Genomic DNA, 114,627 nt, shown 5'->3' with positions numbered 1-114,627 from the left:
ATGTTGAAGGGACCCATCAGGATCATTGAGTCCAGCTCCTGGCCATGCACAGGACACAAATCCCACCATGTGCCCAAGAGCCTTATCCGAACCCTTCTCGAATTCAGACAGACTGGGTTGTGCAGATCTGAGTAAAAACGTGGCTCTATTGGGGAAAGCATGGATCTGAGGCAAAAGAGGGATCTGCTAAGGAAAAATGGCAACTCCACCACTGCTCTGGGCTGCCTGTTCCAATGTCTGGGCATCCTTTCAGTGAAGAAATTTTCCTTAACATGCATTCTAAACCTCCCCGGCACAATTGTTTCCTCCTGTCCTGTCGCATGTTACCTGAAGGCAGACACCAACAATGCTGGGGGAGAGGAGATGCTTTGCCCCCCAGAGTAAGTGACACGTGGATATCCTATCCCTGGAAGCATTCAAGGCCAGCTTGGATGGGGCTGGGAGCAACCTGGTCTAGTGAAGGTGTCCCTGTCCATACCATGGACCCAGTGACCCACTGCTGCTGACCTGCTGCTCCAGCTGAAGCCCCCCCATGCCTGCCTGTCCTCTCGTGTTTGTGCTCATGAGCTCTCCTTCCACCCACACAGGGAACTATTTTTAGCAGACACTAATCAAGTGTCAGTGTTGGCTCTGAGTGCGGCTTTCAGTGGAGGGCTCCTTCTTTCACCAAGTGCAGGCAGGAACTCGGGTGTGTTTTCTTTTAAATCTGGTTGAGAATTTGCACAATGTGTTGCAGAGCTGTGATGGTTATTTCGGGCTCGTCACACCCAAGCCCACACTGAGTGATCACCAGGTGACTCCATTTTGGTGAGGGCTTGGCAGAGCATCCCCCTCCCAATCCCGCGCTGCCAGCAGCACCTGCTTGCCTTGCCTGACCCCTCAGGAGCCAGCTCCAGGCCAGGGATGCCCAGACAAGAGGTAGCTTTGCTCCTCTTGGGATGTTTGTCTCCTGCACAAAGGTGTTGGGTTGGAACTTTGAATCCTGCAGGAAAGGAAAACTCTCCATGTTCGGCCCTGGAGGTCACAGCCTCCTCTGGCTGAGCCCCCCTCATGTGGGGCCAGTTCCCCGTCCACTGAGGTCACCCTGCTCTGTGACAGGTCACATCCTGTTTGCTGTGCCCTGGGTCAGACACAGGACCTGCCCCTCACCATGGCTCGAGCAGATCTGATTGAGTAAGAGCTGCGGTTGGGGCGAGCTCTGTTTCACTTTGGCTGCTGAACTCACAACAGGCACTTGATGCTTCTTCATGATCTGAGTGAACCTCATGGAATCACCTGAGTTAGAAGAGACCCACAAGGATCACTGAGTCCAAGTCCTGCCCCTGCACAGGACACCCCAACAATCCCATCATGTGCCTTAGATTGTTGTCTAAATGCTCCTTGAGCTCTGGCAGCCTTGGGACTGTGACCACTGCCGTGGGGAGCTTGTTTAGTGCCCAACCACCCTCTGGGGGGAAGAACCTTTTCCTAATGTCCAACCTAAAACATCACAACACAGCTCCAGATGTTCCCTCAGCCCCTGTCCCTGGTCATACACAGAGATCAGTGACTGCCCCTCCACCTCCCTCAGAAGGAAGCTGCAGATCCTGACAGTTTCTCCCCTCAGTCTCCTCCATTCTGAACAAACCAAGTGACCTCAGCTGCTCCTCATATGGCTTTCCCTCCAGATCCTTCATCATCCTTGTGCAGCTCCTTTGGACACTCTATAATAGTTTTGGTTTCCCTTCAGGCAGGAGGAACTGCCTCTACTCTGGCACCAAGTCTTCATTTGGATTGAAGGTGTGGCATTCTTGACCTCCCACCACTGCTCATGGCATCTCCCCTCCCAGGACTGTAGTCTTGAAGGGTCACAAATCCTTCTAGGCACCCATGGGAAATAACAAATAATGGCTCAGTTCAAGAAAACCAGAGAAAAAATTTATTATTGTTCTTTATAAAATATCTCCAATAAGTTATATAGGCAAATATTTAAATTAAAATAAATTAACTCCGCTCTATGCTGGGACACGCAACTGCCCATAAAGTCAAACTAGGATTTACGTTTCTCTGAAAAAATATGCCCTAGATCTCCGATGTAAGATTTGAAAAAAATATCTATGCTTGGTGAGAGGAAGGAGAAATCTGCACTGGACAGAGGGGTTAAGGTGCGGTGCTGAAGCTGCCTGGTGCCAGAGGCACCTCCACATCCAGCTAAGTGCTGAGAGCATCCTCATCGTCACTCCAGTCAGGAGGAGCGTCCGTCCCGAAGTACCGATCTCCAAAATTCCCTGTGGGGAGACAGAGAGTCAGAGTGCAGCACTGTGGGAGCCTAGAGACCCATCCTGCTGCCTGTCTTCATCACAGCAGGCAAGGGGAACCAGAGCAGGTTTATGTGACAGCAAAACTGGAGCAGCCTGTAGGCTGGCTTACCACCCGGTGGAAGGTGTTTCCTGGCACAGTAGAGGTGAGGACAGAACACAGTGAGCTTATTTTGGGTGAACTCGTGGAAGGTGTCAGTTTAGGGAAGGAGGTGGGCACAAGGCTGCTCCAGCAGTCCCAGTCTGACTTCTCTGCCTGGGGCTGGAGGAGGCTCATGGCATGGGGAATGGCTCCTGCTGCTGACACAGCAATGGCTGCCCTGCAGCCCCCAGACCCAGCATGGTGATCCTGACACCCAGCTGGCAGCAGGACCCACGAGTGCAGTAGGGCTCGGGGTAATGTCAGGCCAGACCTAAACTGCTGGTGACAACCCTGTCCCCTCCCCACCAGAAGCACTAAAAATCCCCTCAGCACAAGTCCTTCCTAGCAGGACACTCACCAATGCCGGGGATTATCCGAAAGAGGTCATTCACCTTCTTGTCCACAGCCGTGGTGATGATCTTCACCCGGGGGAACGCATAGGCCACCGAGTGGACACCCATCTCTGCCATGAGCAGGGACAGCAGGAAGATCTTATCCTCTGGGACATCATGATCCTACAGGAAATGCACAGGGACAGCTCAGGGTGAGTTACCCCAGCCTGTGCTGTGTGCCCTGACACCCTCCTTCCCACAGAGGAGCCGGTTGCAGGCACATCCCCTCAGCTTGGCTGTGGCTGGTGCTTTGCAGGTTGCTCCAGAGCACAGCCCTGCCTGACCCGTCCGTACCAGCAGCACCCTCACTGCCATCATGGCTGCAGCGCCCGTGGAGACCGTGCAGTCCATCAGGATGACGTGGTCTTCGCTGATGTCCTTCGGCAGCCGCAGGTAGTGGAGCTGGGTGGAGGAGAGAGAGAGCAGCTTAGAGGCTGCAGGCAAATGGAACAACCTGAGCCCTTCTCTTTGAGGAGTGAAGGATCCCTCCTGCCTATCTGTCCCTGGCTGTCAGCTCAGAGCCAGCACAAACCAGCCCCTGTGTGCACAAGCCTGCTGGCAAAACCCACCTGAGCAGCTTTCACAGCACTCAACCTTGCCAAGACAAACTGCTGGGTCACTGAAGGGCTGTCGGGAAACACCTGAGCCACAGGCCCACCCCACACACAGGTTAACACCAGGAGACGTCCTGAGCAGCCCAGGGCTTCACCTCTGGCTCGCCGGTGTTGCAGTTGGTCTGGATGAGGATGGTGCCGATGCGGACGTCCTTGCACACCGCGCGCAGAGCCGGCTCCATGGTCTCCCCTGCCCGCAGGATGGACACCCCGGTGATCTGCAGCACATGCACGGGGTGGTTACACAGGGTAGGAGCTGCCACCACCCCACACTGGGTCTCAGCAGCGGGGGACTCTAATAGGAAATCTAAAAGCACATCCCTTCCAAGAGGGCTGCACCTCTCCCAGGCCACCCTCAGTGAGAGGGCATGGGCAGCACAGTGACACTGCTGAGGGCGCCCTTGGTCACCAGCCTGCCTTTCCTGGTGGTACAGGGTGTCATACTCATGATGGCAGCCACGGCTTCCAGTGCAGCCCCACAATGCAGGTCCAAATGGCTTCCACTTACTTGCTTCCCACTGTATGTCCTCCCTTCATAGTCGTGTCCCTGAGGGGTCTGGACTGTGCAACTCTACAAAAAACAAGTGAGAAGAGTTACCAGGGGCTCTGATGTGGCTCTCATGGGAGCCCTGGAGTCAGCAAGCCATAGGGGCTGGAGCCTTGGACACCAAGGCTGGACAAAGAATTGTCACCCAGGGCCACAACACTGCTCCATGGCCTTGGGGAGTCCTGGTGTGTTTTAATCTGAGGGTTGAAAGGACTGGTCCATGGGGAAGGTTGGAGGACTCCCCAGCAGTCGAGGGTCAGGAATCAGAGAGGAAACCCAGCTCCTACAGCCTTGAACCCACCTGGAACGGGAGCAGGGAGAGCGCGTGCTCAATCAGCAACCGCATCAACCTTTTGGAGTAGAAAATGAACTCGTCTCTGCTGGTCTCCTTGTTTCTAGAGGGGAGGGAAAGGCAACGTCAGCTCTGGACCAAAACATGTCCCAGGAGATGCAGCCAGAGGTCTGGCAGTCCCTGCCCCTTCCTGGTCCTTGTTTGCACTATCTAAGCCTGAAACTGCGCTGTTTCAAGGTAAAAAGCAGAAAAACTGTTGGCAGGATCACTGAGCAGTAACTGCACAGCTCCTCGATGCAGGGCCACCATCATCTGCCCTATTTTGTGTCTTCAAACCATACTGACAGGCAAAAGTGGGATTGGGAAGCCCAAAGACAGGCCAGCCTATCCTATCAGCAGCTGAGCCCCATCCCACCCCAGGAGCCACAGCAGGGGCTTTACCTGATGATGGTGTGCATGCCCCTCACCTGAGGGGTGCTCTTCAGCACACTGAGGGTCTGAGGAAGGGGGTGGCACTGGTGGGCAGAGGCCAGGGCAGCCCTGAAAACCAAACACATGGTCAGAAGGTCTGGGGAAGGCTGCCCAAAGGGTGGAGCACAGCACATGGCCAGAGCCATCCTCCCAGATGTCATCTCACACTGCAAACACACACAGAGGCCATCCAGCTGAGCCGAGTGAGCAGCCAGCCCTGCAAAGGGACCTGCACCCACAAACCAGGAGCACTGGAGTTAGGGTGACCTTGCAGCCCAAGGACCTGCCCTTCCTGCTGGACAGCTCACCCAGGATCATAGAGTGGTTTGGGTTGGAAAGGACTTTAAAGACCATCTTGTTCCAGCCCTGTGCCATGGGCAGGGACGCCTTCCACTAGACCAGGTTAACCCAGGCCTCATCCAACCTGGCCTTGAACACTTCCAGGGATGGGGTAGCCACAGCTTCTCTTGAAGGTGGCTGGCCCATCTTGCTTTCCATTGTTTGGGAAGAAAGTAGAAAATAAAATCAAAACCTTCTCCTATTCCAGAGTCTTATCTATTGATGGATCTTGGACTCATGGGGTGAGGAGGGGCTGCTGTGGCTGTCTCTGACCTACAAGTGCCAGATGCCACGAGGAACTGGACAGGCAGCCAGGCTGGCACATATCTGGAATGTGACTATTTTAGAGACCACTTGGGCCATTCCAAATTGGGAACAGCTTCAAGACTTTATGGCTGGCCAGGACTGGCTCTGTGTGACTCATTCCACATAACGAATAGGGCTGGGAGCTATTCTGGGATCAAGGGAACACCATTCACAGGGAAGTGCACAATGGAGCCCCATTAGTCACTTCTCCCTGTGAGAGTGGCAGTAATGAGAAGAAGGTCACATTTGGCTTCCACAAGGCTGGGCAGGATGGACAAGCAACTTTGTCTGGGAGGAGGGCTGGGGTTGGAAAGCCACACGTCAGATCACACACGTGCCAGTGGCTGCATCCAGCAAAAAACAGAGATGTCAGGGAGGCAGAGAAGAGAGCAAATGAAAGCACTGCATGATTAAGATTTCAAATCAAGCAGAAACCTGGATTAATGGCACACAAAGGCACGCAAGCAGAGAGGAAGACAGAGAAGATGGACAGGCATGGAGGAGGGCAGAGCCTGAGGCCTCCATCCACACAGCCATCTCCTGGTCTTGGCCAACCAACACCAAATGAGACATTCCCAAGGCCTGTGGGCTTAAGGGCTCCTTCTTGCTTTACCAGCTCCACTCCTCTGTAGCAGCCAAGAGCCCCATGCAGGGAACACTCCAGGACAGCTGGCAGCCATGCAGAGAGCATGGATGGGTTGTGGTACCCTCATGGGCTTGCCTGCTATGTGCAGACCCCATTGCTGGTTGGGATAAGCAGCCCTCAAGGCCCAGCCCTGCTGTCAGTGAAGCAAGCTCACTCTGTTAGTTGCTGTCTCACAGGTTAGAAGCCCTTGGAGATGCTCCCTGCTGGCAGCACCCACAGCTCTGCCCCCACAGCTCTCCCTTCCCTCTCCTGCCAGAGCCTGGGGACAGATCCTGGGGGCACAGCCCTGCCTAAACCCCTCTCAGCCCCCAGGATTCCAATACATGTGGTGGTGAGGGCCTTGGGCAGATGCTGGTGCTTGCATGGGGGCTGCCAGCTCATCTGCTTTATTGGGCAGAGACAGGCCCCCAACAGAGCCACACTCCCACACATGGCCCTGGTTGGGTCTGCCCAGGTGACAAACTGCTGCTGCCTAAACCAGAGGAGCTGGTAATTACAGGATTGAGCTTGCCACTGGCACTTTTCCCCTCCATCACTGCCAGGTCCATGTCACAGCATCCCACCATGCCAGTGGAATGGGCAGCCCCTCTCCTGTCACAGTGTGACCTGACTCCGGCTCCCTGCCACAGATACCAAGGGTTTTCCAACCTCCATGAGCAGTGGGAACTCCTCCCAGCATCCTCAGCTGTCAACAGACCCCCAAGGAATGCTGTCAGCCTCTGTCACCAAGTTTTCCCCACCTTCCTTCCACACCCCTGCAGTGTGGGGACACGGAGGTCTGGATACCACCCTGCTCGGAAGCCACTCAGTGTCGTGAGGGTCTCCCCATGGTGCTTTCTGGGGAAACAGCTCTCATTTTTGGGATAAAGCTTCTCTTTCAAGTGCCCCCACCTCTGCCTGGCCCACCCACAGCCCCAGCAAAGCAGGACCCCATGAGCTGTGTGCCCCAGGATGCCCTGGCAGGGTTAGTGAGGCAGCTCACCCTGCACAGCCCTCGCCCATCCCTGCTGTTAGTCACAACCAAACACTGCCAAAAGCATTTGTCTCCTCACATATCCCAGCGCAGCTTCCTCTGGTCAGCCGGTGGGAGGGATGTTCAGGGGAGACAAGACAGGAGACACCAGAGTTTAAGAGGAGAGGGACAAACACGACACGAAACAGAGGAGAAAGCACTGTCATTAGTCAGAGGGGGAAAAAATCCCCTAATTGATCAATGGCTCTTGGACCTGAACTGTGCAGACACAGCACTTCTCCCTTGGTGACCAAGGCATGTCACCACCGCTCTCCACGGCACTGGCTCCACTCCTGGCTCCATGAGGGAAAAGAACTGTCTGCTCTCACTGTCCTGGAGCCACAGCAGGGACACTGTCCCACCTGTGTCCCAGGTAGTTCCACTCTGCAATGGTGGCTCCTGCAGTTTGGAGTGACATACAACCATAGAATGATTTGGATGAGAAGGAACCTCCAAGATCAGCTCATTCCACCCTCCCTGCCATGGGCAGGGACACCTTCCACTAGAGCAGGTTGCTCCAAGCCCCATCCAACTTCAGTTGGATGAGGAGTGAAGGAGAGCTCATGCCAAGCCCTCACTGAGGGCTCCAATCCAGTCTCAGAGCAAGCAGAGGCACTCAAGGCCCAAAACCTTTGCCCAACCTAAAAATCCTTCATCCAACCTGCCCTGCTCCCAGGCAAAATGCTTGTGGGCTGCCGGGGGGGGGCCCCCTCCTGCATGATCATCATCTCCAAGCCTTGGAGAACACTGAAAGCCAAGAACACAAGAAATGTGGAGGGAAATCTGTCTCTGAACAGAACATCACCTGCTAAAGGTGATGTGGTAAAGGGACAACTTTACTTCCCCTGGGCTCACCATGACTGGAGAGGGCCTGCAGGCTGAGGAAGAGCTCAGCCCTTCCAGCAGCCATCCCCTGTGTCACCTCCTGCCCATCCTGGAGGGAAGGAGGGACTGTGATGTCTCCTGTCCCTCTCTGCCAACACCGGCCTGTGACGGAACATCCAGACGGGCAGCCATGAGCACGTCAAGAAAACGTCTTATTTTGGAAACTTATTTTTTCCCCCTGAGAACAAAGGCTTTAAAGAGAAAATAAAATAGAAAGAAGAAGAAAGAGAGAGAGGGAGAGGGAGAAAGGGGTGACCATCTCCCAGGAAGGCTTCAGGGAGCATCCTTGGCTCTTTGTGGAACATGCTATCGAGCAGGAAGCAGACAAGAGACATCCAGCTACAAAGGAGATGATGCAGTCAAGGCATTTCAAACACGTACACGGCTGCCTTTCAGGGCTGACATTTCAAACAAGGGCTATTAAACTGCGCCACGGGTTGATATTTAAAGACACAATTGGCAAAGGGCACGCCAAGCTGATCGGGACCTTGGGGGTGGGGAATATTGATTGGCCAGGGGAACGGGCTGCAAAGAGCGGCGGCTCCAGGAGCCGGGCTGGATGCTGAGAGCGTGGCAGGAGGGATGGAGAGCAGGCTGGGCTGGCAGCACTGAGCCTCAGCATGGGCTGGCTGCTCCAGCTCCTGCTGCCAGGCTCCTGGAGGAACACCCACCTGGGAGTGCTGGGATGGAACCACAACTCCAGAGTGAGCACAGTCAAACAGGGGGGAAGCTGGACAAGAAATAGCCTAAGAATGCTAAGGTCCAAGCTGTGCTCTGAGGGATTAACTGGGAAGGCAAGCATGCTCCTCAGGAGCCAGTAGTTTCAGAATGAAAAGAAGCCTTGCATGTCCAAGGAAGGCGCCACTTGCTTTAAACCCCACAGAATTCACCCACCTGAGTGGGGAAAGGCACTCCCTGCCTGTCCCAGCCAGTCACTCGGCCAGGAGAGGCAGCCCTGGAGCACAAGGACCACAGAGACACCTGGGACTGGGGCCAGATCTGAGCATTCAGGTTTTATCCTACCAGCACAAAGCCCTCCCTGTATCCCCACCACTGCCAAACAGCAGTGACTTCAGAACAACCGTGACATTTAGATGGAGCCATTCCAGACAAGAAGATGGGGAATTGTCTGTGATGAAAAGCCCATGTTTGCCAGGCACATCTCACTCAATGTGACTCTCCATCCACCCCACTCCTCTTGCAGAGACAGCAGGGCTGGGGGAAACCACAGCAGCAGTAAAGCACTGGGGCTCTAGCAGCAGCAACAGATTTGGGTTTTTGCAAGATTTTTTTTCCCAGATTTTCTGTCAAAGGCATAAATGGAAGCTTTAAAGAGAACATAAAACCACCTGTGGGTGTGGTGATTACGGAGGTGCTTCTGGAGGTCAGAGCTACCTTTTCAAACTTGCCATCATAAAACTTCTAATACTTTATGGATATATTAAATACCCAATTTTTAAGTGCAGAAGAATATCACTTGTACTGAGCAATCCTTTGATTAAGGAAGAGAAAGGAAATTTTATGTGTGTTTAAGTATCTATCTGTCTCTATATACACATACCTATTTGCACACATATTAGTCTCCTCTCTGATGTTATTCCTGCCATTATTAAAGCCACAAATTTCTCTTCATACTAAAGAGCACTTTCCCACCTGGACCTCCAGACACAGAGGGAAGCTTACGTGTCTGTATGGAAATATCAGGCCCCAGGGTGTTAAACAAGCAAAGGGAAATAAAATAAAACATCCACTTGTCTAGTCTAGGAAGTCACTGGCTGAGGCAGAAATAAGTAAAGCAGAGCCTCTTCCATGTTCATCTGAGTTATTTTAAAAGCTCATTGTATACCAAATGTAAATCTTAAGGTTACTTGAGTTGAGTGTCTCCATGCAATGATGGAGATCTAAATGGAAACCCATCTTCAGTAATGCATTCCCTCTGCTCCCTGAAAGAATACCTGAAAGCCTAGGTGGCTTCTTAATGGAAGCAGGAGAGCTGAAGTCCCATCTGGGGCCCCATGCTGAAGAGGTTAAGTAATTCAACATATATGTTATAGCATCCAACTGCAGATATTGAGAATTTAGAAATCCTGCTGGACTTAGGCAGCAGGATTTTCTCAGTCCTCCAGAAAAGGTTCTGCATCCTGCAGAAGCTGTGGGAAAGTTGGTACCTCTGGCCATGGGAAGGTGCCAAGCTCCTTTGGGTGCCTCCAGGCAGATCCCTGTGCGCAGTGAGGGGCCCAGGGCTCCCACCACCCTCAGTATCAGACTGGCTTGGGCTGGGAGAAACCTCAAAGACGATCTTGTTCCCAACCCCATGCCAAAGGCAGGGACACCTCCCACTATCCCAAGGTACTCCCAGCCCCATCTAACCTGGCCTTGGGCACTTCCAGGGATGGGGCAGCCACAGCTTCTGTGGGCACCCTGTGCCAGGGCCTCAGCATCCTCACATGGGAGAATTCCTTCCTATTACCCAATCTAAATTTCTCCTCCTTTAGTTTAAAACTGTTCCCCCTCATCCTATTACTATCTGCCCATTTAAAAAGTCAGTCTCTATCCTTTTCTCAAGATGCTTTGACTAATCTAATAATTGATGTTTAATGATCTTTAATCATCAGGGGTGGAGAGCGGCTCTGAAAATCATTCATTTTAGAGGATGAAGAGAAACAAAAGAGATTCTCAGGATGCAAAGCAGAGACTGGGGACCCCCAGGTACAAACCTGGCCCTGGCCCAGCCTCAGGGGTCTGCACTCAGGCTGGCAGTACCTCCCGGGGGAGGAGCCCTGTCCCTGCCATCCCACAGCCTAGGGAAGGTGGCCTTTTGTCACCATGGGGGTGACAAGGCCCTGCAAGCTGCCAGTCCTGCCGTGGGTGGGGGTGAGGCCAAGCAGTGCCTGGCATTGGAAATGCCTGGGCTGCACACACAGGACACAGTGAGGGCTCTTACCTGACACTGAGTTCACGCTGCGGCAGCAACACAAAGACACAACGCAACCGGTATTAAGCATTGTCAACACCAGGGTCGTTTCAAGATAAAAAAAAAAGGAAAAATAGGAGTATTTTCCTGAATTCACATGCAGCCTTTTTGCCCTTCTTCCCCTCCCCAGGTCAGGACAGCCCTCCCCAAGCCAACCCCTTGCCTGGCTCGCAGTGGCACCCTGGGGGTGCTGGGTTTGCTCTGGAGTTCCCTGGCTGGACCCAGGAGCTGGGGGAAACAGCCATTCCCCTCTCCTGCCTCTGCCTCAGGGCTGGGTGCCCTTCTCAGCCTGGCACCAGCACAGATGCTGGGGCTTCCAGCCTTCTTCTGTGACCGAGGGTTTAGAAACCACCTTCCCAACCAGAGTTTGGTGCTGGGAATTCAGGCAGCCACGTACTCCAGGGAGGAGGAAACTGCCAAGACACCTTTGCAAGAGCAGTCCCTCCTGAGCAGGCACGGGAAGCTGGATGCCAAGGCATGCCAGCTCCCATCCCAGGCCTGAGCAGCTCCTGCCACCTGGGAGCTCCAAAAAAGACTTGAAAGAATCAAGCCCTGTACTTTCCAGTGCATCTATACCCAGGTCACACTCTCTGCACTTCCCACTCTGAGCATTTCCATGACTGAAACATCACCAAAGCTATGGGGTGGGAGGAGACTGTGCTGCTCGGGGACAGCAACACAAAATGCCATCAGTTCATTGCAGAGTCCCAAACCACTGGTCAGGACTGGCCCAGGATCAACAGAAGACTTAAAGCCAGCAGTGGGGAAGTGATGGAGCATGTGCCTGGACTGGGGCTCCAATGTGACGAGACTTTGAGTTTTGAAACCCAGGAGCTGCACACAGCACAGAAGAGGAGAAGTGGGCTCCTGACTGGAAAGATTGTGCAGCAGTGTCTGCATGGGAGGGAAGAGGAGAAGCCCAAGAGCAGTGGAGGGTTTGGGGCAATGCTGGCCCTGGGAGGGCTGCAGGCAAGGGGACACATCCTTTGGGTCACAGGAGGGTGTCTGGTTTGTCCCCTCATGACTTGCTGTCCCAGGGAGGGAAGGAAGCTGCAGCTGGACCACAGCTGGCAGAGGAGCCAGGACTGACCAGAGCACAGGGAGAAGGCATTTTCCTTCACCGGACTGGGAGGAGTTCACAGGAACTCCCACACCTGGAGCACAGGAGCAGCCAGGCCATTCCCACCTGGGCACCCAGAGCACAGCAAGGCTGTGAACCCCCCTCACCACCCACAGACCAGGCAGCTCTCACCTCTTCCAGCTGGCTGTGGACGTGCTGAACAATCAGGTCGATGGCCACAGTGTTTCCACTCCCTGGAGTGACCCAAAAGCAAAAAAAAAATAAAATCACAGAATCGGGATTGTAAAGGTTGGAAAAGCCCTCTAAGATTGAGTCCAACCATTAAACCAGCACTGCCAAGCCCACCACTAAACCATGTCTGTTAGGGTTACACCTGGGGTTAGGGTTCAGAAAACCACAAAGCCCAGAGCTCCAGGGACTATGAAGCTACAAAAGGCATGCCAAGGGGAACACAGGACTGCCACACCATTGCTCCCCCCATACATCTGCTTGGCACCAGCCTTACCCCCATGAGGGTTCCACTGCTCTGCCCATGGTTAGGGTTAGGGGTCAGCAAACCCCAAAGCCCAGAGCTGAGGGCAGGGGGCTGTGGGGTCTCAGTGCTGTCACAGGTGCCCTGGGCAGGTACCTCGGGGCACCACGATGTCTGCCAGCCTCATGGTGGGCTGGATGTACTGGTCGAAGGCAGGCTTGACAAACTTGTTGTACTGCTTGATGACGCCCTCGATGTCGCGGCCCCGCTCACTGATGTCCCTGCGCAGGCGGCGCACCAGGCGGATGTCCGAGTCCGTGTCCACAAATATCTTCAGATCCAAGAGCTGAAAGGAGAGGGGAGGGGACAAATCCCACCTGGTCAGGTGTGGGACTCAACCCACCTTTCCCTGTTACCCCAACCAGGGCTGAGCCCAGCCCAGCAGCTGTTTAACAGGGCCTGGTCCTGCTCTGCTTTTCCCTGGTGCTGGTGCTGCTGTGAGGCCCCTGCTGCCACTTTATTCTCGTGTCCCCTGAGTCCTGTCCTGCTCCAAACTCTGTCCCTCCTGCTATCCAGCTCCAACACTTTGGCTGAATGTTATTTAAGAGTGAAGAGGAGATGAGGAGTTACTGTCCGTGACACACACCAAGCACTGGCTTCCTAATCAAAAGAATCCTTGGATGGTTTGAACTGGAAAGGACTTTAAAGATCATCTCATTGCAAGCCTCCCTCACAAGCAGGGAATTAATGCTGGAAAGGAGCCCAGCACAGCAGGGCAGCTCATGACTCTGCCCTTAGCTGCAAGAGGCAGGAGTGGGGATGCTGAGTGGAGTCTCCTGGGGGATTCACCCGGCTGTCCACTGGAGGTCATCCTTGCTCCAGGAAAGTGCAACCCAATGGCAGGCGAGGAAACTTTTCAGACAGAGCTTGGCTAAGCCTGTGTATGGCTCACTGCCCGCTGCAGCATTTGTCAGGGCTGCAAAGATGCTCTGAGGGATGGAGACAGGCTGAGAGAGCTGTACAGCTTGGAGAAGAGAAGGTTCTGGAGAGACCTCAGAGCCCCTTCCAATATTCAAAGAAGTTCCAAGAGAGCTGGAGAGGGACTTTGGACAAGGGCTTGAAGTGACAGAACAAGGGGAAGTGGCTTCAGAATGCCAGAAGGAATTGTTAGATGGGTATTGAGAGGAAATTTGTCCCTGTGAAGGTGGTGAGGCCCTGGCACAGAGTGCCCAGAGAAGCTGTGGCTGCGCCATCCCTGGAAATGTTCATGGCCAGGTTGGACAGGGCTGGGAGCAACCTGGTTTTGTGGAAGGTGTCCCTGCCCATGGCAGATGGTGGAACAAGATGAGCATTAAGGTCCCTTCCAACACAAACCATTCTGTGATCCTGTGATATATCCAAATAATCCCCAAGAGAGCCTGAAGTGCTGGATGATTCCATGCTAGGAACATCAGGCTCTGTGCAGCAGAAGTTCAGCAGACTTTGCCTCTGGCTGTGCAAGCTGCAGCATGCAGTGGAGGTGGGCTGTTTCTAGTTGTGTTTGTGCACTAGCTGAGACTGAGGTATTTGCTGAAACACTTGACCTCTGCCAGGGGCTCTTCCTCTGACAGTCAAACCCTATTTCTCCAACCTGGGGAAGTGCTGCAGCATCTGGTGTAACCTGGAAGAGAAGGTTCCACCCTCTCTCCCTGGAACTGCCACAAACCCTTTCCTCACCTTCAGGAGCTCCTTGTCTGCAAATGCCATGATGCCTTCAAAGATGATCACATTGGCGCCATACAGGGTTTTCTGTGGAGTCAAAATGGATGTGGTTAGGCACAGAACATCTGGTCAGAGGTGCCCTGTCCCAGGAGATCTCTCTGGGTTGTGACTGTGACAGCTCCCCCAAAAAACACACCCAGGCACAGAGCAGGGGGTGACAGCACCAATCAGACTGCACAGGCCAGGGGCTGGAGGGGTGCACTTGGCTCCCCCTCTGTCCTGCCCTGGCCATCCCCACCCTGTCCCACCCCCCTCAGTGTCCCATACCCATTCCTTCTTCCTGCTGTGGGTGGTGAAGTCGTAGATGGGGATCTTGACACTCTTGCCTTGCTTCAGCTTCTTCAGGGTGGCGATGATGAGGTCGAAGTCGAAGGCGTCGGGGTGGTCAAAGTTGAAGTCGTTGCTGGCTGCCTGCTCCTGCTGCTGCTTGGTCAGCACCTGCCACAGAGCACAGCTTGGGGCACATGGCAGGGCAGCTCCCTCCCCTCTGCTGTGCCCAGCCACTCTTCCCTGCCCCACAAGAGACACTGGAAGGGAAAACCACATGGCTGCGCCTAAATCTACAACGTGTTTCCTTACCAGGGGTTACCACAAAATCCCAGATTGGTATGGGTTGGAAGGAGCCTTAAAACTGATCTCATTCTGACCCCCTGCCATAGGCAGGGACACCTTCCACTAGAACAGGTTGCTCCAAGCCCTGTCCAACATGGTCTTAAACATCTCCAGGAATGGGGCAACCACAGATTCCTTGGGCAACAGCAAATTGAGGAGCCTGGCCAGGCCAACAGGGGTGCAGCCTCACCTTGTAGAAGGAGTCCATGGACAGCAGAACCACCCATGGCACATCAAGAGCTTCAATGATCATGGTGGCCACTGTGGTCTTCCCAGAGGCGCTGCCTCCTCCCAGGCCTGCCAGGGAAAAGGTGATGAAGCCACCAAGCCCAGGCACAGCCCTTCCCTTCCCACCACAGGCTGGAGCCCAGGTCCTGCCAGGGAAAAGGTGATGAAGCCACCAAGCCCAGGCACAGCCCTTCCCTTCCCACCACAGGCTGGAGCCCAGGGCCTGCATGGTTGCACTAAGCTGGAGGGACCTCCAAAGAGGGAAGTCACAGGCACTCCAAGAGATTATCCTGGAAAATGTCAAATGGAATGTACTGGAACTGCCAGCAACGTGCCCAGCAAAAGCTGGGAAACCCATTGTTAGGTGGTTATGTAACATGGGGAGTGCTGGCATGGGATCCAGTCCAAACTGACTCCCTAGGAACCTGTGACAGCCCAGGCAACAGGAGCTGAGGGAACAAGAAGCAGAGCATGATCTCCTACAACCCATGCACACTCTGAGGTTCAGCCCAGCCAGTCAATGCAGGCCTACCCACAGGCACTCCCCCTGCTCCTCTCCAATTCCCAAGGATGTGGCGGGGCAGGACTCCCACCGAGACCTCCAGGAGAACCACGGGGCAGGGGCAGGGTGCAGAGGGGACCCACCTATGACAAAGGCCTCCTTGGACTGCGTGCCGTGCTCGTTGTACCAGGGGGGCCGGCCTGCAGTGTAGATGGTTCTCTTGCTGGTGCGCAGCAGCGGCGGCTCCGACTTGCACTGGCTGGTGGTGCGCTTGCGGGGCGGCTTGGAGGAGCCCACGGCGGGGTACAGCCTGTCCAGGGACTCTGCACTGCTGCTGCTGCGTGCGGAGAGAGGGGAAAATTACCCTGAGGGGGAAGGACACACCTGCCTGGGTGTGGGAGCGGGGTCTTTGGGGATTCTGAGTTGTGCAGGTGAAGGGCACAGCCCCACTACCAGCACCCACAGCCTCAGACAACATCCAGGAATTCTCACACAGAAGCAATTTGAGCCTGGAAGAGGTGCCATGCAAAGATCCATGCCTAAAGTGCTGCTGTCTGAGGAATGTCTGTATGAAATAAATCCCCCAGTGAGCTCTCAAAGCATTGAGGGGTGTGTTCCAGGGGGCAACAACCCACCCTGGTGTGCCCAGGGACCTTTCTTGGGGATCACTGTCAAACACATGGGTTACAGCACAACCATCCTCATCCTCCCATCCCCAATCCCTTTCCTCTCCCCACTTTGAGGGCTCCACTCACACCCTAGAACTAGTTCCCCCAAGCGTCTGGAGCCCCCAGGGACAAGCCTGCAAGCTGGGCAGAGCCATCAGCTTTGCCTTGGGAGCTGAGAGAGCTCTGAGCTCACCCAAAGCCCTGAACTGCTGAACACTCTCCCTTATCTTCCCTGCTGGAGAGGGAGAGGAACAAGGCACCCTCCAGAGCCCTTTCCAGCTTGGCAGGAGGAGAGCTGTGGCCTGGAGGTGATAAGTGGCCTCTGGCCAGGAGATAAGCTGCCAGCCAAGGGACAGGGAGGATTATTTATACCAGTGCCTGCTCCTCCCTGCTCCTGCTCTGCTGCCCCAGAGGGATGTCTGCTCCCTGGGAGAAAGTGCAAAGGGCTCTCCTGGCTCCTGCTGCTCCTCTCCCCAGCCATGACTGGGCTGGAAGGGAAATCAATAGATCTGGGCACCACTGGCTCCAAGCCGTCACTGTTTGTTACAGCCCAGCCCAGCACAGCCAGCAGGGCTTTGCTGCTGCTCTGTTATGGCTTGCTCTTGAAAGGGCTTAAAGTGCAGGGCTTTACAGATTTTGGGTTAATTTTAAGCTGTTTTGGTATGAAGATTAATTCCCTTCCCTCCCCCAGCCCTTTTTAGAACAATTTTAGATAAAGCTCAAAATTTCAGAAGGGCCAGCTGTGTGTGAAGTGACACGGCATCCCTCATCCCTGCATGGCAAACAAACCCCCTGGGCACTGCAGGATCCCCCTGGCATGGCAGGATGCCCAGGGCAAACCATCCCTACCCCTGGCACATCCCTGTGGGGCAGGCAAGGAGACAGGGATTTGCCTGGCTTTGCTGAACTCCTGCTGGCAAAAGGGAGGCTGCAGCTCCTGCCCCTGTGACAGGAGCTCTCCCACCGATGCCCACCCTAAGCTGGGCACTCATGGAGCTCCCCACAAGGACACCAACACCCCATCCCTGGCACACAGAGCCAGCTCCAAGCACTGCCAGGCTCAGGCTCAACCAGAAGCCCAAAACATCCCAAGTATGACTCTTTAAAAGCAGCCTCAAGAGATGACACCCATCAGGAAACCTTCTGGGGTGTCTTCCTGTGAAAAAATGGCCCCTTCTATGAGGAGAAGCAAACCCAGGGGGGATGTTTGGGTCTCCTGTCCCACGGGTGATGCCAGCAGGGCTGGTGCTGGGGCACAAACAACGTCACTTCAGCTGGATGAAAGCAGAGGTGACACAAACACAGTTGTTTACCACAGCAGGAAGCGGCTCCTTTCATCCACATCCCAGCCCCTCCCCTGGGACTGTGCTCATTCCAGAGCCTGAGCTCGGCTGCTGCTCCTGTGGGACTGCACGTCAGCCTCCATGAGACAGGAGAGCCCCTGGGGCTGCTCTGCCCCTTGGCTGGTGTCACACAGCACCCAGCTCTGCTGTGCCAGCCTGCACATCCTGACCCTGGCCACCATCCCCAAAGTGACTCTGAGTTGGATGAAGTTCTGTTTTTTGGAGCTGGAGCTCTGCTCCCACCAGCATCAACATCACCCAGCTCTCAGCAAGCAGGAAGAGGCTTGGACTCCAACAGCTCCACCAGGGCCCAGAATTACAGCCACAGCCCCATCTTGCCTTCCCACCATCTCTCCATTCTGCTCCCAGTGCCTGCAGCACACCCAGAGAGGGATATTGCTGCAGGATGCAGGGACAAGCCCCTGGGAGAGGAGTGCAGCCATCCTCCCCCTGCACAGCTGGGGCTGCAGCACCTGAATCCCACCCCAAGAGTTGGTGCTCTGCCTTATCTCATCCATATAATTCTGGACTTTCACCAAAATTCTACACATTTCCATCAGTATCACCTAAACCTGTACCTCTACACCTCATCTACATCTGTAACCCCAACAGGCACATGATATTCTACACCTCTCAAATCCACAATTCCCATGATTTATTTGGGAGAAGTATGGCTGTGGGGCTTTAGGGCTCTCCTGGAGTTCTCCAAAGGTCATGCCTTTTCTCCTAATGTTACACTTCAAGATTTGTAGATGTTTTCCATGGCTGCCTTTGCCAGGAAGGGGCTCTTCTTGCTCCAAAGGTTTGGCTGATCTCAGCCATCCCCACTGGCCATTCCTCCCTATTCCTTTACAGAAATTCCCTGCAGCAGTGCTGGAGCCCCTGCAATGCCCTGTACCCACAAGGTGAAGCCCACAGAGAGTGGGGCTCTGATTAGAGCTGGGGCCAATGCCATTGCTCTGCCAGAGGAGGGTCCTGGTCCCACACAGACCCTCCCCAGCAGAGCAAACCCCTGGGCTGCCAAAGCCACACAAACAGGAAAGGAAACATCACCTGGGCTTGGCAACCCCTCTCCTGCCAAGCCTTCCTGCAGGGCTTGGCTGCCACCAGCTCTCTCCAGGCTGTCCCCAGCTTTTGGGGATGCTTTTGCCTTCCCTGCAGGTGCTGCATCCTTGCTAGAGCACTGTAGGAGAAGGAATTACAGGCAACCTTCATCTGGATAAGCCACAGCTGTGCTAATTACCAAAACCAGCCTTGCCCTTAATGGGTCACAGGTGTGACCAATAAGGATGAGCTGGCTGGGGGAGGTCTGATCAAACTGGAGAGAGAACTGCTGCTGTGAGGGGTCTGCTGTGAGCTCAGCCTGAGCCTGCAAGGGAAGCCCACAGTGGGAGCCTGCTGTACCTGAAGTCTGTTGGCTGAGCTGTGAGGAAGAATAAACCAGGACCTTGGCTGATGAAGCAGAGTGTGCATCTCAGCTCATTTCTATCTCTAATGTGGGGTCTGCTGTGCCAGAGTGTCCCAGAGGAAGCCTGGGGGGTCCTGCTCGTGAGAAGGGCTCTCCAGCTCTGCTGTTGTGCCAGCACAAATGAAGGAAGCATTTTGCTCCTGCTTAGTCCAAGCACAGATTTACTGACACCCCTCTCCTTCCCACTGTGCTCCCATCACCATCCCTGCACCCTGTGCTCAGCCTCTCTGCATCCCACTGCCTCCAGAGACCCCTGAGCACCCTGGGCTGGCACAGCAAAGGCAGCAGGTCCCAAAAGCACCCACTGCAGCAAGGAAAGATGGCACAGCCCCAAACCTGAGCTTGGCAGCAGCCAGGAGAGCATGTCCTGGGCTCTGCACCCTGTAAACAACCCCACAGACTGTGCTCCCAGCCCATGGACCCCCCAGCAGCCCCCACAGCCTGCTGAGGTGCCCAGCTGGCTGCAGCCACGTCCCATGGGAAGCCAATCTTCTCAGACAGGAATTGGGGCTGAGGGACTGGGACAGGAGCCACCAAGAGTTCACTCCAGCAAACAAACAGATGAAACCCAGCAAATTCCACCCAAAACCAAAGCAAAACTCACCCTCCATCTGGCCCAAGGGCCCAGCAGCCGGAGATGCGGACGCTGGAGAAGGCTGGGGGGCTGCTCATGTCCCCCTGCTGCCAGCCCAGGGCTGAGCCTGGACTGAGGGTGTCACCCCCTGTCCCTGCCCACACTTCAGCCCCTGTCCCACAGCCCCTGGCACTACCAGGGTGAGGCAGGGGCTGTGCCAGCGGGGCTCCCGGGGTGACTCTCGGGGCACAGAGCCATGGAGGGAGTGTCCCCCTGCAAGGGGCACTGAAGGGTCCCACGGGGCCGGGCTGAGGGCTGGAAGATGGCGGCAGGAGAAGGGAGCAGAGCAGGGGGAGTGTCTGTGCCCGGTCAGCAGCATAAGAGGATAGCTTAACCTCCAGATTACGTTCATTACCTGATATTAATAGCACTGGCTTGATTAAAGAAAAAGAGGGGGGCTGGGGATGAGGTGACACCTCCCCTCACCGCCCCCAGCACAGGCAATAAACACCAGCCCAGCGCCTCTGCCCCTGGCACTGGGGGTGCCCGGCTCTCCTGGACCCTGGGCTCGGCAGGGAGGGCACCTGGACAGTGGCATCCACGTCCCCCAGCACCGGTGAGTTCCCAGGGACTCCTGCACACCTCTGGGGAGGGGGCTGCAGGGGGAGATGAGCCCAGGGCAGGGGGTACCCAGCCAGCCAGCCCCCCTCACACAGCTGGTTGGGCAGCTGGGGCTGGGGGCCAGGGGCTGCTGGCCATGTAGGGCTTTTTGGTTTGGGATTCTCACCCCTCACCCCTCTCCCTTGGCTCACATTGATGGGGGGTCTGGCTGAGGGTCCCCCCATGTCACTCAGCTTCCCCAAGAGCTGCCCCTCAGCCCTGGAGTAAACAAGTGGGTGAAACTCAACACCCCAGGGCTGCTGGTGGCTAAGAATAACATCCCATGGGCTGTGCCCGCCATCCAGCACCCCCTCCCTGCCAGCTGCCCTTGCCCCCCCAGCCAGCCAGCTCCTCTTCCAGCAGCGGCCTCCCCAGGGAGGGCAGGCAGCCTGGGCAAGCTGCAGGAAGCCCAGGGAGCCAGGAGGCTGCTCAGGGGTGGGACATGTGCCAAGGGTGGGAGATGCTGGCACCATGGCAGGGGGGTCCAGGCCAGCCGTGGAGCAGACTGGGGCAGAGCAGCTCTCAGCATACAGCCTCTGGCTGCCAAGGAAGGGAGGAGGTGGCACAGGGCACACTGGAGGGCAGCCAGGCTCTGCCAGGGGCACAGAGCACCCAGACAAAGTCCCATGGCCACCGAGTGAGACGCCAGCATGGTGAGACAGGAGCTTGGCCCCTGCACACCCACTGCAGAGGGGTTCCAGGGAGGGAGCTCCCTCCTGCTTAGTACCAACACCTGGAGATGGGGCCAGACATGGAAAAAGACCCTTTCCTCCTCCTCAAGGCATCAAGGTTATTCCAGAGGCAGGGCAGACACACTGCCTCCCAGATTATCAGGACACCCCTCCTGCTCCTGCTCACCAATGGGACCTGCAGAGCATCATCTCAAAAGATGGAAACCTGATGGGAACCAGAAATGAGGGGCTGGTCCTGAGGCAGGGGACAGGGACAGGAGGGTTTTGGGGTAACCTGTCCCAAATGAGCCGTAGCTGCTGCCCCAAAGTCAGGGAAGGGAGCGATGATCAAAGGAACTTTTCCATCCCTGGTCTCTGCCTGGACTCCCCTCTCGCTGTAAAAGCTCTCTCAGAAGTTTAAAAATAAAATTCTCTTCCGGAGCCACTTCTGCTCCTTCTCATTAAAGAAGCAGAAAAGCAAAGGGACACGGGACACGGGCGAGGAGCCCTCGCCCAGGGACATTGTTCCTTATCTCCTGCTCCTGCTGCCACTTTTCCTGCCTTTGTTAAATGTCCAGGCCACAGGAGCAACTCTCCCAGCATCCCACCCACCATTCCCACTGGGCTCCCAGGTGGGACACCCTGGCTCCAAAGACCAGCTGGGACTGAGCCTTCCTGCTGGCACAAATCTCTGCTTCCCAAGCCCCTTCCCAGCTTCTGAGCTCTTGCACAAGTTGAAATTCCGGGGTTTTCCTGGTGATTTTTAAGCAAATCCCTCCTCTAATGGCAGACTTAAAATATGGCAAAAGAGGAAAGCAGGCACAAAGGCCAGGATCCCCTTTTCCTTCTGGTGCTGGCAGCTGCTGGGTGGGTTTCCCCTGGGATTTAAGGATGGAAGCTGGACTGCGTGTGGATTTTCCTCATTTGGTCACAAGTACTGTCACTGGATTGGTGTCAGTGCTGCAGGCACACCAAGCCCCCAGTGGAAGGATGCCTGCTCCCAGGAGAGGGTTCTGCTCCCTGATCCCATCCTGGGGGCAGCACCACAGGAGCGTGGAGGTGAAACTTGTTTCCTCCATTGCTGAGTTGGGCTGGATCCATGTGTGCCAGCTCTTGGCCGGGCCTTCCCTGTCAAGGAAACCATCCCAAGGGATGAGGGAACAGAGCCAAGGAATGGAGGAACATGTCCAAGGGATCAAGGAACCTCCCCATGGGATGGATGAACCTGCTTGAGGAATGAAGAAACCTGCCTGAGGGATGCAGGAACCCACACAAGGGATGGAGGGACCTGGCTGCCATCCCTCTGTCACATGTCAGACCCATGCCAATCCTGGAACCCACAGAACGTCATTCCCAGTTTACCCAGCCTTGTACCAAGCTCTGTCCTGGCCGGAGCCCCTGGAGCTGATGGTTCATCTCAGCAGCTCCACGCTCAGAGCTTCCAGCTCTGTTATGGTCTCTGCTCCCTCACCACAAAAGGACAAACATTTCCCTCTGCAAACCCAATTATCCGTTGCTATTTATACCAAGTGGGAGCCACGGTGGAGGGGCTCTGTTACACAACCCAGTTACTCATCCCTCACTCGACCAGCACAACTCAGGGAGACTCCTTCCTCTCATCCTCATCCTCCCCACTATCCACCACTGACTCACAGGAAGGGCACAGGCAGCTGCCAGCAATGAGCTTAGCTGCTGGAACAGGAGGGATGGGAACAGGAGGGATGGGAACAGGAGGGACGGGAACAGGAGGGATGGGAACAGGAGGGATGGGAACAGGAGGGACGGGAACAGGAGGGATGGGAACAGGAGGGACGGGAACAGGAGGGATGGGAACAGGAGGGATGGGAACAGGAGGGATGCTCTGGCACTGACTCCAGGGTTGGTGGGGTGTTGGTACCCTACAAGCAGGGATACAGGGATGCTCCATCCTTGTAAGCTTTGCCACATCCCCAAAGCAGCACTGATGCTCCAAATGCAATTCCCAGATAATTGATGTTTGGGAGCAGTCAGTCCCCTGAGGTTTGTGCTGGAAAAGGGGGTGGAAAATCGAGGGGAAACATGAGTGTTGGGGGTGGAGGGGCTGAAGGCAATCACCCTGTATGGGGGTTTGGGGTGAAAAAGTTTAGGTTGTCCCACTCTTCATCTTGATGGAGAGGATGCATGTGCGAGCAAGCTTGGAACATGGGAGGCTGTGGTTTATCAGCTGGGAAATTAAGGGCAAAAACCATAAAATAGGGTAAATAAGGGAAAAGGCAACAACACGAAAGGGAGGGGGGGGGGGAAAGGATGAAAATAAACAAGGGATAAAGCGGGGGTGGGAAGAAATGGCTGGTGGGAAAAGCTCAGGGGTTCCATGGAGCGATGGGCTCGGGGAGGCCCCACTCGCGGAAGTGGCACCGGGGGGGACGGCACCGGCACCGCAAGCCCCGAACCGGCGGCGAACCCGAACCGAGGGCCCCGGGGCGCCGCGGGGCCGGTCCCGTCCCGGAGCGATCATCCCGGGGAAAAGCCAGCGGGGTCCTACCTGTCGTGCGGCTCCACCGGAGCCCCCTCGGGCACCGGGGCCGCGGCCATGGTGCTGCGGGGAGAGGCGGAGCGGGCCGGAGCGGCGGGGGCGGCGCTGCCGCGGGGATCCCCGGGACTTGTAGTGCGGGATGGGAGGGAGGGCTTTGGGGGGCTTGGGCACCCATGGGGGCGCTGGGGGGCACGGAGGGGCGCTGTGCTCGTGGGTAAGAGCCGTGCGGGGAGATGGGTCTATATGGGCACGGCTGGGTGCTGTGGGGCACAGGGGTGCGTTGTGGGGTGCGGGTGGGTGTTTGGGGTATAGCTGGGTGTTTTGGGCACGGCTGGGTGCTGTGGGGCTCAGAGTGATGCTGTGGGTACCTATGGGGGGCTCCGCAGCAGCATCCCTGCCCAAGGCGCTGAGGGACGCAGCACAGAGCGCCCCCCACCATCCTGCAGCTGGGGGGAAGCGCGGTTTGGGTGAGCCGGGCTCTGACAATGTCGCTGGGCACTGGGGACAGCTGGGAGGACCCCGGCCCCGTGGGGGTCCCGGGGCGCTGGCTGGGGTCTGGTTTTACTCAGCATCATCCCGGGGCTGGGGTTTGTTGCGGTACCGCATGTTCGGGGCTGGGGGCGAGCAGCGCTCCCGGGGTCCCCTCCCGTCCCTGGGGAGCCGAGAGCGCCGTGGGGAAGGGTTGTGCTCTCAGCCAGCAGAGAAATCCGTCTAAATCTGTCCCTGCCTTGGGTTCCGTGCCAAAAAAGCCATTAGGGAGCAGAAGAGGATTTATTCCCACGCTGGGAGAGCCGGGGGGTGGCCCCGGGTCCCGCAGAGCTCCCCAGGGTGGAGAAGCCCTGGGCTGGATGTGGCCAGGGCACGCTGGATGCTGCTGATGGGTGGATTGGAAACAGCTTTAGGGGGATTTCTACCATGGAGTGGGGGGCTGTGGGCATTGGGATCCCCCTGGCACCACCAGCCCTCACCTTCCCATCCCAGTTTTGGGGCACCCCTAGGCTGGTGACCACATGCTCCATGCTCCCAGCCACTGCCAGGAAGGACAAACCCAAACCCCCCGGATCCCTTGTCCAACAATCCCACCCAAGTGCCCAATAACGGCGCTGACAGTGCTAATAAAAAATCAATAACCATTTATTCGATACAGCTGTTTCATACATACAGTACAGGGAGCGCCTCGGCGCCGCTCGGAGCTGCTCGGACAGTACTCTCCAACTGAGGATTTGTCAATGATTAACAAAAGAACAGATCATCACAAATCGGGAGTTTATTATAAGATAGTTTACCGTTAAAACAATTTTATTTTTTGCAAATAAACACTTTTTTAATATATATATTTATATATTTATATATATGGTTACAAGTGATAAATTGAAAATTTTTTTTCCTTTTTTTGTGTTTTTTTTTTTCTGTTTTAATTTTTTCCCCAAAATACACTTATGCACTAATAACTGGCATCGACGAGAAACATTCGGATATGCCGTGGGATGGGTGTCACAAGGAGAGAAAGAAAAGAACAAAATGCTCTCAAGGTTCCTGGGGGTGGGAGATGCTCCAGGCTCAGGCAGCTCCATCCACTGCTGTGACACAGCCAACCTCACCAGGGCAGGTGTTGGAGCTGAGGTTCCCCACTTCCCCATAATCCAAGCTTTCCATGACTTCCCACAGGCTTGCAGCCCATGCCTGCTCCCATGGAGGGTTAACCCTTTCCTTGGGGACATGGGTGATGGGATGGTGGGTTTACCCAAAAGTGGAGGTGCAGGAGCACAGTGTCACAGTGCCCAGGGTGACAAAATCCCCAGATCCCATGGGTGATGGGATGGAAGGGGACAGGACAACTCATTCCCCACGTGGTCCCACAGCCTCTGCCTGTCCCTGTGGATCAAGGTGGATTCCCCTCTGGCACTGCCTCGCTGGGAGCACGTGAAGGGGCACAACCTGCTGGCCCCAGCAGTGACACTGTGGTGTCACCTGGCCCTGCCAGCTCACCTGTCGTGGCACTGGCAGGTGCTGGGGATCCCAGCATTGCTCTGGAACCTTCCCTGGACAAGCAGGAGAGTAAAGGATGCCTCATGGAGAAAGTGTGGTGGGGGAAACATGTTCCTCTCTGAGTGATGACTAGTGGGGAAAAAACCCTGAAGATTTCACTTTCTCATAGGAATTCCCTCCTGACCATGGTGCTGCCCTCACTGGGGCTGTGAGTGCTCTGAGGGTGACAGGGACAGCCCCAGCACTGCTGCTCCCACTGCCTGCCCTGAGACCCCAGATGGTCCCTGGGTCCCCTCCAGGCTGGTGTCACTCTGTGAGGCCACTGCAGCTGTCCCTGCTCCTGCCAGACACTCATCATGGAAGCAGGGGTGGATTTTGATCTGGACCTCACAATGACCCCCTGAACTGGCCCTTTCCCATGTCTACCCTGCCCTGAGAAGCTCCCAGGGCTTCCTGCCTGTGGAGCACAGTGCTGCCAGTTAATTTAATCAATGAGAAGCCAATTAATTGCATGTTAATGAGAGCACAGTCCCAGGCCATGCCCAAGGGGAGACACTGAGGATTGTGTGGTGACCATCCAAGCCAGCAGCCCCGGCTACCCAGATCTCCCTTCCCTAGGCCAGGACATGGAGCTCTCCTGGGGGCTTCCCTCCATGGCAGGACATGATTTTGGGATCCAGAGGCTCCCTCTGCACCCTCACAGAGATTTCAGTGCCAGACCTAGAGCTCTGCCTGTGCTCCCCTTGCTGCTGCTGCCTGTGAGCCGTTCCAAGCTGTCCTACAGCTCCCAAAGCTCTCCCTGCTCCCCAGGGAGGCAGGATCTACCCCAGTGACACCATCCAAACATGATCTGATGAAGTGCAGGAGCGACCAGGCTGAGCTGCAGTGACTAATTAAGCTTTCTCACTAATTGCCTCGAGGCCCAGCACAGCCAGCAATGCTCAGGCAGTTCCCTCAGCCACAGGCACGTGCCCGGCTCACTGAGCAATGCAGAGGGTGGATCCAGGTGCCAGAGCTGTGGACAGAGCAGGGGCCCTGGACCCTGAGAAGCCACCCTGGCTTCAGCCACCCCTGTCCTCCCTCCCTGGCTGGAATAACCTGCCAGTGGAGGATGTTAATTGTGACTGAGCTGCTGCTCACAGCAGGCAATGATACCGAGCCTCTGGTGGGCAACAAGGAGCAGTGAAGGAAAGCGAGGACTGAGGTTTGAATTGATAAAAGCAAAAGCAGAAGCTCCCCCTCTGATGCCTCTTTCCTGGCTCTGCATAGGGGAAAAATCAATTTAAGGTTTTCTGTTGTGCTACTGAGAGGAAACGTGCCCATTTCCCAAGGACCGAGGTAGCCTGGTTTTGTCTGGAGACGGGCACACCCCGGTCCAGGGATGGCTCCCCCGGGCTGGAGCAAGGTGTGATGACAGGGTCAGCAAAGGAGAGCTCCAGGGAAGAGCACAAGCAGGGATGGCACCCCAGGGACCTGCCACCCTGAGGAGGGTGGTCAGGGGCTCAGATGCATCTTTGGAAGCAGAGACTCCTCCTATGGTCGGTCCCAGCCCGAAAGGACAAGGGGAGTGTGAGGTGGCTGGGCAGCAACTGGGCTCATCCTACAGCAGGACCCATGATTGTCTCTCGATGCTGCCCCATCCCTGTGGCCACAGCTGGGGAACTGAGACTCCATTCCTCCCTCCTGGATGATGGCACCGTCAGGATGGAGCACAGTGGGACCCGGAATCACCCTTGGATGCCTCCAGGCTGGGGGGCAGCTCCTTGGCTGCCATCTCCCCCTGACCCTGGCACTGCCATCGTGTCTCTGCCATCACAGCACTCCAGGCCCGGCACACACAACCCCAGCACCGAGGCACAGCTCCCTCACTGCACCCCCTCCACGGCTGCGCTGCCACTCTCACGGTGCCCACAGCATTCCCACTACTTCCCATTAAACCCTCTATAGCCTGACCAGCTGCAGAGCACCCCTTCTCCTGCTCACACCGCCAGTGCACATCCCTCCCCCTGCTCCCTGCTCTGCCCGTGCCTTGCAGACAAACAAACCAACCCTGCCGAGCCCTCAGAGCCGCTCCCTGCCCAGCACCTTCCCCCGGAGCCGCGGCTGCAGGGGAAGCGCTGCCAACCCTCCCGCACCGCAGCATCCCCTCCCGGCCGGCTCAAACATCTTTGGAAACACCACCTGGAGCTGGGAGGCCGCTGGGCAGCCTGGCAGCTCCCCCTGGAGCCGCTGGGGAGGGTCCCTGCCCACGGGACCCCGCTGCTATTGCACTTCTCTTTCGCTCAAGCGTCACCAGGTTGGCGCAGGGGAGGGGAACCACGGGCCGGGGGAGGCAGCGGGGCCCCACCGAGGGCTATGTACATGGGCAGGGGGTGGAGAACGTTCCAGCTTCCTTGATCCTCTTTGTTTTCCAGTGTGAAACAAGGTCCGTGATTTGTTTAAAGTGGTTAACTGGTATTTTCTGTCTTTTTTTTTTTTTTCTGTCTTTTTTTTTTTTCTTTTTGTAAAAAGAGGGTGAGAGGAGGGTGGGGCGAGAGGAGGTGGGATGGGGAGGAGGGGACATAAAACTGGGAGAGACCCCCACCCTGTTACCCTGGGCTGTAAACGAATCCTCGGAGACGAGTCTCTGAGCTGCTCATTTCTCGGGCATCTTGCTGGCTCCTCCCTTCCGCTGGCTCGGGGGCTTCAGGCCGAGCTCGTCCCCCTCGGGGCTGCCCCGGGAGCCTTCCCAGTGCTCGAGGCTTTTCTTGTGATTAGTCTTTGCTGCCACGCTCTCTCTGCCCTTCGGGGACATTTCTGGAGGCCTCTCCTTGGGTTTTCTCCCCCTTTTCTTCCCGTTTGTGCTTTTCTTTTTCTCCTCTTTGCTGGAAGAAAGCTGTTCCCTGTTTTTCTTTTTCCGGCTGGCCTCTGAGGAGGTTCGGAACCAGTTCTGTGTCCGTGGGGTGACACGGGGGTTAGTGACAGTCCTGGGGGCAGGCACTGGAGCACCAGCACACCCACCCCGAGCCTGGCCCACCCCTCACCCCACTGGCATCACCTCTCTGAGGTCAAACTGCTCAGGCTGAGCTGCTGCAATGAGCCTGGGGGTGTCAGGGCCACCAAGGGGGACAGGGAAGAAGCCCCCAGGCTGTTAGTCAGCTCTGCTCTTAACAGACATGGATGGATGGATGGATGGATGGATGGATGGATGGATGGATGGATGGATGGATGGATGGATGGATGGATGGAGACAGCCCAAGGATGTGTGTGTCAGAGCAGGGACCAGCCCAGCCCAGCTCCAGCTGTTTCCTTACCTCCGAGTGAGCCTTGATGATGTGGTACTTGACGCCGCTCTCGGAGCTGAACTCCTTCTGGCACAGGAGGCAGCGGTACTTGCCCACTGAGTGCTCCCCCTGCAAGACACAGCAGCTCCTGCAGAGCCCAAAGCACCCCAAGGGGTGGCCCTCTCCTGGCCCTGGCCCTCCCATGACCTCAAAGCGACACAAAACAAACAGACACAGGTGGTTCAGACACTCATGACTGAACCACCAGATCTCTGACAGCCTCAGTGCTGGGTCAGGAGCTCACAGCCACATCCTCTTTCTGAGTTTCAGTGCATGCCACTCGTGCTGCTGTCTGTGTGTCCCCAACATCAGGTGATGGGGCCACTGCCCCCTGTCCTCGCTATCAGCAGATCTGTGATCCCCTGGGACTGAGCCACCATCAGATTTATGTCCAACACTCACCTCATTTTCCTGTTACATTGTCAAAGAGCCAGGGTGAGCACTGGATTCCTGTCACCAGCGCCCTGGTGGGATGACAGATCTCCTAGCTCTGCTGTAGGTCATGGCACGTGGGAGATAATGGGCTCTCTATTGATGAGGGGGTTATGGATGGGCCCCTCTGGGCCATATATTTCCTCCCTGGGAATTTCTCCACAGCTGTAAATCTTGAGTCAGACAGGTCTCTCATTTCAGGAGAGGCCAGGCCTGGCTTCAGGAATCCTCGTGCAAAATCATGCTGGTGCATCAATCCCCACTGAGCATGGGGTGCTGCCTGGGAGCAGCCTCTGCTCTTGCTCGGGCTCTGTGTATTGCAACCAGTTCTGCAGGATTTTAGAGTGGGAATCACAGACCAGTTCTGGAGGGGCTGTGATTGATTTATTTATGCCAAATTTGTTGGCACATGCTTTCAAAGTAAATCCTTCACCCTAAGGGGAAGAATTCTGCTGATGGCAGTGTGGGGGTCACAGAGCAATTCCCCGTTGCTGACTCCCAATACCTGGCCCCAGCTATGCCAGATCGAGAGGGTGCAGCTCTGTGCTTCATGGAAATGTTCATGCAAATCCTGGCTGCTTCCTGTGCATGGAACCAACCAGAAACCAGCTCCATTTTATCTCTGAGAAGGAGCTGTCCTAGTCTTGTGTGTTTGCTCTTTTATTCTGCATAAATCCAGCTTCTCCTGCCGGATCTCTGCAGCCCATTTTCTAAATGATCTCATTAAGGGCTGCTGTTCCAGCTAGCACTGGAGGAGTGCAGGAGTTGGTGTTTTTAATAACCACAGGGTATGTACTGGAGCTGCCTCCTGGAAGCTCCATTCAATGGAAGCTGCAGCTGGAAATGTTTCAGGGTATAAAGCTTTAGCAGCTCTTACTTGGTTCCAATTTGAGGGACCTACACAGAGCTCCTGATCCCTCCCCTGGGGCAGCTGCAGGGCACTGGAGCTCAGGGCTGCTCCATCCATCCAGTGGGAGGGCACTGCTCTCTGCACGGACCAGGTTCCAGACCCAGCTTATCCCAGGAGGCACCACACCAGCATCCCTCCAGCTGGGCTTCCAGAGGGGCTGTAGGGCTGCCCAAATTGATGGAAGAAGACTCCTGATTCCCACCTGCCTCAGGAAACATTCAGTTTGCAGCACTGAGCTCCTTGGCTCTGAGCTGCTGTGGCTGTGTGTGGTTGTGTGACATGCTGGCCATGCTTAGCCAAGGGCATGTGAGTGATCTGGGGGCTGCAGGGACCAGCTGGGCAGGGGCTGCTGTGGGACAGGAGGACATAAGGCAGGACTGCTGTGGGTCCAAGTGTGTCTGGAGTTCCCCATGATACTTTGTGTGTCAGAGGTCTGGGCTTGGGCGAGAAGCCTGTATTGTGGGACCATTTCTCTTCAACTGAATAGCAGCTACATCCCCTCTATCCCACCTACTCAGCTCAAGCCTCTCTGCCTCCATCTGCCTGGTGACAACTCACTTGGAGCAGCACTGCCAGCCAGACCTCCAGCACCACCATGCTTTAACCTGTGCCACTGTCCCTTGCCTTGCTCCTTCCAAACCAGCTGGGGGCGGGAGGGGAAGAGAAAACCCAACACCAAAGCCACCTCTGAGAAAAGGGTGTAAAAGGCAGGACCTACCTTGTTGCAGTTGGCCAGGTGAGCTTTCAGCCCCGAGACACTGGAGTAAATGGCTTCACAGCACTGCAGGAAAAAACAAAGCAAGGTTAGACACGATCCCCCTCATCCCCTGCCTTCCTCTGAGCTGTGGCCAGGAGCCTGCTGAGGCACCACGGCCACGGGCCCCGGCTGAGCAGTGTGAGGTTAATGCTCTGCGAGGCGCCCGGGGCTCTGGTCACACGTTTCCCATTAACGCTAATGGGAGTCATGTGGCCACATCCCTCTGCAAAGGGCTGAGAAACGTCTCCCCTCAATGTCTCCGTGGAAAAACCTACATTTGTGAGCTGTCGGGAGGTCCTGCTGGGCTACAGGAGCTCTTGGAGCCGCAGCAGAGGCTTAACAGAGAGGAGAAATCACCCAGGCAGCAGCATGACCAGTTTCTGAGCAACGTCTTTTCCAAGTGCCTGTGTATGACATTAATTAGGCAGCCCGGCTCCCCTGGCCTTGTGGGAACTGCCTCCTTCAGAACTCCCATTAGCAAGGCTTTGTTTGGGAAGATAAATCCAGGCTCAGCACCAGGGTGGGGTTCACCTCTCTGTCAGCTCGGGCCAAGGCTGTGTTTCACAGGGAGATGAGGCACACGCATCATGCCTGAAGCCAGTGCTTGTCTCAGGGCTTTAAAAAGCTTGGTTTAAATCTATTTTCGCTTAACTCTGGGAAAAGCAGGTTTTCTGCATCAAAAGGCTGTGCAGGATGTGCAGCCTTCACCCTGTCAGGATCTTAGGAGCTTCCCAAAGGCAGCTCCAGAGCTCAAACTGGGCAATGCTGCATCGTCAGCCCAAGGGTGGCCCTGTCCCCAAGCCCGGTGGCATCAGCACACAAGGAGGATCACAAAGGTGGGACATGCTTTAACCAGACACAGCAGCAAGCTCAGGGAAAGAAGGTGAAATGAGTGTCTGAGCATCACTGTGATCAGGGGCCCAATGAGAACCATTCTTAGTGGGTTTCTGCCCCCAAATTTCCCCCTTCCTCCTGCAGATGGAGACCAGCCACCCCACAGAAGAACAGACAATCCTTACGTTGTTAGGACAGTTGATGCGGCCCTTCTCCTTCACTTCATTCTTCCAGTTTTCCAGCAGCCTGGGATTGAGCTTTGGGAGCCCTGGCCGGGTGTAATTGAGCTGTGAACAATAGCAGTTGATTAGCAGAGCTGCACACCCCAGCCCAGTCCATGGCCCTGCCTCTTCACATGGGTCTTGCACTGCTCTGAAGGGAATAGGAGCTGAAAACTACTTGGGAGGCTTCCTGAGATGCCATTCTCCCCCTGGGCACTGCAGAGCAGGGAGGTGGCTCTGCCCAGTGCCCTGCCACCAGCGAGGAGTCCCTGGCAAACAGGAGAGGAGGCTCCTGCTCCCGGGTGCATGCCCACAGGGCCAGGACTGGACCCAGCCTTTTGGTGCACAGCCCTTCTGCCATGTTTTATAAGCAGGGGAATAAACAACCCTGCACACTGGCCAGAGGGGCCTCCATGGCTGCCTTCCATGGATGAATGGGCACAACCCGTTAAACAATGAAAGGCTCTTGTGTCTCTGCCTCTCCTTCTGGCAGGGCTGCTCCTTCCAAGTGCTTTTAATTAGCGCTTTATTAGCGACTTTGAGGGTTAGCATAGCAGGCTGGCCTTCCCAACTCCAGTTCTGCCTGTTCAGCACAAGCCAAGGCAGCTGTGGCAGCTCCAGGCACCTCCAGGCCTCCCAGCCACTGTGCCTGGCCCTACCTGCAGGGCTGCTCCCAGCCTGACCCTAAGCCCTGTGCCAAGGTCTGCAGGGGACACTGGGCTGCACAGCCACCCCAGCACAACTGCCAGCCCAGCCTGCTGAGCTCTGCTAGAGCTCACAGTGGGTGCTGCTTCAGTTCTGAGCCACAAACCTTCTGAGTGGGAGCAATGCATGGTGCAGGTGTGGGTACCTGAGCACCTGCCACTCTCCATGGGCACCTCCGAGCACTGGACCCAACTGCATCCCTGCATCCATGCTGGATGAGAGGATGCACAGCCACAAAGTGCTTGCAGAGGTGCAAACCAGGCCAAACATTCCCCGAGGTCCTGGAGCTGGTGGTTTGGAGGCAAAAGGAGGCTGGCTGGATTTCTTTTCCAGCTGTGACTTTTCCTGAACGTGCTGATAAAGCTGCATTTGGCCAGCTCACCCCAGCTGCTCCCAAACCTCCCTGCAAAGGGAAGCTGGGGATGTTGAAGGCTCAGATGCCAGCCCCTCCTTTCCGCTCAAACTGAAGTGATCCGTGTGCCCCTGCAGCCCTCCCCATGGCACGTGGCAGGGCACAGCTGGGTCAGGGAGCACTGGGCTCCATGTGAGGGGCAGGGGCACAGGGCCTTGTGAAACAGCTCTGTGAACAGTGCTAAGGACGGATGTGGATGTGGAAAACTCCCCCGAGCCCCAGTGCTGCAATTCTGTCGTGCTTCGCGGCTGGGGGAGATGCCAGCAGAGCTCTTTGAAGCTCTGGGATGGTGCATCTACCAAAAGCTTGGTCCCCAGCCCAGGGAAGGCAATGCCACCTCCAGGGTAGAACACAGGAGTCCCTTTTTGCCATTGATACTGAGAGCCAGGATGCCAAACAGCCTCCATAATTAAAACCCAATCAATCCCATGAATGAGCAAACATTAACGGTAACCGCACACAGCCCCAGCAACAACCTCTCCCTCTGCCTGTCCCCGGGGAGGAGGCGAGGGGGGATGTTCAGAGATGTGGACTCTGCTGCTCTGCTTTCCCACTCCAGAGAAAAATCCCTCCCTGCTCTCCTCCAACAGTCCTGCACAATAACATGCAAATCCCATGTCTTCCCAGGGCGCTGCGGTTCTGGGAATGTCAAAGTCATCTTTATGTCTCTATTAAGAGGAAGCCCCAGGCATGGAATATTTTATATTTTTTTTTCTTTTCCATTTATTTTCCTCAAACAGCCTGTAAGTGAAAATTTTCATGGCCAAATCATTAAACGACTACAACTGGTTTTGGCTACAGCCCATCTCTTGTGAACAGTCGAAGGATGCTGGGCTGGGAAGGTTTGTTTCCTCTGACTGATGGTTTTATTTAATTAACTTTCATATTTCAATCCTTTCTGCTCCCTAGACAGCTCTCCCCTTCCCCAAAATATATCACACTAAATGAGAACCATGCAGGACGTCTCAGCTGACAAGCACCCCTGAAGCCTCACCAGGTCCCCAGCACAAGGTACAGCTCTCCATCCTGTGGAAGTTGTGGGTGATGATGTGAAGGCAAAATGCACCCGGGGTGCTGGGCAGCAGCCAGGTCCCACTGGAGGGTCTGCAGAGCAAGGGAGGAAGGATGGACTCGGCCCCACAGCTGGAGCTGGGATCCGGTTTGGCCCCCAGTGCCACGAGTCTGCAGGGCTCGGCCTGGCTCCTGCCTGCATTGCAGGGCCATTGTTTTGGGGGACAAACCCAAGCCAGCCTCTTCTGCTCTGGAATTTATCCTGGTTCCAGTATAAAACCTCAAGCCTGGAGATGACTTTTCCCCTTTAGCTTTATGACTGGCCTACGGCTGCCCCTTGCTCCAGATCCCTGGCACCCCACGACACCAAACTCCACAGGGACGCGCAGACTCAATGGCTGCCCCTACTGACACTGAGACCCCAAGCTGTGGGGAGGCAAATGGAATGTCCATGTATCCCAGAGAGGAGCTGTGCATCTATCCCTGTGTGGCACAGCTCCTGCCTGGGCTGCAGGAGCCCATCACAACCTCCAGCACCTTGAAGCAAGGAACCTCACCTCAAGCTCCACCAAGAAAGTGTCACACTGAAACAGTGGAATATCCACAGCATTTTCTCCCCTTCTGCCTTTTAGATGCCTCTTCTCTCTGCTCTAGGAGGTTGTTTCTCATGCCCCACTACATCCCAGAGCCCACTGCCATGAGCTGGGAACCTGCAGCCTCAAGGCTGCTCATGGCAGGCTACAGCCCCAGCAAAGGCCAGAGGAGGGTCGGCATCATCTTCACAGAGCTTCTGCAGAGGGGATTTTTCCCAGAAAAGCAGCAGGGGTGTGCCCTTCCCCATCTGACATCCCCAGCAAGCGGCTGTTGTGAAACACCCCATCTGTTTCAGCTTATCTGGAGGCAAATAAAGATCGGAGCGAGAAAATAAGACTCCAGTGTATATTTAGAAATGCTGGATTTGGTTAGCAGAGACCGAAGGCAGCGCAGGGCCTGGGATGGAGCAGCAATCGTTTATTCTGCTGCCATTGCTTTGGTGTGAAGGAATCCATCCTCCCGGGGAAAGGCGAACGCATCCCACCACAGGCCACCAACGGCATCCAGAGCCAGCATCCCTCTGTCCCTGTCCCCGGCTGGGACCGGCTGCCACGTGGCCCCAGAGCAGGGGCTGCAGTGGGGCTGAGAACCCCTGTGTCCCATGGGCTTGTGCCTTTCCCTGGGAAAAGGTTTTGCTGCCTGGAAAAGGGATGGAGAGCGGTGGCTTTCTTCATCAGCTTCCTTGAAATCAGCACTGACTGCTGGGACCATGGTGGGGAATCAGAGAGTTCAGGGATGGACCTTGTCCTGTGTTGCAGGGAGTTTGGGTGTATCCGTCCACCTCTGGCTACAGACCTGAGCTGGGAAGCATTTGTAGCTCTGGAATCCTGGAAATCCCTAGGGCTTGCTGAAAAGTGAAGGAGCAGCTGCAATCTGCTGACATCCCTGACATCCCACTTCTCTCCGTGTCCAGTACAGGCTCTGCAGGCCCAGCAGTGTGTTCCCAATGGCTGGGCACGACTCAGGGGGAAGAAGAGGTGATGGTGGTGGTGTGGTGGCTTTTCTGGGAATTCCATCAGTTCCCACCAGTCCCATGGTCAAGGTGGACTGGTGTTTATCATCCTCCTGCTGCTCCAGTGGCTCTGGGCTGTCAGCTCCCTCAGGGAGGGCCACCACACACATGTGATGGGGTGGTGGCACGGGGACATGGGGACACTGCTGGCTGCTCTGAGCCTTCCATGTGGCACAAAGCTGTCCCACAGGCAGTTCTGTTTTGGGGCCATAATGAGGTCAAACTGGGCACTTGCTGGGAGGTTTCTTTCTACCCCCTGAACTGAACCAACTTGTAAATGCAAAGCAATCCGGAGCAATGCAAACCGTGGCTGAGCAGAGCAGCTCAGAGCCTGCTGAAGTCAGCAAGCTCCCACCAGCCTGCCTGGGCAGAACCTGCCTCCAACCTCCTCCCAGCATCGCTCATCGAGAAAAAATGTCATAGACTGAACAGATTATAAAGTGTTGTCAAGGGAACGTGACAGTCACTGCAAGACGTACCCAGAGGCACACGCACGGCTCTGTACGGATTCACCCACTACACTGACTTCCTCCAAAATCCATGTGGGATTTCATGCAGGGCCTGAGGTCTCTTGATCCTCCAACTCAAGAGCCTTGTTTTGCCATCTGGGAGCTGATCTAATTCCCCCCTTTCCCATCTTTAATGCAAAACTGCTTCTGCCAGCCTCACAGCAATTCTTTGCTTTTTAGCACTGAGATGGGGCTCGGTTAAACTTAAACAATCAGGCTCTGAACACAAGAAATGTCTCATTAAAAAAGCCCACCAGCACTTCATGGAGCAGTTACACCAGTGCTGGGACCTTTACGATGCCTTTGTCAGCCTGAGCATGTGCCCCTGCTCCAGGCCTGGGGTCCTGGCTGCTCCCTCAATTCAAAAAGAAAATACCCAAAATCATGAGTAAAGGGAACAATTCCAAGTGGAAAGAGAAGAATGCAAGAGCTGAGGCAGGAGAGGGGAAAAGAGAGCAGCACACCTCTTCTCCCACAGTATCTGAAATGAAACAGCTACTTTGGGCTCAGTTTTTAAAGTTATTAATGCATAGCAGCTGAAGTAATCTGGAAACCAACAATGGCAACACCAAGCACTGGGGAAATAAAATGTTTGCAAGCAGTTCTGGCCCTGAAATGCCCAGCTCTGCCCCAAGGTGGATAGCAGAGGTGCAGCTGGATCCCCTTCTGTGCCAGTGCCTCACTGGGGTGCCAATGGGGGTAAAGAAACTGCTGGTTTGTTTCTGTGCTGGTTTTCCAGCTGTCCACCACATGCAGACCAGAGGTGAGCCAGGCTTAGCTTCTCTGGGTCTCTGCAGGACCATGGTGGCACTTCTGCTGAGCACACACAGGTGCCAGGACAGCATGGGACAGGCTATGGGAACAGGAAGGCATTTTGGTGCAAGCTCTGCTCTCCTGCCACCCCTTTTCCTGGTGACCACCATCACTTCTCCAAGCTGGCTCTGAGACTTGGGCTGTTCTCATGGCTTGGGGTAGGTTCTCTGGGCTGGGCCTGTTCACACTGTCCTGCTGCCCTCTGATCCTCACTTTCATCTTTGCAATGCGCCCAATATCTTGACAGAGTGAATTTCAGAGCACTGGACAAGAGATGCCCAACTCTTCAGAGCAGGGAAGAGGCCTGGCCCCTACCTGCAGAGTCACCTGCTCAGGAAACAGGCTGCACCTCATGCACAGACTCTGCATTGAGTCCTGGCAAACAAAAAGAACTATTCCCTCTCTTTTTTCCCTTTACACTGAAATGGTTTATGTTTTACTGCTGTTTCATTCCTTTTACAGTCCAGAAGGAGCATACCTGAGGGAATTTCAGCTTTAGTACACCCCCAGGAATAATCAAGCCCTCCCACAGGCAGAAGGGAGGTTTGGTTTAATGTGTACTCACTCCAATGCCTTACAAAAAGCTCAAGCCTTTGGGGTCCTGTGCAAACCCCACAGCACTGCTGCTGAGCTCGGGGGGCTCAGTTCTGTCTCCACTCACTGCCTCTGCTCCCAGCAGCACTGCTCTGGGATGCTGCAGGCCTTTTACCTCCAGGAAAGCATCTCCCAGAAATTAAAGAAAAGACGTGGAAGGGAGGGAATTCTGCCTGGGGCATCTTTGCTCTGTGACAGCACAAGGGAGATGGTTTCAGAGCTGATCTGCTCTCTTCACGTGCTCCTCTTGGCTGCCAGCCTCTACTTCCCTGCTCAGCATGGACCAGAAATGACCTCCCACCCCAACACTCTCGGGGCCAGACCTTGATCTCTTCCCAGTGCACCTCTTCCTCAAAGGGCACAGCTGCCTGTGCTGGGAGCCTCCAGACCACAGCGGCTCAGCCTGCGCTGGGTGGGCTCTTCAGCAATAAATCTGCCATCACAGCTAATTAATTTAAGGCACAGCAAGTGAGACATGTGAACCCTCAACCAGCTGGGGCCAGGCTGGAATCCTGGAATCTCCGTGTGCAGCTGGAGCCAGGCTAGAATCCTGGGATCTCTGTGTACAGCTAGTGCAAAACCAAAAGCAGAACTAAAAGCTGCTCACCCGCTTTGTTTCAGGCACGAGGTCATCCTTCATCCTCCTTTTGGTCCAATCCCTGGCCAGCTCATCCTCTGCTATCTCCTGGAGGTGGAAGACGGCGACTTGGGCCGACGTCCGGCGGATGCGGCCGCTCGGGGTCCTCTCAAAATCCTCTACAGGAGCAGGCTCTGGCTTCACCTCTGGCTCCTCTGGAGGCTGCAAGAGAGACAGAGTCAGGGAGGGCATGACAAGAGAACAAGTGAGCTCTCCGGCCCAGGATGGGGATGCTGGGATTTGGGCTGTGTGTTTCCAGGCTTGCTTTGTGCCTCTGCCCTGGAGCATGGGAGCAAGGGGAGCACCCGCCTCCCTGAGCCCAGCAGCAGCCATAGGCTGTGTCCCTCCGTGCTCCCACGTGTATAAATGTCTCCAGTTATTAGATTTAGGGAGTGATTAACGTTGGATGCACTGTCAGTAGGGATCAACACAACAGAAAGGGATGCTCCCCAGGGATAGAGCCTGCCACCCCAGCACTGGCAAGCAGCCGGCGCTTGTGAGGGAGCGGCCTGAGGTCTGGTTTTTTATTCCTGCACAGCATAGATGCAGGGTGGGCTGCAGCAAAGCCCTGTGGGCACTGGGGAAAGGCAATGCTGCTGACCACTCCCATAAAACAGCATTTTTGGAGGGGTGGAGGAGGGTGCACCCTGTTCCCCCCAGCACTGCATGGTACAACACACGTGCATGGTGATTTGAGGGAGAAAACAACACCGGCCCGACGGCTGCACCTGCCTTGCCCGGCCCGGCCCTGCCCGGCTCGGTCCTGCCCACGGGCTCCGCAGCTCTGCAGTCCCCCCCGGGGGGGGATGGCCCCGCTCCTCGGGCCGCGGGGGCCTCCGGGGGGCTCACCGAGGCCGTGTGCTCTGACCGCACGTGATAGTCGTGGCCAGCCTTGGATTTGTACTTCTTGCCGCAGTGTGGGCAGCTGAACACGGGCTTGTCGGCCTCGGCAAGCTGCTTGCCACACCGCTTCTGGTGGTACTGGTAGCCCATCAGGCTGGAGAAGTTGGCCACGCAGCCCTATGGAGATGGGGAGAAGGGGAAGGTTGAGCAGGGTTGGGGTTTCACGTGGCCAAAAGGTTGGGGTGCCGTTTCTCCAGGGAGGAACATTCCCGAGGAGCCCACTCTGGAGAGCAGATCTGCCAACCCATCCTGTCCAAGTGCTGGGGAATTCGACAGTTCCCAAAGAGCCAGGCACAAGCACAACAGACAATGCCCTGGAGGGATGGGAGGAGCTGTCCCCGCCCCGGCACTCCCTGCCCCAACACACGGACAGAGCTCTCTGCACAGACACACAGCAGGCAGCGGGAGGGGAAGGCACTGGGGAGGCGCTGCCTGAACGGAGAGCAAAGCACACCCGCGGGACAAACCTCTGCCACACGCCTCCCTTACCTGTTCGTGACTTGTCTGCAACCCGCTGGCTCTGCTTTTGGTGTGGTTTGGTTTTATGCTGTGCCCAGGACAGGCTGTGCTCCTTCCTGAGCTCAGGAGGCAGAACCTGCCCTCCAGCGCTCCTCAGTCTGCCCTGTGCCCACCCTCCTGCAGGGCTGTCCCATTGCTGGAGTGCACAGAGCCACTGGGACAGGGATTGGGATGGCTGAGCTAAGGTGGAAACGTTGAGCACATGCCAAGGGATGCCTGCAGAGTACATGTCCCCTTCTGCATGGGACTCTCTCCTTCCACTTTTTCACAGAACGAGAAACAAGAATTGTTCTCGTACCTCATTGGGGCATTTCAGTTTTCCCATCTGCTTTAGCACTTTCCTCAGCCTTTCCCGCTCTTCCTGTTCACCAAGTCCAGCGGTTTCCACAGGAACAGGCTGGAAACAAGGAAGTAACAGAAGCGACAGAGTCAACCATTTACTCATGTCCTCTGTGCCAGGAGTGGATGGTAAAGCCCTGCCTTGCAGGGAGCTGCCCTGGGCTGGAGGGAACCTCTCACTAGGAGAGCCGGATCTCCCACTGCTTCGTTGGTATGTGCTGGATCTGCTCAGGCCTTTCTTGTGATCACACCCAAAGGGCCAGCTGAGAAACCCAGGAGCAGTTCCTGCACAGAGGATTCACCAGCAAGACTGAAGAGCAGGAGGTTAAGGCACAGGTAAAAGACAAGTCACAACTGGTAAGCATGGGACATATAGAAATGTAGTTATGCCTTGCCCTGGTATCTCAGAAATGTACAAAATTTATTCATGATAAATTTTGTGGCTGCTTCTCCCATGCACATTGAAGAGCTAAAGATCAGATTTTGAGATTTGTGCAAGGCAGAACCCATCAGTCCCAGATTTGCAGGCACAGTTTTGGAGGCAGAGCTTTGCCACTCAAAATCCACCTCATCATACTCACCAGATCTTCCCCATGCTGGGATCTGAAACCCTGTTTTATTTTTTCAGTCCTCTGCTCTACTTATCAGGATCAACAGGAGCCTAACTCACTACCAGAGGAGGAAGGGGGAAGGCCACCATCCAGGCTGAGCAGTGTGTGAAATGCTCCAAAGGTGGATCCCTCCTTTACAAAGATCATGGAGAGAGGACTTCTGATGGATGGCTTCCTCACCTGCACGGATAAAGGAGGCACAAGACGAGCACAGCCCAGCTCCCTTACCTTGCTGACGTGTTCAGCCATGGTGTGGTAATTCAGCCCAGCTTTGGACTTGAACTGCTTTTTGCAGTGCTGACACTTCAAGGCATCCTGCAGCTGAAGGAATTAAAGGCAAGTCACCAGACAGGCCACATCCTCCCAAGGGCTGCTGCTGGTCAATAACCCCATGGGTGGCTGTTGCTGGAGCTGTACCCCAGTGGTGGGACCCAGCAGGCAACACAGCACCCCTGTTTCCCATCCCAGGCCCTGCCTGCAGCTCAGAGTTTTCTCTCTGTTGTCCAGGATACTATTATCAAATCCACATGCCCCAATTTTTGGAAAACATTCCATTTTGGATTTAGATTTAAAGCCTCACTGGCTGAAAACATCTGGATCTGGCGTCTTACTCTTCCGGTTAAAGGGTTAGAGAGAGAAGAAGCTTTGATCTACCAATGCCAGTGGACTGTGCTCTGCAGTCCTGTTAAGTAAGGCAGATCCTGGCATACAGTGCAATTTCTGGGTGCCTGGGCTGTGTGAAATTAAGGACACAATCACAGGAGGATATTTTCTACCTCTCATTGCCCTGCTGTTTGACCCAACTCGACCTCCTGAGTGTGTGGGGAGATGCATTAACTGCACACCCCAAGGTACAAGAGGCACTTGCACAGTGGGTGAACAGATCTTGGCTTTTACTGAGGCAGGGACCAGAATTTACTGGTTCAGGAGGTTCATGCTCTGGGCATCAGGAGACAGAGTATCTCGACAGGGAGCCAGTGCCCGGCCAGCCGTGGTCATTCCTGCTTCTCCTGCCAGATGATTGAAGGGAGAGTGGTGAAGGAGAAGCAAGACTGAACTAAAAGCTGAAGAGGCAATGAAGATGGATCTGCAAATCTCTCCTCATTATGGAACTCCGGGAAAATGAAGAATAGACTCACTGCAGTCAATTGGGAGTGACTCATGGCACCTGCACTCCCATCAGTTAATCTTGTCCCAGACCCAAGCACTTCATCCTAACAAGGTGGATGCTAACAGCTCCTTGACCCATTATATGCCACTAGCAGCTAACCTGGGATTTACTCCTCTGGTCAACACTTAAAAACATACCATGTCCACATTCCAACAAGCCCTCCCACCTGGGATACCAGGAGTATATAACTGCCCTTGCCTCCTTCAGGCCCAAGCACGTTGCAACCCTCTTCATCCCTTATTTCCTTTCCAAAACCAAAGGAAACAAGTCCCTAAGCAGACTGCTTAGTGCAGACTGCTCCTTTTTCTTAATAAGAGTTTTGGGAGCCTGCACATCCTTTTCCCATTGTCCAGCTAAGGAATATATCAGTCATTAAAAAGAGGGGGTGCCTCAACCCCAGGCTGGCTCTGATAGGGATCCCACGTGGCTGTAGCAGCAGGGTCTCACTCAGGTTGTGCCACAGGTTCATCTCAGAGATGGAATGCTGAGAGCTGGACCTCTGGTCACACACCTGGAGCTTAGGGACTGTCCTGTCTGGTTTCCATGAAGCATCCCAGCTCCCAGAGCAGCACAGCCAGCTCTGGCAAGGACTCTCCCTCTCAGGAAGAGTCCAAGGGCTGGAGCCCGAAATCTTCAGCTGAATATAGGGCTGGCATATTTCCAGCAGGGAAGACACCGCTGACTGCTCCAGCAGAGCCCTGCTCAGCAGGTCATCTGGCTGTGCAGCCTGCACACAGCCAGCCTGGCCTGGGAGATGCTCCAAAGTGGAGGAAATATGACCAGTGATGGCCAGGATCCCTGCTCCACTGAGGCCAGGAGGATACTGGAGGCGGCAGGATTCTGTAGGACTGCTGTAGGGTTTGGGAGGGAGAGCAGCCTCCCACTGCTGTATCAACAGCAAGGCAATGGCTGGGGAAGCATTTACAGCAAATGAATGTGGAATCAAAGCCCAGCCACATATTTTCAAAGCAGGAGGCATCGATCCCACGTTGGCTTTCTGTGGTGACGGCTCCACCAGGTGACGGATGAAGATGTAATCCTGTGCTCTGATGGATGGTGGAGTGGCACAGAGACAATTTTTCACTGCACCATTACTGAACTCCTGCATCCTGACAGCCTGCCTGAGCACATCCAGGCTCAGAGTCTCCCTGAGACACGCTCTCATGCAACCAGTTTATCTGGTCTGATACAGCACACAGTGAAACCCCACAGCCAGGGCTCCAGGGGAGGCCAGATTAGAGACAGCCCCAACAATCTCTCCAGCCTTAAAACTATTCCTTTAGCTACTAGAAATACCTGACTCTGTTGAGACACTGGGGCAAAGGGATTCAGAATTGCTGAGAATCAGTGTCCAAATCCCTCTGGGTCAATGCAAGCCAGCCAGCAAGCTGAAGAGGACCAACAAGTGTTCTATCAAACACAGCTGAGAAAGGTTTTAGAAGCATCACTACACATTTATGAGAGGCACACATACACATCCATTCCTCCCCAAAATCCATGTGTTTGATTGAATAAAGCAAGGCCTTACTTTCTGGCAGACATCCATGTGTTTCTTGAGTCCCACAATTGTTTTCCTGGTTATAACACTGCAGGTTGGACAGCAAACTTCCCCTTTCTCACTGATCTCCCGCTGCCACTGGTCCTCGGGGTTTGCTGATGAGGGAGAGAAAGAGGTGTTACATCCAACCTGCCTCAGCTGCTTGATTTGATAAGTTGAAAAGCAGTGAAGTGGGAAAGTTCCTGATATTAAAAAAAGAGAGGCTCTCCCAGGCAAAGCCAAAACTGGACATGAACCATGCAGCACTGCCTCTCCCACTCTCCTGCAGCTGCCCAAGTAAACTGGGTCACTGGGTCAATTTTATGTGGAGTTACCAGACCTGGTGACCTGGGGAAAGACCCAGGTCCTTCCAACCACTCTGGTATCCTGCACACTGGGAGTTATAAAAAGATGATGATGCCCCCAGCCACCTGATGCTGCCCTGCTTGGAATAACTTCCCCCTGCCAAGTGAAACAATTAGCGGGAGTGAAACAAAGGTGAGCGTCTCAGCTCCATCCGGACGTGTGCCTGGAAAGCTTCCCTGGCACTCCTCCTCTGACAGACACGGAGGAAGCTGGGGACTGCTGGCTTCCAGGCATCTGTTTATTTGAATGGCTGTGACTGGTCCTAAAAAAACCCAAAATAAGAGATATGTGGGGCCAAAAGCAGCTCCCAGGCCCAGAGTTCACACTGTGTTCTCAGCAGAGCAGCGCTGGCCTTCCAGCAAGGGAAGCCTGGGCTGAATAAAATCCACCAAGTCTATTTATTTGGATGCTCTTGCATGGCTGTGAGATCAGAGAGTCGTTTATTTGAATTTGAAAGCAGTGCAAGGCACTGCAGCTGTGTTTATCTTGCACATCCTGCGTTCCTCCTGCTGTCAGAGCTCTCAGGGAAAGCAAGCAACCTGTGCTGGGTGTAGGCTGCACCTCGAGGCTCAGGCAAGGAATAATTATGCTCACAGTTATGCACTGGTGTCATTCATGGGAATGATGTTAGAAAAATGCCATCATCACACGGGTCGCATGCTGACTCACAGTGAAGCCAGGTGGAACTTGGCTCTTAACTCCCAGCACTTTCATCACATTGACCTGGCAGTGAACTGAAGGTAAGGTGCTCCTCAGGACGTCAGTTGTGGCAGCACCAATATTTTAGCAGCAGTGGCTGTTTCCTCATCTGTGTTATAGCTCAAAAGGGCAGGAGTTGTGTGCTCCTACCTCTGACTTTGTGCTGGTTCTCCTGACAAACCTGACAGAAAATTCACTCAGCAAACAACTTGCTGGGCCAAGAGGGTGTGGGGACCACAAGCTGCAGGTGAAGGTGGGGATGGAGGCATGAAGGTAGGGACCATTCAGGCTTGGGGCAGTGCACAGAAAAGGAGCTAAACTGCACACAGAGCTGTTGCCTGTGCTTTGCCCCCACCAGCCTCACCTGCTGGTGGATGATGCACAGGTGTTTCCTTCTTCACACCAACTCCTGGAGGTTTCTTTTTCAGTTCCTCCATGTTGGCATTTCCCTCCAGCTTCTTGGCTCGATGAGCTTTTGCTTTGTCCTCTGCTTTGACAAGACCTGTAAAGAAAGAGGATTTTCGTTCACTACTTACTTTAATGCCTTCAGAGCAATTCACATTTAACAGGTAAAAAAATCTCTCCCTCTAAGCCAGGGACACTGAGCTGGCTGCATGTCTGCCAAGGCTGTACATGTAGGCTCAGGTCCATAATTATGACAAGCAATATTCTAACAGCTTGTGGTGTTTTACAAACAGCATCATTTTCCCCAACACAAGTTTATGAACTATGGAAACTCTGTGGCAAAGTGAGGTAGGATGCCTCCAGCCAGGCAGACAGGCTGGGGTGAAGGGAATAGGGTGTTTTGCAAGAAACTGAAGGAGGGAATTGGAACAGCAAGTTCAGTGTGTAAAAGGGATGTTCCTGCTGATGTTCCTGCACTGGAAAGGCTGTTTAACTCCCCTGGATCCCCAAATCCTTCTGCAGCTCAGCCCCATGCCTGAGCTTCCACAGAAGGTGCTGGAGGCAATGAGGTGACTACCAGGGTCAGATCCACATCCCCCTAAACCTGGGGTCTGTGACTCTTGCAGACCCAGGGTCTGAATGGAGACAGCACCCCATGACGTGCTGGGGCACCCTTGTCTTTGGGCAGTGACTGCCACGTGGAGCTTGGGGAGCACAGGCAGACCCCTGCCCCATCTTCACCTCCCATCTGAGGCACTGGGTCATGGGGACACCTTGTTCTCCAGGAACCAACAGCAGATGGTTCAGCCTCCAGCAGCACCTCTGTGGGGAGGATAAGGGAAACAAGCCCAGACTTCCCAGGAGCCAGAGGAAAGGAAATCACAGAGACCACATCCAGCCTGCTTGTCAGTGTTCAATTCCTTCAAAGCCATTAGTGCCTCTCCCCCGAGTGCCTCATACTGGAAGGTGCTGCCTCCTGCAGTGCCTGGAAATCTGCCTCCTATTTCTCTGGCTGAACATATCTCATAGTCAGCCTGAATCCAGTTGCTCTCATTCCAGGGATGCTCCAGGATTTCCCCCTCCTTCCCAAGCCCATTTGGGTGTATTTATGGAGCATGACCAAAGTCCCACTTGCTCTTGCTTTGTCAGGCTGAAGCAGCCAATTCCTGGGCCTCCTCTCAGCAAACATCCCGGCAACATGTCTCCTCTGCCTTGGATTCATTCTCCTGAACGTGGGCGACCAGCCCAGGAGAGGGAGGCTGAGGGATGGGTGCGTCACGAGCCGCTCTACGCAGCCGAGTTCCTTCCGACGCCGCTGGAAGCGCTGCGGCACGCAGCATGGTGGGATGCTGGTGAGATGATGTTTCTCATATCTCACTGGTGTCAGCAGCTCGTTACTCTTGTGTTACACATGAACATACCCAGATCCTTTCCGCTGTCCCCTCATTTCCCAATGCCAAGATCCAGAGCAGAGCAGACAGGGTTAATCAGTCCCAGCTCTGCTGCTGCTTTTCACTCCCTTTGTCGCAGACATCTTTTCATTAAAATCCTTTCATTAGGATTTTTCCTGCTAAAGCTGAGAAGTTTAAGCAACAAAGTGTAAACAAGGGTTATCTGCTGCTGTGGAATGCAACAGGTAGATCTGTGATTAGTCTCTTGTAGATGTTTAGATTTTACTAACCACTACCGGCGGAGCTGCTCTCACTCTCTGCTGAGAGACAGATCTTTGTTATTCATTCTTTCTTTTCTATTCTTAGCTTAGCTAGCCTTCAAAGAACTTTTCCTTCTATTTCTTTTTAGTATAGTCATAATGTAATATATATATCACAAAGTAATAAATCAAGCCTTCTGATCATAGAATCAACATTCTTGTCTCTCTCTCATCCCGAAAACCCTTGTGACCACCATCACACCCTTCATGGCTCTCTCATGGTAAAAGGTGCCAGCTCCTCTAGTGTGAGATCCTCAGGCTTTGGCTCCATCACAAGTAGCCCCTCCCTTGGGGAAGGGACTTCCCTGCAATGCCCCGGGGAGAAGGTACAACCTACAGCTGCCCAGAGCTGTCCTGTATTACCTTTCAGTCCAAATGTCCCCGAGATGGATGGCTGCTCCCCCGTAAACTTCTTAGGAGTTTTCTGTTTCCTTCCTGACTCAAAAGAGAGAAACAGAGAGAGAGATTTGGTCAAATAACTGTACTGCCAGGGGGATTCATCAGTCCTGGGGCATAGGGTGGGCACATACTCCATGTTAGGACTGGGTCAAAGGCTGTCAGATGAAGCGCCCACCCACTAAACACCAACAGACTGCTGCTTCCCACTCCACAAAACCAGGATAAATCTGTTATTCAGGATTAATTCAATGAGTGAAAGTGGTGGCTCTGTCGAGTGCAAAAGCTAAGCAGCTCCCACATGTGGCTATGTGGCTGTGGTGGTTTGCTTTGGTGTTGCAAGCAGTGGAAACCATAGTGGGGACAACCACTGCCCTACAGCAGCTCAGCAGTGGCCATGGACAGATAGAGACTCCTCACCCTGTCCCAATCCTTCAGGAAGATGGGTTTGCCAGAACCATCCTGGTTTAACCTCAAACACTCAGGACAGACAGGCTGACACAGCAGCTTGCTGTGCTGCCAGGAATTCCACCCATTTCCAATCCTATCATAGGATTGTTAAGGTTGGAAAGATCTCTAAGATCATTGAATCCAACCATCACACAGGTCCTTTAGAAATATTTCCACCAGAGCTACAATGGGGTTTTAACTCCCAGTGAAGCTGCAAGAAACTGGAGAGCAGGGCAAGTTATCAAGGTCTGGAAACAAGGCTTGGCCACCCCTTGGAATCAGAGACACTCTCAGCAGTGTTGGCTGCAGCAGATCCCCTTCCTGTGGGACACCTTCTGAACCAGCGTAGCCCTGGGCTCTAATCTTACTGTGCTTCATCCTCTCGGGGTCTTCCTCCTGCAGGGAGGCCTGGCTGCCCCGCTGCTGCCCGACATCCTTGCCACTGGAGGACTTGGCCGTGGGGGTGGCAGCTGCCATGGCCTCAGCTGCTGCAATCTGGAACTCCTTGCTCTCCCGGCTCTCCGCCAGGCACTCGCCGTTCTCCGCGTGCTCCTGGGCCACGGCTTTTTCCATCTTTGCCTGTTTGGGATGGATGGTGGGGCAAGCTGAACTCTCAGCAGGTCTAGGGCAAAGCACAGAGGGCTTGTTTAAAGAGGGCTTGTTAGACAAGTGTCCTGACACCTCTCCCCCCTCGCCAGCCCAGGTTGTAGGAATGGAGGCAGGCATGTTCCCCTTCTCCCAACCATCCCCGTGCCACTGCCATGCAGCCCAGCCACAGCCTGGTACCTTTTCTTTCCACTGCTCTTCCCAATGGCCTTGGGCACTTTGTTTTCTGCTTTGCTGGTTGGCACTGGCCGGTCCAAGTGATTCCAGAGCCGATGCTTTTCCAGCTGGGTTTTGGAGGTGAAGGCAGCTTCGCAGTACGAGCATGAGTATGTCAGCTTCTCTGAGATTGCACCCTGAGAGGAGCAGGGAGAGACAGGTGAGCACAGATGTTAGATCACAAAAGAGAGGCTTTTTCTGACACAGGCATGAACATAAACCATGTGTAATACCCTTCTGCCCTTCCAAATGATTACCCAGAGTCCATGATCCCTCTGGGCCAGACCTCACATTGAGCTGCAGAGATCTCAGTTCCTCTCACACACTCACCTCATAAACTGCTCCTGGCCCAACTCTGCCCTCCCATTTCCTCGTTTTAATCTCATGTTTTTCCTGGTGTTTAAGGCCTGAGAGCAGCTTTACCCTGCAGATGGTAATGGAAGAGCCAGCCACTGGAAAGGACAGACAGTTCTGCAGTCTCCTTACCCCCTGGCAGCGCTGATAGTGGTACTTCAAGCCATAAATGCTGGGGAACTCCAGCCAGCAGCCTGAATTGGGACATTTCACCCTGGAGTGGGCTTTGAATTCGTCCTTCCACTGGTTCATCAGGGGGAGCTGGGAACAGGAGAAACAAGAGCTAGCAGAGTGAAGAGCACCCTGTGCCTGTGTGTGTGCTGATGCATCCCAAAGGAGCTGGGAGGACACATGGGACCTCTGATCATTGCTATCCATCCTTTCCACCTTCCACCACCAGTCATGAAGAGGACCCCAGGGATGTGTTTCAGTGTATCAGTGCTCACTCCAGTGAGAGCTGCTGGGACACATGCTGCAGGCTCCACAGGCTAATGGTTCCTGCTGAGGCTTTACCTTGCCGTGCTTCCCAGAGCACACACACACTCCCTACCAGGCTGGGGAATAAATCAGGCCTGAAGTCACCTGGCTGATTTAATCACCCCACATTTCATCTAGTCCGTAAATCACCCCATGCCCCTGCTCTCATGACAAACTGCTTCATGTGTTGTCCATGCTACCAGGCAGGAATTAAACTGCATAACTCTGCAGGGAATAAATCACCCCCTTGCCATTGCTGCTGGCTCATTAGCCAAGCCTGACATGGCTGTGACAGGATCCAGTCATCTGGACATGGCCCTGGGAAAGCAAGGCTGGAAAGGGGTACAGCTCCTTAACCAGGGCTTTGGAAAGTAATGGGTGCCTGCATGTAGGTGTTGAGGGACCAAGATCTTGCTCAGCCCAAGACAAGGCTGTTCTGAAGATTAAACCACAGTGGAATAGGGCTGGCTGGAGTGTACAGTGCAGGGCATGTCAGATGGAGTGAAGCAGGGAGGGCTCAGGGAATGGAGTGTGTGAGGTCTTACAGGGATGTCTTTCAGCGCCTGGTTCTCAGCCTTGGGTCTTCCTTTCTTCCTGCCTTCAGTTTTGTCACTGGTTGCATTTCCTGCAAACAGACACAGCACAATCACCAGCTGTGCCAGAGGAGCCACTGTCCCAATAATTCTGCTGCCCAGCCCCAGCTCCCTGCTCCCTGCCTTGCACCCTCAGCTCTAGGCTAGCCATTGTCTGTCCTAGCAAGGCTGGAGATGCCCCTCTGGAAGGCAATGCCAGCTCCCCTGCAAATGAGGTGCTGATAAGACGTGACATAGGGAAAAGCAGTCTCCTGAACACAGGCGTGTTCATATTGCAGACAGCTGGAGTTCATTCCCTTTAGCAATAACTTATCCTCCTCTGTTTGCAATTATGACTTTAATCCCCTCAAGGTAACAGTGGCATCTGGGAAACATTTAGGGCACACGCATTTCCCCACAAAGCCACTGATTTTGGAAGCCCCATCTGAGCTGCATCGCTGGGGTCCAACCCTCCCCAGGGGTGCAGGTAGCAAGGTAAAGGCAGTGGGACCCTCTCTCATAGAGGGGATCTGCCCAGCATAAAGAGACAGGAGGAAAAATCTCCTTGGGCCTGGAGATTCCTGGATAGAGAAATCAGCCATCCATCAGCGTGACAGCCCTTAGTGTGAGGGTCCCCTGGGGCTTGTACGCCAGCAAGCCTCCATCCCGGGGGCCGCGACACGGGAGGCAGCAGATGGCCTGAACTCATTTAAGCCTTTCCATCCTTTGATGTAGCACTTAGCTACCAACACGATAAATGGGCGGCGAGACACCCATCTCGTTAAGCCAGACACACGCCTCTCCGAAGGGAGAGACCATCTCCATCCCTCCCCTCCTGCTCCCAGCAACCAGCTCTCAGAGCTGGGGCTTTTTGGCCAGCACAGCCCTCACTGGTGAGTCAAAGTGAGGAGCAGGCACATCGAGACCCAGGCACTTGTTTTGGCAGCCACCCCTCAGCTCCTGCCTCTGGGCTCATCCTCTCTGCCCCATCCACCTCCACTGAAAGGACAAATCAGCTCCTTACCCAGCTTGGGCAGCTCTGCCGGTGGGTTTATCCTTGTCTCTGTCCTGCTTTCTTTGCTGGCAGTGGGTTTGTTAGAGCCTGCAGTTTTCCTTCCACCTTTACAGGTATAGGAATCCGCCATCTCTGAAAGAAGCAGGGGAGGCGTTAAAATTCACTCCTCGGAGCTGGGAACAACACATGGTGAGAGCAAGGAGAGCTGCTGGGGAGGGAGGGAGGGAAATGAGAAAACCATCACGCAGCCTCAAGATTCCCACAAAGAGAAGAAACGGGACGTGCTTCCGAGTATTTGTTCTACAGTTGAGGAGCGCCACAGACATGGCTGGAAAGCTGCTTTCATTACAGCCTGGCTTCCCCTTCACATACAATGGCAAAGACTTTATTAAAAATTATGGGCTGGCTTTGCCCAGAGAAGGAGTGAATAAATGGCTTTTCCTCTTCGTTTATTTCTCCGCTTTCATTTAAGACACCAAAAGCAAAAAAAAAAAAAAAATAGTGAGTTTTAATGAACAGATGTAATGATAAATTTCCAATTTTCCTTATTAATGGGAAACTGTTATAAACTGAGAATTGTTAATGTTATCTGAATTTTTCGTATTAATAATTCAATTTGGCTTCTCTATAAATAATGAACGTCAGGAATTATCGCACAAGGCCCACTCTCACTCCTGATGGAAGTGGGCACTAGGACACCCCTCCATTCAGCAGTGCCAAGAGGAAGCCCACGGCATGACTGGCTCTGCCTCCGGCTTCAAGTTCCTTCTTCGCCTCCCGACAGCACAAGCAAAGGCACATCTGAGGATGGGGGCTGCTCTGGGAGATGGATATGGAGATCCATATATGGATTTGGGAAAAAGAAGTCCTCCATGCCTCCACAATGAGAACATCAGGCCCTTGGGAAGAGATTCTTTGGACCACCATGGCCTTGAGATCTTGGCTGGGACGGGATGCTGATGTTCACCCATGCGTTTTTTAAAACACGGATTTGACTCATCACCTGCAATTCCTCCCACATGTTTAGCATCATTCAACTCGAAGGAGCTGATTCCAAAAAGCATCCACACTCATCCTGTCTGTTCTCATGCCCAGAGGATGGAGGAGCATCTCCTGTGTGGCCAGATTGCCAGCCACGCCACCAACATATGGGACAGGAGGGTCCAGCTGTTCTTTCTGAGGTGTCCCCAGGGACTTTCCGTGTAGGATCAGGGACTTTCCATGTGGGATGCAGCCCACATGCTCCAAGAGCTGGCAAAAGCTTCCAGCATGTGCTTGGCTGGTGACACATATGTGGTGGTTGTTTGCATGGGCACAAAGGTTAATCGGATCAAGTGAGAAATTCCAGCTTGGCAACTGGTTCTGTGGCATTTGGTGCTGAACATGGGGATCGCTGATTCAACTAATTTGGGCTCTTTTGGTGGGAGAGCTGGGTAGGAGTTTGTAGCCTGCCTGACAGCAGCTCCTTTCTGGAGCAGGCACATAGAGGGGTCCCTGTGGTTCCTTCCCAAATCGCTGCTCCACTCCCATCAGTGTGGGCACTGCCACTGTCCCCAGTCCTCCAGGGACAAAAGTGCCAGTCCCCTTCCTTCCCATGCTGGGTCCTGGCACCTCTGAGCAACCCTCACTCAAGCTGCTCAAAGGAAAAAGGGGGAAAAAAAACTCACGAAAAACCAGTGAAGTGAAAGCTGAAGACAAGATTTCTGTGCTTACAATGGGGTGAAAACCGAGGGGAAATCCACACAACTGACACCTCTATCCAGCCAGGGCTAGTGCCAAAATGCCATGGGGGATGGAGCACAGAACCTCCCTGCCTGCCTCGCTGGCCAGCTCGAGGTGACACGCAAAGAGTGACAGCCAGGACAGACCCTGTTGACATCTCTGGTGCTCTCCTCCTGCACCTCATGACATGGCACACCAGTGAGCACCCTCCCAACTCTCCCTTCCCAAAACATCCAAAGTGCCCAGCTCAGCCCTGCTCCAGCAGCTGGACACCTCTCATCCCCCTGAACACATCTGTCCCCTCAAAGGAATCCTCTCTGCCCAGCTTAAGAGGTTCTGAATCTTCTGTTTTTCGACACCAAACACTCCTTTGCATTTTTCCCATTATTTTTTAACCAAATGAAAAATAAAAATCTCATAAACCTGTCAGCAAGAGCCAAAATCCACTCCTTGGCCACTGAAACAACACCAGGGATCACAGAGGAATTGTCCAGGAGCCACAGGGCAAAAATCAGCCCACTGTGGGGGTTTCTGGTAATGTTCAAACTTCTCGCTCATTTTTGAGTAACACACACTGAAAATAGGCAACAGCCTGTGCTCTTCCACACTTTCCTTAAGGTTTTGTTGAAAACTCTTTTGCAACTGGTAATGGGAAAAGAAGGCATCCACAGGTTCTGGTCATGAGCCAGGGTGGGATGCGGTGTGGGAAGGCTGGGCCGGGGAACATCTTAAGAGGTCTCCAGCTCTTTCCAGGTAACTTTTTAGAACTTTGTGGCAACATTTTTGAAACATCTCACTCCAGCTCCCGGGGGAAAAAAGCTCCTGTGAATGCAGGCACCGAAACGTGATGAGTGAAGGCCAAGCTGGTATTGCTGGGAGCAAAGGGAAGGAGGAAACTCATGGCTGTGGGAAGGGGAAAGTGACATTTGGGAATGAAAGGCACTGTTCCCAAGCCACTGGCAGGCCTGTGCAGCAGGAAATTTGGCATAGAATGGGAAAGGGGAAATAATTCTATGCAGAAATGCCTGCTCATTAATTTGGATAAGGCCTGAAGGAGCATGTATGCAGCCAGGGATGGCTGCAACCCTCTCACAACGTCCTTACCAGCAGAAAGTCACCCGCTGGCCATGACCACAAGTTTTCCTGCCGGGATTCCCACCTCAGTCCCATCCCTATGGATGGACTCTGCTGCACGACAACTGCCTGGTCACCTGTCAATCTTCTCCACCTATCATCAATAATTTACCAACAGAGGCACCGAACACCAAAAGCCAAGGGAGCTGCCTGTCCCAGGACAAGCCGTGTGCCAGCACAGATGATGGATGCCAAAGGGCACTGCCATCCCTGTCGCTGTCAGAGTAGATGTGCTCCCTCCCATGAACTCCTGGCAGAACCGGAGATGCTGGGAAAAACTTGCAGTGAATAAAGACAAGGCAGCGGAGGGAGAGGCTTCCTCTCGAAGAATCACCCTCGCTGGAGGTTTCCCCGAGAGGGAAGCACGTGGCGGATGAAGCCCTGCGAGCCGCTGCCTCCCTGGGCACGGCAGGCAGCCGGGCAGCCCCGGAGGGACACGGCGCGTCCCGCCGCTGTCATCCAAACCGAGTGACACCCACCGAGGGAGAGCCTCAGCAGAGGCCGCACACCCCGCTCCTGCCGCACATGGCTCTGGCCAGGCGCAGACGAGGCTTTTGAGGGTGTAAAGTTTCTGTTCGAGGCGCGTTATCCCGTCCCTCCCCTCTCCGTCCCCGGGCACTGACATGAAGAAGGGAGAAGCGCCCGCACATGCCTGGCAGACAATGAGCCCGCACCGAGCCGCGGGCACTGGGGTGCCCCCTGTCCCGGGGGTCAGCGGGTGCGGGGAGCTCTGCCCGCTGCCGCTGTCACCTCCGGGACGCGGGGAGCTCTGCCCTGCCCGCTGCCGCTGTCACCTCCCGGGCAGGGGAACCTCTGTCCTGTCACCTCCCGGCCCGGCCGAGCCGCCCGCGTCCCCTCGCTGCCCCTCCCCGCTGTCACCCCGCGGGCAGCGCCGCCCGGGCCTGTCACCCCGCGGGCCCGCGCCCCATCCCCGGGAGGCGGCCGGGGCTTCCCCGCGGGCCGGGCCCGGCAGCAAGGGGACGGAGGGCCCGGCCCGGCCCGGCCGCGCTCCGGGAGGGGAAGAGCGAGCGGCAAAATGGCGACGCGGCGGCGGGCGGAGCGGAGCGGAGCGGGGCGCGGGGGTCCCCGCCGCGGGGCCGGGCGGGCCGGGGGCCGCTCGGTGCTTACCTCGGCGGGCCGGGCCGCGGTGCGGGGCGCGCAGGGCCGGCACCCCCCGGCCGGCCAGGCGGTGCCGCCCGCCGCCCCCGGGCCGCCGTGCGGGGCTCCCGGCGCGCCCACACCCGCGGCGGCGCCGCGCTCCGCTGCCACGCTCCCGCCCGCCCCTCGCCGCCGCCGCCGCCGCCGCCGCCGCCGCGGCTCATGCGCGCTCCCCGCCCCGCCCGGCCCGGCCCGGCCCGCCCCGCGCCCCTCACCGCCGCCACCGGGCCGCTCCGGCCTCGCCTGGTTCCGGGACCGGCACCGGGATCGGCACCGGGAGGACGGGCGGGGGCGCCGCCCCGGGAGGGCGGGACGGGGCAGCGCCCCCCGCACCGGGCTGACCTGGGCAGGTGCGGCCGGAGCCCGGTGCGGGCAGGGCTGCGCTGCGCTGCGCTGCCTCCGCGGGATGCGGGATGCGGGCAGGGTGCCGAGCTGCCCTCCGCACCTCCGGGCTGTCTGGCCTCTGTCACACCCCGGGGTGCGGGCACCGTGTCCTGCCCGCCGTCCTGTCCTGCCCTCCAGGGTGCAGGCGTTGAGTGTCCTGCCTGTCATCTTGCCCTCCAGGTCGGAGGCAGGACACCTTTCCCTTTACTCTATTCTCCAAGATGCAGACAGGATGACCTGCTTGTCGTTCTGCCCGGCAAGGTGCCCTGCTCGTTATCCTTTCCTCTAGGGTGTCCTGCCCATCTTACCACCTCCCAAGGTGTTGGCAGTGTCCTGTATGTCATTGCTCTCTCTAGGGTGTCCTGTTCATCATCCTGCCTGCAAAGGTGCGGGTAGGATGCCCTCCCCATCCATCAACACATCAAAACCCAGGGTGCTCCAGGTCCCCTTGTAAAGCCACCCCAGCCCCTGGGAATGTGGCTGCGTGCGAGCCTGTTGCAATGTCCATGGGGCAATTTCCCAGCTTCCAGGCTTGGGATGTCACCTCTGCAGAGCCTGTGGCACCTGGGGAGGGGCTGCAGGGCACAGCCAGCCTTGGTTACCGGCTGCAGGAATGCATAGCCACACCAGCATCCAGCAGTAGCCCAGAAATTAGGGAAAATCATATTAATTTTGCCAGGTGAGAGCAGAACCGAGAACAATCACTGTCAGGGCCACCCTGCCTGCCATTACCAGTGCGTGATCCTGCCGGGCGCTGGGAGGCCCTGTGGCACAGTTGTGCAAAAAAAAAAAAAAAAGCCCAACCCAAGCCGGGAGTTTCCCCGCGGTTTTCCCCTCTTTGTCTCCATTGCGGGGAAAAGAGCTTAATTAACGTCTGCAGAGAGCGGGGAAAGCTCGGTGTAATTGCTAGGTATGATTATCGGTGGAGCGGAGGGTGCTCAGCAGGGTGGGAGGGACGGGCACAGCCCACCTTCTTTGTATAAAATGAGGCATATCCGAGGCGGGCTCGCTTCCCAGGCAGGGAGCTGCCTCCGGGAGAGCTGGGGGGGCTCTCGGGCAGCTCCACGTGCTCGCTGAGACCAGGCAGCGCCTTCAGCACCTTCGAGGTCCCCTCCTCGCTGTAAACATTGCCCATCGCTCATCCTGGGAGCTGTTCTGTGTGTGCAAAGGTGCCACCATGTCCATTTTCTGCACCCACAAAGGGCAGATTTGCATCTCCAGGAGGGGATGAAGATGAGGGGAGATAGGGAGTTTGGCCATGCTGGGTTAGACAGGGGCAAGGAGAGCAGGCAGCTACTGGCTGGGTGAGGAACAAACCCCTGAAATTATGCAATAGAAAGGCACCCACTGTTGTTATTTTCAGGCTCTGCTGAGCAGAGCGGGCCAAGGGATGGACTTGAAAAGAGCAGCAAATGTTAAGCAGATGCTGAGGAGGGCTTTGTTTCACAGGCAGAGCTGTGCTGGGAAAGGCAGGAGGAGGAGGAGGAGGAGGAAGAGCAACAGGGGCAGTGGTGCTGCCTTCCTCCATGTGCTCACAGGAAACCATCACATCCCCTCTTGCACGGTAGCTTTCCTGCAGAGGTGGATTGTGGATCAGAGCTCATCCTTGCAGACCAGCACGATGCTGTGGAGGGGTGCACGTCGTTATTCCCCAGTGCTCTAGCCGCCTGGTCGCTGCTCCCACTGTCCCCACTGTTCCCACCACCCGAGGCAGGAGGAGGCCAAGGAGCAGCAGCCAGGCACACGCTGCAGCTGTGGATGCTGGAGAAGGTGCTTGGCAGCAGGGATGAAACAGCCCAAGCCGTTGAGCATGGAAATTAAATTGATACGGCCCCCAGGAAGAGGTGATGAGGGAAAAAACAATTACATAGCCTGTATCAGCGAGGTGCTGCCACCCTCCATGCAGTCCTGACATTGCTTCTCCAGCCTCTCGTGCTGGTGCTGAGCAGATCTCCCTGGAGCTGTCCTGTGCCTGCCAGATGCAGCCAGCACAGCGACCTCCACCCAAACCCAGCAGCAATTTGGGTATCCCCTACAAGGGTCAGTTCTGGCTTGTAAAGATACCCGGCCAAGAGTTTAAAACTCCATAAATGTAAAAAAAACCCTTTAAGGAAACGCAGGAAATCTGGTTTTCTGGATGGGATCTAGAGGCAGGAAAATGCCCCTTGCCCAGAATGAGCCTGACTGATGAGGCATTTGCACTTTAAAAAGTAACTTAAAAGCTCATTTTAGAATCACAAGTAGACACCTTCCACTACACCAGGCTGCTCCAAGCCCCGTCCAGCCTGGCCTGGAACACTTCCAGGGATGGGGCAGCCACAGCTTCTCTGGGCAGCCTGTGCCAATGTCTGATCCAGGGGCTGCAGCAGCACCCTTCAGACCCTCAGGTCTGTTAGAATGAAACATATGCTGAGTCTGCAGAGCCTCTTTTCCATGTCACTGCTCTGGAGACATCCCAAAAACTTCCACTAATGGCTGTGCAGGGCCAGCATCTCCACTGGTGGGATGGTGAGATGCTTAATGGAACTGGGAGCACTGGGAGCACTGGGAGCCCACATCTGCTGAGCCTTGTGCACCAGGCACAGAGACAGATGAGGGAAAGGCCATGACTGATGCCCAGACCCAGGATGGGAGACTCTGCATTCTCTGTCTCCCAAGGCTTTATCCTGGGATAAAGGATCCCAGCCGGCTGCTGCATCCCCTTTATCCTTGGAGTGGCAGGGGGACAAAGCCCCTTGGAGCAGCCACATGCTCACACATCCTCGGGACAGGCTGTGCAGAAGCTGAAAGAGAGTGATTCCTGAACAAAGAGGGATTTGCAGCTGGTTTGTGCTGCAGCATCCGGGGCAGCCCCAGCCTCCTCCCAGCCCGGGCCGCTGATTGGAAACCCGAGCCTGCCATCACTCCCACAGCCAGGAATTATGCTGATGGATTTTTTATTATTTTTCTCCCCCTCCCTGTGCTTGAATGCACTCAGCAAATATAAGCAAAAGGGGAAAAAAAATAGAAAAAGAAGAGCGAGAGAAAATCCAAACAGATTCAATTTTAGATATGGCGACAAAGCAAAATGGTTGCAGTGCAAAGAGGGAAGGCTAAGGGGGAAAAGCTCCTGCCTCAAGGAGGAGCTGGAGCTGTAAAGCTGCCAGCAGCCCTAAGACTGCTTTTTATAATTTACAGGGTTGTGGTGACATAGGGGGCATGTCCCATGGGGATCCATCAGCCCCATAGACGCAGTGGGAGCTGTGGGGATGCAGCTGGTGATGAAGTTATGTGGCTTCATCAAATCCTTCCCAGTTTTAGAAAGTGCCTCCTCTGATGGGAAGTGAAGAGGCTAATTTTCTGTGGGGGTGTGAAGGATTTTCCTGGAGGCCCCAGTAACAGCCTGTGCAAATGTTCTGCTTGGGAATGTTGTGCCAAAACCAAACCCCAAACCTGCCTTTCCAAAAAAGGCCCAAGTGAAATGCTGTCGATGTTCAGCTTGGCTTTGCAGCAAACCTACTGCATCCAGGGAAGAGCCCTGGTGGGGGAACAGCCCTGGTCAACCCAAATGACAATTGTTTTGGATCAATTCTTTATCTCAGTCCTGCTGCCTTCCCTGGGCTGCCCAACTCCCAACACTTGCTGCCTTCCCTCTGGTGGCTTCCAGCCTGGGGATGCTGCCTCTCCATTACTCCAGCTTTGCCAGATGGTCCCATGTGCCACCAACCCTGCACCTGGCACTGCTGCAAACCTGGGACCCCCCCGGTGGAAGCAGCAGCACTGTAGCTGCATCTGCACCCATCCCTCTCCATCCTTGTCCCAGTGAAAGCTCCACAGCCATACCCACACCCGCTTCTCTCTATCCTTCCTGCCTCTGTGCCATGCCCACAGTCCCTGGCAGTGTTCCTGGCTCTGGGGAAGCAGAGCATTCAGAGGGCATCCAGCAGCCGAGAATGAGGACCAAAAATGAAGGAAGTAATACAGGGGAACAAAATGAAATGAAGCAATTATCCCTGCTCTGATACTTTCTAATTAAGGAAAGTGTCACCCTTATTAAGAGGCCATTAATTCATTGTCATAAGTCACCACCAGTGCAAGTACCAAAAACGTGCCTGGGCCATGGGGAGTGAGCAGCTTCCCCTCCTCCCTGCACCCCAGGCTGCAGCCCTGAGGGAGAGCTGCTGCTTGGGGCTGCTCACGGATTCCTGCAGGACATGTCCTGTCCCACACCCGGGGCTGTGCTTTGGTGTGCTCTGCGATGATGCTCAGCCTATCCCAAACAGGATTAACCCATCCATCTCCACCTGTGACTGCACGCTCTGCCCTGTGGGCTCCAAATGGATTTGTGCAAAGCATGTGCTGAGTTCTCAGCAGAGATCAGCTCCTGGCTGCTCTGGGGGACCAAGCCACCAAAGAGCTGCCCAAATATCTCCAGCCCTGCCAAGCCAGCATTCCCTCCTGCATCACCTCCCATTAACAGCCAGCTCTGTCTTGGCAGCCTCTCATTACGTATTCTGCATGGAGGGCACCACATCAGCTTAATTAACAAGGTAAGAAAAACGGGACCTTTGAGGAAATCTTAATTATATTATCCATCTCACCCTGAGTGGCACCTGATCCATCCCAACACTGTTTTCAAGTTCATTAGCAATAAATCAAGATTGATTAGTCCTGGATGCGCAGCAAGAACATACCGGAGCAGAAGACTTCTGCTGCCATTGCTGCAGGACTCTGTGTGTGTGTTCCCAAGCCCTGTCGTGTCCTCCAGCACCAGGCAGTGGGATGGGGAGCAGGGCTGTGGATGAGGCAGAGGGAGCTGTGCCAGAGCTGGGATGTGGCTGTTGGAGCATCCCAGGAGTGGCTGTTTCACTGTGCCCCTGCCACATGCTGGCACTTCACTCTTCTCTGGGATGCTCTGACTTGGGGCAGCACCCAGGCAGCCCTTCCAGGGATGGGGCAGCCACAGCTACTCTGGGCAGCCTGTGCCAGTGCCTCACCACTCTCACAGGGAAGAATTTCTTCCTAATATCCAACCTAACCCTGGCTTCTGCTGGTTTAAAGCCATTCCCCCTTGTCCTGTCACTTCAGGCTCTTGTTCAAAGTAATTCAGCTCATTTAGGCACTGAAAGTGGCTCTAAGATCTGACCAGAACCTTCTCTTTTCCAGGTTTATCAACCCCAGATTTCTCAGCCTGTCTTCATTGCAGCAGTGCTCCAGCCCTTGGACCACCTTTGGGTTCATATTCTGGACTCACTCCAGCAGCTCCACAACCTTCTGATGTTGGCATCCCCAGAACTCGAGGCAGTGCTGCATGTGGGGTCCCTCCTGAGCAGAGAAGGGAAGGACAAACCCCTCTCCCTGCTGCCATGGTGCTGGGGATGCAGCCCAGGGCAGGGTTGGCTCACTGGGCTGCCAGCACTTGTTGCTCATGTCAAGCTGCCCCAATGCCTTGGGGTGGTTTGTAATCCTCCCTGTGCCCTGGTGGGATGATGGGTCCTAATTAGATGGAGAATGCAAACCTCTGGGGACAGACATTCCAATTTAAACCAGCTGCACCTCAGCAGAGCCAGGGGCAGGCACTGTCACCTCTGTGCCCAGCACTCCGTGTCCTCCCACCCCGCTCAGCCAGGGACAGCACAGGTTGTGAATTCCAGCACGCACTGTGAATTTCAGCACCCACTGTGAATTTCAGGGTTGGAGGGAAGGGGAGCATTCCCTGCATCAGAGCCACAATCAGCAGCGCTTCAGAGCGGGAGGTGTTTACATCATCAAGCTCAGTAATTACTCAGACAAATTTGCATGCATTTTCTATGGGCATTTCTGCTGGCTTTTTTATTTTCTGCTTGAAAACCTTGCTGGAATCTGCAAACTGCCTCTGCCACTGGGAGGGAGTTGCTGGATTGTTCCTTTCTAAGAAGGTGCTGAACATAACTCCTGATGCTGGTGACACATTAGCTCTCTTATTCAAAAGATTTTCCACCAAATAAAATGGCAAAAAAATCTATCAGAGCCAGGAGTTGTGTGGTCATTGCCTGCCCCTGTGCCCCAGTGGTGCTGCCTGTATCCTCCTGCCTGCTGCAGGGGACTGACTGATGCTTGCTGGTGTTTTCTGTTTACTTTAATTGTTGTCTGGTTTTAATATTGCATGAATTGATTCATCTGTGTTTCATTGTCGGCCCTGTTTGTTTTGGGGCAGTGCCTGGAATATCACTGGCAGATAAGTGCTGGACAAATAGAAGGTATTTTTCTTGCTCGGCCAAAGATGAGGAGTGACCAAGCTGTGTCTCAGTCTGAGAGGATCCTGAGCAGCATCTGCCCCCAGTTCCCAGGGTCCTGGTGCAATACTCACCACCCCAAATTCTCACTCATGAGGAGGACTGTCCTTCCTTTGATCCACCATGCAGATGCATTTTGCTGTATGCCCAGAGCTACAGAAGTCAAAACCCTGTCAGGGCTGTCCTGGATGCATTCCTGCTGCCTTGGGCAGAGTCCTGGGTGTCCCTTGGACAAGCCGTGGGCATTAGGTGGCACCAGACACTGCCAGAGCAGTAGTTCAGAGCCAGCCTGCCAAGATGCTCTGCTCTCACTATCACCACCCTCATCAGAACAAAGACACAGAGCAGGGGACTGGGGGCAGGACAGCATCGTCCTGCCAGCCCTGGGAACATTTTTTCACACTGCTCCTCCACCTTATCCTGTGCTGGTGGGTCTCAGAAAGATACCCAAACAGGGATCATGTCTGGGGCTTTGGCTGAGTGCAATAGGTCAGGTTTCTGCTTTCTTCTGTGCCTCCTTTCTTCCATGCTGAGGAGCTGGAGAGAGCCAGACCATCCTCAGGAGCACAACAAGGGGCAGCCAGGCTTTGGGGCAGGATCTGGGGAAAACCCTTCCTTTTCCAGAGGGTCCAGGGCAGCCCCAGCACTGTTCTGTGCACCCCAGCTGCATTCCAGGCCAGATCTCCACCAGCTCACTGCATGAGCCCAGCTGGAGCCTGGAGAAGGCATTTCCCCCGTGCAGCTCCCAGGCTCTGGAGAGAAGCTCAGCGTCTCCCTCTAACGATGTGCACACACCTGCAGTGCTCTGCTCTTTGGGCTTCTGGCCCCTCATCACCCCACAGCTCCCACTGTCCCACCAGGACACAAACAAACCCCATCAGGGCAAGATGGGCTTTTTCCTGGCTTCTTTTTCCTTGTCTTTAAACTCAGTAAATTCTCCCAGCTCTGTTGCTCGCGAGTCTCCGGTGAGGTGAGAAGAGCAAATTTTGCTGCATATTAGAAAAAGTCAGTATGGAATGAGGAGGAAATTCTAATTCCTGTGTTCTGGGTTACACACAGCAAAGCCCTGGAGCTGCTTCCCTGCAGACAGAGCTGAGGGTCACAGACCCCTGACCCACAGGCAGAGAGGGAAGATGTTCAGCCTTGCATGGAGGGATTTAGGGCTGTAGACATCTCCTGGGAATCCCCAGGAAGGACTGGAAGGACCAAACTCACAGGGCAGGTTCAGGTATGGGAAGAGTCAGAAGAGCAGTGAGTTAAAATAATAGTCTCTAATTTATTACCAGCAGAGAAGCAGGCAGGAGGATGCCCAGCCAGGGAGCACCGTGACCTGCCTCCACATCCCAGTGCCCCAGGGGGTTTGGGGCTGCTGTTTTTGGACCCCCATGACCCACAGCCCTACCCTCATCACTTGAGGTGGAATGTGGGGAGGTGACAACATCCACCCTGGCCCAAAATCCTGATTTACACATGGATTTTCCATATCTACCCACAAGGGCAATCTGTAGCTCTGTATGGGAGAGTTTGGGAGATGGGGACCTGACAGCAAACACTTTGACTGTAATGATGGTGAAGGTCATCAGGAAGGTGCCTGGCTTTGGTGGCACCATCACCAGCCCTTGGCAGGAGGTCAGGACAGGAACCTGCCAATGCCTGGATAAGCACAGCTCTGAGAGCTGGTGGGACCATGGAGCAGAGCAGGACCAGGATGGGAGCTGGGGCACCCAGTGTTCCCCCAGCCCCACAACCACCCAGCAGCACCCCAGCCTGCTGCCCCCAGCCCTGCATGGGCTCTCCCTCTGCCTGCTGATGAAGGATGAGCTCTTGGCACAGCTTCCTCCCAGCCGTGGCACCCTCCTGGTGCATCCAGCCTGCTTTCACTTGCAGATTTTCCAGCTCTGATGACTCAGCTCCCTTTTTAACTCACCAAGTGGAGCTGGGTGCTGGGGTCTTGGCCCCGCTGTGAATTTTTTGGCTGGTTGTATCATCTTATTTGCTACCGATAACGTCACCTCCCCGGCCGCTGGAAGGCAGCCCAGTGTGATGAGGAAACCAAAGCTCCCTAAATAAGCTCCAAGGCATGGACACGATTTGCTGGGTGCTGGGATGTTGCCCAAGTGCATAATGCTTCAGTGTCCTGCACATGGCTCCGAGCTGTCCCCGGAATCACTGCATTCCCTTTCTCCACAGTGCTGAGCCCTGCCTTTTGCCATCTCCTTTTTTCCATCTCTTTCCCTGTGAACCGTCAGGCTCAGGTGGATGGAAGTTCATCATCTGTCCCAGCAGCTGGTTTGCTGATTTTCCTCCAGCCAAGAGCCATGTCTGCTGGAAGAAACCTTCCACCCCTGCACAGGAATGTGTTCCTTTAAAAGAAAGAGAAGGAAGAAGCAGGAGAGGAGCCCTGGAGTGTCTGGGAAGCTGTCTCTTCTTATTCCAAGCGTGTGGCTCAGGTCTCGTATCGGCGATGCACAGCCCATCCCAGCGGAGCTCGGTTCACAGTGTTGGTGCAATCTGCCAAACAGACGGATCAGCTAGGAGACATTTCCAAAAGAAGCTGGAACAAGGTGGGAGAGGAAGGAATAAACAGCCTGCAGGGTGGCACGTCACAGCTCACCCGCCACCATCCCCAGAGAATCTCTTCCCTTCCATGCAGAGGGCCACTGACGGATTTTGGGCTGCGTGTGGCAGCCTGGCCCTGAGCGTCCCAACTCCCCCTGTGCTCCCCGAGTGGCCCCACAACCCATCCCTGTGCCACAGCCAGCTCTGGGCTACCCTATAGGCCCTACCTTGGCTGAGCAGCTGCAGGTTCCGCACCTCCTCGCGCACCTGGAGCTGCAGGACCTGCTGCAGGAGCTCCTGGCGCTGCGCCTCCAGCGCGATCCCCATGCGCTGCAGCTTCTCCCCGTTCAGCCGCAGCAGCGCCCGGCCTGCAAACACCGAGTGGCTCAGTGCCCCACCAGCCCAAAGAGGGGGGGATGATCCCAGGAAAGGGCAGCACAAAGGAGAACCCATCAGCATGGAGGACTGAGGAGGGAGTGCTCTCTCACTGCCTGCATAGTGCGCGGAGGGACAGGATGGAGGGGAAGGACTGGCAGGGGATAGGGTTAAACTGGATGTTGGGAAATTCATCCCTGTGAGGGTGGTGAGGCCCTGGCACAGGTTACCCAGAGAAGCTGTGGTTGCCCCATCCCTGGAGGTGTCCAAGACCAGGCTGGAGAAGGCTTAGAGAAACCTGTTCTAGCAGAAGGTGTCCCTGCCCATGGCAAGGGTGGGGAACGAGATGAGCTTTCAGGTCCCTTCCGTTCTGGTTTGTGACCTCCCTTTCAGAGAGCGCCGGGTGGCAGCTCGTGTCCCCAGCCTCTGCCAGGTATCAGCAGCACAATCCTGTAACCCATCCCCGCAGGCAGCAGCTTTTTATTCTCTGCTCCACCTCCCAGATGAGGAGATGTTTTCTGAACACAGGGTTCCCACACAGGGCTGCTGGTCCTGGGGCAATGAATAGGGGTGCCCATCACAATGCATTAGTGCTCCAGTCCCCACCAAGCCACTTCCCTCCAGTCTGGGGCCATTACAGGAGGGATTTTAAACCAGCTTTTGTCCTTGCTTTACAGCATACACTCACTAATTCTGCCTTTGTTGCCTGAGCAAGGGCTGGCTGAGCTTTTGCATTAGGATTTCTCATCTCCCCCAGGCAGCTCCTGCCCTCACTTCCCTGCCACCGTCCCCTGGCCCTGGCAGAGCTCAGTCTGGCCTTGCACATATTGAAGTTGGGCTGGAATGATGCTCTTACACAGAGGTCAAAGCCACTGTCCCCAGGGAGCAAAGGGGAGGGAGCAGATCCTAGAGGTGAGTCTGCTTGATTGGGAGTTGGATTTGGACCTCGACAAAGACCTTTGAAACTTGGACTCCAACTGGGCAGAGATTTTTCTCTTCTGCAAAAATGTTTCAGTATTTAAAAAATTTAATAATACTATTATTGTATTAACTAGGTGATGAGAAGACTCTTCCCTGTCTTATAAACCAATTTAATAAAGAATCTCCAGCCTGTCCTGGAGCTCACCCTGGTGGCAGATGCCTCCTGCCCAGCCTGGGTCAGTGTCACTGTGTCCCCTGCTCTCACCCTGGCTGCATCTCATGGGGAGAGGGGACAGAAATGGGGGGCATGTCCATCTTCTGAACCCTCAATGTCCAAACAGCCATTCCCAGGAGCACATGGTCTAGAGGGCACTCTGTACCTGTGATGGCGTGGTGGGAGAACGCCTCGACGTAGATGAGATAATTGTGTGGACAGTGCTTCTTCAGCCATTTGCACACATCCTGCTGGGTCCACAGCACCACTGGCTTGACCAGGCTGCCCAGCGTGGGGCTGGTGTGGTAGATGCCATAGTGGTCACAGCCACGGACCTGAGGGAGTGGGAGGGGACAGGGTTAGTGGGACTCAGTCCTGGGAGGAGGAAAACAGAAATCAGTGCATGGGGATGGGGGAGATGCTGGCTGGCTGCATAGGATTGTGGTGACACTGGAGGGCTTTGGCTCCACACCCTCTGGAGTCTCTGGGCTCACCCTGAAACCAGAGGAACCAGTAAGGGAGGCACAGAGAGTGGGGATGGGAGGTCAAGTTGATTGTCCTGCCATATATAGACCCAACACCTTAAACTTCCCAGGCCTCCTGCTGCAGGACCCAACTCCCCTCCCCTACATATCACCCAGCCCAGCAGAACATTGCACAGGCTCAGGAGATGTCCTGGGGTCCTCAGGGTCCCCATCTCACCAGGCAGAGATGGGCATTTGCTGGAAGCTCTCAGTGGGGATGAAGCCAGTGAGATCCTGGAGGAGAGTAGGAACTGGTGCAAAGACATCCCCACCAGATGTTGGTGCTGGTGCAAACTCATCCCCACCAGAATTCCCCAGGAAAGCAGCCAGCAGCCAGCCTGTGCCCTGGAGTAGGAAGGACTCTCCCTTTCTCTCCCTCTCAACCCCCTCAACCCTCAGCTGACTGGTCACAACAAGGTCCTGCAGCCTTGCAGGTGTCCAAGGCCACCTCTGAATCCTACAGCTGTTCCTGGGGTGCTGCTGTGCTCAGAGACACCCAGGATAAAGCAGGGCCACAGTCCCCAGCACCCCAGTGTGCCCTGGCCACCTCCAGCACCTGCTGAGCTGTGCCAAGCACAGTACCAAGCTATGCCCACAGGGAGAGGGGGCTTCTCTGGCAGCATCCCTCCACCCCACCTTCCCTCCCTCCAGCTGTCTGCTGCACTGGCCAGTCTCATTCTGAGCCACCCAGTCTCACCCTGAGCCACTTGGCAGCTCCATTTTCTCCCCCCCATCACAGCTACTCTGGCCTCACAAGGTTGTTGCAGCCTGGACTTATACACAGCAAATCACATATCTTGAGCTGTGGCTGCACGGGGAGCAAGCCTGCTTCTCCTAGGGCATCTTCCAGGCTGGCTGGGAAATGGGGCTGGAGGATGCAGGAAGTTCCCTTTCTCTGCTTTTAGCACCCAGGAGAGATTGGTGAGCTCTCCACTGCTGCTGATGCTGAGACTCCATCCTTGAGCAGCACCAGCAAACATTGCTGCTCCAAAGCATTCACTTGTGCCCAAGATGCTGGGACTGTCCTGGGCTGGATCACAGCAAATTGGGGTGGAAAAGGCATCCCTGCTTCCCACAACAGAAGGGAATTGGACTGCCAGGGCTCACCCATGGCCCAGGCACGGCGGGGACAGGGCAGGAATAGCAGCTGATGCACGGGAAAGGTCGGCAGCGTGTGGCCCACGGTGTGCCAACACCGACCTCTGCCTGTGAACGCTGGCTAATTAAGCACGTCTAATAGAGGAGCGGGATAATTAGTGTAAGAGGGACTCCAGACATCCCGCAGTCACTGAAACTACTGGCACATTCCTGAGGGATGCTGCAGAGGAGGCAGTGGAGGGCAGCTGGGCTGGATGTGCTCCCTGCCCCGTGCCAGGCGTTGCCACGGAGCATGGCCAGCCTGCTGGGGCTGCTGCCTGTGCCCAGGGGAGCCTTTGAGCTTGGAAAGGAACTGCTCCTCAAGCAGAGCTCGTTGGGAACATCCAAGCAAGAGGGAAGAAGGCAAAGTTGGGAGGCTGTGCGTTAATAAGCGAGGAGTCCGTCTCCAAATGATGGAAAATCCAATAGACAATACCCAGGATTCAGTTTCTGAACCAGACCCTCACCTTTGGGGGACAACCCGGCTCCAGCAGACACATCCCTGCCTGCGGGAGCAGCCCCAGCCCACGCCGGCTGCGGCTCCTTCACACTCGGCTGAGCGCGCCCGAGTGTGCCGTGGGGACGAGGAGGAGGAGGAGGAGGAGGAGGCGGCGATTTGCTCTGCATTCACTAACGAGCGATGATGAGAAGCGGAGGGGCTGGGGGGAATAACAACCATCTTCCCGCGGGCTTCCCACAGCTATTATCCAACTAACCCTCCGAGGCACGGGGGAAGAGGGGACAAACAAGCGGCAATTTCCCTGGGCACGCACACGGCTGCACGCACATCGCTCATCACACCCCGCCTGCACCGGGGACCGTCCCAGCATCCCCAAAGCCCGCGCTGCCTGCTCGGCGTGCATCCCCCCTCCCCATGGAGGGTCCCCAAGTGAGCCCGGAGGGGCAGGGGAGGTGTAAAGGGATCGTGGGTTTGTTTTCCAGCCGGCTGAGCCGCGCTGTCTCTCTGATGAACTCTCAGCCGTGAATATCGAGCGCCGGTGTGGAGGAGAGCAGGCAGGAAGGCTGGGAGGCTGCTCTGGCAGGAAGGCAGGAGTGGCTGGGGGAACCGGGGGCACTGCAAGGAGCAACTTGTATCTCCTCCCTTCGCTCTGGCATTTTTCTTTGCTTATGGCAAATTAAGAGCCTTTCATTAAATCCTCCTGGGCAGCACATAGAGGTGGAGGAGGGAGAACCATGAAAAGCCGCAGCTGGCAGCTGGAGGGTGGCTGGTGTGTCCCCATTCAGGAGCCACCTGGAGGTGATGGGACAGTGCCACCAGCACATGGGACATTGTCTGCCCTGGAGCTGCTGCTCCTGAGAGCATCACGACCATACCCATCCCTGCGGGGTCCCTGCTCCCTTCTGAAGCCAAACCAGACAGGAGGCCCTGTGATACAAAAGCATCTCCATGCTGGCAGCTCGATTTGGATTTGGATTTCCCCTCTTTTCTTTCCAGCATTCACAGTCTGGATGTGCCACTCTGAACCTGATTCCCAGGGTGTTAAGGAGGGGCTGGGAAGCAGCAGGAGCCACCTGCAGGGATGATATTCCTTCCTGGGTCTGTGCAGCAGTGAAGGGAGGGAAATCTTTGGCTCACAGCCTCCATAGTACGATAAAATCAAATTGTCATAGTACAACAAAATCCTTAGTACAATAAAATAAAATTGTCAAATTTCAGGAAGACGATGGTCCAAACCTGGCTAAGAGACACACGCAAGTGATTTTAAGGCATTATAAGGATTTTGGTCCTGGCATACTTAATGCAAAATGGTTTTAAGTCCCATCTGCAGGTGGGAGGGCAGGTGATGCACAGAGGGGAGGTGACACAGAGAGCTCACCCCAGCACAGCACGAGGCCTGGTGAAAACACATGATGATGTTTACATGTCACTATAACTAAACACCCAGCAATCACGAGGACTTCCAGCAAAGCACCATCTGAAGGCCTGATCCTGCAGGGACAGGGGATACTCCTGCACGGGGTCTGGCACACACTGTATTCCCTGGGCACACCCGGGGTGTGTGTGGGTACCTGCAGGGGTCTGGCACACACCGTGTTCCCTGGGCACACCCGGGGTGTGTGTGGGTACCTGCAGGGGTCTGGCAGACACAAGGAGCTGTGTTCCCTGGGCACACCCGGGGTGTGTGTGGGTACCTGCGAGCCCTCGGTGCCCGGCTGCCGCAGGAGTTTGACGGTGCGCCCGGGGCCGTCGGGGCGCTGGCTGCGGCCGTCGTGCCAGGTGAGGCTGCTGCCCGCGGCGCGCTGCAGGCGGTAGCTCAGGTTCTCGGCCGACACCGTGTGCTCCAGGAGGCTGCGGCAGAAGCTGAAGTGAGCAGAGGCGGCAGCGGCGGCTGCAGAGGGAAGGGGGGTGAGAGATGGCCGTGGTGCCCGTCCATCCCACTCCGGGGCACCCAAAAGTGCCTTTTCTACCCTTTTTCTACTCGGGCTGTGGGCCCTTCTCTCCAAAAACTCCCCGTTCCTGCCTTCCTTCCCCATTGCCAAGAAGAAAATCCACCAGCCCAGGAACGCCAGCTGGCGCTGGGATCCAGCAGGCGCCCGACGAGATGTTTGCCCACACAAACCCCTCACGAGCGACGCTTGTTTTGACACCCGCCAGCCGAGCAGACACAGGACCTGCAGCTGATCCCCAACACGTGGTGAGAACCTCCTGCTTGTCACTGCCACCCTGCCGGGACAGGGACCAGGAGGAGGCCCAGGGCAGCTGCATCCCATGGCCCAGGCTGGCAGCAAACAGCCACCACCGAGGGAAGGGGAGCAGAGAATGCAGGCAGTTCCCCCAGCACAGGCCATGTGTACCTAGGGACAGCTACATGGCCAAACACACACCAGCCCTTCAATAACGACCACAAACAGACATTTACCCACAACAAGTGCTTTTTGTCCCTTATTCATAGAAACATAGGATATCCTGATTTGGACGGGACCCAGAAAGGTCATTAAAATCCAATTCCTTGTGTTTTAACAAGCTGGGGGTGTTGGGGTTACAATGAGGTTGCAAAGCTTTCCTTTGAGGGGGGCTGAAGGGCCCCAGCTGGCACAGGAGGAGGGTGAGTGGGTATTAGGGGCTCACGCTCTGGCTGCTCCGGATAAAAGCCAGACGGCTTGACATAAGCAGCTCTGATCTGCAGAGGCAAAGACTGGAGCATCCCCCAGCTCACCTGCTCCCACCACGGGGAGCCAGGCAAGTCATGAACCACCCCTAAGAGCAGAGCAGCACCCAAAGGAGACCCATTTCCAGGACAAACCACTCTGGGAGAGCAGAAGGGCTGGAGAAATCCTGATGCAGCTCATTTTCTTAATTAGCAGGTTTTACGAGGGAAGAGGTTTCAAAGAGCCCATTCAAGTACACCTTTGTGCAATAGGAGAACAACTGACCAAAAAAAAGTCAAAATAGAGCAAAAAAGGGTTGTCCCAGGATACCCAGACCACATCACACAGTGCTGTTTCTTAAACACACCCAGCAGGAAGCATTGCCATGGGGAAGCTGAGGCAGGGGACCTGTCTGATGGCTGGGGAAGTGATTTTAGAGAAAACAAGGTGGAGGGAGATCCATGGAGAGGCTCAGTGGGGAACAGAGGCAGGACTGGCAGGGGTGGTCTCTGTGCCTGTCCTGGGTGACTTCCAGCAGTCTCAGACACCCTGGGCCTGTCGGGTGAGGACCAGAGCGGGCTGTGCTCCCTCCAGCCAGGGATGTCTGAGGTGCCACTGTGCTGTCCCTGTCACCCTGAGCACTGCAGCTGTGCTGGGACACCTCTGAGCTGGAACCTGCCCATCCCACTGGGTGCTGTGGCAGATATAAACCTGGCAGGTCTGGAGGGGTTGCTGCCTGAATTGTGTCCTTCAGCTCTGCCAGGGCTTGCTACAGGGAGCGGAGGGAAGGAGGATCTGGCCATCAGCAGGACCCAAATCCATAGGGAGCCATGGAGCAGCTGCCTCCAGCAGCAGGACATGGGCATCTCTGCTCCTGCAGCAAACTCTGCTGGAGGCAACCCCAGGAGTGGGAGCAGATGGGAAAGAGGGGTGAAAGTGGGAAGGAAAAACGAACCAGGAAGAAAGGCAGCTCTGGGAGCTCTGGGGGCATGGCTGTGCATGGGAGCAGGCAGTGGCTGCCCTGCAGCCCAGAGGCCCTGGCTCCAGCAGCTCCTCCACAGTCTCAGTTTCCCCAGCCCAGCCCTTGCATCCCAACTTTCCAATCAACTGGCAGCGCCCGACATGGGACGGTAGGGATGGTGAGCAGGGCATGCGGGAGCGTTTTGGAGCAAGGAAAGGATGGGGACAGAGGAGCCCCGTGTCAGGACAGCCCTGGGCTGGCTCCATGCAGGGACGAGGGGGTGACATCCAGCACGGGCTCTCCTTTCCATGCCCTGCACAGGGAGCAGCCACAGCATCCCCAGGAGCAACCAGCCGCCCTCCATCCCCTCCGCCCCTCTCCGCCAAGCCTGCGGCTGTGCCCTCCGGCCAGGAACGCTCATGCAGCATCTCCCCCCAGGCCCGCCGGCCCCACAGCCCCCGGCCATGCCCTGAAGAGCCCTCACCTGGCTCGGGTGGTCCCTGCGAGCTGCGGATGGTGGAGACGCAGCAGAGGGATGGCCGGCCCTGCTGCATCTCGGCGGGAGGAGGGATGCGCGTGAGCGCTCGGCACCGCTGTCACGAGTGCGGCTCCATCCCTGCCTCCCCTCATACCTCGTCCACACCTGACTGATTCCCCCGAGCGCCTCCCTCCCGCTGCTCTGAGCCCCGGCTGCACGCTCAGCCCCGCTCCGGGCGGCCAGAGCCGCTCGCACACGGACAGGGGGTGAATGACACCGGCACCTCCTCCCCGCTGCCCCGGGGGCGTCTGAGCCGGGGGATGCTCGGTGCTTTCCTCTCCTGCTCCCGTCTAATCCCGCGGCAGGGCCAGCTGGCACTGGGGTGGGCAGGGAGCCTGGGGGGCCGCTGCAGGGGACACTGAGCCCCCCGCGCATCAAAGGGCACAAGCGAGCCATGGCACGAGTGTGGCAGCGCCGGAGCACCGCTGGCTTAGGGCGGCCGGGTGAAGGAGGAAAGAGAAGGAGCGTGGTGAGGAACAGCCTTAAGGAGAAGGGGCCATAGGGCTCGGTGTGTGCTGCACCTGCTCCTGACAGAGCTCTCATGGCCATGGTCGTGTTGGGGTCCCGGCAGAAGTGGGGGTCCCACAGAGCAGAGGCTGTGCTGGACCCTGACACGGGAATGCAGAACCTCCAGGCTGGCTGAGCCTGAGCTGGAGTGGGCAGGGGAGAGCTCAGCTCAGCTCCCCAAACAGCCACTGTGACCCCACTATTCCGAGTCCCTGCCAGCTGGTCTCGGCTCCCTGTGCCCCTCTGCCTGTCCCCGTGAGTGACACCCACTGCCTGCTCGCCGGGGGAATCGCTGCCGGCTTGTTTCCATGGCTCTTTGATCCATTTTGGGCACCTCTCCAGCCTGGCAGGAGGGGGAGGCCAGGTCCGGGTCACCGCAGGGGGACCGGCAGCGGTGGGACAGGGACAGCCGCTGCTCCCTCCCGTCCGCTCCCGTCCCCGGCGCTGCTCCCGCTGCCATTCCCTCCCAGACACTTTTATGGCTGGTGAAACGTGAGCGCCGGAGAGGCTCAGAGCAGCAGCAGCTGCTGGTGGGGACAGGGACGGGAATCCTCCCGGGGCTGGGCACCTCGGGGCAGGATGCGGCAGCATTCCCCGGCTAAAGCATTTCCGTGTGGGTGCCAGTTTCCCCGAAATGATCACCACCAGCAAACCGGCTGCCAGGGCACTTCCCGCCGGCGCTCCCTGCTCGCAGGTGACCAGGAGCTGCCCAGGGGACACGGTGGCACACAGCCGAGCTGCAGGAGGAGCGGGCAGGGGCACAGGGAGCCTGGGCAGGCAAAGACTCCTGCTCTGTCCTCTGCCACCACTTCTCACCGCGGCCTCAGGAGCATCCCCGTGTCTCTGATGCCATCGTGGCTGTCCCACAGACCTGCCCTCCAGATGGGGCCGTGCCTGCAGGCAGCTGCGGTGGGGGCAGCCAGGCCTCCCGGGTCAGACGGATTCCCGGGATTAAGGGGAGATGCTTGAGACAAGCCCCACAAGGAATGAAATCACTCTCTTGGCTTGCCTGGCTGCCTGTGTGTGATGACCCTTAAGGGTGGGTCCTCACACGGCATTTGGGAGGGAAAGAGATGTTTAGCACCGAATAAAATTAGGGATTTGTTTATAATTGGAGGTGGATTTGGGGAGCTGGTCATCTCTCTTGTGTTCCTGCAGGCAGGTGAAGGGTGGATGGGAGCAGAAGTCTCTGAGGACTCCCAGGACTCTCTGAGGACCTGGGGAATTTGCTCAATTCAGGGAGCAGCTTTGTGAAGAACTCATCCTGCTTTTAGTGGCATGAGCCATGAGCTCAGCTGGCATTGCCATTGCCCTGGTCCCCTCTGCCCCTTCCATGTGGCTTCACCCTGGTGCAGGAGCTGGTGGAGCCTCCAGGGATGATCTCCACTCATCCCATCTTTGAAGCTGTGCCTGTAGGATGGATCAGGTCCTGTCCTGAGCTATTCCCAAAGATCTGAGGAAGATGAAACCAGACCCAAAGAGGACTGACACCCCCTCCAGCCTCTCCAGCTTCCCCTGGAGTGTACTTGGCTCAGGCCCTGGGTGTGGTGAGTGTCACCCCAGCGCTTCCCTCTGCATTCTCGGCTTGCAGAGATGAGATAAGAGCCCCGGCCAGAGCTCAGGCTGGTGGCTGCCCACTGCTGGTGCCTCCCGAGGACAGAGGAAGGGAACAAAAGGCAAATGTCCTTTCTGTCCTCCCTGTGCAGCACGATGGGTGCCCTGGGCACACGCTGAGGGAATGGGCACAGTGTCTGGGGGGATGTCCATGCCTTTGGGATATCTGTGCTCCTGAGACTGCCCGGGGTACTGCCAAAAGGTCTCTGAGCACCCCATGAGGACTTGGGTTGGACAGTGTGAGAGTGTGGGGTGAGGGCAGTGAGCAGGACTCCAGGTTGCTGTGGGCAGGTTCTCCTGGCAGGTGTGGGAGCCCACAGGCACAGACACTGCCTGCAGTGCGCCCCCTTCCACCCTGACATGCTCTTCCCGGGGGTCCTGCCCTGCCCCGGCACCCCCAGGCCTGCCTGCCCTGTCCTCACACCTGCATCCCTTTGCTCTAGCCAAATTTTCCAGCCCGTTTCATTGGTACACCACAATCCCAAGGGTAGGGCAGGGGAACAGCCTCTCCCCGGAACGGGGCAGTAAAGGGGAATGTGGAGGGACTGACTCCCGGGATGGAGAGGACAGCGCTGGGGACGGAGGGCAGGCAGACCCCGGCGATGGAGGGGGCAGCACCGGGCTGGGATAAAGAACAGACCCCCGGCATGGAGGGGGCAGCACCGGGGGATGGAGGACGGACAGACCCCCACGATGGAGGGGACAGCACCGGGGGGAGATGGAGGGCGGCCCCTGGCATGGGGTGGCTCGCCAGGTCCGTGCCCGCCGCGTTGGCGGCTGAGGGAAGCGCGTCCCGCCGCGCACCTGAGCCCCCCCGCCCGCGCCCGGTACCTTCCATGTCCTTGGGCCGGCCGCAGCTCATCCTCCGGCAGCGGCGCCGCGCTCGGGCGGGGACGGAGCCCCGCGCCCCCCGCGCCGCCGGCGGCACCGGGCGCTCCCGCCCGCCCCGCCCCGCCCCGGTGTCCGCGCCGGGGGCGGCGCCGCCACCCGCCTCCCGCCACCCCCGGGGGCTCCGCCCGCCGCCGGCCCCGCGCTGCCGCCCGCCGCCAGCATCCCCGAGCATCGCCGAGCATCCCCGAGCATCCCCCGCTCCTGCAACCCCCCCAGCCCTGCCCCGGGCATCATCCCCCTGCCGCTCTCCAGCTGCCGGAACGGGTCCCTGGGGATAGCAGGGTGCAGAGGCACCATGGACAGGTTTTTGTCATGTTTGCAGTGGGTATAGAATGGAAAACACCTGCTTGTTCCTCCACCGCAAATATCTCTGGTGTCCCCGATCTCCAGCTCCCTGGATGGGGGAGGCAGAGGAAGGGGCTCACCCCGGGGTGCTGCATGAGTGGGTATCCCCAAACCTCACTGGGGCTTGGCACACCAGCGTGGAGCTAAATGGTGTCACCAGAACCTGTCACTATCCCCAGTGACAATCCCACAGGTATTTTTTAGGTGCCTGCATTCAGCTGTCACACCTGACCCAGCCAGGGAGCGTCACTGCCAGCCCCTGCAGCCACCGAGGGACAGGGGTCTGGCTGTGCACCCTGTGCTCATCCTGCCCCGGGCTGGGAGAGGGCTGGGGGCACCTCTGGCTGCCCAGAACAAGGACAAGCAGGTGCCTGGGCTGTGATACTCCACCTTCCCAAGGGCTCCCTGTCACAGAGCCACTGCAGCACAGAGCAGCATCCCCACCCTTGTTTGAAGAGGAAGAACACTCAGCTTAAACACATTGTGTGACACATGCCCACCTTCCCTGTGGGCTGGGAAGGTGCAGCAGGTGGCAGTGGCCTTGCACAGCCTGGGGTAGGGTTTGTGTGCCTGCTCATCAGCCTTGCACAGCTACACCATAAAATCCTCTTGGATCTGGGCTGTGCAGCTGTGTGTGTGAGAGCGGAGCGCTTTGCCAAAACTAAATTCAGCTCCCCAAATCAATAGGAGCTTTCCAAAATTTTGGATGCTCAATCAGGAGCTGCTCTGGATGAGGCTCAAGCCCCTGTCAAGGCTGGATGCTGGCTCAGCTCTGCGCTGGGAGCTGGCCAGGGCTGACACACTCAGCCAGCCAACCGTGCTGCCAGGCAGGGAGCAGGGACATCGAGTCACAAACCATGCGTGTAGTGGGGACATCAGGCCCCAAACCCTGCCTGTAGCCTGCAAAAATCCTTTGAGAATTCCTGGGAGGAGCTGGCATTCCTCCTCTGGCTTCAAGAGAGCGGGCAGGGCAGTGCTGCTTGTTGCAGGCAGATAAAGAAAGAACGTGTTCTCCATCACTTTGAATTTCCCATTTCTCCCTCAGCCTTTGTCTGCACACAGAGCTTTTGAGCCATGGCAGAAAATTTCCAAGAGAAATATGGTTAAAGAGGGGCCTTGGCAGGAAAAGGCTGATGTCGCTTGAGAAATGTGTGCAGATTATTAAAAATGTGCTGTTATTAAAAATAAGTGCTGTGCTGCTTCCAGCCTTTGCTTTCTGTGATTTTTCTGGTAGCAATTGCACTTCTCCAGTAAAGGGTTCACGTGTCCAGGGCATGGAATTTGTTTCCTCCTCATCTGCAAATGAGCCTGGTGCCAGCCCAGTATCCCAATGCCTGGGGATAGTGTGGTGGGGTGTGGGTGCCTGGGCAAGTTCAGATTGCTCATCCATCTGAAATTCCAAAGGATTTTCAGAGAAGCCTTGAGGCTGGGGAGGGTTGGTGGTGTGGTCCCCACACCTGCTCCATGCTCCAGCCATCCTTGGTTTTACAGCATCCAGCGTCACTCTTGGGCTCATTCAATCCCTCCCACCCTGAAGCATATTTTAAACAGCCCCAGCAACTTTGTCTTGGGTTTTGGTCTGATTTTTGGTCTTTTAATGCCTGGTTAAGGACTTTCCACATTCAAACAGGAGTTAAACAGCAGGAGTTAAAGATTTTTTTAGGGAAAGTCCTAAATCAAGACACAGCTTGGGACACTCACAGCGTGAACCAGGGCTCCTTTTCCCAAGGCAGTGATGGTGTGGGAAGGGGACAAGGTGGGGACAGTGGCTGCAGTAAGCTCTAGACCAACAGGCTTCCCCTGCACATGGATTTGGGTATGGAGAGCTCCAGTGCTCCCGTGGGTGCCACCCCTCCCCAGCCCCCGGCTCTGCAGAGGGGGTGAGGCTGGGATGATTCAGCACGTTCGTTTTTTCAGAGAATAAAGGAAGTAATTAAACATCAGCTTTCCTCCCGCCGCGCCCCGCGAGGATGAGAGGGAGGAGATGAAAAGCCTTCAGACGGAAGTTATTTGTCCAAGGAGAAAAGTGGCTAATTTCTCTGGTGCTTTGCTTGTCTGCTCGTTAATGAAAACCGCTCATCAGCAGGAAAAGGGAGCACCCAGCGAGGGGAAGGAACCAGAATCACACATCCATCAGTGTGGATGTCTTGGTGGCCTTGGGACACGCTGCTCTGTTGGGATGTCACCTCCACAAAGCCCCCCATGGCACCCAACCACAGGCCTGGGGGCTGTGAATGCACCTGGGTATTGGGGACCCCTCCTCACTGCAGCCCCATGGGTTGGGAGCAGACACTCCCAAGCTAAACACCATGGATTGGTTTTCCTAAATCCCAACACCCTTCCCCTACCTGCCCCCCGCCCTCAATTTTTTGTGCAAAGACTTCAAAATGAATTTGTTGAGGCACTTGCAGGGAGATAGAATCGAGAACAGCTTCGTGCTGAAGCCTCCTGCCTGGTGCGGGCTGATGGATGGCGCTTATCTCAACCAGGCATGGAAATGTTTAGTGTTATGAAAATCTCTCCCTGAAAAGAATTTATTTTCATGCTGATAATAAAAGAACCAAAGCTCAGCGCTGGAGGGTGGGGATGCTGCAGGTCACATCAGGCTCTGGCTTACACAGACCAGGAGGAACTTGTGCTGTCCTCTGGCCCCTGGCTGGGCAGGTGACCCTCTTGTCACTCACAGTGTGACATCTGCACCTTCCCAAGGTTCCTGATTTACTGGCAGAGGGCATCCAAGGCATTGCTCCCTCTTTGCTGCTGTCTGGCACACAGAGAGGGGTTGAAACAACGAAAACTCTCCCGTGTGGAGGTTTATATAGATATATTTCTAATTGGATTTTGGCATGTCACGGTTATTTTCAAGGCACTCTGTAATTATTTGAGAGCCTGATCGCCTCCTCTCCCTCAGAACAGAGGACTGGCTTTTTCCTTTTTAATATTGTTTCCCCAAGTGAAATTGTGAATTTGCAACTTAATCCAATCAGAGGACACACACAATGTAACTCTGCAAGGACATGGCAGGACAGCAGGATCCACCTCTGCCAGGCTCCTAATCGATTCCCAGCAAGGGCAAAACACATAAGAATAATGTTTTAATTTTTTTTTTTGTATTAAAAAAAAGAAAAGAAAGTGTTTTAAGATGATCATGGGTACTTGATGGAGTGGGGAGGTTTTGCTGGTCCTGCAGTAGCTCAGCCCACCCTGTGCTGAGACTGCCTCGTGTCCAGCTGCAACTCTGCAGCAGCTGAATGCTACTTTCTGGCTTTTTCTGTCCCAGCTGAAACCTGATGAAATTCCCACTAATTACAGGCTTTTATTTTTACATGTGTTGTAATTTTTTGGGGCCAAAATAATTCCATCCAGCTCCATCTGCTCTCCATTAGGGAACTGAAGCTTGAGCAGATCCTCCCATCCTCACCAGGGCTCTCCCCAGGTTGGGCACTGCCACCATCCCAGTGCTGCACTTGTTATTCCAGTGCCCAGAATGAGCACAAATGAAAACCATTATCCAAGCAGAGTTTTCCAGCATCTCACAGCTAATGACCATACACCACCCTGCTGCATCTTAACAGCCTCAAGTTCTTATTTTCTCCAAGCCCGATTTCAGGGCTCTGGGCTGCATTCAATTGCTGCTGAATCCGATTTATTATTTACATTGCAAGGTACAGCCTGGCATGAATTGATTTGCTGTGCTCTGATTGCCACTGCACGCTGCTCTGGGATCTGGGAGCTGGCTGCTCACACAGCCAGGCTGCAAAATCAGAAGTTGGGGAATGCCAGAGTTCAAACTGCCCAGTGCTCTGTGTTCTGCTCTCATCTTTCTCATCTCTCTCAGGATGCAGGGGGTGCTGGTCCCAGTGGGGGCGGTGGGATCGATTAACTGGTGTCCCTCAAGGGTTGTCACCCCCGTGCTGCAGAGATCAGATGATTTCAATGGCACCCCTTACTGAAGTAGAAAGGTTTGGGAATTGGAGAGGGCAGGTGACACTGGTTTTTAGGAAGGAGCCATGGGTGGGAGCGCAGGACAGATGGAGAGAGCAGAAAGGATAGGGAACAACAGAATTGGGAAGCAAATGGGTGATCTGGTATATTGGGGGATTTAGCAGTTGAGGGATTCATCACCACTTCACCTTTATTTTCATCGTCATCTTCACTTTCATCGTCACCTTCACCATCATCATTACCTTCACCTTCATTTTTGCCTTCACCTTCACTCCTCACCCTGCCCATGGTGGGAGCTGCACTACCTTGGGTGGCAGGAACGAGTGAAAATCCCCCAGACCCAAGCCTGTTACTCTGGGGCAGTGATGAGCGGAGGCTTTGCTGATGGCTCAGCTGTGGGAGATGAACCTGGAGCAGTGGTTTGAAGAGCAGGACCATGGACATGCTGCCCTTGGCACAGGGACCCTCCTTCTCCAGCTCATCCAGCTGCCCAAATCACAGAACACCTTGGGAAACATTTGTCCATCTGCCAGAGCTCTTGACTCTGGCCATTCCCAGATGAAAAGACAATTTTAAGGAATCCCATTTGGGCAGCATCATTAACATTCTCCTGACAAGACACTGTGCCCTTGAGCTCTCTCCCACGTGGGGATTCTTCCCAGCAAACCCGTGGCTGGTGCCAGCTCCGCTCTCTGGATTGCTGAGAGTGTGAGCCTTGTGCTGACGACCCTTCAGGAATCTCTGCTAATTGTCCCTGAGACCTCCAATGGCTTGGAGGTGACTCTCAAAGGCCCCTCACTCCCTCCCAGCTGCTGTGGGATCTTGGCACCTGCTGCTGCTGGCTCTGGCAAAATCCCCACCCCACACCAGAGCTCAGCTTGGGGTGCAGAGGGGGGCAGGTGCTGCAGATGAGTCCTCAGGGCACCTCTGTGTCGTAGCATGGGACTAATTAAAACTTCAGAATGTATATTTACCTAATAGGGAGTTGATTCGTTAAGTAGGACATCCTGCCTTCAGAGGATTTCACGGCATCGGGTGATAATCAAGTGAGAACAGGCTCCAAAAGTGTTAATTTAGGAACTGAGACAACAGGGATTAAAAATAAGCCCTGTTTTGTTCCTCTCGCACTTCCACATCTGAAATCCAAGTAATCATCCCATTTGGGAGTGCAAAGCAACGGCACCACCACCCAGCAAGCACCACACTGGCTGAGGGTTCAAATGTGGGGCTTCAGTGGCCAAATTTGGGCTCTTTGCCCTCTCAGGGCTCAGCTGAGGAGCTCACACTGCCCCAGCCCTTCCTGGCACCTCTGGGATGTCCTGTCCCTGTCCCTGTGCCTGGCACTGGCACACACACAAGGAAGGGGCTGCATTTCTGCTCAGGACTTGCAGGCACGTGTTTTGCAACAGGGATTTTTATAGAATTGTGGAACAATTTGGGTTGGAATGAACCTTTAAAGTCCATCCCATCTCGGCTTTTGCAGAAGCACCTTCCATGAGACCAGGTTGATCCAAACCCTGTCTAGCCTAATCTTGAACACTTCAGCTCCCTGAACCAGTGTTTTACCACCCCTGTTGTAATAACGTTTTCCTTATATTTAACCTAAATCTCCTCTTTTAGTTCAAAGCCGTTTCCCCGTCTCTGATTGCCAGAGGCAGGCAGCAGGCAGCAGCACTTGGGAAGAGTCCCGTCGCTGCTCCTGCCCTGCGGATGCATTCCTGCAGCGCTGTGCGATGTTTAAAACACGGATTGCCAGCCTCGGGAGAGCCCCGGGGTTTGTTGTCCCGTTGTCCCGGGAGAAGCCGCCGCCTGCCCTGCTCTCCCCGGGGACACAGAGGCGGCTTTGTGCGACCGAGGGGCCGCGGCGCCCCTGCCCCGGGCCGGGCTGCTCCTGGCTGGGCTTTGGGCTGACCCCGATCCCGGCCCCTGGCAGCATCTGCCTTGGGGAGCTTGTCTTCGAGCTCATCCCAGTGATTTTTTTCCAGTTTCAAACCTTTGTGAGCGATTCTGAGCGTTGATGTGCCCAGCATCCCCTCCCACCTCGCTTTGCTCAGCCACACACACACACAAACTGAGCTTGGGGAGTCCCAGAGCAGAATTGGGATGACTCTGTGCACCCAGGAGAGAGGAGGGACCTGCTGTGGGTGGTCTCGTCCCTCTGGGGTTTAATTCCTTTCCCAAAAACGCTACTGAGGTTGGTGAGAAGCACTGTGCCAACATGCAGACCCAGCAGCAGCTCCCTGCAGGTTAAAGTGCAGCATATTTGCAACTTTAACAGGGGTGCTGCCCCTTCACCCCTTCAGATTTTGTTGCACCAGGCAGAAAACATTTTTTCCTCCTGCTTCACACCCTGCTTTAAGGTGTTTTGGGAGGACAGAGCAGTGCACAGTGCAGATGCCTCACTCCTTCCCACCGTGGGGATGAGCCACATCCTGATCCTGATGATCTCAGGAGCAGCTCAGGGATTTCTCCCCACCTCACTTCCCGCCCCACCACCCCTCAGTTGCATTAATCAGAATAATTGCTAATTAATTGCCCCATCGAGCTTTTGGCTACGTTCCTGCAGCAGCCCAGGGTAGCAAAATGAAACCCAAGGAGAAACCCCTGGAGTGCCCAAAGAGTCGAGCTGGGCTGGAGAGGATGCCTGAGGGCTGGATCCTGACCAGCTCATCCCTGCTACGTCCAGCCCAGAGCTGACAATGCCCCTGCTGCCCAGGCTTGGTGGGACACACAGCCCTGCACCTACCAGGACAAACCAACCACCCCCAGAGACAATTAAAGCTCATTCATGGTTGATTTTACTTAACCTATAAATTACTCTGAGTTTTCTTGTTGTGGAAGGGTTGCCGTGTAAAGAGAGAAGGTTTAGAAGCCTAACACCAGCCCCATTCTGGGGTGACCCTGCTGCCATCCCTCACCTCAGCTCTGCTTTTTAGGAGATCGTCCCAAAAGTGAAATTCCTGCAGCTTTCAGAGCCTCAGCAGAGGTTGGGCACTTCCCTGCTGTCCCCATCCATCCATGGCTCAGGAAGGCTCCTGATGGGCTCCCCTTAATCCTTCATCTTCTGGCAGGATGGGAGAACTCAATTTACCTCCAAACCCCCCAAATTTACCACAACCAGCCCACCGGGAGGACCCACTGGTGCTCCACGACGTTGGATGTGCAGCTCTGGGTGTTCAGAGGGATCTGATCTCAGGCTGGGAGTCAGGGCGTCCCACACCTCTCCCTGGTGCTGAGGATGCTCTGCCCTCACTCCAGGGTGGACAGCAGAGCTGGGACTCTGCAGCCTCCCTCCCTCTCTGCCAACCCAACCGTTTGGCAAAAGGGATTTTATTTTTTAATTTTTTAATTTTTTTTTTCTCCAGCGAAAAACCAAAAATAGATTGATGGGAAGCGGCTGGGGGTTGGGATGCCATTAGCATGCAAAATGGGGCTATTTATCTTCCCAGCAGCTGGGTTCTGCTCCCAGAGCTGGCAGGGAGCCTGCTGCTGCTGGCAGGGGGCTGTGAGATGGCACTGTCCCCTTCGGGACCATGGGGACAGCCCCATTCCCTGGCAGCCCTGTCCCCATCAGCCCCATCCCCTCCCAGCCCTGTCCCCATCGGGACACAGCAGAATTGGAAGTGAGACCCCTCAGAAGGAATGAGTAGAAAAGCTGTTCATGAGGTGAAATGAGTAGAAATCTTCTGCTCCCAGAGAGAATTTGGCTTGGAAATTTTTACCAGGAGGGAAGGGGGGAAGCGAGGCTTGCAGCTCACAGCCCTGCAAGCAAAGGCTGGGGGACACAAGGGTGAGCAGCACGGGGGCTTTGTCCAGCTCCAGATCCTCCTGGGATGATCCTGGCTCTTTTCCCCCCTTTTCTACCCCATTCTGCCCAGGGTTTGTTAAACACAGCTCAAAACTATCAGCTTTGCTCCTTGCAGGGCTGCTCGCTGCCTGGGATGTCCCTTAGCTGTTGCTTGTTTCCTATCACATTAAAAAGAATAAATTGCTATAAATGTTAAACTCCATGACTGCACAGCTCAACATCACCATGATCTTCATCCCCACCATCCTCATTCTCATCCCCATGACCTTCATCACCAACATCCTCATTCCCCCTTTTCCCATCCTCATCCCCGCGACCTTCATCCCCACCATCCTCATTCCCATTTTCCCATCCCCACCACCAGCATCCTCATTCCTGCTTTTCCCATCCCTATGACCTTCATCCCCACCATCCTCATTCCCATTTTCCCATCTCCATCACCACCATCCTCATTCCCACTTTTCCCATCCCTATGACCTTCATCCCCACCATCCTCATCATCCCCGTTCTCCTCCCCTCGCCTCAGGTCCTCCGCCCCGCCAGGGGGCGCGCTCTCCCCGGGGGATCGGAAGCGCCGCTCTCCCCTCGCGGGCAGCCCCGCCTGCTCCCGCCGCCGCTTCCGCCGCCGCCGCCGCTTTCCCGGCCGCCTCTCCCGGCTCTGCTCTGGTCCCTCTTCGGTCTCGCCTCGGTGTCGCTTCGCCGCCAGCGCCATCATGAACAAGAAGAAGAAGCCGTTCCTGGGCATGCCCGCGCCCCTGGGCTACGTGCCGGGGCTGGGCCGCGGGTGAGACGCTGCCAGGCCAGGCCTGGCCCCCCCACCCCGGTCCCTTCCCGGCCCGGTCGCTCCGCCGGGCCCCGGCGCTCTCCCGAGCCCTTTCGCTGCCCGGCTGGCTCCCACCTCCCTGCCCCACTCATCCCTGTCCCCTCGGGGTGCCCCCGAGGCTTTTCAATGTTGTCCCTTCCTGAATCGTTCTCGTTCGCTCTCTGGCTGGGCGGGTTTGTGTTTAAAAGCGAGCCTGGCTCCGAGGATGAGTTCCCGGGTGCTTCAGACCGGGATTGTGTCCCTCCTGATCTTGTAATTGTGTGTGCATGGGACCGTCTGAAAAATGATCAAACTTGAGGGCATTTGTTGAGGGAACAGTGAAAGGGTTTGGTGGCAGCTGGGACCATTTTTTAGGGTGTTTTTGCTGGGTGTGAATTGTGTTCGTTCCCCACTGGTTCCCTGGGGAGATCCCGCTGGCTGTGCCCCTCGAGGTGCTGCCAGGCGAGTGTGGGGGTTCAGAACAGCTCCAGCTGCCCCATCCCTTTGCCCAGACCCCCAGCTCGTGGTGTCCCACAGCCTGCAGGGTCAGCTGAGAGCCCCAGAGACAGAGTTTAGGAAGGAGGCCATGCACGGGATAGGTGGCAGAGTCATGAGCTGGGTGGTTGCATTGTGTTTGTGGGAAAAGTTCTCCCTGTAAAAGGGTGCCCAGAGAAGCTGTGGCTGCCCCATCCCTGGTAATGTCTGAGGCCAGGTTGGATGGGGCTTGGAGCAACCTGGGATGGTGGTAGGAGGCTGCAATGGGGTGAGCCCAGAGGTCCCTCCCAACCCAAACCGTTCCATGATTCCAAGGCTATTTCACCCCCTGGCTTTACAAATGCTGGTCATGGAGAGTGCCTGACGCCCAATGATATTTCCCCTGCCTGTCCTGAGCAGTGACAGTGGCAGGCTGGGGCGCAGTGAGCTGAGCAGCCCCTGGTTTGTCCCTGCAGGGCCACGGGCTTCACCACGCGCTCCGACATCGGCCCTGCTCGCGATGCCAACGACCCCGTGGACGACCGGCACGCGCCGCCCGGCAAGAGAACCGTGGGCGACCAGATGAAGAAGAACCAGACTGCAGATGATGATGATGAGGATTTGAACGACACCAACTACGATGAGGTGAGGGGGTTTTCATCATCCTGCAGATGTTTTTTCTCAGTTGGAACAGGAGTCCTTTCCTGCTACAAACTCACAGAATTCACAGAGTGACCAGGTTGGAAGAGACCTTCAAGGTCATCGAGTCCAACCCAGCCCCAGCACCTCAACTAAGCCATGGCACTGAGTGCCACATCCAGGCTTTGTTAAACACACCCAGGGATGGTGACTCCACCACCTCCCTGGGCAGACTATTCCATAATTTTATCACCCTTCCTATAAAAAACTTCCTAATATCCAACCTATATTTCCCTTGATGCAGCTTGAGACTGTGTCCTCTGGTTCTGTCAGTAAGAGCCCCACTCTTAGCTGGGGCTTCAAACTCAGAATTTCCTGTATTTTGCAGGCAGCATTTCCTTTTTTATTTATTGGTTGAGATTTCAGTATGCACAATGGCATGGTGCTTACAGATTTCTGTTGTGGCCTTGCTTTGTGATTGTGGTTTAATTACTGATACAGAGCCCTGAGAATCTTGGGAAAATATCTATAAATAAAAATCAGTTTAAGCATTTTAGGGGTTATATATTTATTTTTCTGTATTTTTTTTTAATCAAATGAAAGCTTGTGTGCTTTGACAAGATGGGACTTGATGATCTTGGAGGTCTTTTCCAAACTAAATGACTCTGTGATTCTGTGCCACATATTGTCTTTAAGTGGCCTGTGTAGTCTCTTGTGTTTAAGTCCCACTTTGGTTGGTTGAATGTTGTGATATTCTTTCTGCTTGCTTTCACTGGTGTAAGAAGAGAAAGTGGTTAATGGAAGAGAAAGGCTTTTCTGTTCTGGGATCTCATTCATTGCTGAATAGAAGTGGTTCAGAGAGAGAAGCAATTTTGAAAGAAGCAATTTTGTAGCAATTTTCCTTCAAATGGTGTGGGAGACGAAACACCACTGTGGGGTGGTAGAAGAAGGATGTTTTTATTTAGGGATGTGTTGGTCTGCTGCATTGTTGTCAGAAGCAGCCTGTTAATACATTTTCAAGTGATTGTTGGCTGCTGCAGGAATATAACAAGAACTTTAAAAAAAATTCCTTTTTTTCCTCTTTTTTTTTTCCTCTCTCTCCAATTTCCCAGTTCAATGGCTATGCTGGGAGCCTGTTCTCAAGTGGCCCCTATGAAAAAGATGATGAAGAAGCAGATGCTATTTATGCAGCTTTGGATAAAAGGATGGATGAACGCAGGAAGGAGAGGAGGTAGGATAAGCTGCAGCACTGGCAGGGGGTGTTTTCTGGGTAATTGAGGATGACAGGTATTTTGCACCACTTGCTTTGATAGTGGATGTGGTTAAATTACTTCACTGTAGTTAATTAAGAGTCGCTGTAGTTCATTAAGATGGTGTGGGGAGATGCTGAGCAACTGATATTGATGCATCACAGACTGCACAGTAGACTGGAAGTTGTTAGGGAAGTCACCTCCTGCTTGTAAACAGTATGTGATACTTGTTAAAGTCACTTCTCATTAGGAGGAGGTCAGAGACTGAAGTTCACTTGGAGATGTCTGTTTTTACACTATAATACTCTCTTATTTGATAAAGGATCTCTTGTTATAATGTTGATAATCTAAGCTTGGAAAAATGCCCTTTTTTCTGCCCTAACTCTTATCAAACGCATTTTTCTGGTATGTTGGCACTTTAATCAAAGACTTTCCAGTGTTACTTTGAGCATAACTCAGTATTCCTTTTCCTTAGGGAACAACGAGAAAAAGAGGAAATAGAAAAATACCGTATGGAACGACCCAAAATCCAGCAGCAGTTCTCAGATTTGAAAGTAAGGAAAAAAATGTCTGAAATGTGACTTTTTATGAGATACAAGAGGTGGCTGTGTATTCTTTTGTGTGTGTTTGTTTCTTTGCTCTGATTTTGTGTATTGGCAAAGGAGTACTTCGATATTCTCCAGATCAGAATTACTTTCTGTTGGAAGAATAAACACTGTTCATGTGGGTACCCAAGGCAGTGAAATTTCTGCAAATTTTGATATTGGTAATTTTTGTTTTGTGCTTTGTGGAAGGTGCTACACTTCTGTCTTTGAGGGAAACTGATAACTTGTTAGCATTGCAGGAGTAGCTGAGCAGAATCTCCTGACTCTAAATCTTCTTTTAAGTAAAATGTATTGTTTAAACTGTTGTCTAATGATTAGTAATAAACCACTCAATGCTCCAGGCACTAGGATTAATCTGAATGTTTGCAGCACTGAATCTAATAACAAAATTGATTTGGAATCTCAGTCTGGACTAAAACCAAATTCCAATTAAATGAATCTAATTCTTTTGTACATTGGATTAGGAAAAAAGTCCGACCCCTAAATGTTTAATTGATCTCGAATTATTTCAAGAAAATAAATCTATTAAGGAGTTAGAGCACTTCAAAAGCCATTTCTGCAGCAAATACTGATGACAACTCCTGTCTGAACAGCGGAAATTAGCAGAGGTGACTGAGGAGGAGTGGCTGAGTATTCCTGAGGTGGGGGATGCCAGGAACAAGCGGCAGAGGAATCCTCGCTATGAGAAGCTGACTCCTGTCCCTGACAGCTTCTTTGCAAAGCATTTGCAGTCAGGGGAGAACCACACTTCAGTGGATCCACGCCAAACAGTGAGTACACAGCAAACTGGGCAAGCTGTGGCCAGACTGGGTTAGAGAAGAGTGTTAAACTGGGATTTGACCAAAAAACTTGGTGTGGTTTGTGAGTCTGCCAAAGGAATTCTGGATGTTAAACTTGTGTGCTTGCTGGAGACTTTCAGTGCACAGCCATTACCAGAGAAAATGTGGGGATAAGCAGGGAAAACCTGCTTCCTGTTTTAAAGATGGAAGAAAGTGTTTCTTTTCCTATTTGCTGAATGCAGGGTGGTGGTAGTTTTGGTGAGCAAAACCATTTCTGTTACAATAATGTCTTGCAAAAAGGGAACAGAAAATAAAGTTTCCTTTCACTTAATGGTTTGCCTGATTCTGGGGCAATTGTGTTAAAAATAGTTTGCCTTTCAGTCAACTAAAAATGAGGTAATTTAGCTTGCTGCTCTGTGGCCAGAGTCTTCTGTGGTCATAGAATTACAGGAGCAGCTGACTGGCCTTAGACTGGCTCCAGGTGTCCATGGGACTTCTTTACAGATATTCTTATTTAAATGTGCCAAGTTCAGATGCCTGTGCTTGAATTTTTCACCTTCTCGTTGCTTATTTCACTGACTTGACTCAACTTTAGTAATTACCTATAGATTTATACATCCTGTGTGAGAAATGCTTTGGGATCCAGGGAAGCCATATCAGAAGTACTTGTTGGGGTTGGGCATCTGTGTCCTGCAGCTTCTGGGGAAGTGCAAATCAGCCAATAGTCTGAATTATTTTTGAAATCTCAGAAGAGGTTTTAGGAATGACTTTCTCACTTTTTTCCCTTTTTTTTTTTTTTTTTTTAGCAATTTGGTGGACTGAATACTCCATATCCAGGGGGTTTGAATACTCCATACCCAGGAGGAATGACACCAGGCTTGATGACACCTGGGACAGGTGAATTGGATATGAGGAAGATTGGCCAAGCCAGGAACACCTTGATGGATATGAGGCTAAGCCAGGTAAGGATGTGGGAAGGCAGGATCTGTCACTGGTTTTAGAAAAGTGTTAAATTCTCTTGGGTGTTAGAAGATCCAAGAACAGCTGAGCTATGAAATAATTTTGTTGTCCCTCTCCTCAAATTTTATGCCCTCAAAAAGAATAGAATTTCCTGAGAAATACTGGTTTGTCCCTGGAATTCTTGGTCATTATGGGAGAACAGACTGCCTGGTTATAGCAGAGGTGCCCTTGAGGCAAACAACACAGGATGCTACCAGTGGAAGCATCTCTTCTGTCCTATGTAGGGACGCAGGACAAACTGCTGAAAAATACTGATTTGTGCCTTCTTCATCATTGATTTTCTCATCTAAATCTGGTTATTCTAAAAAGAATGCCTTTAGCTGGCAGGGCTGCAAGACAACCTTTGGGTGACTGCTTATCACCAGCCTGCTTCTTGTCTGGATTTTAATGTTAAAATTGTATATTTTAGAAATAGAAAAAAGCTGATAAGCAAGGCTTTGTGTTTTCCTCCTTTCTTGCTTTTGGGAACAGATGAATATTTAGGATTTTTATGGAGCCACAGTGTGTTTTTAGGTGTTCAGGGGCTGTGAGTGGTCATTTCAGCAGCTGTGACTTGACTTTCCCAGGTGTCAGACTCTGTGAGTGGCCAGACTGTAGTGGATCCAAAAGGATATTTGACAGACTTGAATTCCATGATTCCCACACATGGAGGAGATATCAAGTAAGTTTAAGAAGGATTAACAGATTTATCCTCTTAGCAATGGCACTGAGCCTACATGTAAATGGAAATCTGTCTGAGTGGCTGCTTTCAGCTGGCATTTAGTTTGTAAGAAATACCAGGTGAGTTTTTGAGGATGAATTCTTTTAACATGAGATCTGGTCTAGTCTTTCAGCTGAGGTATTAGCATCTGACCTGGATGCATCAATTGTGGAGATTGTTTCCATTCCATCCCTATTTCCATGCCAGAATGATGGCAGTGTGTGGCTGCCTGCCAGCCAGGAAATAACCTGGTTAATTGTACTTTTGTGCTGCTAATTTAGGCTTGATTGACGACCTCTGAAAACCTCTTTAGCCTGGAGCATGACATGTGTTTCATAAAGACTGGCTCTTTAAATCAGAGCAGCATGTACAAATATTGATGCTAATTCTTGATTTACATCAGTGCTTGGGCTTATAAGCTTCTGGCTGCAAGTGCCCAGCTGTAATTCCCAAAAATCTTGCTTAAATATTTAACTGGCTTTCACTGTGATCTGGCTGTGTTGGTGTGTATATGTGAGCTTGTTTTGGTAGAAAGTTTTGTGTCTTCAATATGGAAAAATTTGAGGTCACAGTTACTGTGGATCTGAGCACATCCTGGTTCAGGAGAATTGTTTCCCAATGTGCTGAAAATTTTCCTTCCTGTTTTTCCCTCCTCCTTCAGTGATATTAAAAAAGCCCGTTTGCTGCTGAAATCCGTCCGAGAGACCAATCCTCATCATCCCCCAGCCTGGATAGCATCAGCCCGCCTGGAGGAGGTCACTGGCAAACTCCAGGTGGCTCGAAACCTCATCATGAAAGGAACAGAGATGTGCCCTAAGGTCAGAACTCCTTTGCTTTGCTGATCCTTGTGGGATAGTAGGAAAGAGTTGTGGTTCATGAGCAGCACGATCTCTGTTAAGCTTGATTGAGGCTCTGCCCAATACACCTTCACTGTTTACTGTATTACAAAACACCTGCTTAGGCAGGAGCTGTGATTTTACATTCTTGTTGTGACGTAAAGGAAGCTGGGTTGTTTTTCCTGACAGAGTGAAGATGTTTGGTTGGAAGCTGCCCGGCTGCAGCCTGGAGATACAGCCAAGGCAGTGGTGGCCCAGGCTGTGCGGCACCTGCCGCAGTCGGTGCGGATCTACATCAGAGCAGCAGAGCTGGAGACTGACATCCGGGCCAAGAAACGTGTCCTTAGGAAAGGTGAGAGCTCCTAGGGGCTCAGGGAATGAAGGCATAGCACTCATTGTGTTCTGAGTTGTTCAAGGTGTGGCCATAAGTTCAACTGCTTTTTTTGCTTCCTTGTTGAAATTACAATTTGTGTACTAGTGGTGGAACTTGCTGCTCTTAAACCAAAGAACAAAAGTGTTGAAGTGTTTGTAAAACATCCTTCAGCAGAAAGCTGCTGAAGGTACTGAACAATTTCAAAATGGTATTTCACTTACCTAAGCCAGTTCCAGCTTGATCACAATTAGATAAGTAGATGGAAGCAATTAGAAAATGATGTTCTGAGGATAAAAAGATGTTCTAGATGTCACCTTGTGATACTTTTTGGAAAAGATACTGGAATTGATTGTTCCTACTTGCTTGTAGCCCTTTAGATGCCACAGTGGCTACTGCTGGAGGAGCTTTAGAGGTCTTGGGGTTCTCATATCATTCAGCTTGTGGAGCTGCAGGATTTGCTATAGTGTAGCAAGTTTTGTCCTTGACAAAAGGACAAAAAGCCTTTCTTTGTGGTGCTTACCTGAAACCTTACATTTCCTTGGATTGATTGCACTTGGAGGTTTTCCTCTTTCACGGAATTACTGTCTGTTCCAAACAATGATCTCTTCAACAGCAGTTTGTTGTATTGTCCTGAGCCCAGGTCTTCCTCAGAAGTTCAAAATATGAATTCTTTGATTAGTTTAAGTAGCTGGGCCTGTATCAGTAGAGATTAGTTCCTTCATGACTACTGAATTGTATTAGTTACATCTCATGCCTTTAATCTAGACAAGGAAAAGAGTCTAGATTTAATACATTTACTGAATCATTGTGAAGCAGTCTGCAGCATTGAGTGGTTTAGGTTCAAAGGAATTCATTGCCTCCCACCTCTTACCTCTTGCATGTAAAATTGCAGATCTCTAGTGCGATGACCTCTTACTACATCTGGATGAAAGGCATCTCAAAGTTGTTGGATTTGAAGTTCTAAAGAGTTGAGATATTAACTATTCATTAGCTTTTTAAATTTCCATTGGCTCTGCAGTGCAGCATGGTGTGAAGTGCTGCTCCTGTGACACTGTGTGTCCTTCTCAGGAACAGTCACAGATGTTGAACAGAAAAACACTTCTAAAGAAGCAGAAATAGATCTGTGAGCCCAGCTCAGGTACGAGAGGGTCGTGTGTGGGAGCAGTGACTTGCCCACTAATATTGAGCTTTGCTTCAAACACTGTATTTATGAAGAGAAAAACATTCAGTTTTTGGAACCACCTACCTAATCTCATGGTTAGGTAACACTAACAAAGCTGTTAGTGGAATGGAACTGGATTTATCATGCTCTTCCCAGTTTCTGCCTGTTAACAGCTTCACAGTGCTCCTCTGCTGCCTAGGGAGCATCAGTAATATGGAGCTTGGAGCCTTAAGTGGCAGCATAACCCATTATTTCTCCAAAATAAAAAAGCCTGAGTGCCAGGTAATGTCACTGAAGTGTGACCTTCCTTAATGCATTTCTCCTCTCTGTGTGCATTCCTACCATCCAGCAGAACCTCTGGAGTTTTTAAAGCCTCAGTCTGACTGGAGACTCAGCAAGCTGAGTGGCTGAAATACAGCTTGAGGTCTAAAAATCAAATTCTGTGTTTATGAAAACATTTTCTGTCCTGCAGAGTGATGCTTTCAGATCTTGGAGGCTGACATTACTCACTTAAATTCTTCAGGAAAATCTCCTGCAGCTGTAGACTTGGAGACAAATGGTTAATGCTTGTTGTAAATCTCTGTGTGAGTTGAGGCTCAGCCCTGTATCTCCGCAGCAATGCCTCAAAGAACAGCATTGCCTGGAAGGCCAGCTAGTTCCAAAGTGGTTTTAGATGCCTTTTCCCACTCATTTTTGTGTCCCTGTGATTGTGCTTGCTTTATTGAAGAGGGATGTACTCAGTCCTCTGTAACTATGGCACATTTGTGTACAGTCACCATGGAAGCAGTGGAAGTAATGCTGCAATGCAGCTGATTTCAGCAGTCTGGGGTGCAAATTGGAGTGACAAAAGGCTAAAAAACCCCTTTGGTTTCTCAATCTCTCTTAATGAGATGGGCTGAGGAAAGTTGTTGTTTAGCATTTAATGCTTCAGACAGCACATGTAGGACAGGCTGCAGAGAATGCAGCTAACTCTGGGACAAGATTAAGGAAGCCTTGAAGAATCCTAATTAGATGGAGTCCATATTGGATTGCTGGAAGCACTCTTGGTGCTCATGGCTTAGTGTCAGCGAGACCTTTAAGTTTTTATGCCTCCCTATTTTATATTTGCATGGCAGGACAACAGCTTTTTGGGAAGTGAAGCTGGGGTCCATTGAGCTGTCTGGAGAGGCTTACAGGAAAACTGAATTGTGAAGGGACAGTTTCAACATATAAGGAACTGTATTATTCAACATGTAAGGCTGTATTGTTAGTTATTGTTGAAGATGCTCCTTTTCTATAAAGGCAGACCTAGTGGGATTTAAGCTGCCCAGTGTTGAAGATCTTTATCTGCTCATTTGCTGAGACTGAAGGCTTTGTTCAGCCAGGTGTTTTACTGAGGAGGATGCAATTACAGCATGTACAGCAAAAAAGCCCTTGGCTCTCCAAAAGCTGTTTCCAATTAAAATGATTAAGTGTTTTATTTTCTGATCTTAAATTCTCATTGTTGAAGCAAGAGCCCAAATAGGTAAATTCCCTACTTTCCCTCCTTCAGGACATTTCCTTGTAATAGCACAAATCCTTTATTATCTCATGTTTAGAAAATACAGATCTCATAGGTAAACTATTTTATCATTATTGACATAATTGTTTTGCCTCTCTAGCCCTTGAGCATGTTCCAAACTCAGTGCGTTTGTGGAAAGCAGCCGTGGAGCTGGAGGAACCTGAGGATGCCAGGATCATGCTGAGCAGGGCTGTGGAGTGCTGTCCAACCAGTGTTGAAGTGAGTTTATAAAAAAAAAAGTGTAATAAAAACACCCCTACACCCCACTTCAGGCTGGCAGTAGTGCTTTCCAGGCAAAAGGCAGGGTGAGCAGTGTTTCTCCACACAAGGTTTTCTCCCACAGTGGGAAGGATATGATGTGTAGTGGAATGTGGTTTTTTTCCTTTGGAGTTAATTGTCTGGTGGTCATTACATGCCTCATTTTGCTGTGTAATTGTTAGGTTAGTCATGGCAGTGCACAGCTGTGTCTGCTGCAGGCACTGAGCCATGTTTGTGTCCATATGTGGTGCCTTGACAGCTGGGGAAACGAGTGAACGTTTAACCTGGTGAATCGAAAAGTTACTCATTTCTGAAACACCAAACCAGAGTGTTCACTTCAGCTGTTTGAGAGGAGATGTGAACAGAAAATAGGAGTATAAGAGCCCAGCAGATGGGGATGATAGCCAGAGATGATCAGGGCAGTAGCAGCCTGTTTCTCCTCTCCTCCATTGGTATTCCACAGCCTCCTTGCAGTGCTTGAGGACTGTTGCCAACCAGTAGCAAGCAGCGTGAAGCTGCTTATCTCTGTGGGCTGACACTGCCATACAGCAGCCTTGTCATCTCCTTGTTCTCATCTCCAACCCATCTTTTGTTGCTCTGCAGCTGTGGCTGGCGCTGGCGAGGCTGGAGACATACGAGAACGCTCGTAAAGTCCTGAACAAAGCGCGCGAGAACATCCCCACGGACCGGCACATCTGGATCACTGCTGCCAAACTGGAGGAAGCCAATGGAAACACCCAGATGGTGGAGAAAATCATTGACAGAGCCATTACATCTCTCAGGGCTAACGGGGTGGAAATCAACAGGGAGCAGTGGATACAGGTATGTGCTCGGTCTTGAAGGTCCAGGGAGACTCTACAGGTTCTGGTCTGAAGGCTGCTACAGAATCATTTTGCACCTGCCTGGTCAGTGGAGGTCCCTGTGAAGAGGCAAGAGATGAGACTAAAAAGCTGAGTAGGGTCAAGGCCATAAGTGATACCCTGGGGTAACATCACATGTGTTTTGCTGAGAAATGTCTGGTTTGCTTCTGTCATGGAAGATAATAGCTTCAAATTGAAGCAGCTGCTGCCTTAAGTAGGATGGAGGCTTAAAGCCTTCAGTGAAGGATTTATGTATTTTTTGCATATGTCTCTTTTGACTTGACAGGTATTTGTTTGCCCCACAAGTCTTTGTCAAATGGCATTATGAGAAATCAATACAAATACTGCATTTGCAGCATGTAGGAAATATTCTTTTAGTCCTGTACTGAAGCTCTTTCCTCCTGAATATGTTCTGTGCTTTGTTTGATCATAAGTCTTTAAAGCAGTTTCCTACTGAAATAATTTACAGTGGGTCAAGGCAGCAAAATCTTTTACTGCTTAAAAGCATGAAGTATTTAATATTAAATAGATATCCTTGTTAACATCTAAAAGAATTCTGACTTTCTTTACAGCAGTAAACCAATTAAAGGTTAATTTCAACTTCTCTTTAAAAAAATCCACGAGCACAGCCTCTGCATCATTGTGTTCTCGAGTTCCTTCTCAGGACTAGAACTGCTCCATTTCTGTTATCTGATCAGAGGGCTTTTCAACAAGTTTAAGCAAGACATGCTTGGCTTTCTGAAAGCTTTGGGTGTCAGGAAACTCCACTTTTCCATACATGGTCTGGTGAGAGAGTCTTTGCACCTTTGACTTTACACTGCTTGATGGGATACTCTTAAATTTAGTTATTGTCAAGCCCTTATTGAGACTTAATAATCTCAAAGCTGAAAGAAGGTCAGTAGTTTTGATGTTACAGTTCTTCCATGTGAATTTTTTTTTTTTTTTATTGCCCAGGTCCCTGCTTGGGTCAGCCCAGGGTTGTGGAGCTGTAGGAAAAGACTTCTGGGTCTGGAAAGATCACACATTGTCACCTTTTCAGTGGATGGAATTGATGTTATCTGTTTCTTAAGCAGCTTGAATGATTCTGTGTAGAGCTGCAGCACCTTCCTGGTGGCTGCAGGCTCCTGCTCAGTGTCAGGGTGTGTTGGAGCAATGAGATGTTTGTGCTGTAGCAGCGACCACAACGTCTCTGTGTTTGTGCATGAGGAGCTGCCATTGCAGACTTTAACCTCTTGTGCTGAGCTCCCAGAGTGAACAGAGCTTTCCTGTTGTTCCTAGGATGCTGAGGAATGTGATAAAGCTGGAAGTGTGGCCACGTGCCAGGCGATCATGAGAGCTGTGATCGGGATCGGGATCGAGGAAGAGGATCGGAAACACACCTGGATGGAGGATGCAGACAGTGTATGTCCAGCTGGATGCCGCTTTTTGGTGGTTTTGTTTTATTGTGGGATTGTGTTTTTTCATTTGAGGAAATTGCACTGGTGCCTGGGAAATGGCTTTGTCAGTGAAAGTGGATGTGATTCCCACACCACCTGCCTGCCTTTGGCCACTCTCTGCCTCAGGGGGTTATTATAGAGCTTTATTCAGATTTGAGTTTTTACTAAACAAAAAGTTGATATTGATATAGTTTGTGTGCTAACTTGGTGTGGATTTTTTGTTTTTGGTGAGTGTGAGATATCAACAGAGATTGAGTTATGAGTAAAGGAGCTGGGAGTTGAGTTTCAAGGCATAACCATTGTAGCTCAGGAGTTAATGTAAGACTGGACAATGGAGTGGGTAAAAGTTTTACCAGGCTTTCTTTGCTTTAGGGGAATAGTTTGAACATGTGCTAAGAACTAAATCATGTTTCAGCATGAGAAATGTCCAACTTCACTGGCCTTAAATTGGGCTCAGAGCAGTGGGGGGCACATGCTGTGGTGCTTAGGGTTTTGCCTGTGAAATAACAAAATGAAGTGCTAACATGAGATCCTTTCCAATGCCTTGCTGATGTTTCAAGCTGGCCTGTGAGTGTCAGTCCCATTGAAAGGCCAGGGATTCTTGTGCTCTGTAGAGGGATACTTGGAAATTCCTTCCCTGCTTCCTTTTAAAAAGCTGATTGTAAGTGTTCTGTTCTCTATTAATGCCTCAATTCATGGATTACACCAAGTTACTGAGTTCTGGGTTGAATTGTGCATGTGTAATTCCTGCTTGCTCTCGATTCCACTGCTCCCTTAAGCTGACTTAGTCCTGATCTGTCTTCCCTCAGTGTGTTGCTCATAATGCCCTGGAGTGTGCCCGAGCCATTTATGCCTATGCCTTGCAAGTCTTCCCGAGCAAGAAGAGTGTGTGGCTGAGAGCAGCCTACTTTGAAAAGAACCATGGAACCAGGTATGAGTGCTGCACAATCCCTGTGACATGGGGACAGGCTGGGGATGAAGGAAAGCTACAATATGGTCCCTGGTGTGGTGCAAGTGCAGAGTTAGTGCAGCTGGATGAAACTCACTGCTGTGTTTTGCAGGTCTGACCTTCTTTGTTATTGTTGTGCTCAGAACATCCTTAAGTTTTATGAAGTCATAAAATGGTTCTTGGCAATAGGGGTTATGTGGTAAAAATAGCTATGAAGAGACAAGGTAGGAACAATTGTCTTTGAGAAGGCACCTCTGGAAAAATATAGGGCTGCAAATCACCTAAAATGTGTTTTATTTAGTTTTCATAGATAAACTACTTCATAGCTGAATGTGTCCAAGCATCTCTGGTATGTTCTGATTAAACACTGTGAATGTGTATCATATTCTGAATTAAGATTGGTGTTATACTGTTAGACCTCAGGCTCTTTTTAAAGTTTATTCACAAAGCTTTACATGTCAGAAACTTTCTGCCCACAGCTTAGACTAAAGCAAACAATCTCTGCAGTAGGCCACTTATACACGTGGAATCATCCTTATTAAGGCCAACAAGGCTATGTTGTGGAAGTGACTGCAGATGCTGAGTTCTTCCTCATTCAAGCCTTTTTTTTTTTTTGTTGTTGGGAACAAATATACCTTCTCCTTTGATGTTGTTTTCCCATGTTTCCCAGTGGTGGCTGGCTTTTAAGCCCCATGTTCTACCTGAAAAGTGTATTTACCAGAGGAGAAAAAAATAAATTGCATAAGATCAAGCCAACCTCATCTAATAATTCTGAGAACCTTCCTGTCTCAGCTTCTAGAAAGGTTTGTTAAGCAGAATGACTCTTTCCAAGAGAAAGGAGCTGTTTGTGTGAGGGCTCTTTCCACAGAGGCTATCAAAGGTGTCTGAACAATGAGCCGGTTGTGGAATGCTGATTTCAGAACCCTTGTGAAAAAAGACCCCACCCTTTCCTTGTTATGAAACAACTTATCAAGGTTTACAACATTGGACTTTGCAACAATATTTATAACACTGAGTGATAGTGGAAATGGTGTGAGAGAGCTGGCCCTTGGCAGTACCTGGAGGGATTGTAACTTGCTGTTTCTTGTCCTCAGAGAATCCTTGGAGGCTCTTTTGCAGAGAGCTGTTGCTCACTGTCCCAAAGCAGAGGTGCTGTGGCTCATGGGAGCCAAATCCAAGTGGCTGGCAGGAGATGTGCCAGCAGCCAGAAGCATCTTGGCCCTGGCTTTCCAGGTGGGTCTGTTACACTTGTCAGAGGGTGTTAAATGTGACAGGTAAAGAATACAGAGCAGGCTTTTTCTGTCAACACCAGATTCCTGCTGCCTTTCAGAGTGATGGAGACTTCCGCTGTTCTTTGGTTGCTTTGTGTGACAAAATGTTCTGTAAAATAGCAGCAAGCTGGAAGCAAGGCTGTGGTCCTGCTCTTTTAGTAGTTCTGCACCAGGTCCTGAGCTGGAAGAGGTTGTCCAGAGAGGTTGTGGCTGTCCCATCCCTAGAGGTGTTGAAAGCCAGGTTGGATGGGGCTCTGAGCAGCCTGGTCTGGTGCATGGCATCCCTCCCTACCCATGGGATTGGTATGAGATGATCTGTAATGTCCCTTCCAACACAGCCTGTGATTCTATGAGTTTGCAAACCATCAGTCTGACTAGCATGACTCCCACCAATTCCAGTCACGGATCAAAATCCTGTTTTGGGTCACCTCAAGGGAAGGATTGTGGTCTGCCCTAATGAGGTCACTGCATTGCTTATGTCTTGGCTCAGTCCCACTAATGAAGGGAATTGCCTGCTGGATGCTGTAGCAAAGATAGGCAGAGTGCTTCTAACACTGGGAATTAGGCTTAAAAGCTAAGTAAGAAAAAAAAAAAAAAAAGACAGGTCCTGAAATGGAAGGTAAAAGATACTTCCTTAATCTGTTCTCAGTGCTCTTTGTTACTAGGCTGAAAAGTTCTTGACTGAAATGACTTTTATTGGAAGAGTTTTCACAGACCTCAGTGGGGAATTAAAGCTGCAGCTTTTTTGCTTGAGGGTAATAAAATGAGGGTCTCATTGTGGCAGACCCTGTGATGTTTTCAGTATTTAAACTGGAAGTTCAGAAGATCAAGCATTACTGCTTTTCAACAATTGAGAAGCATCCAACTTCTAAACTGGCATATATCTGTGTTGCCCATCTGTTTTGGAGGATTTCTATAAACTTCAAAGGTCAAAGAAGACTGGGAGGAGCTTGCACTGAAAAAAAAAATCCTACTGTGGATTGACAAAGCTCTGATTTCAATTTTAATCTGGATCAAACAGAGGATTAAATCTGCTGTTGATTCACTGTGTGCATTTGTCTGTCACTTTGTGTTCTTGCAGGCCAACCCCAACAGCGAGGAGATCTGGCTGGCTGCCGTGAAGCTCGAGTCGGAGAACAATGAGTATGAAAGAGCGAGGAGGCTGCTGGCAAAGGCTCGCAGCAGTGCCCCCACAGCAAGGGTGAGGACGTGGGGAGGGTGAGGAGAGGCTCAGGCCCCTTGGCCACGGGGGATTTGGGACGGAAGGAGGAGTTCCTTCAGTTCTGTGGCCGTGGGGATTGACCCTGTGGCTCCCTGCCATTGCCTTCCGGGGCATGGGGCCGCCGTGCGAGCGCTTGGAATTGCGACACGAAGTCGTGGCATGATGGGAAAAAAAAGGCCAGGATCAAGTGAAGGGTTTCAATTGGTTTTTTACATAAATGGCAAAAGTCAGGAATTTCCCAGTTTACAGCTGTTTGTGTAATGTTTGTTTTGCATAAAAGCACGTCTTGGAAAAAAGAGAAAATGCTTTCACAGAAGACTCACTTATGCTTCTACTAAAGACAGCTCTGGGGTGGTTTGGTGCTTAAAGTCACACTCCTGTGTTTATCTCCAGTTACCGCTGGTATGATAAACTGTCCATTTTCAGCTCTTCATACAAAAGCATTTTAACTTGTCCAAGTAAATGAAAAGTTAGTTTGATCTCTGTCCTCTGTTCCTCCCCCTCAGTTGTTGTTACATCCTACATCTTTTTAACTGTTCTCTTCCTCCCTGAGTCAGGGAGCTTCTGCAGCTGGGGCTGAAGCTCTGCTCTCAGACTTGGTGCCTCTCTTGTGAGGTCACAGCTGGGGGAGTTTGGGAATGGGGAGGATGGGGATCAGAGAGCAGTGAGAGAGCCTTTGGTTTGTAGTGTATTTCTCATAGCTGTGACTATCCTACATAACCAGAAGGAAGGATTTGGGGGACAGAATAGTTACATGTACCAGTTTCTAATGAGCAGGACAACAGAGCCTGAAACCATAAGTAAGAAAAGGTTGTCTTGGTAGCTTGGATCTGAGGAGATCAGATTGAGCTGGTGAAGGAGGCTCAGGTTTGTTAATTGGTTGAGCTGTTAAAGCTGTGCTCTTTATGCAAATACTACTTTTCCAATGCAAGCCATTCTATGATTCTGTGATGATGCAAATGCCAGATCTATGTTATTAATTATGTAAATAGGTGAGACCACACTGTTCTAACTCCTTTAGTATTTGCATTTACCTTTCTTATTGTTACTTGTTCCTGCTATTATTTACCACTGATATTTTCGCTTTTATTTTACTTCAAACTGTAGCTAATCAATAACACTCTAATATGATACATGAATACCTGAAAGGATACATGAAAGTGGAACCTGCTGCTTTGGCAGATAAATGGTTTTCTAATGGCTGCTGGTAGTAAACAGCTCTGCTTTGTTCCCAGGTCTTCATGAAGTCTGTGAAGTTGGAGTGGGTGCTTGGGAACATTGCTGCAGCCCAGGAGCTCTGTGAGGAAGCCCTGAAGCACTATGAGGACTTCCCCAAATTATGGATGATGAAAGGACAAATTGAGGAACAAAAAGAGCTGGTAGAGAAAGCACGGGAGGCTTATAATCAAGGGGTAAGATGGATGTTGCTGCAGGTTTGCTTTGTGCTGCTGGCATGGAGAGATGTCTGTCTTTGAATCAGAATGGATAGCCAAGGATATGATTTCTGTCATTGGTTAAGACAGCAAAAGAAAAAAAAAGAAATAAGCAAGAATTTCTTTTACACATTACCCATATGCAGGATTGACTTTCTTGCTTGAGAGAGTTCTCTGTGTGCCTGACTCCTCACAGGCAGGAAAAAAGGCTTTGCACAGTAATTCTCTAAGACCTGTAAAGACTAAAACCAGAACTCTTAAAAGAAAATCTTCCTCAGCAGCTCTTAGATGCACACTGTGAAAGGAGGTGGCCTACAGAGCACTATCTCTTTTAAATGGTAATTGGTGTCCTTGGGTATCAATGCTCAAAGTCCACAGCCATCAAAGTCATTTGGGCACAGGTTTCTGCCAGGGTCCATATCCTAATGACTCCCTGCACACTGTGCTGTGGTTCGGGGATGTGTGAGAGCCTCCATCTGCAGAAAGAGCACAAATTGTAGCTCTGTTAAGAGAGGTGTGCTCTTTTTCTTACTGCTGGGATAGCTCAGCCATACCTGATGTACCTGACTGTTATGGGAACAGGAGAAATTTCACTTTTGTGCTATAAGTTTAACTGGAGAAATTTGAGAGACATAATCAGCTTGGTCTTTCTTCTGCTAAACTCTCCAGGAGGATATAGGGAGGGAAGTTGTTTTCTATAGGAATTAGAAGATTTTTTTCAAAATTTACTTATGAGCATTCTTTTTTTTTTTTTTTAAACAGTTAAAGAAGTGCCCCCATTCCATACCCCTGTGGCTTTTGCTGTCCAGGCTGGAGGAGAAAGTTGGGCAGCTGACTAGAGCAAGAGCCATCTTGGAAAAATCTCGCCTGAAGAATCCAAAGAATCCAGATCTCTGGTGAGTTGTGTGGAGTTGAACTGAATTTGAGCTACAAATTCAGTCTGCTCTTCAGGACAGCTATTTCACATCATCTCAGCCATTGGAGCCTGGGACTTAAGACCATGCCCATCCTGGAGTTTCTTCTGGACTAATAACTTCTCTGAATAGCAGAAAAGCTTTGGTGGTCCTGGCTAGCTACTGTAAGGATCTGGGAAGCAGTTGTTTCTTTACTGATAGTTGGAGTGCACAGAGCATGCAGCATGCACAGAGCTCTTTCCATGCTGTTACTGCTGGTTTCAGATTGTTTTTTATCTTGGCCATTATGGAATAAAAGTCACATTTATTTTTAGATGGAGAGGAATGGGAAGATGTCAGTCACCTACACATATTCAGCATATGGGCAGATGTTTTCAGTTTCCAGTGACCTTCACCAGTGTTTGTTTCAGCCTGGTGAATGTTGGCATAAATATCATCAGAGTCTCTTCCCTACCAGGTTGGAGTCTGTGCGCTTGGAGTACCGAGCTGGGCTGAAGAACATTGCAAACACCCTGATGGCCAAGGCACTGCAAGAGTGCCCCAATTCAGGTGAGCTGGGTCTCAGTTCTACCTTAAACACAATTGTTTTGCCCAGTTGATAGAAGCACATTTTTTTCCCCAAGATATCCTTTCTGGCCAGGTCTCAGAATATGGTGTTTTGGAGAGGCGACAGCCATCCTTCTGCAGAGGAAATGTTGAGGGTCTTTGAGAACAATCCAAGTTGCTTTGTGCTCTCTCACACCTGAGGGATCATGGGTTAGTGTTGTTCAATTTTTCTGCAGTACCCAGTATATTATGGAATCCATGGTCCACAGTTTGTGCCCAGGCTTCCTGCAAAAGCATCTTGGATATGGGTGGGCTTTTCTCAGAAGCTGGTAGAAGTCTGCCAAAGTTTAAAATGAAAGAAGTATTTGTAGTTAGGAAGTTCAGTGAAAAAAGAATGGTGCTTTCTCTGTCCCTCTGGAGTACAGCTGGCCTCAGGAGATTCCCAGTTGCTGGTTTGCCTGCACTGGTTGCAGCACTGTGAGTTTAATAACTTGTGCTGGCAGTGAATTTCCACCAGAGTCATGATTAGAGGATCATGAACCATAAATGTTCAGTCCTGGTTTTTGATTATTTTAGCTCATGTAAGAAAAGGCTAAGAGGTCATATGATGTAAGTCAGTTAGTTCTAACCAGCAGTGGAAACATTTGCCTCTTGGGATGGGAGGATGAAGTGCCTATCACATCCCTATTTTGGGGCAGAATTGCATGAGACCTTAATTATTTAAACATGTTGATGTCTTTGGGGAGAAGATGTCACATAACTACAAATTGTAGTAACTTCAGGGCAAGACTTGGCTTGCCTTCAGGCTAGGTTTTGAAGGGTTTTTAATTGGTGGCTGCTTAAGTCTCAGTAAAATAATTGGGAATTAAGAGACTTCTATGACATGATAAACTCATTGCAAGGTACTCTCCATGCAAGTGGGTCACCAAAGCAGCACCACCCAAAATCCTGCTTTGTTTTTGTGAATGACCTAATGAGTGTTTGTCATCACGGCTGTTTTACAGATCTGCCTGTTGCTATGGAAATGGGCAGCAGGATCTCAGTTTTTGTTTAAACAATTGCTTCCAACTTTATCTTAGACCTCAACAAACCATAATCAAAGCCTGCAGGACTTGGCTGGTTGGCCACCTGCAGTCATGTAAACCAGAGGTTTGGGTCCATTGATTGCAGAATTGATTCCTGATGGGTGGCAGGCTGCACAAAGAATAAAATAGAAATATTATGGTGTTTGTGATCCTATATGTAAAGAGCAAGAAGAAGAAGAGAGTCTCTCTCCTGTCCGTCACTGCAGTTATCAAAGCTTGTGTGTGTTCCCGTGGTGCCATTTATGAGAAGCCAGAGTGCTTTGATGGAGTCCTGGCAGACACCAGCTCTCAGGCTTTGCTTTGAAGTGATCAGGTGTGCCTGGCTGACATGAGAAACTGCAGATTTCATGCTCCCCTGAGCATATTTCCTTCCTTGCTTTTGGCAGTGAGAGGAGCTAGGGATTAAACCCAGCTTTCCTGGATCTACTCTGTCCTTCATCAGTGTGTGTGGAGCCAGCATCAATAAGACTGTGGTGCTCTCCAGCACCCTTGAAACTGCTCCCAGACTGTACTTTGCACTTTTTGAGACTTCTGCCACTGCCTATTCAAACAGACAGATACCTTTCCCTTTGGAAACACTGATTTTCTCTCTCTGTCCCAGAGTTTGCAGTGTGTCATCTGAAAAGCCTGAGTTAGGCAGTGCTGGAGCTGCAGCATGTGGTACAGAAACTCCCAGAGCTGAAAGTCCAGTGTGGTTCACACAGTAGCTAAAAATTCAGAGTACTGAATGAAGTATCTGTGTGGGAAGAGTGGTCTGGGATGAGGTTGGGGATGAATAACCACCAGGGTGGGGCCTGAACTGCTGCTTGTGATGCACAGCACCAGCCTGATGCCAGGGTGGGGAGGGTTAGCCTCAAAATAACACTAAACAATCTTCCTACTTGATTTGATTAAGGAATCCTGTGGTCAGAAGCAATTTTCCTTGAAGCGCGACCGCAACGAAAGACCAAGAGTGTGGATGCTCTCAAGAAGTGTGAACATGACCCACATGTCCTGCTGGCTGTGGCCAAGTGAGTTTCTGTGCTTGATGCAGTAAAAATATCCACGTCAGTGTGTGGCTGCTTCCAGGATGGAGCACTGCACTCCAGCACAGCCGTGTGTTTCTGGCTGCAGCAGCTCTAATAAGTCCCAAAGCAAGGAGCAGCTCTCCAGCTGTCTCCTAGGAACTGTGCAGATCTCTCCCTTGATTCCAAGTGGGGAATGTCAGCCTGCCCTCGAGCTGTTCTGGTGGGTCTGAGACTGGCATAGGCAGCAATACACTCACACAGAGCCCTTTGCCAGTTTTCTTTCTGTCCCTTGAAGAGGGTTTCACTGTCAGGTGAACTAGGCTTAAGTGGTTCAGGGTATGTTTTAAGTATCTGTGAACATAGGGACTTTTTTTAAAGTTATTTTTCAAGTTTTATGTGGCTGACTGTAGTTTTCATCTTTCCTCTCTGTCCTAGATTCTGTCAGGTGTCTTTTTAAATTCTGAGCTAGATATTCTTCTCCTGAATGTCCCATATGTCAGTGTTCTTCAGCTGTGCCCTCTGCCAGAATGCAAACCACCAGCCATTCTGTAGTTTGCTTCTCTGAAATGGGAAGATAATCTGCTAGGAATTGTTTTCTTGTCCAGGTTGAATTGTAAGAATTTCAGTGATTAAAACCCACTGTTGGAATTGATGTGTGCCATATCCTGCTCTGATGTGTGAGCAGCCTTACAGCAGCTGTGATGGAAACAAACTTACTTTTCTCCCTCTGTGAATAGCAGAAGAGGTTAATGCAGGAGACATTTTGCTCGAAGTTGCCCAATTCTTTCACAACTCTACTTTATAAGCCAAAGAAAACTGTAGGATACACTCCAGTGACTGCAACACGGGGTTCTGCCAGACCCTGACAGCTGACTTGTTCAGCTTTAGCAGCAAGTGAGAAAAATGTTAACTTTTGCTTTATGGCAACTGCTCCCAGGCCCCTTCTGGTGCAACCTCAGGCTGTTTAACAGCTAATCCCAACATAAACAGCTTCCACCACCCATCAGGACTTGCCTCTGTAGGTACAATGTGTCACACATCTGTGACAAACTTTTGTAAAATACGTTCCTGAAAATGGCCACTGCTTGCAGGTGTTAAACCTCTGCTATCATTGTTCATGCTCTTGTAAATCACAGTTTATTTAACAGAGAACAATCAAGAGTATTATAGGGCTTAAAAACAATCACATAAGCTGTATGATTTTATGACAGGCTAAGCTCTTTATGAGGGGTGGCTGATTTGATAAAGACCTTATAGCTCAAATGAACTCTTTAATGCAAAGGAGTGAAACCAAGAGACTCTTGACTCAGCTTGTTCTGTACTGGGGAGAAATTTCAGCATTGACCAGTGCCTGGATGAAATGGCAGCAGAGGGGCTGTGCCAGGCTGGGATTTGAGTGCAGAAGCTTCCATACTTGTTTTTCCTTGGAAAATGGGGCTGATAAGGCAGGTCTGCTCCACTCCACCCCAGCAGGCTTTGTAAATGTGAGCATGTGACCATACAGCAGTCAGTTACCAGCTTTTATAAGTTATTTTATTATTAGATGCTAAAATTGACTTGAAATGTAAAGAAATTGAAGGATTGGGAATAGGTGTGGGCATGTAATCCTGTCTCTTCAACACCAAATCTAGAACAGCAAAATTGAAGCAATTAAACAGCAAAGGTTGAGCTCTGTAATGCTTCCCCTCTCAGCAGAGCCTGTCTGTGCCTGGGGCTGAGTTATCCTCTAAGTTGTCCTGCCTCAGTGTGGGGCAGTGAATAGGAAGTGCTGGGTGTTCTTTTCAGTCCTCTCACTCCCTTCCCTTTCCAGAGGCAGGATGGTCTGCAAGTTACCTAAAAATCTGCTGTTTATTTCCTGGGAGAGCAGAGAACTGGAACACCTGCAGAGCCTTTTAGTTGGGAGCTCCTGTGGGTTGCCCTCTTCCCCTGAAGTGAGGCTGTTTGTCAGCTCCCCTCTGCTCTTCCCACCAGGCTGTTCTGGAGCGAGCGGAAAATAACCAAGGCCAGGGAGTGGTTCCACCGCACGGTGAAGATCGACTCTGACCTGGGGGATGCCTGGGCCTTCTTCTACAAATTTGAGCTCCAGCATGGCACAGAGGTGAGTGTGGGCCTGGGAACAGGGGAGGCAGCAGCAATCCCTGGCTGCCAGGGGTTGCCCAGTCCTGGGATTGCTGCAGTGCAGGGCTGAGCACGCTGCCACTGCTCCTGCCTGTGTGGTCACAGGGGGAGGCTGGGTGTCACGCCTGGTCATGAATGAGCATGAACAGGCCTGTGTGGTGGCTTTTCAAAGGTGCTGTCATTAGCTGAGCTGTGTTTCAGGCTGCTTTGCTGTCTACAGTTCTGCTGGTTCATGCAAAAATCTCTGAAATGAATCTTCCTCTTGTAAAACTCAGGCTTGCTCAGAGGGGATTGTGCTGGAATTGTGGTGCTGGGTTTGTGTAACTGGGGCTGTTTCTTCCCAAGTGTTGAGTACAGGTGTCATGTGAACACAGCCAGAGGAACAGCCAACTCTAATCTCTTACAGCAGTTTTTACTGCTGAAATTATGGGGGTGTTTATCTTCTGACTTCAGAGAGACCTTTCCCTTGACACAGCATCCTGCAGGTGGTAATGCACAGGAAGTTTCTGTTGCAGTTTCTTTGCAATAGCCAAAACTTGCTTACCTGCAGCTCAGCCAGGCAGGAGACTTGCTGCTTCTGAATTTTGACTTGGACTTCCTTTGGAAATAACAGACCCCAAACCCCACCATCATCTTTGGAAGAGTTTTTGAATTGGGGAGAGTTCAGTTTTTGGCTGTGTTCTGGAACAAAGCAGGTCAAACTGTCATTTCTCTTCCCTGTAGGAGCAACAAGAAGAGGTGAGGAAGCGCTGTGAGAATGCTGAACCTCGCCACGGAGAGCTCTGGTGTGATGTCTCCAAGGACATAGAGAACTGGCAAAAAAAGATTGGAGAGATTCTCGTGCTTGTGGCAGCCAAGCTGAAAAATACCTTCTAGAGTGTGCTGGCCTCAGCTGCCTCAGAGGTCCCTGTAGGACTCAACCTGCTCGTGGTGCCCTTTCAGTGGCACAGATTTGGAAGGACAGGACATGGATGATGACAGGAAGGAGCTTTCTCCCAAAAGGAAAAGCTGCTTCCTTCTTTCCCCAGCATGGCCATCAGCTTCTGCAGCACATGGGAACATTGGAGCTGGTGTCACACAGGAGACAGGAGCAGTCCTGTGAGGCTCTGTTGGCATTTCCATGTTGATTCCTGATTCCCCCTGCAAACAAAAGCTTTGATTAGCGCTTGTATGGGTTCTGACATGTGGCAGTCCCTCTGTTCTTGGCCCTGGCATGTGTTCCCTGTCCCCCTTTAGTGTTTGGCCCATCTGATGTTGGTTCCTTGTCTGGGTTGTTGCTGTTGGAACACACAGAGTGTCCTTGAAGGAGATGGGTGGAGTTTTGTGAGCAGCCCAGCAGCACAGGGAAAGCTCTGGGCTGGTTCCTCTTCTTTAGGTGCTTTAGTTTGGTCTCTGCTAACAAGCTGCTGCACAGCTTGGAGGTCTTCCTCCAACCTTAGCAGCTGGAGCATTTTGTCAAATTCAAAAGCATATTTTTAGAGAACTTTTCCTCAATTTTTAAATGTATATAGTAAAGGTTATTCTTTTAGGTATCTGAGTTCATTAAGCACAGTGGTGGTTTGAACTAACAAGGCAAAACTCAGCAATCCCTGAAAGCCCTTTTGAAGGAAGAACGTTTATTTAGAGTTGTTGGGAGACTGTGCTGTTACACAGCTGTGACTGCCTGTGGCTGGGAGGTTTGGGATGGCTCCCTGAAAGTGCAAATAGATAAAAGCAAACTCAAGAGAGGGAAAGCTTTGTGTTTGGGACCCTTTGTACACTGTCTTCAATTTTCTACACTTGTGGTGTGTACTATTTTTACCCCAACCTTCTGACTTTCTTGTGGTCATAGAATGAGAAGCTGTACTATCTTACACCTGAGGCTATAGCAGCTGTATCCAGGTCTGTGGATATGCATTATCCCATGTATTTAGTTGGAGGAGAAACTCCCTTATTATTTGTTGGAGAATATGTATAAAATACAGCTGCTTTTTTTTTTGTTTCCTTCTGTTGTCTTTGAGTGTAGTCTTGTCCTTTGATTCTGACTGGGAAAAGGGGGTCTGATAGCAGAAACCTTTGGACTTATCAGGCTCCTAGCACTCTGGGAAGGTGCCTGCCAGTGCTCGCTGCACCAAGCTGGGCTACAGCCTCTTGCCAAAACGGGTGAGAAGCCAAAAACGGATCTTTTAATGCTGGAGCAGAAAGGCTTTTGCTTGCAGGTTGGTCTGGAAGCAAAAGCCTTTGTTTCTTTGGGCTCATAATGGAAACTTGTGCATTCTCTGGAATAGCTGATGAAAGGGTGTAGCTCACGGATGTCCCATGGAATTGTAGTTTCCCAAAGGTGAGTGAGAGGCATTGGGAGTTGAGAAGCTCTTGCTTAGGGATTTTGTGCCATTGCTGGAAGAGAGGGGAAGAGTTTGGGAAGGGGAATGGAGATGATGTTCAAAGGAGAGGGTAGACATGGCAAGGGTTGGACAAGGATTCAAGACTGAGGCAGAAAGTGCAGGATGAAAACAAGTTTAAAAGTTTTCAATGTGTGCTGTCCTTCAGCCTCTTGTGCTCCCATGGGGGCTTTATCCTGCTTTTCTGGGCAAGGAATGTGGCATTCTGATTCCTGGTGTAGTGATGTGCTGGGGAAAGCTGGGTGCCTGTGGTGCATAAATCCCTCTGCCCAGTTAGTGGCTGCAGAATTGGGATGGGGAAGGGAAGTAGGAATTGCAGTGGTGTGGCTTTTCCTGCTGGCGAGATTCCTGACTTGTGTTGGGAGCATTTCCCTTGAGCCAGGTAACACAGGTGCAACCCACTGATGTCATCCCCATGCTACCCCTGCCCCTTGCTTAGGTGGCACCACCACATCTTGCAAGGGATTTTTGGGATGTGGAAGCTCCAAGGAAGGGGCCCTTTGCTGGGCACTGTGGCACCTCACAACATCAGGCTCCCTTGGCCACCTGGTCCTGGTACCTGCAGCTTCCCTTTCCTTTGGGCTGCATTCCTTAACTTGGAGATTATTTTTTTTTACTTAATAGGAACCATCAATCTTAGAGCCTTTTAATGTTTGTAGATGTCTTGGTGGTTTTTAAATGGATTATGGTACCCATGAATTTTAGCTATATATAGAGCTCAATAAAGAAGTTATATGGGTCCTGTCCCAGTGGAATGCTGCAGTGTGCTGTGGGTCCCACTTCCTGGGGAGGGACATTCTCACCAAGCTGAGCAGAGCTGGATTATTCACCATTTGTTCTATTTCTTACTCAATCACCCACATTCAGCTCCTCAGCGGAGCCTTGTTTCAGTCACTTCAGTTTTTCCCAAAATTGATACAAATTGAGTCAGGGCAATTTCTGTGCCTGGGCTGGGGGTGAGGTACAAAATGCAGAGGGGAAGGAGGAGGAGAGAATTGGAAGCATGAGAACACTCCTCGTGTTGATATTGTGGGGGTCTCATCCCTCGGTGCCGTTGTCAATGTTCACCCTGAACGCAGAGTGAAAGAATCGCCCCACGCCAACAGAAATCGAAACTGCGGGGGTTTGCAGCCGAGCGTGCAGCTCCGGGCTGGGGACACGCGTGGGTTGGAACCCCCGGGTGGCTGCGAGCAGGGGCTGCTGCCCCTCCGGCCCCTCCGGCCCTTGGGACCGTGTGGCACCCCGGGCACGGCCGCTGCTCCTGCGGCCGGGGGGGCCGGGCGGGCTCCGGGGCTGGGCCGGCGCCGGTGCCGTGTCCCGTCCCCCCCGCGGCCGCCGGGCCCGTCCCCTCCCCTCCCACCGTGGAGCCAAGTTCAAACCGCGGGCCCCGGCGCAGCGGGACGGGGCCGGACCGGGCTCCCCGGGACCCGCGGGGCTCCATGGTGAGTGCGCCGGGACACCCCTTGTCCCTGGCACCCCTCCTTGTCCCCTCCTCTTCTCCGGGACACCCCCTTATCCCCGGCACCCCCTTCCCCTTCTCCGGACACCCCTCCCTGGAGGCCTCTGACGGACCGGAGCTCTCCGCGCTGCCGGGATGGGCTCGGCTCGGCCGGGCTGGGATTGCAGCACCCGCGGTGGGGCTTGGGACCTGTCGGGAGGTGACTGGTTCTTCTGGAATGGGGCTCGGACTGGTAGGGATGGGGCCAGAGCACTTGGGAAAGGGATTGGAGCAGTTGGAATGGGGCTGGGCTGGGTCCAAGTGGGACTTTGTTCCATCGTGACCCCTCTAAGGATCCGAGCCTGGGGTCCGTGAGGAAGGGGCTGGGGTCTGCCCGGGGAAGCTGGTCCAGCTGGGATCAGGCTGCTGGGTCTGGGATGGGGCTGAGATCATCAGCACCTCGATGGGGCTTGGATCTGGCTGGTCCTGAGGTAGAGAGGGTCTGTCCTTGGAGGGTCTGTCCCTGCCTTGGGGCTCTGGGAGGTGACAGAGTCCCTTTGGGTAGGAGGGATTTGGGGACAGAGTCTGGCTGGCTGGAAGGACCTGGTGGGGTTCCCAGGCTGGCAGCAGGAATTGCCCCTTGCTGCTTTGCTGGCAGGAGTGCCAGCAGGAGCTGCTCTATCAACAATGGTGATTCCCCTTATCTCCTTGTATTTGCTGGAGGATTAGAGTGAGGATGAGATTAGCCATGCCTGTCCTGCACCCGTGCTTCCCAAGGCAGCTCCTTCACTGCCAGCTCTGCCCTAGGAAGGGATGTGCCACCTGCCTGTAGCTTGCTGCTGTGGGATGGGGCTGAGGGCACAAGGAATAACCCTGAATCAGCTGCTGAACTTGTTCTCCTCCATCCTGAAGGGAGCAGGATTTGCCACCTCAATCTCCCTGCATCCCTCTCTTCTCACTGCTGCTTTCCTGCTTTCCATGGTGGGGGGAAGCACCTACAGCACCTGCTGCCCTCCTGCCCTGGCTGTTCCCTGGACTACTCTGCACTTCCTTCTGGGCTGAGCACTGAGCCCAGCCTTGGCTCTCATGGAATGCTGGAAATGGTGTGCTTTCTCCTAAAACTGGCTCCCAGTTGTTTAATACACCACTTCAGGGAAGTAATTCCCCTTTTCTTGGTAAAATTGCACAGCCTTGCCTTCCTGGCAGAGGAGACCTCTGGAGAGCAACCCTTAGACTTTGGTCAGAGTGTCCTTGTGGAAGCAGTGCTCTCCTTTGATTATACCCTCAGCTCTCTGCTTAATCACCTCTGGGGCAAGATCTCTCAGTGGTTTGCAGGGAGCAAAGCCAGCAGCACAAGGAGGCTTTTCCCTGCCCTTCCCAGCTCCCAGATAGAGCTCAGCACAGCTCTGCTGGAAGGTGTGTGGTGATTAGGGATGTTCAAGAGCCCAGTTGGGTTTCTACAGGTTATACCTGGGTTTGCTGCTCTCTTTGCATGTGCTCCAAGGTGACGGTTGTGTCCACGTGTTCCCAGAACTGTGCTGTGTTGAATTTTGCCTCATGTTGAGCCTCTATCACTCCCATTGAGCTGCAAGAGGATGGGAAAAGGTTTCCTCACCCTTTTGGGGCCAGGTCCAGCCCAGGATTGAGTAGGGAGCGCAGAGCAGGTGTGGATTTTACAAACAAAACCCCCTAGGCTCTCACCAAAGAGGACAGATGGAGTGTGCCTGGGCTTGGAATTCAGTGAGGGAAATTCTTCCTTCCGGCTTCTTGGAGCAGAAGGGCAAGTGCAGAGGTGCTGGGGAAGGCAGTGACCCCGGAGCTGAGGTGGGGAGCAGCAGGCAGAGCTGCAGGCAGAGCTGTGGCCCCTTCCCCCTCGCTTTGGCTGCAGCACAGGGGTTGCATAGTTGGAAGGAGCTGAGCTGCTTTCTGCCTGCCCAGACCTGACACCTGCAGCATGAGGGTTGTTTGGGAGGGGGTTGTGTTTGGGGGGGACTTTTCCTGAAAATATGAAATTATAGAAATGCCAGGATGGGGCCCCAGGGCTGTGCCCTTGCTCAGAATGTGGAGACGTGTTGAGCTGTTGGGTTCCTTTCCTGGAACAAATTCTGAGCTCCCCATCCTCACTCTGCTGCTGCTGGGCTGCTCAAATATCCCCAGCCCTGGTCACCTGAGCTTGTGCTGGCTTTTCTTCAAAGCTGTGGGTTCATCCCTGCCTCGGAGGGTCCATGCACCCCTCCCTGTGCCCCTGTGCCAGCTCAGGTGTCAGCCCTTGGGGTTCCCCGCTCTGCACAGCACGCGGCTCTCGGAGGTTTGGAGCCAGGAGCTCAGAGGCATCTGGGATGTGCTGGTGAGAGCTTGTGCTGCTTGTGGTGAGGGGCCCCAAGCCTGGGATGAGCCTGAGCTGCAAGGAAGCTGGAAAAAGCTGTATTGCAGAGGTGTGGGAGCATCCCTTTGAAGGTGTTTGGATCTGTTTGAGCTGAGCTGTGGATGTTGCTGGTGGGGACCAGGCAGCTCCTGCCTCCAGCTCCTCTCCAAGGAGCTCAGGTCTCTGCTCCCCTTGGGTTTTTTGGCACTTGAGATTCTCTGGCCTTGAAATGGCACAAAGTGGGGATCATGCTGGGGCAGAGAGCTCAGGGATGAGCCCCACAGACTGACAGAGGCCCCAGCACAGCTCTGTGCCAAGAACCCACCTGCTGGCATCAGAGAGAGCTCTGTGTGTGCCATGGGCAGCGCTGCTGGGCTGGGCTCAGGCTGGAGCAGTTTCCCAAGGGCTTTGCCCCAGGGGGAGATGGCTCATCTGGGAGGATGTTCTGTTCTCTGGGAGAGAAGACATTGAGACTCGTCCATCACATGTTGCATCTTCAGGTACAGGTCCCATGGAGCTTCTGCCTAGGGGTTGAAGGCAGAGCCCAGGACATCCCTTAATCCCCAGCTGACTGTGAGCCCTTCCCTGGCAGATTTTCCCGCGGGTGCTGTCCTGTGCTGTTCTGCTGCTCCTGCTGGTGGCCGTGCTGAGCAGAGGCAGGAGGTGCAGCATCGCCAGGATCCTGCGGCAGTACCGTGCCGTCATCTTCCATGAGCTCCAGAACCTGGTGAGCCGAGCAGGGCTCGCTCTGCCTGGGGCCAGCCCTGGCCTGGGGGTGCTGCTGGGCTGGATGCAGCCCTGAGGAGGGAACTCAATGTGGAGCTGGCTGCTTTGCCAGCAGGGTTGGGGTTTGTTGTTTAAACGGGGGGATTGTGGTTGTGTTTAAATGGGGGATCCTCGCTCCAGGTGGGAGGCACTGATCTGTGAGCTGCTGGATGTTTTTGCTCTATTTCTGCAGAGGAACCTGACTGGGTCAGTGTACAGGAGCGGGAGGGCTGGGCCCGCTTGTCGTTCAGACAAGGTGAGCACAGAGACACCTGGGGCTGGGGCATGGCTGGGCTGAGCCCCCAGGGAGCCATGGAGCCTCCCTCCCTGCCCTGTGCTTCCCTGCAGGACCAGAGGATCCTGCTGTCCATCTACAACATCAGCATGTCCCTGCGGGAGGCGGGGGACACCCTGCAGGGCCCCGAGGAGCTGGTGGTCTGGAGGGTGGCCAGGAACACCCACACGGTGCTCCGGGAGAACTGCAGGAGAATCAGCAAGGTAGGAGGCCCTCTGCTTCTCAGCCATGGCAGTGGCTCCCAGTCCCCAGGGCTGTGGGCAGAGCTTGCCTTGTTTGTGCTCTCCTGGCTGCCTGTGAGGAGTCTCCAGGCTCTGCCTGCTTCACTCTGGGAGCTGGGGAATGCTGATGGCACATCCACCCCTGGGAGCTTCAGAATAGCCAGGGGAGGGAGATTCAATTGTGGCAGTGTGGACCAGGCTGGTGGGGTTTTACCACGGGCTCCCAAGTGGGTTTTTCCACATGTGCCACGATGCCACGGCTGAGGGAAACACAGGGCCTTTGTCCTGGTGGGATTTCTCACCCTGTGGGTGCATTCACCCTGTCCTGCTCTTGCTCCTGAGTGCTCATAGGCAAGAATTGGGATTTCTCCCCTGTGGGCTGGTCTGGGTTCCTCTGGCATCCCTGAGGGTCTGCTGGGCAATCCCCATCCAGGAGATCCCTATGGCAGCACCAGCAGTTCATCAGCCAGCAGGGAAAACCAAGGGCAGTGGATGCCAGCTCCCAGCTCTGCCTGACCCTGGCACAGGGCTGGGACTGCCCTCCCTGCCACTGCCAGGGACATTGGCTGGGCACAGCCCTGCCTGGGGTCTGCTGGTGTGGATGGAGCTGCTGCTGCTCTGGAGATCTGCTCTGGTGTCCGTGGCTGGGCTGTGGGGTGCACACTGCCAGCTCAGACAGGGACAGCCACCTTTGGGGGGATCTTGGGGACCTGACACCATGACCATAGGCAGTTTGGCCGCCTCAGCCATGTGCGTGGTGCCTTTTGTCCCCTGACTAATATCTCTGTGGTGCGGGGGGGGGGTTTCTGTCCCCTCCCGGGCGCACGGACCGCAGAGCCCCGCGCAGCCCGGCCCGGCCCCGCGGCGGCAGCCGGCCCGCAGGAGGCAGCAGCGGCTGCGGGACCTCGGCAGGAAGGCGGAGAGGCTGCAGACCTGCTGGGAGAAGCTCAACGCCCTGCACGCTCCCCGCCAAACCTCCTGGGACTCGTAGGAACGGCCTGGCCTCCCACCGGGGGATGGATGCGCTGCTCCAGCCCCGGGGCTGCTTTGGGAAGCTGGGACAGACTCAGCCCTGAGGGCTGGATTCATCCTCCTGCTCCAAGCCGTGCCAGGCACCCGATCCACCACTCCTGCTTGGGCTGCTGTGGGATGGCTGTGGCTGACTCCTGGAGCATTAGAAACACTGGGGAGAAGAAGGGAAAGAACCAA

The 114,627-nt window shown here is 53.3% G+C and overlaps 5 protein-coding genes across 8 annotated transcripts; 2 read left to right on the top strand and 3 right to left on the bottom strand.

Annotated features, from left to right (window-relative positions):
- Positions 1-1,895: 1,895 nt before the first annotated feature.
- Positions 1,896-23,557, bottom strand: UCKL1 (uridine-cytidine kinase 1 like 1). Its single transcript, XM_058036120.1, has 15 exons — positions 23,482-23,557; positions 15,717-15,910; positions 15,034-15,140; positions 14,499-14,669; positions 14,187-14,258; positions 12,627-12,816; positions 12,170-12,231; positions 10,888-10,904; positions 4,726-4,824; positions 4,294-4,387; positions 3,954-4,016; positions 3,541-3,663; positions 3,126-3,233; positions 2,798-2,954; positions 1,896-2,267 (listed from the first exon to the last, which is right to left on the bottom strand). The coding sequence occupies exons 1-15, from the start codon at positions 23,529-23,531 to the stop codon at positions 2,191-2,193; spliced, it is 1,584 nt and encodes a 527-aa protein (XP_057892103.1). The 5' UTR covers positions 23,532-23,557; the 3' UTR covers positions 1,896-2,190.
- A 1,031-nt stretch (positions 23,558-24,588) lies between these two features.
- Positions 24,589-54,615, bottom strand: ZNF512B (zinc finger protein 512B). Its single transcript, XM_058036125.1, has 17 exons — positions 54,557-54,615; positions 50,582-50,704; positions 49,531-49,610; positions 48,641-48,769; positions 48,119-48,291; positions 47,701-47,954; positions 46,850-46,921; positions 44,735-44,872; positions 43,297-43,421; positions 40,826-40,918; positions 39,946-40,044; positions 38,958-39,245; positions 38,196-38,387; positions 31,903-32,004; positions 30,845-30,907; positions 28,755-28,853; positions 24,589-28,390 (listed from the first exon to the last, which is right to left on the bottom strand). The coding sequence occupies exons 2-17, from the start codon at positions 50,700-50,702 to the stop codon at positions 28,097-28,099; spliced, it is 2,322 nt and encodes a 773-aa protein (XP_057892108.1). The 5' UTR covers positions 50,703-50,704; positions 54,557-54,615; the 3' UTR covers positions 24,589-28,096.
- Positions 54,616-62,491: 7,876 nt separating this feature from the next.
- Positions 62,492-74,599, bottom strand: SAMD10 (sterile alpha motif domain containing 10). 4 transcript variants are annotated; one of them, XM_058036124.1, is made up of 5 exons: positions 74,517-74,599; positions 69,109-69,305; positions 65,460-65,628; positions 64,011-64,151; positions 62,492-63,735 (listed from the first exon to the last, which is right to left on the bottom strand). In XM_058036124.1, exons 1-5 carry the CDS (start codon positions 74,545-74,547, stop codon positions 63,671-63,673), a joined length of 603 nt encoding a protein of 200 aa, XP_057892107.1. In that variant the 5' UTR covers positions 74,548-74,599; the 3' UTR covers positions 62,492-63,670. The 4 variants fall into 4 exon arrangements, with proteins under 4 accessions (XP_057892107.1, XP_057892106.1, XP_057892105.1 ...); XM_058036123.1 differs by lacking the exon at positions 74,517-74,599 and adding an exon at positions 71,511-71,699; XM_058036122.1 differs by lacking the exon at positions 74,517-74,599 and having other exon boundaries at positions 62,492-63,778; positions 69,109-71,352.
- Positions 74,600-83,284: 8,685 nt separating this feature from the next.
- Positions 83,285-107,936, top strand: PRPF6 (pre-mRNA processing factor 6). Its single transcript, XM_058036119.1, has 21 exons — positions 83,285-83,458; positions 84,427-84,595; positions 85,702-85,820; positions 86,315-86,393; positions 87,038-87,214; positions 88,030-88,185; positions 88,810-88,904; positions 89,605-89,761; positions 89,969-90,131; positions 92,955-93,073; positions 93,716-93,934; positions 95,251-95,373; positions 96,218-96,339; positions 97,452-97,590; positions 98,710-98,829; positions 100,086-100,262; positions 101,046-101,179; positions 101,655-101,746; positions 103,724-103,838; positions 105,807-105,933; positions 106,677-107,936. The coding sequence occupies exons 1-21, from the start codon at positions 83,388-83,390 to the stop codon at positions 106,827-106,829; spliced, it is 2,826 nt and encodes a 941-aa protein (XP_057892102.1). The 5' UTR covers positions 83,285-83,387; the 3' UTR covers positions 106,830-107,936.
- Positions 107,937-112,622: 4,686 nt separating this feature from the next.
- On the top strand, positions 112,623-114,409 carry C17H20orf204 (chromosome 17 C20orf204 homolog). The gene is made up of 5 exons (XM_058036533.1): positions 112,623-112,637; positions 112,730-112,864; positions 113,096-113,158; positions 113,251-113,400; positions 114,254-114,409. The coding sequence occupies exons 1-5, from the start codon at positions 112,623-112,625 to the stop codon at positions 114,407-114,409; spliced, it is 519 nt and encodes a 172-aa protein (XP_057892516.1).
- Positions 114,410-114,627: the final 218 nt, after the last annotated feature.

This window comes from Melospiza georgiana, chromosome 17, assembly GCF_028018845.1.
Source record: "Melospiza georgiana isolate bMelGeo1 chromosome 17, bMelGeo1.pri, whole genome shotgun sequence".
Classification (NCBI taxonomy): Eukaryota; Metazoa; Chordata; class Aves; order Passeriformes; family Passerellidae; genus Melospiza; species Melospiza georgiana.
This window is presented reverse-complemented; position numbering and strand designations above follow the sequence as displayed.

Coding starts and splice junctions, on each gene's coding strand:
- UCKL1 (XM_058036120.1), bottom strand. CDS start 23,531: ATGGCCGCGGCCCCGGTGCCCGAGGGGGCTCCGGTGGAGCCGCACGAC. Junction 14,670..15,033: donor CCATGGACTCCTTCTACAAG/GTGAGGCTGCAC, acceptor GCTCTGTGGCAG/GTGCTGACCAAGCAGCAGCA. Junction 12,817..14,186: donor CAGACAAGGAGCTCCTGAAG/GTGAGGAAAGGG, acceptor CTCTCCTTTCAG/CTCTTGGATCTGAAGATATT.
- ZNF512B (XM_058036125.1), bottom strand. CDS start 50,702: ATGGCGGATTCCTATACCTGTAAAGGTGGAAGGAAAACTGCAGGCTCT. Junction 40,045..40,825: donor TGGCTGAACACGTCAGCAAG/GTAAGGGAGCTG, acceptor CCTTGTTTCCAG/CCTGTTCCTGTGGAAACCGC. Junction 30,908..31,902: donor GCATCAACTGTCCTAACAAC/GTAAGGATTGTC, acceptor TTTTTCCTGCAG/TGCTGTGAAGCCATTTACTC.
- SAMD10 (XM_058036121.1), bottom strand. CDS start 69,765: ATGGCCTGTGCTGGGGGAACTGCCTGCATTCTCTGCTCCCCTTCCCTC. Junction 65,629..69,108: donor CGGGCACCGAGGGCTCGCAG/GTACCCACACAC, acceptor CCACTCCCTCAG/GTCCGTGGCTGTGACCACTA. Junction 63,736..64,010: donor CCTGCAGCTGCTCAGCCAAG/GTAGGGCCTATA, acceptor TCTGTTTGGCAG/ATTGCACCAACACTGTGAAC.
- PRPF6 (XM_058036119.1), top strand. CDS start 83,388: ATGAACAAGAAGAAGAAGCCGTTCCTGGGCATGCCCGCGCCCCTGGGC. Junction 97,591..98,709: donor TCTTGGCCCTGGCTTTCCAG/GTGGGTCTGTTA, acceptor GTGTTCTTGCAG/GCCAACCCCAACAGCGAGGA. Junction 103,839..105,806: donor GTCCTGCTGGCTGTGGCCAA/GTGAGTTTCTGT, acceptor TCTTCCCACCAG/GCTGTTCTGGAGCGAGCGGA.
- C17H20orf204 (XM_058036533.1), top strand. Junction 113,159..113,250: donor CCGCTTGTCGTTCAGACAAG/GTGAGCACAGAG, acceptor GCTTCCCTGCAG/GACCAGAGGATCCTGCTGTC. Junction 113,401..114,253: donor ACTGCAGGAGAATCAGCAAG/GTAGGAGGCCCT, acceptor CACGGACCGCAG/AGCCCCGCGCAGCCCGGCCC.